The sequence below is a fragment of the Pseudorca crassidens genome, chromosome 19 (genome assembly GCF_039906515.1).
Source record: "Pseudorca crassidens isolate mPseCra1 chromosome 19, mPseCra1.hap1, whole genome shotgun sequence".
Classification (NCBI taxonomy): Eukaryota; Metazoa; Chordata; class Mammalia; order Artiodactyla; family Delphinidae; genus Pseudorca; species Pseudorca crassidens.
Genome location: NC_090314.1, coordinates 46,085,853 through 46,219,241, shown reverse-complemented (window position 1 = coordinate 46,219,241; position 133,389 = coordinate 46,085,853). Strand labels below are relative to the sequence as shown.

General features: G+C 49.2%; 4 protein-coding genes across 7 annotated transcripts; 3 read left to right on the top strand and 1 right to left on the bottom strand.

Annotated features, from left to right (window-relative positions):
- Positions 1-11,886: 11,886 nt before the first annotated feature.
- Positions 11,887-39,271, top strand: MPP3 (MAGUK p55 scaffold protein 3). 3 transcript variants are annotated; one of them, XM_067716172.1, is made up of 19 exons: positions 11,887-11,987; positions 13,182-13,238; positions 13,482-13,600; positions 13,738-13,815; positions 15,074-15,154; positions 15,391-15,528; positions 18,567-18,648; positions 20,376-20,461; positions 21,832-21,906; positions 25,143-25,339; positions 27,172-27,236; positions 28,651-28,671; positions 29,218-29,259; positions 30,390-30,554; positions 30,649-30,729; positions 34,080-34,173; positions 34,390-34,498; positions 35,859-35,981; positions 38,213-39,271. In XM_067716172.1, exons 2-19 carry the CDS (start codon positions 13,214-13,216, stop codon positions 38,387-38,389), a joined length of 1,758 nt encoding a protein of 585 aa, XP_067572273.1. In that variant the 5' UTR covers positions 11,887-11,987; positions 13,182-13,213; the 3' UTR covers positions 38,390-39,271. The 3 variants fall into 3 exon arrangements, with proteins under 3 accessions (XP_067572273.1, XP_067572275.1, XP_067572274.1); XM_067716174.1 differs by lacking the exons at positions 34,080-34,173; positions 34,390-34,498; positions 35,859-35,981; positions 38,213-39,271 and adding an exon at positions 33,297-33,368; XM_067716173.1 differs by lacking the exons at positions 11,887-11,987; positions 13,182-13,238; positions 13,482-13,600 and having other exon boundaries at positions 13,792-13,927.
- Positions 39,272-45,849: 6,578 nt separating this feature from the next.
- Positions 45,850-52,264, bottom strand: CFAP97D1 (CFAP97 domain containing 1). 2 transcript variants are annotated; one of them, XR_010937565.1, is made up of 5 exons: positions 50,741-52,264; positions 50,171-50,241; positions 49,781-49,899; positions 48,148-48,817; positions 45,850-47,641 (listed from the first exon to the last, which is right to left on the bottom strand). XR_010937565.1 is itself a non-coding variant. In XM_067716238.1 (4 exons), the coding sequence occupies exons 1-4, from the start codon at positions 50,862-50,864 to the stop codon at positions 48,640-48,642; spliced, it is 492 nt and encodes a 163-aa protein (XP_067572339.1). In that variant the 5' UTR covers positions 50,865-52,264; the 3' UTR covers positions 45,850-48,639. The 2 variants fall into 2 exon arrangements, 1 of the variants encoding a protein (XP_067572339.1); XM_067716238.1 differs by having other exon boundaries at positions 45,850-48,817.
- A 93-nt stretch (positions 52,265-52,357) lies between these two features.
- Positions 52,358-65,425, top strand: DUSP3 (dual specificity phosphatase 3). Its single transcript, XM_067716237.1, has 3 exons — positions 52,358-52,561; positions 55,468-55,694; positions 61,488-65,425. The coding sequence occupies exons 1-3, from the start codon at positions 52,437-52,439 to the stop codon at positions 61,691-61,693; spliced, it is 558 nt and encodes a 185-aa protein (XP_067572338.1). The 5' UTR covers positions 52,358-52,436; the 3' UTR covers positions 61,694-65,425.
- A 7,794-nt stretch (positions 65,426-73,219) lies between these two features.
- Positions 73,220-78,023, top strand: SOST (sclerostin). Its single transcript, XM_067716233.1, has 2 exons — positions 73,220-73,458; positions 76,147-78,023. The coding sequence occupies exons 1-2, from the start codon at positions 73,242-73,244 to the stop codon at positions 76,566-76,568; spliced, it is 639 nt and encodes a 212-aa protein (XP_067572334.1). The 5' UTR covers positions 73,220-73,241; the 3' UTR covers positions 76,569-78,023.
- The last annotated feature ends 55,366 nt before the right edge of the window (positions 78,024-133,389 follow it).

Sequence of the window (133,389 nt, the reverse complement as noted above, 5' to 3'; positions counted from 1 at the left end):
TGGCAGGCGGATTCTTAACCACTGCAGCACCAGGGAAGTCCCGGTAATCACAGTTTTAAAAACACAGATTAAAATAATGTTTATTCTAGTGTTTAATAGTATATCTCTGCTCTTTTATTTTTTGGTTCTTATACAGAATAATTTCTGATCTTCTTGCTTTCTTAAATCCTTATTTGTTATAAGCAGGGGCAAGCATCTGACACTTTATTGTGTTTTCTAGTGTCATGAGGCCTCAGCATCGACACTTTGAGTATATGTTATTTGGTTACAAATCGTTTTCCTTCGATTTTTTTCCCCCTCTATTACAGCTCAGGCATTATATTGTGATTTTTAAAAATTGAGTATGTGAGAAGGCATATTACTGATGATTGCCATTTCGGGAGAGTAAAGGAAGCGTTACTCCAATTTTTATTTTTATGAAGAGGGTGTGGGGTGTACTGTGCAACACCCCTGATGCCTTCATGTGTATTGTGAGGTCCTTTTCCTCCACCCCCGCCAGCCCCACACCTAGCCAGGAGTGAGGTTTGAAGACTCCGTAAGAAATAGATCCTCCAGGGACTTCCCTGGTGGTGCAGTGGTTGGGAGTCCGCCTGCCGATGCAGGGGACACGGGTTCGTGCCCCGGTCCGGGAAGATCCCACATGCCGCGGAGCGGCTGGGCCCGTGAGTCATGGCCGCTGAGCCTGCGCGTCCGGAGCCTGTGCTCCGCAACGGGAGACGCGACAACAGTGAGAGGCCCGCGTACCGCAAAAAAAAAAAAAAAAAAGTCTCTCTAGATGTTGTCAAGTATTTCCCTGGGAGGCAAAATTACTCTGGGTTGAGAACCACTGCCTTAGATGATGCATGAAACTTTGGGGAAAAAAACAGTGTAAGTTGTGTTTACGTAGGTACAGTAACCAGGTTTTGGATGTAGGAGAGTGAGCTTTCTACTCCTGAACCTCAGAGTTAGGCACACTATGCATTCACAGGCAGTGCAGAACACACAGTCTCTGCAGGTGAGCCAGCTCCCAGGAGGAAGGGAAGTAAAAAGGGCTGGGCGACACATGCCTTGTCCTCCTTCCAATTCACCTATCAAATAAGTAAAGGTGTGGGGAGAGAGCAGGAGTGTTACACCCAGCAAAGATGGGTGAGCCAAAAGCTGGAAAGAACCTGGATCCTTGAGTCACCACTTGGAAGAGAGCTGACTCTCTTCCATGCCAGCGGCAGACTTGCTTTTATGAGCAAGAGAGGCTTTTATGTGTTTAGCCACTGAGATTTTTTTAAAAGATTTATTTATTTGTTTATAATTTTGGCTGCTTCGGGTCTTAGTTGTGGCACACGGGCCCTTCATTGCGGAGCACGAACTTCTCTCTAGTTGTGGTGTGCAGGTTTTCTCTTCTCTAGTTGTGGCACGCAGGCTCCGGGGCATGCGAGCTCGGTAGTTGTGACGTGTGGGCTTAGTTGCCCCGCAGCATGTGGGATCTTAGTTCCCTGACCAGGGATCAAACCTGCGTCCCCTGCATTGTAAAGCGGATTCTTTACCACTGGACCAACTGGGAAGTCCCTAGCCACTGAGATCTTGCAGTTTGTTTGTTTCTGGGGCATAGCCTGAGCCAACACAAAGTTTTTTGTTTTCTCACATACATTTCATCCTCCATTCCACTTACAGCTCCCCCATCCCCAGCCAGTGGCAAACTCAATTGTTCAACTTCCTCCACTATACAAGTCTAAAAACTGCTTTTGAGATTTTTATGTTGACTGTTTAAAGGATTTTTTTTTTTAATTTCTAGGAATGCCAGTGAAACAATGGGGGAGGGCAGCAATGTAAGACGAAGTAAATAGGGCCATCCTCCCTCAGAAGCTGGATGAAATAGACATATATTTTAAAATATTCTCAAAAACATTTAAGGCTAACTGCAATGTGGTGTCTTGGATTGGATCCCAGAACAGAAAAAGGATATTAGAAAAACTAGCGAAATACTAAGAAAGTCTGGATTTTAGTTAATAGTAATATACCAATGTTAATTTCTTAGACGTGACCAATGTACATGGTTATGTAAGATGTTAACATTAGGGGGAACAGACAGAGTGAAGGGTATTCAGAGACTTTCTGTACAAATTTTGCAACTTTTCTGTAAATCTAAAATTATTCCCTAACATAAAGTTTATTTTTAAAAAAAGCAGTGAAGAGCTAACAAGAGTGGGAAGGATTACCCGGCTGAGGTCTGCAAGTAAAACCCCAGAAAGATGAACTGAGTAGGCAAGGTCCCTTTGTCCTTGGGAGCATTTACTGATTCAGAGGAAGCAACTAAGGGGATGAGCTAGGAGTGCGGGGCCCTCCAAGGGTGAGAAATCTGGTATGTACGTAATTTTTTTATCACCTTAGGCTAGGACCCCAAAGAGCTGCACTTTGGGAGAAGACTGAATTGCAAATAAACCAGGCCACATGGACTTCACTCAGCTTCCTGTCTTTTGGGTGTCCCAGGAAACCTCAAACTTTGAACTTGAATTTTAAATGGTCTTGGTCCGACAAGAGCTTAATCTCCAAAATATACAAACAGCTCATACAACTCAACAACAAAAAAATAAAGAACCTGATCAAAAAATGGTCAGAAGCCCTTAATAGACATTTCTCCAAAGAAGACCTACAGATGGCCAGTAGGCACGTGAAAAAATGCTCAGCATCACTAATTATTAGAGAAATGCAAATCAAAACTACAATGAGCCATGGCCACTGAGCCTGCGCGTCCGGAGCCTGTGCTCCGCAACGGGAGAGGCCACAACAGTGAGAGGCCCGCGTACCGCAAAAAAAATTAAAAAAGGATGCCTTGAAGAGCGAAGAGACACACCCACAGAGAGGGAGAAAAGGTCAGCAACGCACATGACAGGCAACATGGATAAATCATAAAAAAAGATAACGTTGAGTGAAAGAAGCCAGGCATATAAAAGACTGATTTCATTTAGATGAAATTTAAAAACAGACCCAACGAAATGGCATTGTATTGTGATATATATACTTAGAGGGTAAAACCAGAAAGCAGAAGTGATGCCTATAAAAGTCAGGGTAGCGGATGTCTTTGTGGGAAGATGTTGTGCTCTCAGGGGTCACATGGGGGCTTCTGGGGCTGGAAGGGTTTATTTCTTCATTGGGGTGGTGGCTACCCAGGTGTTCGTTTTTTATTAATTTGTGAAGTTGTCTTGTTTATGCCCTTTCCTGCGAGCATATTTTATATCACAAATCTAAACTTTCTTTTTGAGATGGAGTAACAGAAACAACAAATAGGAAAAGTTATCAGAAATCTCAAAAAACAAAACAAAAACAAAAACCCAAGGTTACAGTACTTTCCCTAGTTCTTACTGAGATGTAAACAGGCAGAGCCCGCCCTTTCTTCAGACCCTCTGACTCACTCTCTGTGTCTGGGAGTGAGCCCATTTCTCCTCTTGGAATTCTTCTTCTTTCTCTTTGGTGTCTGGGCTGAGTGCCAAACCCAACGATGCAGACCTGTCGCCTGAAGCAGAGATTCTGTCACCTCTAGGAGGATAAAGGACCATTGACATTCTATCTTTACCAGAGCATGCCTCCTCTACTTTCTCTCCCTGCAAGGATGGACCCCCAAGTCATTCATTCCTCTGGCCTCATCTTTCTATTCCATCTGTGGCTGCCCTGACTGGAGCACCTTGACCAAGGCTTGGGTGGGTGAGGTGACCCTGCCTGGGCTTCCAGCTATCTTGGCCAACGCCGCCCTGAGTTATCTGCTCTGTCCTGGGGTTCAGCCCTCTCCTCGGCTCTCCAGCTCTAAACTCTCATTCATCCAAACATCTAACACTATGTTAGTTTCAGGTGCACAACACAGGGATTTGGTATTTCCATACATTGCAAAATGATCACCACAATAAGTCTAGTTACCATCTGTCACCATAGAAAGTTACTACAATATCATTGACTATATTCCCCGTGCTGTACACTTCATCTCCCTGACTCATTTATTTTTGTACCTGGAAGTTTATACCTATTAATCTCCTTCACCTATTTCATTCACTTCCCCACCCTCTCCCCTCTGGCAATCACCTGTTTGTTCTCTGTATCTATGAGCCTTTTACTGTTTTAGGTTTGTTCTTATGTTTTGTTTGTTAGAGTCCACATTCGAGTGAAATAATATAGTATTTGTTTTTGTCTGACTTATTTAACTTAGCATAATACCCTCTAGGTCCATCCATATTGCTGTAAATAGCAAGATTTCATTCTCTTCTATGGCTGAGTAGTATTCCATTGTATATATATATACCACATCTTCTTGTATCCTTTCATCTATTGATGGACACTTAGATTGCTTCTATATCTTGACTGTTGTAAATAATGTTGCATTGAATATAGGGGTGCATATATCTTTTGGAATGAGTGTTTTTTTTCTTCTTCAGAAAAATACCCAGGAGTAGAGCTGCTGGATTGTATGGTAGTTCTATTTTTACTTTTTTGAGGAACCTCCATACCGTTCTCCATAGCAGCTGCACCAATTCTCATTCTCGCTAACAGTGCATGAAGTTTCCCGTTTCTCCCCATCCTTGCCAGCACTTGTTATTTGTTGTCTTTTTGATAGAAGCCATTCTCACAGATGTGAGGTGATATCTCATTGTAGTTTTCTGTTTGTTTGTTTGTTTTGTTTTGTTTTTTGCAGTACGCGGGCCTCTCACTGCCGTGGCCTCTCCCATTGCGGAGCACAGGCTCCGGACGCGCAGGCTCAGCGGCCATGGCTCACGGGCCCAGCCGCTCCGCGGCATGTGGGATCTTCCCGGACCGGGACACGAACCCGTGTCCTCTGCATCGGCAGGCGGAATCTCAACCACTGCGCCACCAGGGAAGCCCCCCTTATTGTAGTTTTGATTTTCATTTCCCTGATGATTGGTGATGCTGAACCTGTTTTCCTGCACCTGTTAGTTATCTATATGTCTTCTTTGAAAAAATGTATATATCAGTCCTCTGCCCATTTTTCAATTGGGTTGTTTGTTTTTTTGATGTTGAGTTGTATGAGTCTTTTGGTATATTTTGGATAGTAACCCCTTATCAGATGTATCATTTGCAAATATCATCTCCCATGCAGTAGGCGGCCTTTTGTTTTATTGATAGTTTCTTCTGCTGTGCAAAATCTTTTTAGTTTTTTTTTTTTAAGATTAAAAAAAAATTTTATTTATTTGGTTGCGGCGGGTCTTAGTTGCGGCAGGCAGCCTCCTTAGTTGTGGCAGGCGGGCTCCTTAGTTGTGGCAGGCAGCCTCCTCAGTTGTGGCAGGCGGGCTCCTCAGTTGTGGCATGCGAACTCTTAGTTGCGGCATGCGAACTCTTAGCTGCGGCATGCATGTGGGATCTACTTCCCTGACCAGGGATCGAACCCGGGACCCCTGCATTGGGAGTGCGGAGTCTTATCCACTGTGCCACCAGGGAAGTCCCAAAATCTTTTTAGTTTGATGTAGTCCCACTTGTTTATTTTTGCTTTTGTTTCCCTTGTCTGAGGAGACATACCTAAAAAATATTGCTAAGACCAAGATCAAAGAGTATGCTGCCTTTGTTTTCTCCTGGGAGTTTTATGGATTCAGGTCTAACATTTAAGTCTTCAATCCATTTTGAGTTAATTTTTGTATATGGTGTGAAAAAGTAGTCCAATTTGATTCTTTTGCATGTAACTACACTATTTTTTTTAGTAATTTCTCCCCCCCAACTGATTTATAATGTCATCTTTCTTAAAAGTTAAATTAGCATATACATGAGGAATATTTCTGTACTTTCTATTCTGTTCTATTTGTCTAGTTGTTGATGGTTTCTTCTGTACAAAACTTTAAAAAACTTGTTTTCATATCAGAAATATTTCGTATCTGATAGGTCTAATGCCTCCCCACCCCCCAATCTAGTCCCATAACTTTTCTTTTTCAGAATTTTCCTGCTATTCACCAATGCTTATTTTTCATGAAGAACTTCTGTACCATTTAATAAGTTCCCTCTGCAAATCCGCTTTATATTTTAATTGAGATTGCATTGGGTTTGGAGATTATTTTAGAATGAATTGACATATTTACAGTATTCAATTGTCCTTTTCCCTGAGTTATAGTTTGTTGTATATGTCCTTTACTAGTGTTTTAAAGGTCCCCCCTCCCATATCAATAGGTCCTTTACTTTTCCTACTCAGTTTATAACTTGGTATTTAATCTTTTGATTGATATTTTAGTTTGGAATTTTTTTCTTACATTATGCTTTTTTTTACTCTTTTTTTTTTGTTTTTTTTTGCGGTACGTGGGCCTCTCACTGTTGTGGCCTCTCCCGTTGCGGAGCACAGGCTCTGGACGCGCAGGTTCAGCGGCCATGGCTCACGGGCCCAGCCGCTCCGCGGCATGTGGGATCCTCCCAGACCAGGGCACGAACCCACATCCCCTGCATCGGCAGGCGGACTCCCAGCCACTGCGCCCCAGGGAAGCCCGATATGTTTTCTTCATTAACTGATTCCCTCATCATTATGAAATATTCACCTTTATGCCTGGCAATAGTCCTCGTCTTGAGGTCTACTTTGCCTTGTATTAATGTAGTCGCTTCAGCTTTCTCAATTAGTATTTCCATGGTAAGTCTTTTTTCACTCATTTTCTTTTAACATGTGTGTCTTTGTGTTTAAAGTGAGTTTCTTCCAGCTAGCACATAGTTAAGTCTTTCTTTTTAAATCTATCCTGACAATCTCTGTCTTTTATTTGCAGGATTTAGACCATTTACTTTTTACAAAAACAACTTTGAGATATAATTTACGTACCATAAATTTCATCCATTTAAAGTGTACAAGACAATAGTTTTTAGGATATTCACAGAGTTGTAAAACCATCCCTATAATCTAATTTTAGAACATTTTCATCATCTTAGTAAGAAACCTCACGCCCACTTGCAATCGCTCCCAACCTCCGTCTCTCCCAGCCTAGGCAACCACTGATGTACTTTCTGCCGCTATAGATTTGCCCATTCTGGATTTTTCACATTAATGAAATCATACAATATGTGGTCTTTTGTGACTGGCTTCTTTCACTTTGCATTATGTTTTGAGGTTTATCCACGTTGTGGCACAGATCTCATTTCTTTTTATTGCTAAATAATATTCCATTGTATGGTTATACCCTATCTTATTTATCCCTTTATCAATTGACGGACCTTTGGATTTTTTTACACATTTGGCTGTTATGAGTAATATTGCTTCAATATTCTTGTGTAAGTTTTTGTGTTTTCATTTTCATTTCTCTTGGGTATATATCTAGGAGAGGATATATATGAAAACTCTATGTTTTACCTTTTGTTCACCTTCACTTTTGAAAGACATTTTTGAAAAACCAGCATCTGTGGACATAATAATATGAAAATTTCACTTTTTATTCTATTAATAGATTATTTTATATGGAGTTATAGTAACAGATTTCCAGAGAGTAAACCATTTAATTTCCAAATATTAAACCATTTCTAGAATACACTCTACTTGATCATTTGTATTATTTTTCTGGTATTCTGGTGACACTGTCAGCTAATATAGCTTTTAGAATTTTTTAATAAGTGAGACTGGTTTGTAGGGTTGGAGTGAGTGTGTGTGTGTGTGTGTGTGTGTGTGTGTGTGTGTGTGCTGCTTTCTTTGACAGGTTTTGGTATCAATGTTATGTTCACTTCATAAAAAGAATTTTGAAGATTTCCTTTTATTTCTGTGTTCTAGAAGAGTTCAAGGTAACTGTTCCTTAAATGTTTGGTAGAATTCTTCTGCAGAACTATCTGGTGCTTCTTGAAGGAGAAATTCTTTGACATCTCTACTCTATTAAAATCAGCCTGTTAGTATTTCTCTTCTGGGGTAATTTGGTAATTTGTATAATAATAATAAACTGGGTTTCTGGACAAGCCAGGTCAAGGCCTCTGAGTGCAGTGACAGCATCAAGATCACAACCTTCCAAGAATCATACAGTGTGTATTTTTCGTGTCTTCCTTCTTTCATTCAGTATAACGTTTTGACATCTACCCATGTTGTTGCACGGTGGGGATAATCGTTGAATATTAGTTTTTTTTCACTTATGAGTCAATATACCACTGTATGGACGTACTACAATTTATTTATCCGTTCACTTGTCGATGGAATCTGGATTGTTTCCCTTTTTTGGAAATTATGAATAATACTCACATGGCAGTCTGACAGTTTCAGATGCTCCCCGTCCTTATGTGTTATTCAGTCTAACACTCTAGTGTATGCAGAGTGGTACCTGCTGGTGGATTTACTTTGCAATTCCCTAACAAATAATTTTGGATGAGCACTTTCTCATATGCCGCTTATTGGCTATTTATGTATCATCTTTTGTGAAGCGTGTGTTTACATGTTTTGCCTCATTTTTGGTTGGGTTGTTTTTCTTTTTATTATTTCTTTTATTATTGGGTGGCAGGAGTTCTTTATTGTGGATACAAATCCTTTGTCATATATATATGTTGTGAGTATTTCCTCTCAGTCTGCTGCTTCCCTATTTATTTTCTTGACAGTGTTTTTTGATGAACCGAAATTTTAAATTTTGATGAAGTCAGTTTTGTTTTGTTTTTTAGAGTCCATGCTTTTTATGTCCTTTCTCGAAATCGTTGGCTTCCAAAAGATTGAGAAGATAGTCTTCTATGTTTTTCTTCTAGAAGCTTTCTCAATTTAATTTATGTTTATGGTCCCTTTTATTTTTTAATTTTTAAAAAGTTTAGTAAAATATTTTAGTCGGCCCACTATGTCCAAAATACTATCATTTCAACATGTAATCATCATACAAATTGTTAATGAAGTATTTTACATTCTGTTTTCTGTATCAAGTCTTTAAAGCTGGTGTGTATTTTATAGTTACTCACACCTCAGTACAGAGTAGCTGCGTTTAAATGCTCAACATGCTAGTGGCTGTAGTATTGCACAGTGTGTATTATACTTACATGTCTCCCCACCTCATGGATACTCTTGTGTATGACCTACTAGATCATCAAACCAAATACAGTCTTTTCCCCATACACCTGCTCCTCAAACCTCTCCATCTGGACCTATGGTCCCATTTATTTATTTTTGAGAGATGGAAAAAAATTCTCATATATTTCTTTGTTCTTTTTTTAATTTTTGAATTTTATTTAATTTATTTTTTTATACAGCAGGTTCTTATTAGTTATCCATTTTATACATATTAGTGTGTATATGTCAATCCCAATCTCCCAATTCATCACCCTCCCGCATTTCTTTGTTCTTAATGACATGAGTGTACTTCATTCATCTTCCACACGGTCAGTATAGTGTTACAATATCAAATTAAGATGAGGACACAGAAGCTCTTGACCAGAAGTTAAAGGTGAAGGGGCAAGTCTGCATATTACCCAGGGTCCCTACAGGAGACACATAGGACCGTTGTCAGGATTAAGGGAATGAGGTGAGTCACCCAGGGGTCTGTGACAGTGGGAAACTCTTGCCTTTTACCTTGGCCAAAAAGGGCCGATGGGAGGGAACTGTGTGGGCGAGCCTGGACAGCTGGAGGTGTGGCAAAGGAGGGGAATAGTCCCTGACCTCTCTCTCCTCCCTCCTGCCAGTTTCCTGCTGTGGCTCCCACTGGCCAAATCCAACTGGAAGTCCAAAGTAAAGGGAGCCCAGGTAACACAATCCATCAGTGTCAGTCTCCAAGGACACAGAGCAAAACAGAGTAGGATAGAGAAAGAACTGGGGGCAGGGTGTGGAGCGAGGTACATGGAAAATACCTGGCATGATCTGCTGCCCATAATCCTAAGATGTGGCTGACGTCCTCAGCACAGTCTCTGCATTTCTGTGTGATTTTCTAAAACCAGAGAACAGCAGCCCAAGAGCTGTGCTTGGGTGGCCAATCGAACACCTGAAAAGAATCTGTTTTTCAATTTTCCAAAGAAATGAAGAAATTTCCATCATCTTCCCCAAGGCTGTGATGTCAGACTCTTTTAGTCTCAGCTCAGCTACTTCAAACACTGTCACATATTTCTATAAACTCGAACCATGGGAGTTCCGCTTTCACGGTTTTAATATATAATCTAGAGGCAAAGACTGTGTCGATATGTCACAGATGTCCTGGTTCCAGGATGCACCGCCACCCGGCCCGGACGAGGAGCCAGCTGACCTCATCTGGCAAAGCTGGCTTTGGGGGATTTTATTTTAAAACCTGAATATGTATACAGTTTGCATTCTTAGGGAGGTGAGAAATTCTGTGAAACTTCAAGAGCTCTCATTTGCTTTATCTTTTTGCTAAGAGAAGCCAGGCGGTCTGGCTGAGGGGACCTAGCCGACTTGGCTTAGCTGAAACATACCTGCTGTCATTAACCACAGAGCAGAATTATTTGAAGTTCAATTTCTACGTTAAACATAATAATTTTGCTCTGTTTGGATTCCTGAGGGCTCTTTGGATTCTGTAATTTATTTCATTGTTCTGATGCTGCGCCTCCCCCCACCCCCTTGTATTCCAGACTCTTCGGCCCCTATGGTCCCTTTTAAACTGAACTTTGTATGTGGTGTAGGGTAGGGATCGACCCCCCTCCCGCCCCCACCCCAGAATATCTACTTTCTCCAGCACGTTGGTTGGTTCCCTCGTCAAAATTCATCTGACCGTATACCAGATGACTCTTGATATCTCTCAAACTCTAAGCACCCCTGGTCAAAATGTATCTCATTTAGGCTTTCCCTACTCAAAGCGAGGTCCTAAGACAAGAGGCATCACATCACCTGGGAGCTGAAATGCAGAACCTAGCACCACTCCAGCCCTACACAACCCCCAGATGATTCATAATCACATTACATTTTCAGAAGCACTGGTGTAGATAATTTTTGAGGAAGGAGGGGAAATGTGATCACGACATATTCTGCCACCGACAGCCTCCCCATGCACCGCAGGCTGTGGGGGCCGATGGATCCATTTGTTCTCCTTGAATCACTGGACTTACTCCCATACTTCATCCCTGGGTCCACGCTCCCGCTGCGTGCTGCGTGCTGGGGGCGAGGGGAGGGGACTCACCGGCCCAGTCCTCACCCTCGAATACCCACAACCACCTGCTCACTCATCCGGCAGCTCCTGCCCTCTCCTCCGTACACATCCTTCCCTCTGAGCCTCAGTTTCCTCAGTCACAGAGCAGAGATAATAATGGTCTCCATCACAGGAGTTAATGCGATGCGAAGTGATCTGAAGAGTGCCTCGGGCATAGAGACCGCACAATAAAAGTCAGTGATCGTCACGGCTGTTTCCGAGCCGGTCCCCCAGGAGATGCCCCTGCCCACAAGCCGCTGTTTCCCTGGCAGATCCACCCCCGCCTACTACAGTGGGGCAGAATTGAGCCTTGCAGTCTGGCCGACTCGACTTCTCCTCTCTCCCTTCCCCGCTCCCCCAGGACCCGGTGCACCGATAAATCTTTCCCAGCACCGTTGCATTGTTACGAGTTGCCCTTGCATCTGACTGGTCCCCCGCCCCGGCCTGGGGACTCCTCAAATCCAGGATCTCTGCCTTGGTAGTCTCGGAACCCCCAGCCCCTGGCACAGTGCCTGGCACTTGGAGGGCGCGCAATAAATGTTTGCAAAACCTAATTCGGCGTTAAACAAGCGTCCACCTTTCAGCAGGTGGAGGTGGGGTGGGGGTGGTAAGTGCGGGCTATGGTGAGGGAGGGAGGGCTGGCTGTGTGCCCGGGTGGGGGACACAAGGCAGGGAGCTCCTCGTGGCTCGGGTGGGAGGACACTGAGGAGGGGGTACGACGCAGGAGAGCGGAGCCAGGGCCCGCAGAGGGCTGGCGGCGCCAGACGCCGCGGGGCCCCTCCGCTCCTCCCCCTCCTCCCGGCGCGCCCCCTTCCCCCTCCTCCTCCCGGTGCCTTGCCTCCTCCGGCTCCTCCGCCCCCGCCAGCGCGGCCGTGGCAGGGAGGGGCCGGGGAGGCGGAGCCAGCGGCGGCTGAGGCTCCCGGCACCCGCGCGGCTCCCGGTCTGGAGCTGAGATCCCGGCGCGCCGAGGTAGGAACCCCCGCGGAGGACGGACCAAGGGCTCGGAGCCGCAGGGGCCGGGCGGGACTGGAGGATGGGCTGAGACCCGCCTCTCATGCCCAGGCAGCCACGCGGCTCACGGGGCCCCCAGCTTGGTGATGGTGGGGCGGGGGGGCTCAGTCCCCGCCCCTCGGCCCCTGGTCTTCTCTCCGCACCCACCCCCTCCTCCGTGCGCCCCTCTCTTTTCCTGCCGCTCCACATCCTCCGAGACCGCCCCGAGCGCCCCCCAGGTCTCGCCTCGCCTTCACCTTCGCCCAGCCGCGCTCCTTGTTGGTCCCACAGGTTCCTTCCCAAAGCGAGCTGGAGTCTCTGCTTGGCTGCCTGGGGGAGTGGGGGGCACAGCTAGAAGGAGCCAGAGGATGAGTCTGGCGTAGGGGGGCGGGGCGTTGGCTGGAGGGCCGGGGACCATTCTTATGCATCTCGGTGTCAGCGGGGCTCGGGCGGGCGCTGTGGGGCTGGCTCCATGTTTGCGGAATGAATGAATCATTACTCTCCTTATCTCCTTCTGAAGGAGGACTTTTTGAGGGCCACGTGCTGCAGAACACGTCGGGGGGCCTGCCGAAATAGGGCTCCCCCCGCCGGCATAGTAGACACTGACTCTCATCTCTCCACCTCCTCTCTATACGCTCTGTTTTGGCGGCAGGCTCCCTTTAGGTTGGGGCTTGGGGATGGCGGGGGAGGAGGGGTTGTAGGCCCAGCCAGGTACTTGTTGACAGTCAAGGGACTTGAGTGAGGCCCCTTAGAAGGTAACAGGGGAGGGGTGCGCTGTGGAGGAGAGCACCCACTGTCAGGCAGGGGCCACTTCTCATCTCTGAGACCTGCCTGGAAGGGCCAGTCGAGTATGGATTCTGACCTACAATTTACTGAATCCTCCAAGCCTCTGTTTCTTCATCAGTAAAATAGGAATATTAGTGTCAATTCCTCGGGGCTTTGAACAGATTAAGAAAAATGTCATATGAAATCACCCAGGACAATGCTTGACACACTGGGAGCGCTCAGCAAGGCTTTGTTTTCTTTCCTTCGTCTCTGAAAAAACTGAGCAGAGAATTATTTATTCCAACCCTTCTGTCCCGAAATTGATCCCGGACAGGCACAGTACATGTGTAATCACTGTTTGTTGAATGAATATGCTTGATGGAGTTTCACCCCGCTTTTTTCTCCCAGAATCCACAGGCAGAGATCTGACCAGCACAGACATGCCGGTGCTGTCCGAGGACTCTGGTGAGTGTCTCCCGGGGCTGGACCTGCCACAGTCTTGAAGACAAGACCCTGCCTAGCAACCTGGGGCAGCAAAGAAAGCAGCTGCTATCCAGTGTCAGCTCCAAGCCCTGGGAATGAGAGCTGGGGGAGAAAATGTGCACATAGCAGGGCTGAAGTGTTGTCGGAAGTTCCGCTCGGGGGTCCCGCAGGGCAGGAAGTACCCACTGCATTGGTTATACAGTGTTTTTCTTACTCTCTCCTCAGGTTTGCATGAAACCCTGGCACTACTGACCTCTCAGCTCAGACCTGACTCCAACCAGAAGGAAGAGATGGGCTTCCTGAGGGATGTTTTCAGTGAAAAAAGCCTCAATTATTTAATGAAGGTAAATATGCTGCCCCGTGGATGACCCGGTCTGCAGCCCCAGGCATCCCCACAGCCGTGGGTGGGGTGTGTGATGTCCAGGGTAAACCTGGGCAGCTGGCTTGGGAGGCCTCAGCCTGAGATCAGCTGTCTTTGCAGATTCACGAGAAGCTTCGCTATTACGAGAGGCAAAGTCCAACCCCTGTTCTGCACAGCGCTGTGGCCCTTGCCGAGGATGTAAGCCCCAGGTTTCTCCTTACGGCCTCAGCCCCCCTCCCACCTGTAGCTCCTTCATCTGGCCTGCATGCCATTGCTTAGTGAGGGGACGTCGGGACTCGGGAGCCCCAAGGTGAAGAGCGTCTTCTCCCCTTCCCCTCCTCCCTGGGCTTCCTAATAGGCAGGGAGGAACTCGTGAGTCTTGGACAGGGCCAGGGGACATGGTGACGCCCACTTACTTTGTGTTCCTGAGAAAGTCTGTTTCCCCAGCTGTGAGATGAGGACAGTTCCCAAACAGTTGAGAACTGGCGACAAGAACAGGTCAAACACGCACATTGTGTATCTGCTTTGGGGAGGCCCAATGGGAAGTCCTGCGTCCAGGGACTTGCAGCTTCTTGGACTTTTGTTGTTGTTTGTTTGTTTGCTGTACCCATGTGGCTTGCGGGATCGACTAGGGATTGAACCCTGGCCCAGATAGAACCCGGGCCTCCAGCAGTGAAAGTGCTGAGTCCTAACCACTGGACCGCCAGGGAATTTCCAGGCTTTGTTTTTTAAAGGAATCCGTCCTCATTTCTTGTGGACCTGTCTGCTGTGTTGCATGGTTGGAAAAACTGTCCCGGTTGATTACTAAGGCTGGCTTCTGAATAAACTCACATAACCTCAGGAGATGGCCTAGTGAGGGGTGGGGGCAGATCCCCTGCCTTTCTTGGCTGTGGAATGCCATTAGGAGCAGGTTAGGTTGCCAGGCTCCCAGGCTTAGCTCTGCCTCTGCTACTAGCTCTGTGACCGTAAGCAAGTGACTCAACCTCTCTGAGCCCCAATTTCCTCATCTGGAAAATGTGGTGAAGGGCACAGACAATAGAGCCAAATAAGCCCAGGTTCAAGTCCTGCCTGTGCCACTTACCAGCTTTGCGACCTTGGGCAAGATATGTAACCTGTCTCATTTACTTCTTACTTCTGAAATGGCAATATAATAGTACCTGCTCCATCTAGTTCCTTGTGAGAGTTAATCCACATAAGGCAGACAGCACCCAGGAAGAGCTTAATAAGTTAGCTCCCATTAGGATTAGAGGCTGCTCAGGGCCTCTGATCTCTGGTGTGATTTCCCTGGGAGTGTCAGTCCTGGGGTGGCTGAGGGTCCAGTGCTCCCTGGTGCTGTAGTAGTGGCTGGGAGGGCCCTTGGGTCTGAGGCCCAGGGAGCAGGGTTTCCCCTGGGTGACTCCCAGCAGGCTCACAGCGCCCACAGCCATCTGTGGCCTTCTCTCTCCTTTCCCCCCAGGTGATGGAGGAGCTGCAGGCCGCCTCCATGCACAGTGACGAGAGGGAACTGCTCCAGCTGCTGTCCACCCCTCACCTCAGGGTAGTCATGCCGCAGTCCCTGGCCACCCACACATCTGTGTCTCCTGGGATGAGGGCAGGAGGGAGCGCTTGGCCATGAGACAGGACATTTCTGAGCAAGCGCTCCTCAGCGCCAGCGTCCAGGGTGGTCGTCTCTCTGGCATGAGATTTGAGACCCCCAAACCACTGCCCGGCCAGGTCCCCCAGACCCATGTAAGCTCTAGGGCCAGCCCTTCTTTTCTCTTGCTTTCCTGACAGGCCATGCTCATGGTACATGACACGGTTGCCCAGAAGAATTTTGACCCCGTTCTCCCCCCTCTGCCCGATAATATTGACGAGGATTTTGATGAAGAATCAGTGAAGATTGTCCGCCTGGTGAAAAACAAGGAACCCCTGGTATGTGGCCCTTACCTCTCTGCCCCACCCTCTCCTTGTTTCCCACCTCCACCCACCCAGAAACCCTGGAAAGGACCCTCCTGAAGTCTTCGGAGTGAGTGATGGCAGTTTTGTCAGGGCTGCCACTAGTCCCTGTGACATCTTTGTGTGCAGAGTATCCCTTTCTCTGGGTGATTACAGCTTCCCTCCACTGTGCAGTCGAGAACCTGCACAGCTGTGCAGGGCAGCCCTGATCGTCAGCTCTGAACCAGAGGTTGGCAGACTACGGTCCAAGGGCCAAACCCCGCCCACTGTCAGTGTTTGTAAATAAAGTTTTATTGGTGCCCGGCCATCCCGTTCATGTATATATTGTCTGGGGCCCCGCCTTCACATGGCAACGGCAGACTCAATGGAAACTGTGTTGCCCACAAAGTATAAAATATTTACATTTGGCCCTTTCCAGAAAAAGTTGGCCAACCTTGTTCTGAATTCCAAGGAAGCTCAGGGCAGCAGCCATTCTTCTCCCCAGCTGACAGATTGTTATCATTTTGGTCCTGGTTCAGCAATGATGTACTGAGCAAAGGGACAGAGTTGTTTATGAGATGGAGGGAAGTAATGGCAGTCCAGAGAATTGAGGGCTTGCCCTAGAGAATATCACATCTGGCCCTCTTTATTGTCCACTTTCACCAAGTGACCTCAGATGAGCCGCTTCTGCAAACAGACCACGGTTCTCCTCTGCCTCTGTTTCCTTACCTTCAAAATGGGCCAGTCATCCATCCACTCAGCAGACGTATCGTGACCCCCACCCCCCGTGTGCCAGGCGCTGTGTTGGGTGCGGACAGGGTTAAGACTTAGTCCTTGCCTCCGGGAGTTCACAGGAGGTAGTGACTGGGGGGTTTCCTGGAAGAGGTGATGCCCACGCTGAATTCTAAAAAAAAAAAAAAGGAACAGGAGTTTTCCAGAAGGAAGAGGAAGAAGAAAGGCATTCCACCATAGAACTGCATGAGCAAAGCCATGGGAAGGTAAACGGGCTGCTATATTCAGGGAACTTGCCGAGTGGAAGGTAAAGTGTGACAGAGGCGAGGCCAGATCAGCGGAGAGCGGAGAGATCCAGGTTACAACACGCAGTTGCTTGGCTGGATCCTGAAGGCAGTGGGGAGCCATTGAAGGGCTGTAAGTGAGGAACCAAAGGGCCAGATTTGCAGTTAGAAGTATCACCCTGGCTACGAAGTAGAAAGTGGCCTGGAGGGTGAGACCAGAAGCGGTGGACCAATTTGAGGGTAGCAGCCAATACGTGAGGTTCAGAAACAGGGCTTGACCTCGGTTTGTGGGAAGAGGAAAGAGAAATCCAATAAATATTTTGGAAATAAAATTAATGTCACTTTGTGCCTGCCCCAGTTTGGGCAGGAGTCTGGGGAGGCATCTTGGGTAAGGCCCAGGGGTCCAGCTAGGATGATGGGTGGGCACTGGGACCATTATAAGGAGGAACTTAGGGTCCGTGGAATTCAAGAGGCCCGTGTGCCCGCAAGTGGAAATATCCAGGAGGTGAAGGCTTACGTGTGCAGAGATACAGACTTGACAGCTGCCATCTTCCGGGAGGGGTTAGCACCCTGCCCGAGAGGTTGAGACCACCGGGGTAAAGCGTATATCCTGGCCCTTTAATCAACATTTAAAAGGCGTATAGAGGAGAACTCGGCAAAGGAGACGAATTGTCACTGAGAAGCACCGGGAGAGAAGTGTCACCAGGGCCCAGCGGGAGGGTGAATCAGACAGGAGAGGAGAGAGAGAAGACTGAGGGTGTCGAGCTGGCAGCTGGAGGGTCGTCGGTGCCTTTGCTGGTGCATTCGAGGCAGGCGGGGAGTGAGTCAGAGGGCAGGCAGCAGAGAGAGCAGATGCGAGCTGCCTCTTTGAGAAGCTTGCTCCAAAGGAATGGAGACCGGTGGCTGCTGGATGGGGTTGCCAGCTTTTTAATGATAGGAGAGACTTGATAATATTTTTAGGACCAGGGGAAGGAGCCAGTGAGGAGGGGGCATTGAGAAGGCAGGAGAGGGAGGGAGGGGGTAGAGGGCAGCCTAGCCAGGAGGAGCCCCTCCCCTGAGATGGGGAAAAACAGGAAAGGATGGATAGAGATGCTGGCAAGCTTGAAAGCCTAGGTGGCAAGAAGCCGTAGGGTTTTTAGCTGCTGGTCTCTCTTTCCAGCAGTATTTATCTTATGGACTTTGAATGAAGTTAATAATGAGTGTGCCAGTGCGTTTGCATGTATAGCCAGTAACAAGTGGTTAGCATTTATTGAGCACTTACCGGGTGCTAAGTGCCTTGCATGCGTTACCTGATGTCAACCTCGCAACAACCCTGTGAGTTAAACGCTTTCCCACACCCCAGACGAAACAGTCGCAGAGAAGATAAGGAGCTTCCTCGCTAAGGGCACATGCTCTCAGTAGACGGCAGGGCCATCCGGCTCCTGACCGCTGCCCTGCCCCGCCACCGTCCAGTCTGTGTGGCGCACGAAACTGAGGGCTTGCTAGTGCCTTTTTCATCCTAGATATCATCTCTGCCATGCTTCGTGGGCCCCATCCTGGTCCCGAAGCTCTGGCTGGGGCATAATTGGTTCCCCTTGGCAACAACAGAAGGCCTGGTAACCCCGTGCTTGGCTAGAGGCAGGTTGGGAATTGGCTGACACGTATTCTCCTCATTAGTAAATGTCTTTGAGAGAGGCAAGGGCTGCGGTACGATAGAGAAAGCAGTGGGTGTGGCATCACAGAGAGCTGGGTGACCTTGAAGTTGCTTTCCTTCTCTGTGCCCCAGTCCCTCCTCTCTCTGACGAGATTGTGACAGCATTCTCCTGCCTTCTTTAAACTGTAAAGTGCTGTGCTATACTAATTTGAGATGTGGGTTTTATTTCATCCTCAGCCTTGGAAAGGTGTCCACCGATCTGCCCCCTGGGGTGGCAGGGGGAGGAATGGGGCGGTGGCCGGGGGAGGCTTTGCTGGGTCCAGAGAGTCGCGGTCTGAGGTTCGGGGCTGCTTCTCAGGAGCCTGACTGCTCTGTCTCTGATGCAGGGGGCCACCATCCGGCGGGATGAGCACTCAGGGGCTGTCGTGGTGGCCAGGATCATGCGAGGGGGCGCAGCAGACCGGAGCGGTGAGTGCATCAGTGCCGGCCTAGCTGAAGTGCTGGCCGTGGTCCCCCAGCCTGCCCCCTTTGGCCACAGCTCTCCTTTTCCTCTCCTGTCCACTCACCTGTTAGGGATGTGCTTTGCTTTCTGGGAGTGGGGCTGGAATTCTCTTCTCCTTCCTAAGCTCTGTAGAAAATTTAGTTGTTTGGAAATATCTCAGGCATGGAGTACTTTGAGGGTGATCAGGAAGGTTTGAGCATTGGCCTAACCTGAGGACTGTGGCAGTTAAGCTTGGTGTAAATCCTAACTGGGGTGGCAGGGACACCCTTCTCTGACACCCCAGTTGCCTTAACAAGCCACAGTTACTGAAGGGAGGGTGTTCATGTCCCAGATGTGTTTAGGTGGAGCACAGGTTAAGAATCACTGGTGTGGGGCTTCCCTGGTGGCACAGTGGTTGAGAGTCCGCCTGCCGATGCAGGGGACGCGGGTTCGTGCCCCGGTCCGGGAAGATCCCACATGCCGCGGAGAGGCTGGGCCCGTGAGCCATGGCCGCTGAGCCTGCGCGTCCAGAGCCTGTGCTCCGCAACGGGAGAGGCCACAACAGTGAGAGGCCCGCGTACCGCAAAAAAAAAAAAAAAAGAATCACTGGTGTGAAAGAGACTCACAGACTTAGAGAATGAACTTATGGTTACCAGAGGGGAAGGGTGAGGGGAGGGATAGTTAGAGAGTTTGGGATTGAAATGTACACACTGCTATATTTAAAGTGGATAACCAACAAGGACCTACTGTATAGCACAGGGAACTCTACTCAATACTCTGTAATAACCCAAATGGGAAAAGAATTTGAAAAAGAATAGATACATGTATATGTATAACTGAATCACTTTGCTGTACACCTGAAACTAACACAACGTTGTTAATCAACTGTGCTCCAATATAAAATTAAAAGTTAAAAAAAAAAAAAAGAATCACTGGTATATGGAGGAAGTAAATTGGGGGGCAAATCTCCTGGCATAGGGGAGTGTTGCCCCAGAAGTCTGGGGCTCATTGTGGTGGGACCCCTAGACCCGTGCTTCCCAAACATTAACAAGCATGGAAATGGCCTGAGTTGTCTTTTTAAAACGCAGATTCGGATTCAGCAAGTCTCAGGTGGGCCCAAGACTCTGTACCTTTTACTGCCTTCTGCTGCTTCTGGGCCAGTGTCCACATTGAATGGCAAATAGGGCCGGATATGCAGAGATGCTAGTCATTAAAGCAGAGGCCAACAGACAGGTGTGTCTAACACTCTTGACACCATCTTCCCTGGCCCTTAAGTTTTCGTGTAAAATTTGAGAAAGACATTCTTGGAATCAGGTCTGTACATCCAGGAAGGTGAAGAGTTAATGATATTTTTAAAGAAGCAGAGGCTATAGCAGAAAGAACACAGAGTTTCTACAGCAAAGTTACTGCGTCTGCGCACTGGCTCCGTTTTTTCTTAGCAGTGTGGCCTTGGGCAAGCTGCATCTTTTTTCTGGATCTCAGCTGCCAGTTTGTAAACCGGGGGTTTCACCGCATGGTTGTGAGACTGGGATGCCAGGTGAGGCACCTGGCACCCTGTGACAACTCAGTTCATCCCAGTCCCGTCCACTGTCTTTAAACATTGCGTCTCCCCTGCAGTGGGCTCCACAGGCAGGTGCCAGCGGTTCCCAGAACTCCCTGCTTTGGGGACCTCAGCCCCCTTCCCGTGCTGACCGTCAGCCCCTGTGTCTCCTAGGCCTGGTCCACGTTGGAGACGAGCTCCGGGAAGTGAACGGGATCACGGTCCTGCACAAGCGGCCTGACGAGATTAGCCAGATTCTGGTCTGTGCTGCGCGCATGTTGGGGACGCGGTGGTTCTTCAGAAACCCAGAGCAGGGCGCTTCCTGGAGCAGGGCTGATCTGGCCCAGCGTCCCTGTTTGCACGGGGAGGCCGCAGGCCAAGTGGCCTCACAGAGTGCCCTGTATGGAGGGTGGGGGACAGGAGGAAAGGAGCGCCCAGACCACCCACTTCTCTCAGACCCCCTCTTCAGCACAGCCATCCTCCCTACCCCCAGCCTTCTTTCCTGAGGACCCGTCTGGAAGACCCTCTCAAAAGGGTCCCCTCTTCCAAAGGGCTGAGGAATATGGAGTAAAAGGCTGTAGCCCAGCAGAGCAAGGGCTTTGGGGTCAATTGGTCCTGGGTTCGAATCTTGCCTGCATCACTTTCCAGTTGTGTAACCTTGAACAAGTCATCAAATCAGTCTGAGTTTCCATTTCCCTTCCTGTCCAGCAGGGATAGGGATGGTTTCTCAACCAATGCATAGTTATCGTTAGGATGTGAGTATCCGGAAGAGGATATAGCACTTTACAACTGCAAGGGGATTCTAGGGGGTCACATGCTGGGATGGAAACAACCTTCTCAGTCCATTCTGCGGGTTCAAGTCAAAACTGAAATTACAGAAAGCCCCCATCGTAGTTCTGTCCTCTTTATCCTCAGGCATCCTCTCCCAACACAACGTCTTTGCTAACTTCTGATGGTTTGGGGGGCAGATACGGGATGAGATCTGAAGCTCCGAGGCCCGCTCTTTAAGGGCCCTGCTGTAGGGGGTCCTGGTTACAGGCAGACACTTCAGTCTTCCTGCCCCCACTCCCCTTTCCCTGGTTCTGGGCACCGACTTCCCTGTGTTCCAGAGTGATGCGGAGCCAGGGATGGCATTGGGTGAGATGTGCTCTCATGGGCTGACAGTGTGCTTCCCGTGGGCCCCCCACGTGGGGTGCAGGGCCTCTCTCCAGTAGAGGGGAGGGGAACCCCTGGGAAGGTAGCAGTGGCCTGAGATTGGGGAAGATGCAAGCAAAGAGGGGAGTACTGTTTGGGAACCAGCCCCAAATGAGGCAGGAAGGAGGAAAATGAAACTGGACTAGGTTATTAAAATAACCTGAGAGAAAAGAAATAACCTGAGAGAAAATAACCTGGAGAGCTGTACTTGGTGCATGCATTGTCCTCGGGTTCTCATTTTAAGTCTTCTGTCCCTTTGTCGCATGAAAATGCTTTAGTTAAGTCAGCCGGCTCCCACCATAGAAGGGTGGGTCATAGGGGAGGCAGCACATCCCCTTTGTTTCTGAACGTGAGTTTCCAGATCTGGGAAGTAAGACGTGACGTCCTGGAGGGTCAGATCTGGTAGATGATACGGCTGTGTGCTCTTTCCTCTCAGGCGCAGTCCCAGGGGTCCATCACCCTGAAAATCATCCCAGCCACCCAGGAGGAGGACCGCTTGAAGGACAGCAAGGTATGGGGGAGCTGGAGGCCGCGGCGCGGGGGGGGAAGTGGGGGCGGCGGACTCCAGCCCAGCCTTTGAAACAGTCATCCGGGAAGAGATCATCCGTCTGGTCCTCGGAACAAGCTCCCAGTAGAGACCTGTAATTCAGTCACGGAGTGATTTATTTGTTTGTACCCGGCCTCTTCTAAACAGGATTTGACGTAGCTTACTAATAAAAGACAAGATTCTTCTAATTGAAGTCGAAAAGCAGGGCCGTGAAGAGGAGGAGAAGGTACCCAATGTTCTGGCTTCGGGACCAATTAAGTAACTGCCTTTTGTTTAATTCCTTGTGGAGCCTACCTTTGGTAGGCACCTCCTCTGTGCCCAGGCGCTCAGCCAGATGCTGGAGACCGGGATGATTAGTAGCTTCAAGGATTCCTGGGTCAGAAGGGGAGGCTGGGGAGCCATTCTCTCCTTGCTATGTGATTAAGCGCTTCGGAAAGATTCTGTACAGAGTGAGAGGCACTTTGGAAGGTGTCATGCAGTAGGGGTGTTGGAAGTGAGGCTTGAGGAAGATGGAGATGAGAGGGACTTCTCTGGTTAAGAGGAGGTGGAGGGAAGGGCGGGCAGAGGGGTCTGCATATGCAGGGGCTCAGAGATATGGCAGAGAGGAGTAGGGGGGGCTCAGTGAGAAAGTGCACGGTGGTGGGGCTCCAGGGGGAGGATGAGGGGGTGTGCTGGGGAGGTGGGTCAAGGCTACCTTCTGAATGGCCTTGAATGCTTTGTTAAGCGTTTTGGCATAATCCCTGCTTAGTTTAGGATCTCAGAAGCCGACTCTGATACAGGGATTCACTACAAATAGTTTATTTGGAGGTGACCCCAGGAAACACCAGTACAGGAGTGGGGAAAGGAAGGCAGCCAGTGCAACAAAGGGTGTGTTCTCAGCAAGTTACCACAGGGGGCAACCAGAGCTTAATCCTGCTCCAGAGCTTGGTATCCCTTGTAGACCGTGCCTCCGTCATCCCTCCCAAGAGCTGGGAGATCTGGGGGATCTGTACACCAACTCCCACCAGGCTGCATCCGGGGGTTAAATCCCAGCAGTTCCTGCCGGCCAGGTTAGGGGAGAGCAGATCCCAGTGGCTGGAGAAAGCCGTTAGGCAGTCAGCCTGGGGTGCCCTGAAAAAGTAAGGCCCCGGGGGATATGGGGGTCCCCCACAGCCCAAGTTACAACCCCATAGGCGGTGAGAAGCTCTTAAAGGTTTTTTTTTTTTTTTTTTTTTTAAGAGGGAAGTGATACAACCACATTTGTGTTTTAGAAAGCTCCCTGGGGCAGTGAGTAGAGGAGGGTGGAGACCGGGGCTAGGACACCTGGTAGGAGTCTGTTGTGAAAGCCCAGGTGAGAGATTGTCAAGCCCCGAGCTGAAGTGGTGGGAGGGACGATGCAAGAGGGCATTACTTTTATTTCCCAGTGAATTTGGACCTGCACTTTCTGGCAGCCAAGGCAAAAAGGAGAACGTAATGAATTACAATAATGAACGGAATTCATCAGAGTATGGAAGGCAGCATGCCAATTTTTCAAGAAAGCTAATTCCCAGCCCGCATGAAAGATGGGACATTACAGCACTTGGCACACAGTAGATGTCAATAATTTTTTTTTTTTTTTTGCGGTACGCGGGCCTCTCACTGTTGTGGCCTCTCCCGTTGCGGAGCACAGGCTCCGGACGCACAGGCCCATCGGCCACGGCTCACGGGCCCAGCTGCTCCGCGGCATGTGGGATCTTCCCGGACCGGGGCACGAACCCGCGTCCCCTGCATCGGCAGGCGGACTCTCAACCACTGCGCCACCAGGGAAGCCCCGTCAATAAATATTTCGATTAATAGTGGACAATGTATTTGACAGTTTTTTATGGCAAATGAAGAAATCATCTTTATATGACTGTTTCTTATTTGCACCTGCAGTTGAATCCCAGGGCACACGTAATGCCTGATGGAAGTGGTTCTTCCTGGGACCAGCTAATATGGTCTCCATAGGCAGCTTTTGCAGGTTCTAACTTGATACAGGGAGAGGACTTGGTTTTCCTATAGGACAAAATGGGTAGCCCGTCTCTTAGTCCATCCTTTCTAAATATTTTTCTTTGAGCTGGATCACGGCTGGCCATTTGAGATTATGCTTTCTTCAGAGTGCCTGGGACCCTGGTAACGTCTGTGACTAAATGAGGGTATCTGTCCTCATAATATATGGCCAGAAATTTCTTAACTACTGTCGAACTGCATCTTTTCTGCTTGGCACATAAAGGAATATGATTTGGATTTGTCTAAGGAAACCCTCTGGCCTTTTTTTTTTTTCCTATTTACTGTTAAAGTTATTGGGCTGTAATGATCTGGAAATAGAAATAAATAAATCCATGCCACTGAATTATAGAAGAGAACGAAGAACTGTGACACAATGCTATGTCTTCCCATCCTCTTCTCTAGAGGGATGACTTCAGGGTAAAGGGGAGAGTTGGGGGTTGGCTAAGTGCGTGACAGATGAGGCAGGATTGAGCTGTCAAAGATGCAGCTGTCAGTTCCCCACTGAAAAGTGATGATGAGGAATCGGTAACAGTAGTTTCATTGATGTTTGTGTTCTTATCAAAACATCTAGATTACTTATTTACAGGTGGCTGCTGACATCCTTAGGGGCAGTTAGCGTATCAGAAATAACATTTGAGTTAGAAATTTGTGCTTGACTTTACTTTTTGCTCCCGGGACTAATGGTTGCTTTGTGTAGGCTGAGAGGCTGTCGTAAGGATAGCAGATCAGGCCAATAAGGCGATGTTTAGGTTGGAAAGGGAAATTCATGGGGCCCAGCTATTCATTTTTCTGATTCTTGAGGGATTCCCCAACTGGGACATTGAAAATGGTTGAAGAACACTAAGAAAATCGGTGCGGTGGGTTTCTGATTAACTTCCTATTCTTTTTTTTTAACATAAATAAGTAAATAAATAAATAAATAGTTATTTGCGCCACGTCTTAATTGCCACGTGCGGGATCTCTGTTGCGGCAGGCGGGATCTAGTTCCCCAGCCAGGGATTGAACCTGGGCCCCCTGCATTGGGAGCACGGAGTCTTAACCACTGGACCACCAGGGAGGTCCCAGCTTTCTATTCTTGAGGCTGCTTGTTCTTCCTAATTATGAATGGTGGTTGTCCTTTGGTTTTCCGTGTGGCATAGACACATCTGTGCTTACACGGCAAAGGGCTGTCTCACTGAGTGCCTCCCCTGCAGGTGTTCATGCGGGCCCTCTTCCACTACAACCCTCGGGAGGATCGGGCCATCCCCTGCCAGGAGGCAGGCCTGCCCTTCCAGCGCAGGCAGGTCCTGGAAGTGGTGAGCCAGGACGACCCCACGTGGTGGCAGGCCAAGCGAATGGGGGACACCAACCTTCGAGCTGGCCTCATCCCCTCCAAGCAGTTCCAGGAAAGGTAGGTCTGGGGTGTGTTGTAAGGGGGTGTGGTTCTGGAGTGGCCGAGGCATAAGTACATGACCAAGCCCCAGATCTCTGCCAGCACAGCCAGAGGGGCCCACTGGGTGTCCTCTGGGCTAAGTACCAATTGTGCTTGTGTTGGCTCTTTTTCTCCCATCATCAGTGGTGATGGCTGTTTGAGATTTCAATAAATATGGAAATCTATGTTATTAAATTAATGTATATTTTATAATGCATACTTAGGGCAAGTTGAGAAATAAAATATAAAAATACAGAAGAGGAGGACGAGGAAAATAAAATTACCCAAAGTCTTACTACTATCTAAACAACATGATTTATTTCCTTCCTGTGCCTGTTATGTGTGTGGTGCACATAGAATTCGAGGTCTTGCTTTTTTTTTTTTTTTTTTTGGTAGCTTAACATTTTGACATGAGCGTTTCCTATATTACTCTAGAATAATATTATTCTGTACTATTAATTAATGGTAATATAATATTTCATCAGGAGATGTACTGTTCATTCACAGGCAGCAGCTATGGTGTCTTCCCTGGAGGAGCTTACAGTTCAGCTGAAAAGTCACACGTGGTTCAGACGAACACTTTATATATAAATGTGATGGGTGTGTGGGAGGAGGACACCGGGCCCCGCCAGGCCCTAGCAGGAGGGTTGGCCCTCGTCCTGGCAAGCATGGAAGGCTTCACTGAGGAAGGGTCCTACCTAAGTGACTTTGCTTCCTCCGTGTGGCTGTACTTTGACGCTGTCTCTAATGTTTCACTGCTACAGTCTATGTGCAGATAATTATGTTGCACATAGACTGTTCCTTATGTTTCAAATCATTTCCTTAGGATAGCTTGCCCAAAGTGTAAATCCTGGGTCAGAGGGTGTGGCACTTACGCCTGTGAGCCTCTCCTGGGGTTTGTAGCCCTCTTCCATTTTTGGGGTGTGGAATGATGCTGTAGCAACAGACCTCAGGGTTCATCTGTTTCATGGGCCCTCCTGGTGTGGTCCTCAGACCAGGTGCATCAATCAGCATCCCCTGGGAACTTGTTAGAATGCCAGTCCCTGCCTGGGCCCTGCCCCAGACCTGCTGAATCAGAGACTCCAGGGGCAGACTCTGAGCTCTGTGTTCTGACAGATATTCCAGATGAATTGAGGAGCTGAAGTTTGAGAACTGCTGCTTTATTTCCTCAGGGGAGCCTCAGACCCATCTGCATCTTTGGCTTCACAGGTCTTGGGGGAAGGCTCTTTAGCTGCGTTTAAATGTGGAAATCTAGAGACCTCTAGGAGCCCTGGGTGTTTTCTCAGCTCAAAGAGGCCTTGGAGGTTGCTTCTCCACGCAGGGACGCATTGAATAATGTGCCAGGCTGAGCTCTCTGTTGGGCTAGGGTGGGTGGGGAAGGGCATTAAATTAGGGTCACTTTCACCCTCGGCTTCTCCTGGGAGTCGTTCTGCTGTTTTCCAACTTCCTCAGAGATGGGGAGGCCGGGTGAATTTGGAGAAGATGCCTCCTTTCCTTGAGAATCAGCCATGGGAAAGTAACGACCAACTGCTGACCATGGACACTGGGCTGTACCCCTGTGTGTGACCATCTTGGGCTGGAAAAGCTTCTCCCAGAGCAAGAAACTCAGTTTCTTCCTCATGAACCAGTGAGAACCTGTGAAAACGTCCCTCTTCACTGGAACTCAGTGTGAAGCAGGAGGCCCTTGGAGTGCCAGGCTATCCCCACCTGTGGGTTCCGGGCCTCGGTTTCCCTGAGTTTTCCAGAAGGTTCCCTATGACTGGTTCTCTGGTCCAGCTCACGGGCCTGCCCATCCCCTCGTGTCCCCACAGGCGACTAAGCTACCGGAGAGCCACGGGCACCCTGCCGAGCCCCCAGAGCCTCAAGAAGCCCCCGTGTGAGTAGACTGGCAGGATGGTACTTCAGGGAGGCAGTTCAGGGAGGGGCTGGGGTTAGGGCTCTGGGGCTTCGTGTGGGGAAGAAGCAAGCACTGGGCTGGAGGGGGCACCGAGGGTCCTGTCTGAGCTCTCAGGCCTCCTGAGGGAGGAGGGGCCGGGGAGAGGGATGAAGAAGGGAAATGGGGGTAGGTTGCGGAGAGCTATTCCCTGGAGAGGAGCTACTATATTTGGGGCCCATAGATGACACTGCGGGGGCATGGTAACACTCCCAAAATTTTGTGCAAACTGTGTGTGTGTGTGTGTTGCGTATCTGTGTGTCTGTGTCTGGGAGAGGCTCCACAGCTTTCATTAGATCCCCAAGGGGCTCTCTGACCCTGACAGTTTAAGAACCACTGATGTTGGAAGGGAATGGAGATGGCTGTGAGCGATCCCGTGCCTCTGAGTCAGCAGTCAACTCTGGCAAATAAAAATAAAGGCTGCCCAGTTAAATTCGAATTTCAGATAAACAATGAATGGGCTTTTAGTATAAGTATATCCCATGCAATATTTGAGACATACTTATACTAATGAATTATTTGTTGTTTATCTGATGTTCACATTTAACAGAGCGTCTTGTATTTTGTCTAGTAACCCTACTCTGTGCATCACTTACCTTTTAGAAAACACATTCACCTACCTTCTTGCCTTTTAATCATCACAACAGCCCTGGGTAGTAGTGGAGTCAGGGCATCCCTTTTGCCAAGATGGTTAAACAGAGGCTCATGAAGTCAAGGGAGTGGGGCTGGGGTCAGGTTTCCAGAGGGCCTGTGGTCAGAGCCCCCAGGTTAGAGCCCCGTATGGAGAGGAAGCTTCCCCAGGGTATGGCCTCCCTAGCTGGGGGTCAGGGGGTAGGGGGGAAGCGGGGGGCTTGGAACCAAGTGGGGCGCCAGAACAATGCCAGATGAACGGAGCACAGCTGGCCTGCAGCCCTGCGCTGTGCCGCTCTGTCGTCTGGCACCTGCATTTGCCCAGGAGAGTCTCAAACCCAAGAGGAGAGAGAGCAGGTCCTGGTCCCGCTGCAGGCATCCCAGGGCGAGCTGCTCCCTTGGCTGGGTGGCCCCTGCCAACAGTCGCCTTTCCAGACTTGCTCTCTGGTCGGAGGGGCTGCTGAGTAAATTGGCCCTGAGGCTGCTTATGCCAGTGAAGATCTGGCTTTCTTTGGGCCGCTAATGAGACACACACAGGAGGACTAATTAGAGCAAGTATCGGTTTAATAATGCACCGCAGCTCAGATCTCGGGTTTGTTGGAGGAAAGAAAGAGGGGACAGATGGAGGGGTCCTGAGGCACCCGAGGCTGCGGCTGCCTCTGGGCCACAGGGCCTCGCGGTTCCCCTCCGCTAACGCTGTTCCATCTGTCTTTTGTGCAAACCGCAGATGATCAGCCTTGTGACGAAGGTAGGCCCAGTGTCTGTCCCCTGTGCGCACGGATAGACCCCTCTTCTGTAGACTGTCTGGGGCTGCAGGGTCTTGTTCTCCCTTCTGCCACCCCGCTCTGGGGTTGCTGGGCCCCTCTGGCTCCCTGCTCTGCCAGCTGGACCAACCTGCTCCTTGAGGCCTGCAGAGCTGGTGGGGACGTGGGGCCTGGCCCTCCCTGGACTTTGGCTGGGATGACCACGTGACCCGGCTGGGTAGCGGTAGGGCAGGGCGAGTGAATCTCCCCTCCTTATTCTCACTGATCCTAACTCTGAGGGGCTGCAACGAGGTCTGCTGGCCCAGAACCCCAGCCAGGCCTGGAAAGGCTGTTTGTGGCCTAAGCATGGAGAACTGGGTGAAACAGAGGAACTTGTTTACCTGAGGTGGCCGGGACATGGCATTTGTCCTGGGACCCCCAAGACTCCATCCCAGAGGGCTCTGCCTGGCCATCCGGGGCCTGGGTACCTCCGGGCTGGGGCATGTGTCCAGCATGGCTCACTGGCCTACCTCTCTCTGTTTGGTCCCCAGAGACCTGTGACTGTGAGGGATATTTCAAAGGACACTATGTGGGTAAGTAATGGGGGCTCTCCCCCCGAGATCCCCCCCATGCCCATGCACAGACCACCGTGGGCTCCTGGGTCAGGGAGAGGTGATCCGAGCCCAGGAACCCCTCAAGAGCAGCTGAGTCTGTGGGACCCACATTTTCCTTCAGTCTGTGTCTGCCAGAGACTGGGGTCCCCCACCCCAACTTTCACCCAGCCACTGGGAGCAGTGCCCTGGCAGGACCCCTACATTAATACTGATTTTATTATTACCATAATCTCAATCGTAGTTTATTCAGTGTTTCTGCCACCCCCATACAACAATGGAACCTTTTATCAATCTCCAAAGTACCTTCACTTCTTTTATTTTGGTAAATCTTTTCAAAGGCCTTAGAGACAGGCCAAGAGTTTTTAAACTTTTCGTTCAGAAGCAATTTCAAACTTACTGAAAAGTTGTGAGAATTGCACAAAGAACTCCCACATACTCTACACGCAGATTCCCCGGATGTTAACACTTTGCCATGTTAGCTTTGTCATTCCCTTTTTCTACACGTACACATTTAACCCTCTTCCCCCTGAGTCGTGTAAGAGTTGTGGACGTCATGTCCCTTCACCCCTAAATAGCTCAGCATGTGTCCCCTAAGGACAAGGACATTTTCTTATATAACCCAGGGCTATTATCAAATTCTGGGAATTTATTTTTTATTTTATTTATTTTTTAAAAAAATTCCGGTAATTTAACAGGCATACAATTCTATTATTTAATATGGCGTTCATATCAGAATTTTGCCAGTAGTCCCAATAATGTCCTTTAGAGCATTTCCCCCGATCCAGGATCCAATCTAGGAGCACCCGTTGCCTTTGTAGATGTGGATTCCCTTTCATGGATAAGGGAACTGAGGCGCAGAGGGGTGATGACTTGTCAGAGGTCAGTCACATACCAAGTAAAGCAGTAGCCTTGAACCCTAAATTTTGGACGCCAGGTAATCGCACTTTCGTCATATTACTGTACGTCCTGATCAACCCCTTCCTGTAGCAGGAGGTGGTTGGGAGAGGCCCGTGGGTCTCAGTCCCACCTCCAGGTCTGACCAGGTAGAGAAAGTCTATAGGGAGCTACTGGGACAAATGCCGCAGTGTCCCCCTGCCCTTCTCCCCAAGCTGGCCTTCGGAGGAGCTTCCGGCTGGGCCGCAGGGAGAGACTGGGAAGCCCGCAGGAAGGAAAGACATCTGCAGTGGCCGAGTCTCCGAAGCTGCCGACCTACGAGGAGGTGACCAGGTACCAGCACCAGCCCGGCGAGCAGCCCCGCCTGGTGGTTCTGATCGGTAGGTGACGTCTCCAGAGAAGGGGCTGGTTCCTCCCTGGAGGGGTGGGGAGGGAGCTCAGCAGGGACCTTGCAGCCTTCCCTTTGTTTCCCAGGGTCTCTGGGAGCCCGACTGCACGAGCTGAAGCAGAAGGTGGTGGCAGAGAACCCGCAGCACTTTGGTGTTGCTGTTCCACGTAAGAGGGCTTGTGTGTGTGTGTGTGTGTGTGTGTGTGTGTGTGTGTGTGTGCAAGCATGTCTGCACATGAATATTTCTTGGGGACTTGACTCCATGTATCCATCTTCATCCTTACTTTGGGTCTGAAGGGCTGTCAGGCACTGCCTGCTATAGGCACATCAGGGGACCTAGGCATGATGGGAAGAGACCCACTCTCAGTGGTCCACTAGGACCCTCTGAGGCAGTAACTGGAGGACCACTTGCCTGGTTCTTGCCTGGAATGGGAGGTGAGTCTAGAGCTCATTGCAGGTAAAGTGGCAACTTCAACCCAACACCAAGGGGCCCCCAGCAGTGGGTGTATTTCAGCCTCCTCTTCCCAATGACTCTGACTCCTATGGCCCCTGCTCTCTGCTTGGGCAAGAGAGTAGGTTGGGGAAGCCAGAGAGCCCTTGAGCAGTGTTGCTCGGGCACTCCGCCTGCAGCTGGATCCAGTCCAGCAGGGTGGCTACGTACACTCCTGAGTCCAGAGGCAGCTGGATGGAGATGCTGAAATCCAGTAGGCAGAAGTCCTGGTTCTGAATGTGATGTGCAGTAGCTAGGAGCTCTACCAAGAGCTTTTATGTGCAGTAGCTTGGCCAGCCTTCCCAGTATCCCTGAGAAGAGGATCATCATCATCCCATACAGAGGAAGACACTGAGGCTCAGAGAGGTTAGGCAACTTGTCCAGTGTCACACAGTTGGTAAGTGGTGGAGCCAAGATTCAAACCCAGGCAACCTGCCCCAGTCTCGTTCTTTTTTCCTTTTTTAATTTAATTTATCTTTTGGTTGCGTTGGGTCTTCGTTGCTATGCGCCGGCTTTCTCTAGCTGCGGTGAGTGGGGGCTACTCTTCGTTGTGGTGCGCAGGCTTCCAATTGCGGTGGCTTCTCTTGTTGCGGAGCACGGGCTCTAGGCGCGTGGGCTTCAGTAGTTGTGGCGCACGGGCTTAGTTGCTCCTCAACATGTGGGATCTTCCGGAACCAGTGCTCGAACCCGTGTCCCCTGCATTGGCAGGCAGATTCTCAACCACTGCACCACCGGGGAAGTCACCACAGTCACATTCTTTTTTTTTTTTTAAATAAACCATTGTAGTTTATTTATTTATTTATTTATTTATTTTTGACTGTGTTGGGTCTTCATTTCTGTGCGAGGGCTTTCTCTATTTGCGGCAAGCGGGGGCCACTCTTCATCACGGTGCGCGGGCCTCTCACTATCGTGGCCTCTCTTGTTGCAGAGCACAGGCTCCAGACGCGCAGGCTCAGTAATTGTGGCTCACGGGCCCAGTTGCTCCGCAGCACGTGGGATCTTCCCAGACCAGGGCTCGGACCCACGTCCCCCGCACCGGCAGGCAGATTCTCAAGCACTGCGCCACCAGGGAAGCCCCCCACAGTCACATTCTTACTGAGGCCACACGTCAGCCTCTCACCTGCTGCTTGCCACTTCCTGTCCTTGGCTGTTCCTTTCTGAGACTCTCAGTCCTCTTCCTCAGAGGGATACAATGTGGGCACGTGATGGCCACTGAGAGGGGATGCTGTGGTGGCAGTAATGGGACCTTTCTGGAGGATTCTGAGGAAGCGCACCTACGTATTCTTTCTTTTGCCGTGTCACTCCCCTGGGCCTCAGGGCTCATAGCTCAGTCTATGGGTTATGAGAACTGTCTTCCAGAATCCTACCTGAAGTGGTAGGGATGTGGTGGCGGGGTCATGGGGGGTTGGGGAGGCCATTCTGGAAGCACCTGTGATGGACCTGGGAGAACTTTGGGGGGCCCACAGCCTTCCAGGCTGAAAGGATGGACTGAAACAGGGCGTGTGGAAGTTGTTCACACATGGATCCTTCAGAAACTTCCAGACCCATCCTCTGGGGGTGGGGTACCTGGATGGCTAGACCTACCTGCTTCCAGACATCCCACAGATAGGTGACTTTCTCCCTGCTATAAGGAACCAGGCGAGTCAGGGAAGGCTTCCCAGCAACAGTGACTTTTATCTGGGTTTTGAAGAGTAAGTAGGAGTTTTTCAGGCAGAGAAGGAAGAGTTCTCTATACCAAGGGAACAACATGTGCAAAGGGACAAAATATGACCCAGTACAGCAATGGGAGGGACTGGGGAAGTTAGTGTGGGTGATGTGGGGGGAGATGAGCTGAGTGGGAGGCTGGGTTGATTAAGAGGGTCTCATATACTCATCTAAGGTGTTTAGAATGTAATCAGTGGGTGAATAAAAGTTTTAAAGCAAGGACATGGTCAGGAAAGGTGACCCTAGCAGCTCTGCCAGAGGTTGGACACAGATGTCACACGGCGCACAGAGCATCCCCTGGGTGGCCCACAAGGGAGAAAACACTGTCCTCTGAGACCCCCTCTTTTCTTTTGGAATGCTCTGGAAAAAGCTGTGTGTTGCTTCGCGTGTGCTCTTGTTCTGTGGAGGATCTGATTTTCCCCAGAGGTGCGTGCCTTGATTCTATTATGGAAATCAGAGGGAAAACACTATGTGTTTAAAAGTTGTGTGAGGGGGTCTTCCCTGGTGGCGCAGTGGTAAAGAATCCGCCTGCCAATGCAGGGTACGCGGGTTTGAGCCCTGGTCCAGGAAGATCCCACATGCCGCGGAGCGACTAAGCCCATGAACCACAACTACTGAAGCCCGTGCGCCTAGAGCCTGTGCTATGCAACAAGAGAAGCCACCGCAGTGAGAAGCCCGCGCACCACAACCAAGAGTAGCCCCCGCTCACCGTAACTAGAGAAAGCCCACGCAGCAACCAAGACCCAACACAGCCATAAATAAATTAATTAATTTAAAAAAATTATGTGAGAGCCAGCCTTGCGGAAACATCTAGTCCACGAGGGGACTGTCTGTCTTCATGCCTTTTCTCCCCAGATGAGAAATAATTGAATAAAAAATTTAAAACATACAGCAGGGTCAACTGAGTTTTTGCCCCCTTGGCTCTCAAAAAGAAAAGCAATTAGGAAATAAAACCTAGAGGACTAGGAATTCCTTAGGCGATTCTTAAAGCCACAGCATCAGTGAGGCAGTTTGGCAGAGTGGTTAAGGGCATACGCTTGGCCTGAGACAGAGAGCGTTCCGACCCGGCTCTGCTCCCAGCCGTGGGACATCCACACGGTGCTTAACCTCTGCACCTCTGTTTCCTCACCTGCAAAACCGGAGGCCTCCTTTTGCCAACATCACAGAGCTGTGCAAGTCAGTGACGTGCCTGCACACAGGGACCCTTGATGGAGGGAAGTGGGTGGTTTGTACACAAATCCGTGACCAGCTCCGGACAGGAATGAGGGCACAGGCTCGCTGTGCTGTGACATCTCTGCCCAGCTACCCTCCTCTCTTTCACAGATACCACCAGGCCCAGGAAGAGCCATGAGGAGGATGGGGTGGAATATCACTTCGTCTCTAAGCAAGCGTTTGAGGCCGACTTGCATCACAACAAGTACGTTTCCTTGATGGACCAGTGGGGCCTCCGTGCAGCTGTGTGTCTTTGCATCTGTCCAGTCTTCCACTTGACCTCCTGGGAGGGCTTCTGGAAAAGTCAGGGGAAGCAGAGGATGGGAGGAGGAGCGGGGAGTCATGGTGGGCCATTCACCTTCTGTGCTAATTCAGGCAAACTCAGCAGCTGAAGGCCTTTGCCCCTGTGGTGCTGTTCTAGGTTCCTGGAGCATGGTGAATATAAGGAAAACCTCTATGGAACCAGCCTGGAAGCCATTCAGGTTGTGATGGCCAAAAACAAAGTGTGTTTGGTGGACGTGGAGCCAGATGTGAGTTCCTGGGCCAGTTTGGCATTTCCTGTTAATGGAATTTTTATAAACTAGGGGGTTGTACATTTCACAGAACATTCGACCTTAGTCCAGGGACTTTTTATTCCAGAGCACTGGAGGTTAATATTTCCTTGGGTCTCCCTTTGAGAATCTAATGAAAGCTTTTGTACCCCAAAACGTGCACCTATATACACAAAAATGACATGAATTGGAGGGACCCTGTTGGTGGCCCACAGGCCCAAGATAGTAACCTCTGCGTGGAGTAAATCATGCAGGAGACAGTGGCACCAACTGGTCCACTGTGACCTGACAGTCAGGGACTTAGATGTAAATGCACCAGTGGAGGCTGGGCCATCCCTTCCCCGACGAGGACGAGTGAAATCAGAGAACCACCTAGAGAACCACTGAGTAGGAGAGCAGTTTGAAAGGGAAAAAGGGCAGACTTGACCCTGTGTAGTGCTTCAGAGACATTTCCAGTCCTGCACACCCCACAGGGGCTTAACCGTCTTCTTAACCTTGTCTTTGAGAAAAATTTGTAAGCCTGGAACTCAATAGGGGCTGAGCTCTGATTTTATGACATACACTGTAGGCTTTATTTTACAGAAGTTGGCTTGAAACGGATTCCAAAAAGCACCTTATGTCCAGAAAGGAAAACCCTCACTAATTTGGACTTAGTGAGGAGTTGGTAGTGGAAATTAAAAGTCTGAATTTCAAAAATTTTTTTGAAAAGTGATTTTATTGGTTTAGAGGGGATGCAAGCTGTACACATAGCAGTTTAATACCAGTGTTTCCAAATACAGGCCCTTACATCATAAGTAAAACGCACTGATTAACAGGACGAGTTGCATATTGAAAACCTTCTAAAGTCTTTACAGTTTGCTTCAAGGAATCTCTTAGTCTCTTCATTTGCTTGACAAACCTTTTCTTCTTTGAATATCGTGCGGAGGCTTGTGTGATAGCACAAACTTTGCATTAGTCCAAATTGATGACGTTTGACTAAATAGATACACACATTAAATCCTGCTGGTTCTTCCATCAGGACTAGGCAGGCAGAGGAGGGCGTGCGAAGGCTAATTAGAGCTTGCTGGAGGGTAGTCAGAGCTAAGTAAGATGGCAACTCTCGGAGCTGAGGCTTTGGAACCTCTGTTCTCGGCAAGTGAGCCTTCAGGGTCCAGCTGAGGCCAGCGGGAAAATGAACAGGTGGTCTGCACGGATGAAGGCCATTGTCATGTGACCATATCATCAGGACCTTTGCCATCGGGGTTATGTGATGAAGCACACCATTACTGAGAATTCAAGAAGTGTGTTTCACAATAAAATATTTTCAAAGTATGTAATATTCCTGAACTTTCTTTCTCAGGCACTGCAACAACTGAGGACCTCAGAGTTTAAACCCTACGTTATATTTGTAAAGCCTGCAATTCAGGAAAAGAGGAAGACGCCACCCACGTCCCCAGCTTGTGAGGATGCAGCGGCCCCACTTGTAAGTTTAAAGTTGATCATTTCTCTTCCGAAGGCCTAAAAGGGCCGTTAGCTGCATGTGGGTGCCCATACCTTCTACACAAGACCATCTTTCCATTTTGCCTGTTGGCCAGACTCAGATGGTCATGTGATCTGAAGACTCAGGGTGGGGCAGCCAGAAGTGCCTCCCAGTTCACACCGGAGTGGCTTTGCCTGGGTTCCCCACCCTCCACTCCCTCACATAAGCACCCCGTTGGAAAGTTAAGGGACTGACATCTATCAGGCACCTGATCTGAGTGTGACATACCACAAGAATTTGTTGAACTCCTAAGCCAAACCCAAATAATTTTTAATTGAAACACCAACTTCAGATCCAGCAAGCTAGTCCAAGATGGAGGCAAGGGGCATCATGGGGGAATCTTTCCTATGTGCAGCTCAGGACTGTGACTCTCTTGCTGAAGCTGCAGGTGGTTGAGTTCCACCTTTACAGGGCAGGGAAAGGGTTCAGGGGACTGACAGCTTCAAAACAAATGTCACACATTTTACTCCATTAGAGATTACTTGAGTTCTTTCAAGAGGCAGATATTTATTAGGAAGATGGAGGGATTTAGGGGCAAAAGAATGTTCCTTCTCTAATTTCTTAAATAGATAAATGCTTCCAGGATGAACAATGAAGGTACCTGGAGGAGGGGAAACTCCAGTAGCGGCAGACAGTCTATAGGATATATGTGTGTAAGGGGGTGGGGGAAGTGGGATGGAAGATCCAGGGGCAGCAGTGGGACACTGCAGGGTGGTTTTGAGTAGGAGAGGAGCCCTGCAAGATGCCATATAGAGTTGGAAAGCTCTGCCCAATTTAATCTAGGTTTTTCCCTCCCGGGGGAAAGAAGTAAGAAGAAGTTATCTAAGGTCTCTTCTGTCTTCGCGGTAGCATGCAAAAACTGTTTCCTAGACCTTTAGAACATATTTTCTGAAAGTGTGGATGCTCTCACGAAAGTAGGAATCTGGTTTTGATTGGTGACAGAGAACATTTTGGAATATGGGTCATTTTAGGGGAAGACAGCTCACCCCCTCCATGGCAGCATAAAAACAGAGCCCCTAGAAGCAGAGGCGAGAAGGCAGCAGAGGACTGGAAGGAGACAGAAGGGGAGGTGGGTGAATGCCAGCCACAAATTTCACTTTGCAGTTTTACTCAGAGTGGATCCTGCCGCTTTCCTTTCTTCCAAAACCCAAGCTAATAGTCAGTGAACTACCTGCTTGAAATTCTACTTACTAGAGGTATATTTGAATGAAGCAGCAAACAAAACACTGGGTAAGTTGGGTAAAGGAGGGATCATTGGCTGCCTAGACCTTAGGGTTAGGTGTCAGGAAAGCAGTCTGATTAAAGAAGCCAGGTGTCCTAAGGAAATGAGGGATTGGGTCAGGGTTGTCCCAGCACTTTCTTAAATATCTCTGCTTTGTCAACTGTGCTAATGTTGGGCTCTGGTTTGAGGAAATGAAAAGAAGAACTGAGTTCTACATGATGAATTTAGGAGTCCTCAGAGGGCATTTGAGTTACTTCTTCTTCTTCTTTTTCCCCTAGTTGATTCCAGAAATGCTTGCTTTGCTTTTATATAGTGACTACTATTTTTAGTTCTTTCCTGTAATTATTTAACCAAATTGCCATGCAACACAATAGTACTGCTAGTTTGGAAATACCTTCGGACAGGAAGCGTGATATTGACATATATAGACACACAGATATAGAATCAGCATCTGCCCAAAGCATGGCTCGCAGTTAACAGGTCCTCAGTAGATATCTTGTGAATGACTGAACAATGATTATGGCTGCCGCCCATGAACTTTCTTGGAAGTTTGATAGGCTAGCATCACTGTGCTCTGTTCTTGTGTACCCAGTTGGTTATTCAAGGGCCATAGTCATCCGCTCATCACCTAAAAGTGAGAGGTTGGATACTGCCCAAGACAAAGGCTGTAGGTTTCTTTTTTTTTTTTTTTGCGGTACGCGGGCCTCTCACTGTTGTGGCGTCTCCCATTGCGGAGCACAGGCTCCGGACGCGCAGGCCCAGCGGCCATGGCTCACGGGCCCAGCCGCTCCGTGGCATGTGGGATCCTCCCAGACCAGGGCATGAACCCGTGTCCCCTGCATTGGCGGGTGGACTCTCAACCACTGCACCACCAGGGAAGCCCAGGGCTGTAGGTTTCTTATTTGGGGGGAGAACAACACAGTTGTTCCCTAACTGCCCCTTTTCCTTGCAGGATGAGGAGCAGCGAGAGATGGCCGCCTCTGCTGCCTTCATAGACCAGCATTACGGGCACCTGGTAGATGCTGTGCTGGTGAAGGAGGACCTCCAGAGTGCGTACAGCCAGCTCAGAATGCTCTTAGAGAGGCTGAGCAAGGAAACTCACTGGGTACCTATTAGTTGGGTCAGGTAACTGTATCCTAGAACATCCAGGTTGGAAGGGACCCGGAAGACCACCTGGTCCAGGCTCCCCCATGTTACCATCAAGGAATCTTGAGCGAGAAGGGCAGAATTTTCCATAAACTCCATTATCAAGAAGAGTCTATGTGGGGAGTCTTGTTTTTTGCTGGTTTTTGTCTGTGGCTTTTCACTGCACCCCTTTGGAGCCGAACATACAAGTCGAAAGGGAGCATATCACAAAATAACACATGTCATTCGTTAAAGTATCACAGGCAAGTTGACCCTGATTCTCTGTACCAAAGTTGAGTAGCCACTGTCTTTTGGGGGGTGGTGGTGGTGAATGTATACAGTACCAATTTGCAGAGGTGTTTAAGCTTTATAAACAGAGTGACACTTCATTGATCCGGCTTCGTTGGAAGTTGAGTTGTTTTACCCAAGAGGATTTTCCATGCAATTGAAGTTCCCCTGTCTTCAGGCACTAAAATGTTGATTTTAACCTTTTCGGTAGTGTGTGTTTGCCTGGTAATGGAAAACGTGGTTCTCTGCCTTCCTAAATAGTGAGCATTCATCACCTTTTCTGGCAGACTAAGGCACCCTTCCCTGTCACCATGATTTACTGTACTCTTCCACGACACAGTGGTGTTTTCAGGGACTTGCGGAATGTCAGGCTGCTTGTGCCTTTTCTAAATATTCTCAGACTCTGAAACTTGATGCTTGCTTGCTTTTATTTTATTCCATCACTTGTCTTTCTTGTTACTGACAGCTCTCTTGGTTCTCACCTGTCCCTACCTTCAGATTATAGGGGCTCCTATCCTGCTACATCATGGGAAACCAGATGATTCCCCCCTGTCATAACTATGCCTAATTCACAATAAATCAGTCCTGACCATCAAAATCAATGTACATAGACTCTGAGTGTGGGCCTGATGGGTTGTCTCTGAGCAAAAGTGCTTAATGTCACACAGGATTTGTGATATATCTTAGCTTCAGAGAATTGTATTTCTTATTAATAGCCAATGTATAAAAAGCTTTATTCTGTGCCAGGAGCAATGCTAAGGCCTTTACATACGTGATTTTGACAGATGCACCAAGCCTATGATGTAGGATTCTTTTTTTTTTTTTTTTGGCCGCACCACATGGCTTGTGAGATCTTAGTTTCCTCACCAGGATTGAACCCTCGCCACCGCAGTGAAAGCGCCGAGTCCTAACCGCTGGACCACCAAGGAATTCCCTGATGTAGGATTCTTATCATCCCTGTTACACAAACGAGAAGAACAAGGCTAAAAAGTTTAAATAATGCGTTCAAGCTCACACAGCTTTAATAAAATGGCAGAGCCATTGTATTTGAGCCCAGGTCTTCCTAATACCAGAGATGGTCATTAATCACTACACTGCCTGTTTCTTTTGTGGTCCCATAATTGAGGCTACCTGTTAAATTATGGACTTAGAAGTGAGGAATGTGTTCTCAGCTAGAATTTACAATAATATGCAGTGTGGTTGCAGCTTCTAAGACTGAAAATAGGCTGCTTACCTGTGTAAATTTTCAAGCTCTTTTCCTCATGAGAAAAAAAAGGAGGCCAGGTGAAGGGTGAAGCACCAGGGAGAAGATCTGTTGCCCATTTAGAAATTTCCATTTTTGCCTTCTTACACAAGGATACCTATGCCACCTTCTAGCTCATGAACCTGGTAGGTCCACCTAACAGGATCACATTCTTCAGACCTTTCTAGCAAAAGGATGAGGACCTCTTTGCACTTACAAAGTACTGGATTCTTATCAAGTGAAATTAGTCTTGAGCTGTTCCACATAGAACCAGCACAGGGAGGGCAGCTGCCCTTTGAAGTGGAATGGCATATGCCAAGTTGTGTGTATTATTCAGGAGAGCCAGGATCTAAACTCAGCTCTCAGGCAAAAAGCACATAAGTTAAAATTACTCCAGAAAAATCACCTAGGGAGGCCCCTTGGTGGAGATCCTCACCAACTCTGAAGTCCCATCTGGGTGGTTTTTCTCCCATTGTAGGAGCACAGTGGTTGAATAACAGATGATTTTTTTTTTTTATATTTCATACTACAACAGACATTTTCCGCTTCTTAATATTTTCGCACAATTGTCAGATGAAATAGTAATCATTCCCTTCATGTGTATTGTGAAGCAAGGTATTAAAATGTGATGCCTCCTTTATTTCCTGTCAAAATAGCCTTCTCACCCTCTAAGGCAAGCTGTGTTGACAGCTGTTTGGCTGCTACGAAATCTGTGAGTAGAATGGACAGGGCCCCAGAGACAGGTCATTTGTAAAGTGTTTTTGCTGTTCGTAAAAAGAAAAGTCTTATTTAAAAAAAAAAAAAAAGCACCTGTTTACAGATATATATTGGTGGAATGTGTGTAAATTCAATTCCCAGTTCCGTTCCAGCCAGTAGCACATATGTTCTGACCCCCTGGGCAAAATTTTTGCAAAAGTCCATCACTCTGGGCCTCACACCAAGAAATCTGCTTATTTCATACCTCTCAAAATGTACCTTTTTTTCCCCCCTTGGGCCCTCAAATGCCGGTAAGCTCTCTGCCTGTGTCTACAACCAGAGAGAATGTGAGCTCTGGAGGGCTCTTCTAGGTCAAGGATGTTAGACGGGTGGGGCATATGTGCTGCCACCAACCATTCTTATATCCGTGGCAGACAGCACTAACTGATCACAGTACTCTCTTGCTGAATGTAGGCACTGCTTTGGATCTTTCACGATACAGTATGCAGTCTCAACTGAGCAGAACTGGCAAGTGAGTTATCCTGTTTGCCATCCTTGATCCATAAAATTGTAATCTTCTCTACCATCCACTCCACTCCCTGAAGGAAATGGCTTTAAGAAAATTATAACCATCTGTCCTTCACAGGCAATGCTTAGCTATGTTAAACATTAGCCAATTGTGCTTTTACCATTGTATGTTTGAAAACATACGTGCTTTAAGACATGTGACCCATCAGAGTTTTATATATCCACTTACCCAGGGTTACATCATTTATGCCACCAATCACAGGATCATGTGTCCAAAAATATGAAAGCATTTGGTGACTTATTTAATAACTACAGACCAACATATGCACAAAACCCATTCTTGAATCATATAGTTTAGAACTAATAAGCAGCATTTCTCTAACTGGTGGAGTCGATATGGATTTTTTTTTTCCTGCCCTTTGAATACAGTCTCAAACTGCTACCTTTAAAAGTCAGGCTTGTGGTTTCAGAACAAGATGATGTAGAATCATTTTTCCCTCCTCCTCAACTCTAAATACAACTTAAAACCTTGGAAATTTATTAAAAAGACAATGATAAAAGGACTCTGAAAGCTGGAGAGAAGATGGTGGATTGATTAGGAAACCTCAGGACTTGAGGAACAACAATGTGGTGACTTTCCTGGGTTTTCTTTTCATCTCCTACACCCGACTGGGCTCTGGAGAGGCCTGCAACCCAGAACCACCAATAGAAAGAGACAGGGAAGAAAAAAGGGAGGAAGGAAAAAAGGGAGGGAGAGAGGAAGGGAGAAAAGCTTGCTTTCTCTGCCAAAGGACAGGGAAGGGGAAGCCTAGTAGAGACCTACTGGGGAGCTCCAGCCCTAGCTCCACACCTGGGTACCAGCAAGTGGCCCAGTTCATTCAGAGCAGGATTGAAGCCCTATGTCTCCCTGTCCTCCACCCAGTGATGTTAGGAGACCCAGGCCCAGCAGTGTCTGCCTGCCCCTCTGCAGAAGGTGGTCCAGCAACACTGTGCAGCCCAGGGAAGCACCTTCCTACACTGCAGAAGACACACAGGGATTGAGTGGGAGTCCTGGAAGCATCCAAAGAACAAGCAGACCAGAATAGTATTGTGAAGGCTCAGAAAACTATAATGTCATTGGAAATAAAACCCATTAAAGAAGCAGAAACTTATACACTACACCTAAACAGGACTCCTACCTGCTATAATAGAAGATGTAAATAGCATTAAGAGATTCCTAACATAATTACCCAAATATCTAGGATACAATAGAAAATCACTCATCATATCCCAAACCAGGAAAACCCCAATCTAAATAAGAAAAAAAAAAAAAATCAACCGATACCAATATGATATGATTCAGATGTTGGAATTTATCTAACACGGATTTTAAAGCAATTGTAGTAAAAATGCTTCAACAATCAATAACAAATTCTCTTGAAAAAAAATTGTTTAAACAGAAAATCTTAGCAAAGAAATAGAAGCTATGAAAAATAACCGAGTGGAAATTATAGAAATGAAAAGTTATTGTAAAATTAAAAACTCAGAAGAACTCAATAGTAGAGTAGAAATGACAGAAGATCAAATCAGGGTACTTGAGGACAGATCAATAAAAATTACTCAATCTGAAAAACAGACTGGGAAAAAAAAAAAAGAGAGCCTCAAGGACCCATGAGACAATAACAAAAGAGCTAACACTTGTATCATCAGAGTCCCAGAAGGAGAGGAGAAAGTGTGGGACCAAAAAGTACTCAAAGAAATAATAGCTGAAAATTCCCCAAATTTGATGAAAGATATAAATCTACATATTCAAGAAGGTGATAAACTCAAAATAAGATAAGCCCAAAGAAATCCATACCAAGATACATCATAATTATCTTCTGAAAACTAAAGACCAAGGAAAAAAAAATCTTAAGAACAGGGAGAAACAATGGGAAGGAACACTAACGCAAGTGTTACTATTTTACTGTTTTACTAATACTATTACTAATACTATTTTAGTATTACTATCAAGGAGACTGTGGAGGCCAGAAAAAGTGACACAACATTTATCAAGTGCTGACAGCAAAGATTGTCAACTTTGAATCCTATATGTGAGGAAACTATCCTTCAGGAACAAAGGGGAAATAAAGACATTCTTAGATGAAGGGAAACTAACAGAATTTGTTGAGACTGACCCTTAAAGAATGGCTAAAGAAAGCTTTCCAAACAAAATGGCAGAAGGCTGGGACTTTCAGAAAGGAAAAAAACAACTGAAAAGGTAAAAATAGAAGTAAACATAATAGATTGTTCTTCACCTCTTGAGTTTCTTTATCCATATTTTCTGATTGAAACAAAAGTTATAACCCCATCTGATGTGATGCTCCGTGTATGCAGAGGAAATACATAAGATAATTATATTCTAAAAGTGCGGAGGATAAAGGGACCAATTAAAAGACAGATATTGGTAGAGTGGATTAAAAAAACTTGACCCAACTATACGTCATATACAAGTGTACATAGGTAGACAGAAAGTAATGATGGAAACTTAAATATTATGCAAACAATTTTTTTAAAAAACATCATTTTAAAAGGCTATATTATTATCAGATAAAGTAGACTTCAGAGAAAGAAAATTACTAGGGACAAAGAGGGACATTATAACATGGTGAAAAGGATCACTCCCCCAAGTAGGTATAGCAAATCCTAAATGTGTATGCAACAAACACCAGAGCTTTAAAGTACATGAAGCAGGGACTTCCCTAGTGATGCAGTGATTAAGGATCCGCCTGCCATTTCAGGGGACACGGGTTCGATCCCTGGTCCGGGAAGATCCCATATGCCGCGGAGCAACTAAGCCCATGTGCCACAACTACTAAGCCTGCGCTCGAGAGCACGCGAGCCACAACTACTGAAGGCTGTGCGCCTAGAGCCCGTGCCCTGCAACAAGAGAAGCCACCACAATGAGAAGCCCGCACACCACAATGAAGAGTAGCGCCTGCTCGCCACAACTAGAGAAAGCCCACGCTCAGCAATGAAGACCCAACACAGTCAAAAATAAATAAATAAAAAATAAATTCATTAAGAAAAACAGCTTGAGCACCAGTTGCTTTAAAAATAAATAAATAAGATATGTGAAGCAAAAACTGATAGAGCTAAAAGTTGAAATAGACAAATCTACAGTTATAATTGGGGAATTCAACACCCTACTCTCAGCAATTGATAGAACTAGAACAGAAAGTTATCCAGCGTATAAAAGAACTGAACACCATCAACCAACAGGATCTAATTGACATTTTAAAACACTCCCCCCAACAGCAGAACAATATACATTCTTTTCAAATGTCCATGAAATATTCACCTAGATAGGCCATATTAATAAATTTTAAAAGAATTGGAAATATAGAGTATGTTCTCTGACCATAATGGACTCAAACTAGAAATCAATAAAAGAAGGACAACAGGAAAATCTGCAGACATTTAAAAGAATACCTAATATAACCTGAGCAGTTCATGGAAACTTCCTAGAGAATGGACTCGCTTGTATAAATTATGTATAGGTGTTTTCCAGGTAAAGACATAGAACTATGGATTTTCCAGCTAGAGGGGACAACAGATGAATGGGATGAGAAGAAAACATGTCTTCTGTTAGTTGAAAAAGACAAGGAATGATGAGATATAAGTTTGCAGACGTTTGTCATTTTTGTGAAATTCTAGTATCTGAGCCTCATTCTAACTGGGGGGAAATTTCCTGTTCTGGTGAGAATGAGAAGCAGAACTCATGTCCAGCCTTGGAAAAAGGCAGATACTCATTCTCCCAACCCTTGCAGATAAGGAATGGGCATATATGATCTAAGTTACACCAATCAGATAGACCTTCACTGACTTGGAATTGGGAGATAGTGACACAAAATGGCGGGGACGGTGAAGACTTTTCAGAGGCGGCACTAGCAGGTCAGCAAGATCCAGTTCTAGATAGAGCAAGGGCAGCTGTGCTAGCCACAGCGCCACAGACCAGTTCTACAGCAAGACTTGGAGCGCTGTCCCTTGATGTGCCGCTTGAAGCTGGGTTCCGCAGTTTTTTAGCAAATACTGTTAACGATTTCATATTCTTTCAATAAATTATTTCACTACTTAAAGTCAATTTCTGTTGCTTGAACTAAGAATTCCTGTTGATAGAGGCTTCCAAGACAGGAGGAACAGGATTGAGGGGGGCCATATTAAGAAGTGTGGCTCATTCTGGAAGGAATGGCAAATCATTGAAGGTGTATTAAGCTAGAAAGTGATATGGGCATATTTTTGCATTAATAATACCGGTTGTAAATCGCAAGCGCCTGAAATGGGCAGTAGCACATACAAAGACTGAGAAGCAGGACTGGTAGATTAAAAATATGCAGGAAGGGGCTTCCCTGGTGGCGCAGTTGTTGAGAGTCCCCCTGCCGATGCAGGGGACACGGGTTCGTGCCCCGGTCCGGGAAGATCCCACGTGCCGCGGAGCGGCTGGGCCCGTGAGCCATGGCTGCTGAGCCTGCGCGTCCGGAGCCTGTGCTCCGCAACTGGAGAGGCCACAACAGTGAGAGGCCTGCGTACTGCAAAAAAAAAAAAAAAAAAAAAAAGCAGGAAGGAGGAAGGGATGAAAGAGAGGGAGTAAAGGATGACTGCCAGACTTCTCACCTGGATGTCTAGAAGAATAGTTCCTCAAACCGAGATGAACTGGAACCAGTTTAAAAATGAATTTACATTTGGACATATTGATTTTTTCTTTAAACTTTTTATTTTGAGATAATTGTAGATTGACATGTGTGAAAGAAATAATACAGAGAGATCCTGTGTCCCCTTTACCCAGTTTCCCCAGGTGGTAGCACCTTACAAAACTATACACAGTATCACAGCCAGGATATTGATATGAGAGAGCCAGGATACAGAACAGTTTCACCATTGATAAATTGAATGTCATCAAAATTAAAATGCTTTACTCTGTGAAAGATGAAAAGATAAATTACAGAGAAAATATTTTGCAGATCACATATCCAGCAAAGGGCCTGGATCTAGAATATGTAAAAAACTCTGAAAATTCAATAAAAAAAAAATCCAATTAGAAAACGGGCAAATGCACCAATATTTTACCAAAGAGGATATACAGATAGCAAGTAAGCATATGACAGATGTTCAACTTCATTAATTAGAGAAATGCAAGTTTCTCTACTGCGCACATGTTATAATGCCTAAAATTAAAAATGGTGGTAACATCAAATTGCTGCTGAGGATGTGGAAAAACTGGCTCACTCATCCATTGCTGGTGGGAATGTAAATGGTACAGCCACTCTGGAAATAGCTTTACAGTTTCTTTTAAAATGGACTTATCATACAACCCCACCAATACACTCTTGGGCATTTATCCAAGAGAAATCAAACTTACTTTCATGCAGAAACTTGTGCACAAAAGTTCACAGCAGCTTTATTCAAAACGGTCAAAAAACTAGAAACTACCCAAATGTCCTGCAGTAGGTGAATGGTACATTCATAAACTGTGGTACATTCCTACCATGGAATACTACTCAGCAATAAAAAGGAATGAATTATTGGTATACACAACCTGGATGAACCTCAAGGAAATTATATGGAGTGAAAAAAGCCAATCTGAAAAGAATGGATACATACTGCATGACCCCATTTATGTAACACTCATGAAACAGCATAATTACAGAGATGGAAAACAGATTAGTGATTGCCAGGGGTTAGGGCTGGAGGAAGAGGGAGGCTGTGGCCAAAAGGGGGAGTACAGTAGAGTATTTCCATAATGGTACAGTTAACTGTCTCGAATGCGGTTGTACTTATACAAAACTAGACATGCTAGTTACATAAAACTAGCTATACACCTACATATAAATGAGTGCATGTATAATTGTGAATTTATATATGCTCTATAGATTGTAGCAATGTCAACTTCCTAGATTGATACTGTACTGTATTTACACAAGATGTTAACATTGGGGGAAGCTGGGTGAAGGGCGCAGGAGGCTCCACTGTACACTTATTTGCAACTTCCTATAAATCTAATTATTTTAAAATAAAACATTTATTTATTTGTGATAAGAACATGTAAGATCTACTCTCTTTCAAAATAATTAGACCAATTACAGAAGACATGCAGCACTGTCTTGTCATGTGTTCATATGCTTTTGTTTTCCATTTTGACAGAGCTGAACTTGTGGCTGGATCATCACACCCCACCTATTCTTTCCCCCGGGGTGGTGGTGACGGTGTATGGTTTAAAAAGTTGTCTCTTTCTCTCTCATTAAAACTTTTCATAGCCCCCATAAAAATGCTTGTTGCATCTTTCCTTCTGCCTGCCCCATTCTGTCTCCATTTGGAGATGGGACTTAAAGCCTTTGGGTACTTTAAATGTAACTTACTCATTTTATGTTCCAAGCTTTATTGTAGCATCTTAAGACTGAGCATTCAGCCACTTAGCAGTGTCTTGAAATCCTAAGCAGCTAAGAAATCCTAGGGCCTTCTCTTGTCTTTTCCATGGTGAGTAACCTTGTATTCAGGGAGAGGACAGGGAGAGAAATGGAGAGCCATCAATTATACAGAACTGTTCTTTGGAAAGCTTGAGCGTCCATTTATCCTTCTCCCCAGGGGCAGCGGCAGAGCGGGGAAACTTAGTCACTACTAACAATATGAAATAATACAAAATGCCAACACAGTATTACTTTTGAACAGTGACAGAGATCTGTAATATAAGTTTAGCATAATATTAAAGCCACAAGACCTCCTGTTTACGTCTTATTGAAACAAATCACTTCCCCTTAGACTCACGTAAAGCCTCAAAGCTGATGACAAAAGGCAGTCATTTCCTACTTGTATGCAGAGAGGAAACAAAGACAGAGCTCTAGTCCCTGACTGGATGGCCAATCAATATTACAGAAGAGCAAAATCCACCCCTTAGTTGGGCCCCTCGTTCTCCATCTACACGGTTTTCAGGACTTTGGCATCGACTGTGATCACCGTGTTCTCTAATAAAGAGCAGCCGTGTGAAGACATACCTATTCATCTCAGGAGAGAAGATATTTGGTTGTATTTCTGATATAGCGCCTTGAATTCTTGAAGGAAAAGAATCAGAAAGATTTATGTCAATGCCAGGGTGCTGATGCGAAAGCTGAAGTTCTAAATCCTACGGGTGGCTTAGAAAAGGCTTTCAGACCAAAGACAGGGAGTGGAAGTTTATAAAAGCACTGCGGATGGCTTTTTGTTTTCCTTCTTGAAGAGCCATTCCTAAAAGAAGCAAGTCAACCACATACTGAATTGTATACCCTCATCCCCTTTGCTTGTCCATTCAGCCTGAATGAATTAAGGGATGAGGGAAGAAGCTACCAGATATTCTCTGAAGCTGACACATGATGGCTTTGCTACCAAGCTGCTGGATGGTTTGCTCCTGTTGTTAGCTTTGTAGGCTCTGGGTAGTTTTTCTTTCAACGATTGTTGCATTTCTCATGATTTCACCCTCAGCCGCTTAGGGGTCTCTCCTGAGATTGGCTCTACTCTGAACGCAAACTCTGTGCGTGCGTACGAATATCAGAGTACCCACGTGCCTGCCAGTCTAACTCCAACGACCTGCGGTCATAGTGGGGTTTGCGATCACCAAGCCTCTTCAGAATGCCCTGGTTTTCCATGGTGATTCTCACTAGCTCCCGGTTCCTTGTTTCTCTGTTTAAGCTGAAAAATACAAAATCCCAAGATGCGTGAAGAATAAAGTTCTCCTCCTGGATGGGAGTGGGGGAGATGAAGTCGTGATGTCATAAATCCAGGCTGCCAAAGTGCAGGGAACCAGCTGTCCCGCAGAGCCCTGAGGCCCCGTATGCCTGTTGAACCAGACCACGCTCTGGGAAACGTGCAAAGCCTTTTCAGATTAAGATCAGTGGTTCTCAGCCCTGCTGCCTACTAGAAAATTCTACTTTATTGGTCTGGGATGGAGCTTGGGCATTGGCATTTTGCAAAAGCTTCCCAGGCATTACTATGTGAAACCAGGATTGAGAATCTCTGGCTTAGAGGATGAAGGTCTTGCCTATAGATACATCACAAATGGCTGATGACAAGTTTTGGTTCACCTCACTCCCCTCAGCTGTCAACTCGATTTCAGAATACAAGGATTAGGAAAGACTTCTTGACACTCCCCACCCCCCTACACACACACACACACACACACACACACACACACACACCACTCTTCTTTCCCTGCAGACACTCCTTTGGAGCCCTGATCACACTGCATAACTATTTACATAAATGTACCCCTTACCTGACATTGGGTTCTTTGGAGTTAGGAAATATACTCCTCATTTCACCTCTATAGTCCTGGTGCTTAGCACGTGGTAGTTCAGGAAATATTTGCGGAAACAATTTTAAGAGTGCTGTAGTCCCAGCTATGGTCACCATTTTACAAAAGTGCTTTCTTGTGTCAAACTCAAAATAGGACTCTGAAGAGTCTCTTAGAGGGAAAAAAAGCTCTTTAACGCTAGAGAAAGGTCCCTGTTCGGGGTGGTTTTCTTTCTCCTTAACTTGGTCTCTTTGGTTATCCCTCAAGATAACTTTCCTTGAGAATTCCTCTGGCACTAAAACCCAAAAACGGTGAAGTCAATTTTGACTTCTGGAAAACGAAATGAAGAGAAAGAACACTACCTCTTAGAGAAATATTCGTTCCAGCAATCCACCTTGGCGGGGCCGCGGTGGGCGTTGGCGATCTTCTGACACAGTTGCTTGTTTTCATATTCGATTTTGTCGAATTTCTTCTGTTCACCCTGGTGAGAAACCCCACCCCATCATGGTGACGTCATTGCTACATGGCACTCCATCCCACAATCGCTGAGCATCCCCCTCCTCTGGGATTGTGCGAAAGGGGCATATTGGGGGCCACAGTGGAGACTGGGAGAGAAGCTGAGGAATCCAGGGGTGGTGTGTATGGGGAGGAGAAGGGTGAACGAATCTTTGGTGAGGGGGGTATTTAGAAAGCTCTGGGAAACTGGCCCTCTTTAGGACATAGATAAAATCAATAATGGCAGGAACAAGTACCTGTAGTTTGCTCAGTTTTAAAATGTGATGTGTGTGTACCACTGGAAGCTTGGTATCAACAGTAGGCTTCACTAGAGAGGGGGGAAAGAGAGCAATGTTACATCACAGGTGTCCTCTTAGTAGCCTTAGAAAATCTGCTCACATTCTAGACAACGGCCCTGATTAAAACATTACAAGTTTGAATTCTGAACTAATCCAGGTCAGGAATTTTGGTTTAGTTGAGTTTCCCAAACTGACATCTTTTGGAGAGTTTTGAGCAGACACGAGAGAATGGTGAGGGCTGTGAAAAGTAAAATTTACAGACATAAATATCCTTAGAATCTAATGAAAGAAACCTCTCTCCCACCCTTTCCCAGTATGACTAGCCTGGCTACTGGATGCTGAAAGCCCTATCCTCTGTCTACCTTACTTTGGCTTTAAAGAGTTTAAATGAGCATATCCATCAAATGAACTCCCTGGTGGAAGATAAATTTGCAAAGCCATGTACTGGTCTGGTTTACCGTCAATATCTCTAAGGTGGGCCCTTCCAGAACCCTAATCGCAGTGTCCCGTTCAAATTGCCCCACGTACCTATTTGTAGTCTATTCTGATGAAATAGGTAGTGGCCAAAGTCCAGTTTCCTCCTGAATGATGTGCTCTGTCTATGATTAGAGACGATCACAGGGTAGGCTAGATAATCCGGGGAATTGTTCATCTTCTCTTCCTAGTCTCACTTCAGAAATGAGGCACCCAGGCTCCTCTGTGAGGTACTTAGCTGTCCCCATGACGGGTTGTCAGTTACCCAGTTATGACATCAGGGACAGGTCCCCCGGAAGAAGGAGGAGCCCCAGAGCATGCCTGGCCGTCCCTGGGCTTCTCTTTTGAGAGCTAACCCAGTCAAGATGAAGGCAGAGGCTCAGAAGCTTTCCCAGCTGTCTGGAATGCAGGTACCACCAACAGCAGCAGGAAAAGGTGTGGTGTCTGGGAGGGGTGGGAAGGCACGGGGTGGGATGGGGAGACATCCAGCCTTGGTTACACACCTTGGGCTCTAAGTTTAGTCTCCACTGCAATGGTTTCCCTGAAGGTGTGAGACTACAGCTGTTTGCAGAAGTAAAAGACCTTAACGATAATTTGATCCGATTTCTTCATTTTGCAGATGAGGAAACTGAAGTCCAGAGCAACAGCCAAACTTCTGTAGAACAAGTTAGCGGCAGAACTGGGCTCAGGATGTGGGTTTCCTGAATTCCCAGGACCACAGGTGCTTTTTGGAGAGGTGGTAGCTGCCATTTTCATGGCAGTGAAGGAGAACAGAGACGGTCTTTTGCTGGCAGCTGGACCTCAGTAAATGATGAGTTGCTGACATCGTGTGGCTCACAGTGGGCTGGCAGCTGCTCCAGGAAGGGCTGCAAAGGAGAGGGATTCGCGTCCACACTAGCAGAGGGTGTAGCACCTAGTGGGTGCGCTACGCGTTTGCTGATCAAGAGAGGGAGAACGCCTATCCAGTGATCACTATGTAGAGCTGGGCGCTTTCCTGGCATGTTGATCTTTCAAACCACCCTAGGAGTTAGGTGCTCTTATTACCCTCATTTTTGCAGTAAATGGGCTCAGAGAGGTTAAGTCATTGCCCAGGGCCAGAATGCCATGCTTGCTTGCATAGAGCCCAAGCTTTAAGCACGATGCCAACTCTCACTGAAGGCTGGAAGAAATGTGCCCCCGAGTTGGGCTTCTCAAACTTTAAACCTTCGTAGGGATCCCCAGCAGGGCGTATAAAAGGCACATTCTCACTCAGCAGGTCTGAGCTGGGGCGGAGATTCTGCATTTCTGACCAGCTCCCGGGTGATGCCAACGTTGCTGGTCCGCAGCAGGCGGAGCTCACAAACGGAACCCAGGTGTCCCTGTAATCCTGAGAAAATTCAGCGACACTAGGGTGTACCCCGGTCAAGAGAAACTTTTATTGCGCCCTGCATTTAGTCCAGTGAAGTTACTGCACTTCCATGCCTTAACGGGGGGTGGGAAGAGGACCCCCCAAAACTCCGGAGTAGCGGCATCTCAGCCCCCTAACTCAGGCCCAGCGGTCTGCCCCCGTGTACGCCTGGCGCCTGGCGGCGCGCATACTTCCCGGGAGCGTAGCGCGCCTGGCCGCCGGCGCTCCGCCGCTTCCCGTGCCCGGCGGGCCCGCCTCCGGGGCGGGACGGGGCGGGTCCCGGCTCCGGAGCGCCCGCCCAGCTGACCCGGCCGCTCTCCCTTAGCTTGCTGCTGCCCGGGCGTGCAGGGCCCGGCTGCCGCCATGTCGGGCCCGTTTGAGCTCTCGGTGCAGGATCTCAACGACCTGCTGTCGGACGGCAGCGGCTGCTACAGCCTCCCGAGCCAGCCCTGCAACGAGGTCACCCCCAGGATCTACGTGGGCAACGCGTGAGTCGCCGCTCCCGGGCCCCGAGACACCCCAAAGGCCCCTCCCCGGGGTGCCCCGCCCACCCGAGGGCTGGGGGTGGGGGCGCCGGCGGGAGCGGGTGGGGGGAGCCAGGGCGGGGTCGTTCCTCCGGAAGCCGAGGCGGGGGCTGGGCGGGGGCTGGAGTCACCGCCCACCCTCGCGCTTAGGGCGGAGGGGCTGAACCCCGCCCCGCCCCGCCCCAGCTGTGTTCTTCCCTTCGCTGGGTGGCGGAGACCGGGGCGCAGCGCGGGCAGCCCGGCGTCAGGCCCGAAGCCACAACCCTCTAGGGGCTCGGCCTTGGGCCGTGGCGGGGCTACCAGGTTCACTTAACAGGTGGCCCTCTGTCCCCCGGCCGGTCTCCGGCCCGCTCGTCATGTGACAGCTGCCTGGTTCTGCAGTGAGGTCACCGCGGAATGTCTGCCTTCGCTGCCATGGCAACGGGATGACGTCACAATTCGGGCGTGGAACTTTCCCGGCCGGGCAGGCCCACATGTGGGAATTGAAATACCGCAAACTAGGGGTCCAGAGACATGGGCCCGGGCTTCCTCGCTCCTCCCCCTGCCTTCCAGTTAGGGTTTGATTTATCTAGAATTCTAGAACGATCCAATGATAACGCCCCCCTAAGGACCTGAGCCATCACTTAGAAAAGGCTGCCGACCTTCTCACCACCAGGAAATGCATTTATTATTTATCACTGAGGAGTTCTTACCAAATTGATTTTCTCATAGTCAAACTACCAGTAAGAATTTCTCAGCAGCAGGAGAAAACCAGTGTTAACCATTCAGAGAGTTGCTGAAATACCAGCCAAAAGCAAAAAAAAAAAAAGATTCCCATGCCTGTACAGCCTTGGGAGGGTGTAGGTTGGATTTTCTGAGACCCAGTTACCAAGGCCCTAAGCTCCGTGGGCCCAGGGACCGCATGTCTAATCCGGTTCTCTCCTTTTACACAGGAAGAAATGACGGCCCAGAGCACTGTAGGGGTTGTGAAGACAGGGTCAATGTCTCGTTCATGTCTGTATCCCAGGTCCTGGCATAGGACCTGATGCTTAGTCTGCCAAGGACTGCCACAGAAATGGGGGCCATCACAGAGCCAGGGGGTCTGGCAGGCAGGCTGGGCCTCGTGGGGGCTTGTCTCATCCATCCATCGCTCATTCACCACTGGGAGCCTCACTATGTGACAGATGTTGAACAAGTATTCACAGTATTGATGACAATGATAATGGTGAAGTTGTTGAATGTTGACTTAGAGAAGGAAGATGCATGGTAGTGACTCTTCAAATTTCGTTATTTTAGTGCCTTTTTAACGAGCCACTGCTTTACAATTGTGTGCAGTGTCGTGATAGCTAAAGCAGGTCCCAGAAGCTCAGCCAAAGGCCTCGGTAATTGCCAAGTTCTGAGGATAAGCCCCTCTCCAGCCACCCAAGCAGCAAGCGGCCTTGGCCTTCTCGGAAACCTGCTCTCTTGGGCGGCTTGGCACATTGGGCTGTCACTGCTTCCCAAGTGAAAACTAAGGTTTTGAACAAATAACTCTGCCCTTGACAGAGCCAGGGGTGTGGGGGGCGCTCAGCAGGGAGGATGGACTGAGTACCGATCCCCCGCGCAGTTGGGAGCGCCTTAAGAAAATCAGGGCTCCTGATCAGGGCTCACAGGGCAGAGAGGAGCCTGGATGAGCCACATTTTCTGCCTCTTGAGATTTGCAGTTGATATGGGCATGAGAGGCAGGGTGAGGAGGAAGACGGCAGGGCTGGCGTGAGGAGAAAGGAGGCCTTCTCCCAGCCCTGCTGCGCAGCAGCCCATGTGAGCATATGCACATCCTTCCGCTGTCATGTCGGGCCAGAGCTTAAGCTCTGTCCTTCCTCCCCGGGCTGCTGTGACAGGCAAACAAGATCACGCAGGAGAAGGCGTTCTGTAAAGTATAAACTGCTGTTTGAATTGGGACGTTGTTGTGAGATGAAATAAAGGAGCCCTTTGACTATTCAGATCGAATGTTTTGTAACCCCCAGAGTTCTGTTGAGGCCACTTGCTCCCCAAGTGCTTACTCACCCAAGAGAGCTTCAGAGACGTGGCTAGTGGACTATGGCGGAAAGGATCCCTCTGGGGGATGGGAGGGGGCTGCTGCACTTTAGAATCCAAGGAAGAAGGCTGCCTGGGATGTGCTGATTTCATTCTTCACTGATTCACCACACATTCAGCACCTACTGTGTGCCAGGTTCCGTAGCACATGCTGGGCATACAGACATGAAGTAGGCATGGTTCCTCCCTCAAGGAGCTCACAGCCTGGACAGCTAAACAAATAAGCACCATCAAGCATTAGGATAGTGGCAGTGACCACGGCGTCAGGTTCTGTCTATAGAACAGCTCATTGGACACTCAAAACAACTCCAGGGGTAGGTACTGTTATCACCCCCATTTTACAGATGGGGAAACTGAGGCACAGAAAGGTTTAGTGGCTTGTTCAAGGTTGTCTGGCTGGTAAGTGGCAGGGCTGGAATCAGACCTGGGCAGTCTGGCTCCAGAGCCCATTTTAGCCCCGTGGTGATACCACCACCACAGTATAGGGAGCACAATGCTGAATGGAGGGGAGATCAGGAAATACTGCCAAGGGTGGTGAGAAATGAGAGGGTACGTTTCCATGAAGGTGGTGGAGAAGGGCATTCCAGGTAGAGGGAACAGCCTGGGCATGAAAGTGCCCAGGCTATTTGGGGCAGGTAATTAGATCTGGCTGGAGTGAGGGCAGAGGGTCATAAGCTGGGGCTGGAGAAGTAGTCAGGGGCCAGAGCATGGAGGGTCCTTGCTGGGCCAAGAGGCTTGGGATCTTGTCCATCTTTCTCCCCTGAGGGCTGCCAGGTGGTCAGTTGATCACCCCCCTGCTGCTGTCTCCTGTCCAGGTCTGTGGCTCAAGACATCCCCAAGCTGCAGAAACTGGGCATCACCCATGTCCTGAATGCGGCCGAGGGCAGGTCCTTCATGCACGTCAATACCAGTGCCAACTTCTACAAGGACTCTGGCATCACCTACCTGGGCATCAAGGCCAACGACACACAGGAGTTCAACCTCAGCGCCTACTTTGAAAAGGCGGCAGACTTCATCGACCAGGCCCTGGCTCAGAAGAACGGTAAGGGACCTGCCACCCAGGAAACTATGGGAGGCACCTTTGACAGGACTTTCTCTAGAAAACAGGCCCACGACAGGCCTCTTCTTGGAAAACCTGTTGTTTCCTGTGTCTTGTGCTGCATGACTGAGAGCTTCGGGTCTCTCTCTGCTCAGCTGGCTGCCCATCAAGTGGCTTCACATGACACGAGATGTACGAACCCATCACACAGTGGCAGCCGCGGGCTCCTTGTGTTGGATCTGACTTCGGCTGAGAGTCAGTTGCCAGCCCCTCCCCCCATTCAGATAGCTGCAATAATGAAGATCTGTTCTTTTCCGTGATAAGAAATCCTGAGGTGAAGGGGCTCTAGGGCTTGCTGATTCAGCAGCTCTGTGGTGGCTTCAGGACTCTTCTGCCACCCTTCGTGGTGGGGACTCCCCTGATGGTCCCAAGATGGCTGCGGCCGATCTGGTTACCACCTCCCGACAGGACCAAGTGCAGCAAAAATGAGGCAGCCCTCTCTTCCTCATGTTTCTCTCTTTTCTTAAGAGCAAGTGAAACATTCCCTAGAAACCCCCCCAGTGGAGCCCCCCCTCACATCTCACTGGCTACAGTTGGGTCACATGAATACCTGGCAAGGGGAGGGGGCCAGTCGTGATCGGCTCAGGCCCAAAGTCAGCAAACTTTGGCCCAGTTTTTAAATGCTTCCTGCAACTCCCAAATATAAGGTAAGACTGAAGCAGAACTGCTGAGGTGCTGGCAGTGGGGCGAGGCGTGCCAGAGAGAAATTCTAGAAGGCCAGAGGGTGGACAGCCGCTGAGCAGGCTGGGCCGCTTGCCCTTTCTGCTTTTAGCTTGTTTCTCTCAGCATCTGCCTTTACCTTCCTGCCGCTTCCTCCAGCCTCTTCCTTCCTCCCCACCCCAAACCTTCCCAGGCGGAGTGACCCCCACTGAGGCGTCATCAGCCCTGTTCTCCTGATTCTAGCCTGTCTCTGCTACCCTGATGCTTCTTGTCCCAGCAGCCTCCCCACTGGAATGATTTACAGGGAACAGAGTTTACTAGCCGCTGGTTAGCGCACATTTGGGGCCCAGAGGGAAGATTTATTGCCTGGGGAATCTGCAGACTTTATCATCCGGCCCTTCGTGGTCCTCCACTGCCTTGTACACCTTACCCACCTCCTCTGCAGCTGTTCTGAGCTCCTGTATAGACGAGAACGAGGGGCCCAGTTAAGGGGATGGATTTCGCTCTTCCTGTGTGTTGACAGGTCATCCATTCAGGGAACTTAGAGCCCTCTGATGGTTTCCTCTTTCCAGACAACTAGGAACATACCCTGACTTTGTGTGACCTCCTGCCTTAGCCCGCGTGGGTTGGGTCATGAGTCTGGAAGGCTCTCTCTGCCGCTCCCTGCCCTGTCTCTGGCAGACTCCACCTCGTGCTTGAGTACTGGGCATAGTGTCCTCTCTTCCATGAAGCCTGCCCTCAGGCTGGGTCTGCTGTGTCCCTTGTCTGGTCTCCCTAGCACCTGGCGTAGATCAGGCACATAGCAGGTACACTGGATTACTGAACCAGTGACAAAAAGGAATTCCAAGGGTTCTAATGCCCAGTGTGAATGCTTCCAGGATTGACTGGCCAAGTGAGTCAACAGAAATGCGCTGGCCTCCAACACTGTGCCGGGCTCGGGGGAGCTGGGGTCCCATCACTTTGGAGAGGGGAGAGGAGGGGAGTGGCCAGGGGCACTCAGAGAAGGAAGCAGTCACTTCCGTCTGGGAAGATCAAGGGAGGCTTCGTGGAGGAGGTGGCATCTGGGCGGGGCCTGGAAGGCTGGGCTTTGAACCCTCCCCTTCCACACTGGCTCTATGAGCCCTGGGCATGCTGAGTCTGTTCCTGGTTCCAGGTGGTGAGGCAGCTGCTCTGCAGAGGGTCCCGTTGCCAGGGCGGGGGCAGGGAAAGCCCCACTCTGAATACTTTGGGTCCACTGGCCAGAGAGTGAATGGGCAGGAAAGTGGAGGACTCCCCATTCCTGCTCATCAGCATTGGGAAAATAGGGTTGTGTTTTGGGGATAGGGTAATGGGAACGGAAGACACTCTGTTTGATTCTGGGCCAGAAGATTTCCTTCAGAATAATGCCCGTGTAGAGATGTTGGTGGGTATTCATTCACTCAGCTGGTCAGCAAATATTTATTGAGCACCTACTGTATGCTGGAGACTGTAAGGCATCTAAAATCAGTACCCCACAGTCCTTACCCTTAAGGAACTCACACTCTGGCAGAGGAGGGTCGGTCTTTGTGTGGCCGACGCTAACACAGAGCCAGGCTGCTGTAGAAGAGGATGTACCAGGTGCCAGCAGAGGACTCGTCGTGTTGGCTAATATTTATTTATTGAATGTTCCCATCTGCCAGGCACTAGGCTAAGTCTTTCTTTTTTAAATTAATTTATTTGGCTGCGTTGGGTCTTCATTGCTGCGCACGGGCTTTCTCTAGTTGTGGCGAGGGGGGGCTACTCTTCATTGCAGTGCACAAGCTTCTCATTGCGGTGGCTTCTCGTTGTGAAGCATGGGCTCTAGGTGCGCAGGCTTCAGTAGCTGTGGCACGCGGGCTCAGTAGTTGTGGCTCGTGGGCTCTAGAGCGCAGGCTCAGTAGTTGTGGTGCACGGGCTTAGTTGCTCCGCGGCATGTGGGATCTTCCCGGACCAGGGATCGAACCCGTGTCCCCTGCATTGACAGGAGGATTCTTAACCACTGCGCCACCAGGTAAGTCCCTAGGCTAAGGGTTTTATGTCACTTCCTTTAATCTTCCAACCACCTTGTGCCATGAGTACTATTAGAACAGACAAGGAAACTGAGGCACAGTGGGCTTAGGTGGGTCATAGAGTAATAACCAGTGTATTGGCCAGAGTGCTCCAGAAGAACAGAACCAGTAGAATATAGCTATTATTTATTTCAGAGAATTGGCTCACGTAATCATAGGGGCTGGCAAATCTGAAATCTGTCCGGCAGACCTGCAGCTGGAAACGCGGGCAGGACTTCTGGAGGTAGAATTCCTTCTCCAGGAAGCCTCAGTGTTTTGCTCTTAAGCTCTTTCACTGATTGGATGAGGCCCACCCACCTTATCAAGGGTGATCTCCTTTATTTAAAGTCAAGTGATGGGAGATATTCATTACATCGACAAAATCTCTTCGAGACTAGTGTTTCACCAAGCAACTGGGCATCATAGACAAGCCAAGTTGACAAGTTTAACCATCACAACGAGCAAGTTAAAATTTAAACCCAGATTCACATGACTTCAAAGATTTGGGTTCTAAGTCCCGATGCTGACAAAGAAATACTTGAGCTGGGGTCTTAAGGTATGAGCAGGAGTTTGCCAAGTAGCCAAGAGGGAGAGGATGTTCCAGGTAGATGGAAAAACATGTGCAAAGGCTGAGAAAAAGCCTGGAAAGGTGTCGGGGCCGTGGGCGGTTGGCCTGGTATGTCACACCTTGGGGACTAGACTACCCGGCTAATGGTGGCAGGTCACGTTTTTATATTTTAGAAAGCTCCCTCCAGCTGGAGTGGGGGTTGGTGGTGGTGAAGATAGAGTGAGAACTCAGTTTGGAGGTGAGGGGGCAGAGGTGGGAGGTGACAGGGACCTGAACTGAGCACTCTGTGTGAGGAGGGGGTGGGGATAAGAGAAGCCGAGGCTTGTAGCTCAGGCTACAAGAACCTTGTTGACAAGGTTCTGACCTCTCCTGACCACCCCTTCCTTCTTTCACCCAACGCTGGGGATGCAGCAGGGAGCAAAACAGACGGACATCCCTGCCCTCGTGGAGCTTATGTTTTGGGGGAAGATGACAGCAAACAAGTGAAAAAGATATGTGGCCCGTCAGGGGGTGGGGGGACCAAAGCAGGGAGAAGGGGATGAAGGAGTATGGGTAGCGGGCTGGTGTTGCCAGACGGCTGGAGGGAGGGAGGAGAGGGAGGAGGGGATGACGTCAGTGGCGGGGGGAGGGGCAGATTTAGTAGAGCCTCGTGGGACATTTGGGGGACCACGAGAGGGTGTTTTTGTTTGTGTGGTTTTTTTTGTTTGTTTGTTTTTGCGGTACGCGGGCCTCTCCCGTTGCGGAGCACAGGCTCCGGACACGCAGGCTCAGCGGCCATGGCTCACGGGCCCAGACGCTCTGCAGCATGTGGGATCTTCCCGGACCAGGGCACGAACCCACGTCCCCTGCATCGGCAGGTGGACTCTCAACCACTGCACCACCAGGGAAGCCCTGTTTGTGTGTTTGTTTTGATTTCTTGTGTTTTTATTTGACACGCACGTACCTTTTATTTTTTAAATGGCTTTATTGCGGCATAACTGACGTTCAGTAAACTACACACAGTTGAGTTTGGTAAGTTTTGACACATGTATGCATCTGTGAAGCCGTGACCACAACCAAGATCGTGAGCTTCTCCGTCACCCCGCAGATTTCCCTCATGTCCCTTTGTGACCTCTCCCTTCCACCCCTCTCTTCCCTCTGTTCCTCAGCAACCACCCATCTGCTTTCTATCACTAGACGTTAGTGCACATCTTGTAGACTTTCATATCAATGAAGTTGCACGGTATGTCCACATTTTTGGTCTGGCCTCTTTCACTCAGCATCATTACTTTCAGTTTCTTCCGCGCTGTTGCACGTATCAGGAATGCCCTTTTAACGCTGAGTAGCCTTCTGTTGGATGGACGTACCACAGTTTGTTTATCCATTTACCTGTTGATGGACATTTGGGTGGTTGTCATCTTTTGCTTTTGCTTGAAATAGAAGATTCACATAGAGAAGTACCCATATCACAGTGTATCAGTGCGCTGCACACACCCATGTACCAGCCCCCAGATCAAGAAAGAAAGCATGACCAGCACCCCAGAAACCCCCCGACGTATTCCCTCCCAGTGTCACATCTCCCGCCTCGCATACCAGTATCCAGACTTCTAACAGCATAGTTCAGTGTTGCTGGCTCTTTTTTGTTGTTGTTAAAGTTTTGTTTTTGTTCTTGGCCACACTTTGCGGCACGCGGGATCTTAGTTCCCCTGCAGTGGCAGCGTGGAGTCCTAACCACTGGACCACCAGGGGAGTCCCCTGGCTCTTCTACCCTATGGGATCGTACACGTCCTGTTTGTGTGTTTCTTCCATGCTGTATCTGGGAAGCTGGAGATTGCTCATCCTTAGTATTTATCTACTCTGCCGTTGACGGGCCTTTGGGAGTGTCCAGCTTGGGGCTACCGTGAACAGTGCTGCCTGCAGTCTTTTAGCAGACGTGTGCGTGCACTCCTGCCGGCCATGGGTCTGGGATGGAACTGCCAGGCCCTGGGGAATGCATGTGTTCAGCTTGAGTAGATCCTGCCACACGGCTTTCCGAAGCTGTGCACCAGTTTACACCCCGTCCCCGAGCCACAGATCAAAGTCCTAGCTGCTCCACATTCTCACTAATGCTGTGTGTTTTGTATTTATCTTTTTCATCTTAGCTATTCTGGTGGGCACACAATGGCCTCGCGTTATAATTTTCATTTATATTTCCTGGAAGGGTTTTTTTTTTTTTTTTTTGCGGTACGCGGGCCTTTCACTGCTGTGGCCTCTCCCGTTGCGGAGCACAGGCTCCGGACGCGCAGGCTCAGCGGCCATGGCTCACGGGCCCAGCCGCTCCACGGCACGTGGGATCTTCCCGGACCGGGGCACGAACCCGTGTCCCCTGCATCGGCAGGCGGACTCTCAACCACTGCGCCACCAGGGAAGCCCCCTGGAAGGGTTTTGACTGGAGTCGAGGTGTGACGGGACGGCCCCAGCTCACTGTGTCCCTATCTTTCACAGGCCGAGTGCTCGTCCACTGCCGTGAGGGTTACAGCCGCTCCCCGACTCTCGTCATCGCGTATCTCATGATGCGTCAGAAGATGGATGTCAAGTCTGCCCTGAGCATCGTCAGGCAGAACCGTGAGATCGGCCCCAACGATGGTTTCCTGGCCCAGCTCTGCCAGCTCAATGATAGACTAGTCAAGGAGGGGAAATTGAAACTCTAGGGCGCCCTCACTGCCTCTTCTCTAGAGGTCGGATGGAGGGAGGCGCCCTGGTTGTGGTGTCCCAAGCTGCCATGTTTAGGAAACACAGTGTACCCTGCTCCCAGCATCACCAGGCACTTGCCCACAAGTCTGTCCCAACACAGCCCTGGGCCACTTTCCCCCTGGGGAGCATATGAAGAAGCTTGCTGAGGAGGGCATTCCTGCTCCCTGGTGCCTACAATTTATGATGTCCTCACCCTGAGGAGGGGGCGCAGAGGGGGCGCAGGCCTGTGACGGGCGTGCTTCTCCTGGATGGCCCAGGGCAAGGGGTGTGTGGAGGTGTAAGGCCTGAGATGCTCACAGGGACCCCTCCCCGCCTCCCCACCCTTCACCCCTGGGCCCTCTCCTGAGTGGGGACCCCAGCCCTGTAAAGGAACTATGCAAACGCGGGCCCCTCTCCCCCCACCGTGTCTGTCTCCCCTGTCCCCTCACAGCTGTCCACACCCTGCTCGTAGGCAGAGGCACGTCGTGAGGTCTGAAGTTGGCTCAGGGTCAGTTGTCCGTGGGTGGAAATTCCCATGAAGAGACTGCATTTTAATGATTTCCTTAGGATTAAAGATACCGAAACAAAGAAGCCTTTGAGTGGGCACATACATGTCCCTGGAGGGCTCTCCTAAATTAATTGTTTAAAAAATGTGACTTCTTGGAAGGCTTGAGTTCAGAATCCACCTCTTCGGGGTACCCGGCTCTCAGAGGTCACTTGGTCGGTTAGAAGAGCGATGCCTTGGGCAGGGTTTTATTTTTCTTTTTTAGAAAACAGGGTGTTGAAGTCCAGCCTATTTAAAAACCCCACCATTTGGAGAATTACAAGGGTTTTGTCCTGAATTATAGTGTTGGCGAGCCCAAGCCACTCGTGCTCACTGCTTTTTGTCTCGGTTACTATTCCAAGAACAGGAGAAGGAAGTTGGCCAATTATAGCACGTGCGTGCACGTGCGCGCGTGTGCGTATCTGTGTGTGTGTGTGTGTGTGTGTGTGTGAGAGAGAGAGAGAGAGAGAGAGAGCAACACAGCCAGTGGCTGGACAAGCAAGGGGTTGAACGGGCCCAGGCTCACATCCTGCCCACTCACAGGTAGTTCTTCCAGCTCTCTGCTGCCAGAAAAGGTCCAGGAGCCTTGGCAGCAAAAAATGACTCAACCAGGCAGAAAGGAAACATGGCGGAACGTCCAAATGCAGCCTTTACTGGTGGTAGAGGAAACAAAGAGAAACAGCCTCTGTAAGGACTTTTTTAGGATGACGTCGGAACGCACAAGCACTCACACACGTGTGCGTGTGCGCACATTTGTCAGAATATAGGAGTTTTGTTTTGAACACAGTCTTCTTAGCACTTGACATGATTGCCATCAGGGCAACCGATGCAGTGCTGTCATCTTCAGGTTCCCTAACGGCAGAGAGGTGGTCCTCAGCTCTGCCCCCAGCGCTTAGCACATAGATGTCTGATAAAAGTTTGTGGAATTAAACTTTTTTTTTTTGTGGTACGCGGGCCTCTCACTGCCGTGGCCTCTCCCGTTGCGGAGCACAGTCTCCGACATGAAGGCTCAGCGGCCATGGCTCACGGGCCCAGCCGCTCCGCGGCACGTGGGATCCTCCCGGACCGGGGCATGAACCCGTGTCCCCTGCATCAGCAGGCGGACTCCCCACCACTGCGCTACCAGGGAAGCCCTAAACTTTTTTTTTTTTTTTGAGCACCAAATATTTGCAGGGTGTTGTTCTGGGGGGTGTATCAAGCTCCCAGAAGCCTGACTTGGTGGTAGGATCACTTGCAAGGATCTGCAAAGGAGTCTTACCTGAAAGGAAATATCAGGGACTTTTGTTGAATATTTAAAATTCAGTTTTAAGTTTCAATTCAGGCAGCGTCGTTACTGTATGGAGGTGGGGAATGTGCCTTTTCCAGAGTTGACCAGAAGCTTCCAGCTAGGTTGAGGAGAAGCAGGTGTGCCTTGGGCCTCACACCCAGGTGTCATGGTCTCTGTCTTGGCAGAAGCAGCACCTCCGCAGCCTGGATGTCCCCTTTGCTTTGTGACCTCAGCAGCCCCGAACAAACTAGAATCTGTCTTCTTTTTCAGCTACGAGGCTGCCCCAATAGACCTAAGTGACACGGCCACCCTCTCCACCACGTCCCTCGCAGTGCCCAGATAACTCTCGCACTTAATCTATCTTGGTCCTCACAATAACCTATTAACTTGGTAGGACTTATTCATGTATTGTTAGCTTTCAGGAAAGGAACTGGGGTTCAGAGTGAGTAGGGGTGTAGTGCTCAGGGCTGCCCAGCTCTAAGGCAGAGCTGAGGCGAGATTTCAGGTTGGCTGCTCTCTGAAGCTGAATTCTTTCTCCCCTACTACACTCCTCCTCAAGAAATGAGCCCCTGGGCATGTCCGTGACCCAGCTCGTGTGCACAAGAGCCAGTTAGCTTTGTGGCCAGAGGACAGCTGTTCAAGCTGTGGTGTTGGGGGCGGCGGGACTCTGCTCCAGGACAAGGAAGTAAAAAGCGTGGGTCCCCAGCCGGGTTAGAATGTGTGGCTCTTCTTCTAGGAAACATGTAGCATCCCTAAGTCAGAGCTTTCTGCTCCACTTCCGGAAGAGGCCCAGGAGCTGGGGCGGGGGTCCCCGTCCCACACCCAGGCAGTGGTCCCTGCACAGGACAGCCACAGCTACTTAGGCCGGCTGACCAGGATCTCTTGAAGGGCTCTTTGTTAGGGGTATGTTGGAGAAAAGGCCATGGGGAGAATTAATGCCTTCACTTTGGGGCTACTTTTTTGCTGATAACTTGGGTTTTCTTGATAGTTTTTAGTCCCGGAAACGCTGTATTTACTTCACGAGCTGTAGCTCCTCAAAATCAAATTCTATTGTTTGAGCCAACACATGCCCAGCTGTGAGTGGAAAGCTGTTTCTGGATAGCTTTCTACCCCTGGGAAGTGATGGGATAGGAACTCAGGACGCCTCTACCCCCTCCTCTGACCTGATCTCTTTCTTTGACTAGCAAACCCCCATCTAGGCCAGATGAGAGCACCAAACAGTTTTCTTCTAGATTCTAAAGCAGTACACCTTCCGCAGGCTGGTCTGTTTCCCTGCCACTCTGAGCGAGCTGGAGAGCAGAAATCACCATCTGTCAAGCAAGGGGACTCAACTTGAAGACCTCTAAGGTCCCTTTTGGCTCTGACACCGTGGGGTTCTTTAAGAATCCGCATTGATATTGACCGCCATCTGGAAATTATAGGGTGTGTAACAATATGATGACCAGCAGGTGGCGTTGTGTTCCACCTGTGGTGATGGATGCTTGGAAAAGGAATGTTGGTGCCTTTTGTGTCACAAGTTAATGATAAGATGCTAATGTTTTAATCGAAATAAGCACTGATCTTAAAATGTGAACATATTAGCTTTTCTCGCAGGAAATTTTCTGTCATAAAACCTGCACAGAAACCACTGAAAAGCCAACAACGATGGTCCTTCCAAGTCAAGATTTTATCCTGATTGGAAAGAGAGGCCATCTCCGGTTGGGAGAGCAGATTGTTTGGAAGCTTTACTTACCTCCTGTCAGCTTTTAGGGTAATTTGATAGTGAAAGTGTGAATTTTCTGGACAGAAAAGGGGAAGGTATTAAATTGGTTTTAAAAAAAGTAAGTTTAATGTCTATCACAAATCAGTGTTAAAACACTAAAACTGTAACCAAAATAAATGTCTTACATTACAAAGAAATGGTCTTTTTGTCCTTCTTATCATAGTTGATTTTCTTTTATACTTTTATGCTTAGCTTTTGTTTGCTTTTTCTAATGTTTTAAAGTAATCATCTAAAAATTAGCCCTCCTGATTAGTTACAGGTTCCATGATGATTACATTCATTCAGTAAATATTTATTGAACACCTCTCCAGTACCAGAAATTTCCTGTGTTAGGAATAATCCTTAAAAATAATTTAATTTAAAAAAATTTCAGCTTTATTGTGGTATAATTTACTGGAATATTCTTTTTTTTTTAATTAATTAGTTTATTTATTTTTGGCTGTGTTGGGTCTTCGTTGCTGCGCGCTGGCTTTCTCTAGTTGCGATGAGCGGGGGCTACTCTTCATTGCAATGCGAGGGCTTCTCACTGCAGTGGTTTCTCTTGTTGTGGAGCACAGGCTCTAAGCAAGCGGGCTTCAGTAGTTATGGCATATGGACTCAGTAGTTGTGGCACATGGACTCAGTAGTTGTGGTGCACGGGCTTAGTTGCACCACGGCATATGGGATCTTCCCGGACCAGGGCTCGAACCCATGTCCCCTGCATTGGCAGGCAGATTCTTAACCATTGCGCTACCAGGGAAGTCCTGACTGGAATATTCTTGATTAGAGTAGTCCACTGCAAATGAGGGAGGTAAGATTTATGTTCTGAAAGCAGGGGACAGGGGTGACAGTCTCAAGGTGGCCTCACATGAAGATGACTGGGTGGCATTTTAGGATTTGAGTCATTCTGCAAGCAGGCAGTCCCCAACATCCCCTCCCTCCAGATGTCTTATAAATTCCTCCCGTAGCAGTAAGCTCCTTTATGATAAGCATTGCCTTTTTTCCCCCTGAATAAAACACTTCGAGAAAATTGGGTGCCTTTTCTCCAGACAGAAAGAGCCTGGGCAGAAAAAGAGCCTCTCTGGTCTCCAGCTCCCCATCTGCAGCAGGAGGCAATTAGACTAGCTCAGCATTTGTCAAGCTTCTTTGGCAACATAATCTTTACATTTTCACACAAAATCTTAAGGCAGGGCACTGATATATAAAACTGGTAACATGTTTTTTTAAGTGTAAGTTACACTTAAAAAACATTTTAATTAAAAAGGCAATACTGTATATATACACAGTAATAAATTCAAACAATACAAAAGGCTTAGAACAAAAAGTGAGTCTCCTACCCCAAACCTTCAATGCCTCTACCCCGGAGGAAGCCACTACTAAGTATGTCCCTCTAGAAAAGTGCTGTTCATGTGTAAGTGCACACATATGGATACTCGTGTGTATGTAGAGATATAGCCTTTTCCCCGTAAGTGGAGAATGTTTGGCACTTCGCTAGGTTGTACCCTCTTGTTTCTTATAGTCCCATTCATTTTGCCAGCTGCCTAGCATCCATTGTGTATGGACATACTGTGATTTCTGTATACTTTTATTTTAAAGGTGCAGTCTGCTTTAATGAGCATCAAATATACAATGAGACTCATGAATGATAATCACAGTATTTGATCTGCTTTGCATGCAGTTAATTTCTGTCATCTGCTGGGGTGGTACAGTGTCAAGCACATCCTGATACTCAGAGCTAACTAAGGAGGGATGTCCTGTGCTCCCTTGTGTAATTTCATGGGCGTGGATATGCCCAAGCCTAATTTTTAAAACGACAGTCTCTGAGCTATGGCCTTCTGTATTGATGACCATGTATAATAAGTTCAAATGCACGGAAATACCATTTCTGAAGTCTACACCAAAATGAGTTAATTTGGAGGCAACAACATGAGTGGGTCATCTCCAGTTCATTCAAAGCAGATGCATAGGGCTTCCCTGGTGGCGCAGTGGTTGAGAGTCCGCCTGCCGAGGCAGGGGACACGGGTTCGTGTCCCGGTCCGGGAAGATCCCACATGCCGCAGAGAGGCTGGGCCCGTGAGCCATGGCCACTGTGCCTGTGCGTTCGGAGCCTGTGCTCCGCAATGGGAGAGGCCACAACAGTGAGAGGCCCACGTACTGCAAAAAAAAAAAAAAAAAAAAAAAAAGCAGAGGCATACCACATTTAGGTAATGTAGTATGCATCTGCCTCTGAACATAGAGGATGACAGTCTTCTTTGTCAACTTAAGCCCCTCTGAGCTCTTCTTCAACTGGGCCTCGACTTTTGGACTTCCATGTTCATCTCTGTGTTGTCTAATTTTAGCAAGAATCCTGCCAAGTCAGTTTAGGCAGAATCCCCCTCCCTCCATATCTGATCACCCTCAATACCTAATCGGGTTCCTCACCCGCCACCATCCCCCAGGTGATGTCTGACCACCCTGGCCTGCCTTTAGCAAGAATCCTGTTAGGTCCATTTCACCAGAATCCTCCTCACCCCTGATGTTTCCTCAGTAATTTTCCATCTGCTGAGCCCAATCTCTCTCCCCGCAACTACACGACCCCATTGCAGTGGTCCCTATCCCTGCCATGATGGTACCCCCTTGAATAAAGTCTTCTTTACCATTCTAAACAAGGATTTGCAGACAGGGGCCCTCCTGCAGGCAGAGGGTGGTAGTTTGGACAGCAGTTGGCGAGATTCTGGGGATGGGTCAGGGCCCCCCAACTTAAAAGGCCTGGTCTGCCAGGCAGAAGGAAGCAGAGGTTTTATCATGTTGGGGCTGGGGGAGCCATTAGCCCATTGTAAGCGGGAGGTTGAGTGACACAAGCTCTTTGGGGCTGTTCCTCAGAAGCTGCTGAACCAACAAGTAGATTTCCACCTGTGCTGAGACCCTGCCCTCTACAGAGAGCAAGTTCTCAACTGTGAATAAAGACAGGCTGATTTGGACTTCCCTCAGGGTAGGCAACTGCCTACAAACAGAGATTGCCCTCCAAATCCAGATCCTCCATTTTTACCACTCACCTGTGGCAGCAAAATCTGTTTAAAAATGCAGCTAATAAGAGTCCTCAGTTTCCATGAATTAGAGACCGGGGGCTTGGGAACCAAGTAGAGAGTGAAACTGACCTACCTTTGAGGTCCCTTTCAGATCAAACATTCTACAATCCCGAGGAGTCAGACAAGCATAACTTACTTTCCAAATTTGGCCTGTCCTTCAGAGTCTGGTCCAAATGCCACATCTTCCCAGAACCACCCCAGGGGGAAGAGACTGTTCTCTTCTCTAAAGGCCCATAACACTTTATCCTGTTTAAAGAATGTATCTGAAGATTTCCTAGTGGCACCAATCACTTTCTACCTGGCATTAGAGTTATTTGGGTGAAGAATTTATTCCTTCCCTGGTACCAGAGCTCCTTGGTGGAGAGCGTGTATGAGTTCATCGTGCCTGATAGGAGGCCTTGCTTCATTAAATGTTTGACAGGTGGACTTATAAACAGGCAGCTTGGTAGAAACAAAACCCAGTAAATCATCACATAGAAAAACAGCCTTGCTAGAAATTTAGGTGCAACTACTAAAGTATTAAATTCAATATGGCGGGGGGACTTCCATGGTGGCACAGCGGTTAAGAATCCACCTGCCAATGCAGGGGACACAGGTTCGGGCCCTGGTCCAGGAAGATCCCACATGCCCCTGAGCAACTAAGCCTGTGCACCACAACTACTGAGCCTGCGCTCTAGAGCCCGTGAGCCACAACCACTGAGCCCATGTGCCACAACTACTGAAGCCCACGTGCCTAGAGCCCATGCTCCACAATAAGAGAAGCCACTGCAATGAGGAGCCTGCACACCACAATGAAGAGTAGCCCCTGCTCACCACAACTAGAGAAAGACCACGTGCAGCAACCAACACCCAATGCAGCCATAAGTAAATAAATAAATAAATTTATTTAAAAAAAAATTCAATAGGGGGACTTCCCTGGTGCCACAGTGGATAGGACTCCACGCTCCCAGTGCAGGGGACCCGGGTTCGATCCCTGGTCAGGGAACTGGATCCCACATGCAGGCTTCAACTAAGAGTTCACATGCCATAACTAAGGAGCTGGTGAGCTGCAACTAAGGAGCCCTGGAGCCACAACTAAGGAGCCTGCCTGCCGCAACTAAGACCTGGTGCAACCAAATAAATAAATATTTTTTTAAATAAATAAATAAATTCAGTTTAAGGGACTTCCCTGGCGGTCCAGTGGTTAAGACTCCACATTTCCACTGCAGAGGGCCTGGGTTTGATCCCTGGTCGGGGAACTAAGATCCTGCATGCCACGTGGTATGGCCAAATATGTAAATAAATTCAATAAAAACAATTTAACAGCCCAAACCCAGGGTTGGCAGCCTTGTGGAGAAACATGCTGTTATGGATTGAACTGTGTTCCTCCAAAATTCATATGTTGAATCCAAGGACTTCAGAATGTGAGCTTATTTGGAAGTAGGGTCGTTGCAGATGTAATTAGTTGAGGTCATGAGTGTGGGCGCTAATCCAATATGACTGATGTCCTCATAAGAAGGCAGAATTAGGACACAGATGTGCACACAGGGAGGACAGCATGTGAAGATGAAGGTAGAGATCGGGGCGAAGCTTCTGCAAACCAAGGAATGCCAAAGCTTGCCAGCAAGCCCCTAGAAGCTAGGGGAGCGGCACGGAACAGACTCTTCCTCGCAGCCCTCGGAAGGAACCAACCCAGCCAACACTTTGATCTCAGACTTCAGCCTCCAGAAACTATGAGACAATAAATTTCTGTTGTTTAAGCTACCCAATCTGTGGTACTTTGTTTCAGCAGCCCTAGCAAACTAAGGCACATGCCTTGTATGTTGCTCACGGGCCTGGGGACTGTTTATCCTCTCAGACCCAGAATTCACTTCTGAAATAACCCTACAGTTAAAATAAAAGACTTTGTGGAATACTACTCAGCAATAAAAAGGAAAAAATTGCTGATACAGGCAAGAACTCAGATGAATCTTCAGGGAAAGACGCTGAGTGAAAAAAGCCAGTCCTAAAAGGTTATATCATGACTGATTCCATTTATATAACATATTTATTTGAAGTGACAGAACTGTAGAAATAGAGAACAGATTAGTGGTACCCTAGGTCAGGAGTGAAGGGGAAGGGCATGCTTATAAAAGGGCAATGAGAGGATCTTTGTAGTCAGAGTTGTGCTTTGTCTTGACTGTGATGGTGGTTACTTGAACCAACACGTGATAAAGTTGCATAGAAACACACACACACGTGTACAAATAACACTGGGGAAATCTGCATAAGACTGGTGGATTGTATCAATGTTACTATCCTGGTTTTTGCAAGATGTTACCATTGAGAGAAACTGGGCGAAGGGAACAGGGAGTTTTCTCTGTATTAATTCTTACAAGTGCATGTGAATTTACAAGGACCCCAAAATAAAAAGTTTAATTCAAAAAAATGACTTTGTCCAAGGATGTTCACAGCATCCCTATCCGAGGATAGAGGAGCATTGGAAATGACCTAAACTACCCACAACAGAAGTCAGCTAAAGCCCTGAGGGTTTAACTCTGGGGAGTGTTGTCTAGCTCTGAACAATGACAAGTTTGTGGACTGAATAAATATAAAAGCGAATTAGTGTTAAGTGAACAAGCAGATGGCATCACAGCAGGTTCTCTCTGAGCCATTTTGTGAAAAGCACGGCTATACCTTGGCAGAGAATTAATTCAAAAGGATGGAGATAATTCAGAAGTTCAAGTCCACTGGATCCTTCTTTTCTTTCTCCTCCTCCTTCTCCTTCTTCTTCTCTCTACCTCTCGCTCTCTCTTTAAACATTACTTCAGTTTCAAATAAAATGACAACAATAAAATGAAACGAAACCCTGAGCTTTGCCATCCTCCGATCGTTGGCTTCTCCTTCCGTCTCCAGCAGGTGGCAGAAGTATTCCAAGGATGGTCCCCACGGTCTCCGTTTCCTGTGGATGAGCTGCAGACCCCAACAGCAGGTGGGGCTCCAGCATCAGTCCCGCCAGCTCAAGGAATCCAGGCATCAGAACTGCCCTCTCCGAAATCGAGGGCAAGAAGGCAGTTGTCCGGCCACAACAGGGTTAACGGTCCACATTCCAGGGCAAGGGAAAAGGAGGCTGGAGGGTCACAGACAAAGGGAGAGGGTTCCGAGGGCCCCCTTCTCACAACATCACCGGCTCTGTTGGGAGAGATAGATCACCCGCAACAATGGCCACAGCTGTTTTCGTCTGCCCTGAAGGAAACTGACTTAGGAAGCAGGTATCAGAGAGGGCCCTTCCTGCAGGGGCTTCTGTCTGGCTTGTAAAACTGTCAGAGCAGCTGCATTCATGTGTCAAGTGACGGATGATGGAAAGGAGGGACAGAAGGCCGCAGATGGACACGGCGACTTACAAGTTGAGGCAGGTGGCAGAGGCTTTGCAGAGGCTCTGCAGGTGGGGTGCACTGATTCATTGCCCACTGAAAATACCAAGGGACCTGGGCCACAGCCCGCTTCCCAGCCTCCTTCAGGGCCAGGAGTGGGTGCGCCTCCTCAAACAATCTGTCTGCAGTGAAAGCTTCCGCTGGCCGTCTTTCCTTGTCCTGCATCTCAGGTGTGAACATTCCTCCCCCCCGGGCCCCTCCTTCTTCTCTGGGGCCAAGGTAGCAATTCCTTTTGGGTTCTCTGTGACTAGCTGGACCTGGGATGGCTTCACAGAAGGCACTTGTGCTATGCACCAATAAGGTTTTCCATATAGGACTCAAAGCTGGTTTTGAAAAATGTAATGGGCTGGGAGACAAGAAAAAAATATATATATCAGCACTAAAAATGCTGGCTTTCACTTTTGCTAAGACAAGGGGTTTTGTGCTCTCCACTCCTACCCACAGCCTGGTCCAGGAAATAACTATGGCCCATCAGCCTGCCAACAAGTGCCTGTCACCAAGCACAGGATCCCCGAGGAGCATGAGCTGAGGTTTCCTCCTTGTCTCCATCACCAGAGCCTGTTGACGTCTCATCCTGGCCTTGAAACCGGAATCCCTGCCCCTTCAGCCAAGTGGAAGCCCCAGCTGTGATCCTCCAGTTTTCCCTCTTGCCTTCCAGAGGGATGACAAGAGAGGCTTTCTTGGTCAGGATAATTGATGCTGAGCTGCATGGGGTTGGGACCAATGAGATTTCTTAAAAAGTAGCCTTCTGGGCTTCCCTGGTGGCGCAGTGGTTGAGAGTCCGCCTGCCGATGCAGGGGACGCGGGTTCATGCCCCGGTCCGGGAAGATCCCACATGCCGCGGAGCGGCTGGGCCCGTGAGTCACGGCCGCTGAGCCTGCGCGTCCGGAGCCTGTGCTCTGCAACAGGAGAGGCCACAACAGTGAGAGGCCGGCGTACCGCAAAAAAAAAAAAAAAAAAAAAAAAAAAGTAGCCTTCTGCCTCTGCCTGGGTCTGTGAGGGCCAAAGAGACACCCCTAGGGCTGTTTTATTTTGGTGGGGTGACAAATGAACTTGGCCTGAGAAATGGGATCGGCTGGGCTAAGACCTGTGGAGGACTCAGAGCTGCTGTTTTCTTTGTTAAGTTGGTCCAAAGTTTGCTTGGAGGAAGCCCGAGGGACCCAGGGAGGTAGAGACTAGGAGCTCATTTTGATATCTGAAAACCGCAGCCGCCTGCACGTGGGAGGCTCTGAGAGCAGGCTTGCCTCACACGCCCCCTCACTGTGGGTCACCTGGGAGCACCAGCAGCAATTTGGGAGATTTCTGAGCTCAAGGAGGAGTCTTTGGGGAGGGCTTGCTCGGAGCACACCCCGTTCCCTCCCCCTGGGCTGAGGGAAGCATGGGACCAGCCCTGCCCCAGCCTGTCCTCATTGGCTGGCATGAGGCAGAGGGGGCTTTAAAAAGGCAAACGTGTCTGAGCTGGGGACCTGAGCCTGTGCTGCTGGAAGGCCGGGTGCCCCCCTCCAGCTGGCACCATGCAGCTCTCTCTTGCCCTGTGTCTCGTCTGCCTGCTGGTACACGCAGCCTTCCGTGTGGTGGAGGGCCAGGGGTGGCAGGCCTTCAAGAATGATGCCACGGAAATCATCCCCGAGCTGGGCGAGTACCCCGAGCCTCCGCCAGAGCTGAACAACAAGACCATGAACCGGGCAGAAAACGGAGGGAGGCCTCCCCACCACCCCTTTGAGACCAAAGGTATGGGATGGAGGAGAGCCTTTTTAGCATAAGGGTCCTGGGAGGGTTCTCTTTGGGGAGGTTTTGAAGACTGGGGTAGACTGTCAGCCGCTGCCAGCACCGGTGAAGGCACCATCTTGCCTGTAGGCAGGGTGAGGATGGCATGCCAGCGTAGCCCTGGAATTCAAGTGCAAGGGTGTGGGGCTGGTAGGGGGCTGGCAGCGAGAGCCCAGAGCAGGAAGGAGGCTGAGGTGGAGAGGGACAGCCTCAGGGGCTCAGAAAGGAGATTTCAAAGAATCCCCTCCTGAGAAGAGAGGAGCAGGGTCCAGCTGCTGACACCACTGGGGAGGAACTAAGGCAAGGGGGCCTCACGTCGACGAGCGCCTGCTGGGTGCAGATACTACATGGGCTGTGCGTGAACCACACCCTGGGGAGCTCCCAAGTGGAAGGTGAAGAAACGGAGGCTTCAGAGAACAAGTAGCTTGTTAGTGAGTAGAGAGCTGAGATTTGAAGCCAGTTGGATCCAATTTCAAGACAGCCCCGGTGGGGGACTGTGTGGGGGGCATCGGAGGCCGAAAGCCAGAGCAGATCCCTGCAAAGCAGTGGGAAAGGGACACCAAAGAGGCACCCCTTCAGCTCCCACCACCCATGGTCTACCCAGTGAGCTGGCACTCGAGGGAATAGGAGCTGCAGGCAGTTTTAGCTTCTGACCTGGGTGGTAACTGGGTCCAGGCCCTGGAGGGGAGGCAGCATCCTCTGTGCAGGGTGTGGACACAGGTGGCACCATCTGTCCTGAATCCCCACCCCAGACCCTGACTTGCCTCCTTCCTGGGAGGGACACTGACCCTAGCGGAAAGGCAGTGGTCCCAGTGGAGGGCACACCTGGGTTCCTGGTCAGGCCTGCACATAGAAGCCTGGGGGGCAGTGTGCACAGCTGGCTCTGCAGCTGGCAGGAATGGCTGGGGGCGGGGGCTGGAATGACGCTTCAGAGTGAGGCCCTCTGGCTATGGTCCGGGTGGGAGAGGAGTCCACTGCCCAGGCCCCTGCATCCCATCCTGCCCTGCCTCACAACCAGCTGGGAATGGGGGTCTGCAAAGGGCACCCCCCCGAAGTGGCCTCTCCCCTGCTCCTGCCCAGGGAAGGTCAACTAAGCTCAAGCAATGGACTGTAGGGGACCCAAGCACAAGACGTCCTCCCTGGGCTCCCATGAGAGCTACAGGCTGGGAGGAAGCCACGTGCTCAAAACAAAGTCGCCCTTTGCAGAGGAAGCGCCTAACCTAGGGGTACTATTCTTGGAAAGCCCCAAAGCCTCCTTTTCTGGGCAAACAGGCCACGCCCACACACCAGCCCTGGGGCCTGGGAGCGGAGGTGAGGATGCCAAACCAACCCAGAAGCCAGGAGGCCACAGCCATGGGCGAGGGAACCCTGACCTCTCCGCTGCTGTGCTTGTTCTCACGGGGGTGGCGGGGGGGTGGGGTTGGCCTTCTTTGCCTCCTCTCTGGTTTTGGACTTAGGACTATTTTTCATCCCTTTGTGTCACATTGGAACTGTCCCTATGAGACCCTTGGGGATGGGCAAGTGCTCACACAAGGACAAGCTGTTTAAAAAAGCTCCCACCCATCTAAGCCCACACTAGGAGATATGATCAAGGCGTCTTCGGGGACAAAGCCAGGCCTTAGAGCCCAAACTTTCTCTGCCCAGGGAGCAAGCCTGTGCCACCACTGGCTGTCCATCAAATGTCACAGAAGAGACTCGCCCGGCACGGTGCCTGGTACACAGCACGTGCTTAATAAATGTTTGTGGCCGCCAAAGCTGTAGGTTTTCAGTCAGAGCTTGGTCTCCCTCTGGTAGGGAAGTAACCATAGTAAAAATAGTAAAAAGCAGGACTTTGTCCCCCACCCAGCATCCCTCGGTGCTCGGGCACACAGCTTCCACCCTTGTGGGAGCTGAGAAGCTCTGGGACCCCAGAGGAGCAGAGTCAGGAGCTCCTGGAAAGAGCTTTTCCCTCTCTGGACCTCAGTGTCCACAGTGATAATGAGGGGGTTGGACATGCTGCCATTGGCTCCTTTCAAGTCTGACGACTTCAGTCTCCTCTCCACCTCCCCGTCCATCCTTCTTCTCAGTAGCTGCCCTGCTTCATTATCTTCAATTAACCCCTACTCCTTTTTCCATCCCCCGACTCCCAGTCTCCCCTCCCAACAGGCTGGAAAAGGAATTTGGGAGAAGCCAGAGCCATTCAGAGAATGTGGCTAATACCTACCCTACTGAGGCCCTGTGGCACAGATGTGACTTAAGTCTGGCAAAGAGGGCCCCCTTGGAGAGGAATAATAATAACATAATAACAGTCAACACTTCCAGCTCTTAGTATGTTCCAGGCAGTGTCCTCTGCATTATAGATGTAATGGATTAGCTCACTGAATCTTCAAGACAACCCATTTTACAGATAGGAAGCACAGAGAGGTTAAGTAACTAGTCCAAGGTCACACAGTCATGGAGCTGATATTTGAACTGAAGCAATCACTTGGCTCCAAAGTTTTAGGGGGAGAGGGTGGATCGGAGATCTTTCCCCCAACTCCAGAGTACCTGGGCCCCTCCCGTAATGGATCCCCAGAGGCAAAAGCGTCAAGGGAGAGGCAGGTTTGGAAGAGGCGGACTGGTTTGGAGGGAGGCGGGACGGATGGTCGCCCTCACGCGCGCTTCTCTCCGCAGACGCTTCCGAGTACAGCTGCCGCGAGCTGCACTTCACCCGCTACGTGACGGACGGGCAGTGCCGCAGCGCCAAGCCGGTCACCGAGCTAGTGTGCTCGGGCCAGTGTGGCCCGGCGCGCCTGCTCCCCAACGCCATCGGCCGCGGCAAGTGGTGGCGCCCGAGCGGGCCCGACTTCCGCTGCATCCCCGACCGCTACCGCGCGCAGCGGGTGCAGCTGCTGTGTCCCGGCGGCGCGGCACCGCGCGCGCGCAAGGTGCGCCTGGTGGCCTCGTGCAAATGCAAGCGCCTCACCCGCTTCCACAACCAGTCTGAGCTCAAGGACTTCGGGCCCGAGGCCGCCCGGCCACAGAAGGGCCGGAAGCCGCGGCCCCGCGCCCGGGACGCCAAAGCCAACCGGGCGGAGCTGGAGAACGCCTATTAGAGCCCGCCCGCCGTGCCGCGCCCCCAGAGGGCGCTCCCGACCCAGGCGCCCCAGGTTTCCGCCCCTTGCGCGCGCGGTTTGATCGTTTGTGTTTCACTTTAAATACCTGCAACCCAGGGCCGGGAGCTGAAACCTTCCCGGCTGCAGGCCCTGGGGATCCGGGTGTCAGCAAAGCGCTCCCCCCCACCCCCGCCTGCAGAGGGGGTCCCCAGGGGCATGGGAGGGAGCTGAGAGTCACAGACACTGAGCCACGCAACCCCGCCCTCCGGGCCGCCTACCTTTGCTGGTCCCACTTCAGAGGAGGCAGAAAAGGAAGCATTTCACTGCCCTGGAGTTTTAAGGGAGCAGTGGAGAAAAGTCCAGGGACTGGTTAAGAAAGTTCGATAAGATTCCCCTTCCCCCCGCCTCTCTGCCTGGCAAGTTGTGCCCAGAACACGTGACTGGGGTCCGTAGATAGGGTTTCTAGTCCTGGCTCTGCCACTAACGTGCCGGGTGACCTCGGATTATTACACTCTTCTCTTTCTGGACCTTGATTTCCTCTTTGTAAAATGGAAGTGGGGGTGGGATTAACATCTGGAGGAATTAACATCTGGAGGAATCTACTGTCATATAATTCCAAGGACTCGGGTGCCCTTTGAATGGGCAGAGGAGAGAGCGTTTGGATTGAGTCACTGACGTGGTCGCTTCCAGAATTCGGAGTTGTAATCCTCTGATCTGACAGCCAAAGATGAAAAACAAGCAGGGAAAGAGAAAAGAGTCTATTTATGGCTGACAAACTCGTGCAAGAAGCTGTGGTGTGTCCCAGCCTGGCCTCCCAGATGTTTGGCTACCTCCACCCCTCCATCTCAAAGGATGCAGAAACAGCACCGTCACCTGGGGTAGAGAAGAAGGTCCCAAGGGTGGTGGGAGGCACAGAAATCACCCCCTATTACCAAAGAGCAACAACCCCCCCCCCCCCCGCCACCATGGCCACATCACCCTCTGCAGAGAAGCTCAAGGTCCCAGCACCCTGGGCTTCCGGGCCCAAGAGAGTAGCCACCACCCATTCAAAGGCCAATGGGTCCCTTCCAAGGCACTTCCGCCTGCCTACCACTCACGGACACATTTCTGTCTGGAAAAGAGCTTCTCACTGCTGTTATGTGTGATGGCATAGCTTACATTAAAATAATATTATTGGGGAAGAAATTACAAGTGCTGTATATATGCTGAGAAGCTGCAAAGCTTAATGCTGCCATCCAAAAATCTTTTGGAAAATCATTTCCAGACACCACTTACTTTCTGTGCAGTTTTTAATTGCTAAAAAAAAAAATTTTTTTTTTTAAACAGAAGCACATGCCATGTGAAAGCCTGCCCAGCTGGTCGTTTCTGCAATCTTTTCATGTGGAATTTGTCCACAAGAATGAAAGTAGCAGTTTTAAAAAAAAGTTAAGTTACATATTTATTTTCTCACTTAAGTTATTTATGCAAAAGTTTTTCTTGTAGAGAATGACAACGTTAATATTGCTTTATGAAATATCAGTCTGTTCTTTCAGAATCCAGAAACATTGTTAATAAAGACAATGAATTGTTACGGAAAGGATGTGGTCTTGTTTTGTCAACCACACGTGGTCATTTCTGTCAACGTTAACATCTTTCTCTTGGTCACTAGAGCCTAAACCTGGGAGGCACCTTTGATTGTGTTATGGTGGCCCTTGTGGCAATTATGTCCTTCCTTTGAAAGGTCATGTTCATCCCTTCCTTTCCAAACCAAGACCTCATCCCTTCACCTCGGCCATTGTATTAACCTCAGCCTGGTGTCCCTTTAGCAGCCTGCCCTTCACACTGTCTTCCAAAAACACTGTTCTCATCACATCCTACCCCTGCTCAAAAATCCCTCAATAGCTTCTCCTTGCCCAGGATCAAGTTCAGGCTTCTCACTCTGACACGGAAGTCGGCTTGATTCCCATCCCCCATTCTCCCAAACTCCCTTAATTACTCCCAAGTGGCCGCAGACTGTCCTGATCCTTGCCCGCCCGGCTTACCGCCCTTGCTTACCACCCCCAACAACTCCTGCTCTTTCTCTGGGGTGCATGTTCTTTGTCACCTCTACCGTGAACCTTCCAGAGATAATCCAATCCCCGATGATCCCTCTCTCCTCAGATGTCCAGCCCCTTCGTCCGTGCCACTCCTTTGGTTTCTGATTCTGTGTCTTCCATTGGACATTCACTCATGGACCGCCTGTTTCACCTGGCGGAGCTGTGAGTAGTACTGGGATAGACACAAAGCCAAGTACATGTTAGGACCAGCTCACAGGAGCTCAGTCAAGCTTTTTCCCGAATGTGAATTTTATGCCTCCCCGGTGAACTCGTAAACCCCTTCACAAGCAGGGACAATGTCTTGTGCTTCTCTCAAAACTCTTACCTCGCCTAATAGTTCTGGACGCTAGCTGAGAATCAAGAAATATTCTTCCATTGCCATAAGGAGGGATGATCAACTGCAAAACTTTGAATGAAGTCCAGCCCATCTTGGGGTAACCCCACCCCCAAAGTAAGCTGAGGTCCTCCCCCTAACTTTTCCCTTTAACTCCCGATGAGCGCTCCGAAATTCATTATCATCATCAAGTCTTTGATAGGTGTCAGTGGGTGTTGCCGCTTCCAGGGCCCAAGGAGACCTTAGTGAGACCCTACAGGGAATCCACGCATCGTCAGGAGTGTCCCAGGGTCCAGAACACGAGAGCAGGTAGGAAATGGATACATCGTCCAGCCCCCAGCTGCAGTGTGGCACAGGTGGGTGGCACACGGTCTCTGGAGCCAGGTTTGTGTTTGAATCTGAGCCATGGGCTGAGTTCCTCTCCCTGACACTCGAGCTGCTCAGAGCCTGGTTGGGTGGGCACGTGGGCAAATCATCAGGTCACGTTGTCCTGTACAAAGTGTTACGAGGACCAAGGACGGCAGTGATTTACTCTGTGGTGGGTGGGGATGAGGGATAAAGCTCAGGGAGGGTTTCACGGAGGTGTGTGCTCCTTAGCGGTTCGCCAGGTGGAGAAGGGAGCAGGGACGTTCTAGGTAGAGGGCACGGCCCAAGCCGAGGCACTGAGGCTGAAGGTTCGTGGGCAGAGGAGACTCAGTTCCTTAACGTGTACTGAGTCCTCGTCGTGCGTAAGGTAGCGTGGGGGAACCAGGGATTCAAACCAATGCCCCAACCCTGAGATACACCTAGGGTCGGCTTCTGGGACCCGGAGATCCAGGAGGGATGAGCCCAGGCTACACTCCCATTACCACGAGGGGAAAACAACCCAAATCTAAATTGTAGGTCGGGCTGGGAATTATTTATGGAAAGTTATATTCTACCTACATGGGGTCTCTGAGCCTGGCGCCGATCAGAAACGGAACAGACAACAGGCTCAGCTGGGAGGGGCAGCGTTCTGCTGCAGGAGCATATGCTCTGGGGGTGCAGCCAGACGTGCGGCTTGTATTAATAGTCAGAGTCAGACAGACAGAGGGACAGAAGGAAATAGGTCTCTCTGTCTCTCTGTCTCTGTCTGTCTCTGTCTCTCTCTCTCTCTCTCACACACACACACACACACTCCAAGGGGCTCCACCTAGACTGCAAGTACAAACCAGACCACCTTTGCCCAAGGAGGTAGAGTGAAAGAAACTCAAAGAAGCCAAACGGCAACCAAACGTCCCCATTCTCCTCGAAGCAGGCAGGACTTGGGCAGTTTGGGAGGGTGGAGAGCCTGCAAAAGCCACCTGCCTGTGAGCCGAGCTCAGAAACACAGCAGCTGGAGGCTGGTACCATATCCCACACCCCTCGTACCTGATCCCAGACGCAGGCCTGCCCTAATTCCTGATCATTGATTCTAGCTCTGGGTCCTGCAGTCGTTCCTGCCCTCCCCTCCCCCACCCGTTCCTGGAGTGCATCCTCTGTCTCCTCCCTTGTCCAAGGGCAGGCAGAGGCGCAGATCTGGCAGCTTTGACCAATAGCTGAAGTTCCTTTTGTGGCCAGAGGGGCAGGAGGCAGGGGGACTGTCGCTCTTAATGAAATCACGCACCTGGTTTGTCCAGGACACCTATTGGCGCAGCGTAATTATTAACAACTCCCACTTTTACTCTCAAAAATGTCCTGGTTTGGGCAATAAACTATACGGTTCCCTCGCTGTTAAAAGATGCAACTTTCTTTGGACTGGCTGGAGCCCAGTTACCCATTTCCAAATGCTGGTCCTCTGCCTGGGATGCTCCTTAGTGCAGGGACTCTTGTCTGTTGCTGCTCCCCAGGGCACCCCAAGTACCCAGCATGCAGTAGGCGACTTATATGCATTGCGGTCGCATAGTTGTTGTTCAGTTTATTTAGGATTTCTTCCCTCGTGAGATCAGGTGGGTGGAATAGACCGGGATGTACGGATGATGGTGAGAGGGGGGAGGCGAAGATCTGATTTCTGTGCAAAGAAGCTGTTTGCCCGGATCGTTTTACGTTAGGTTTCTGAGGATAAGACACAGCTTCTACCCTCAAGCAGTTTATAATCTTGCTGAGGGTCAAGTGGAAAATGAGGGCACTAGGTACAACTGTGGAGTATGTGACCATTTGTCACCAGAGTGATAGTCAGGGGAGGGTGGGAGCTTGAGGGAACAAGGCAGGAGTGGGGTCCTGAGCTTTGAAGGCTGCCAGGACTCAGAGGAGCGAGAGGAGAGGCAACAGAAAGAAAGGGAGCAAGGGGGGCCCATATCGGGTGGGGTGGGGTGGGGTGACGTCTGCACGGGACCTGGCATGCAACAGGCTCTCTCTCTCTCTGATTATGACAGAAGGAAGCAGAAGCCAGGAAGGAGAGAAGGGTGGGGTGGGGGGAGATACTGTCAATCACGGCAGGAGAGAGGGGGCAACAACCGGCAAGGAGGGAAGGGCTGAGCCCCATAAGGGTGGCATTGACTCCCATGAGCAAGACAAGGAGCTGGGTCGCAGGTGCCGAGGGGCGCCCCAAACGACACTCCCTTCTCCACCAACCTGGCAGGGCTGCCTTGGAGACTAAGTCCTGTCTTTCTTACAACCTCCCTCGGCCCTAGTTCCCAATTTCCCTCCAATCACCTGGGCTGTCTGAGCTTGGGTCCTGCCCACCGAGAAGGCCAGAGCTGGCAGTGGACAGCTGCAGGTAGGAGATGGGTACCCATGAAGGAGAGTGGGAAAGGGAGATGGACAACGAAGATCCCAGACCACAGACCTCCCTTGCTCGACAACTTCCTGAGGTCTCCTCCTGCCAGCAGTTTGAAGGCGGAGGCAGGAGAAGAAGTAGGAGCAAGGAGAAGACGGACATGGAAAGAAGAGGAATAATCATTCATTCATTCCACTGAAACTGACCGAGAGCCAGCTGCATGCCCTAGGCTCCAGGCACGTGGTCACCACCACGGAGCCTCTCAGAGCTCACGGTCTAGTGCTGGCAGGGGGATGGCTGTTAGATAACAAGGAAATGCATAGTATAATGCCCAGGAGTGAAAAGTTCTGTAAGGAAAAACAAAGCAGGTGAGCAGACAGAGAGCCATGGAGGTGGCCAGGCCAGGCCTCTCTGAGGAGGTGGTATTTGAGATGAAACCTAAATGCAGGGAGGGCGTGAGCCACACAAGGACAGGGGATGTGTGTGCCTGGAGGGGGAACGACAAGTGCAAAGGCCCTGAAGGTAAGGAGGGGGTGGAGAAGCGACACCACTAATTGCCTTGGGTGGCTTTCAGGCGTCTCTGTGCCAAGGCTGCTAACCCCTGATCTGGAAGCCAGCGTGGTAATTATAATTATAGTGGGGAGGGTGCGCACGCGCGCGGTGTGTGTGTGTGTGTGTGTGTGTGTGTGTAAAAGAGAGAGTCTCTCTTTGTATGTTCTTCTGTCTCTGTATGTTAAAGACCAAGTGGTCCCCGGAAAAGAATAATTTGCATATTATTAATTATGTAGTTACACATGCCTTTATTCTCTTCTTTTGAATTTTATTTTATTATACAGCAGGTTCTTATTAATTATCTATTTTATACATATTAGTGTATATATGTCAATTCCAATCTCCCAATTCAACCCACAATCACCACCATCCCCCCGCCCTTTCCCCCCTTGGACTCCATACATTTGTTCTCTGCACTTGTGTCTCTATTTCTGCCTTGCAAACCGGTTCATCTGTACCATTTTTCTAGATTCCGCATATAACGCATGCCTTTATTCTTAAAGCACATAATAGGTTTGCTTAAATAAGGTCATGGGCATTGGGCAGGTGTCCTCTTTCTAGGACACACATATGTTATGAAATTCATATAAGAGCAGAAAAGTCTGCAGTTTTCCTCTAGTGGATGCCCACAAAATCCAGCCGGGGATGGAAGCCAGGATTAGCTCGGCTTGGGAAAATGCAAACATGGATGTGTTGACTGTTTTTTCCTGCCGTGGCTCTAGCCTGGACATATACATATATGTAGAAGTATACATGTTTATTATGAGACCCTGAATCGAGGGATGGAGATCTGAAGGGTAAACAGGAGTCTAGAAATGAATTTCTCCTGGAAAGATTCATTCTTACTTCTCGGAACTGGATAAGAACGTTCCCATCAAGGAGCACACTCATGTGACAGCATCCACTGCAAACCCCCTCCTAGAAGACTGGCTTTCAGTCTGCTCTTTGGTTTTTGCACATGTGGTCACACGTGGGTGCATGCGTGCACGTGTGCACACACACCATCTTTACTCTGAACATATAATGTCAAACGTTCCCAGGTATTCTACAAGCCTCCTGTTTCTGCCCCTTCGTTAGCAGGTGTCCAAGAACAGTACTGGCATCTGGGGGCTGAGAATGATGCTGAGACCCAGAAGTCACATCAGATCACAATCGTGGCCAGTTATGGACAAGACAGAGCCCCTTGTCTTCCAGGGACACCAGACAAGAGGCCAGGATTGCACCACAGCTCTGCCCAGCGGACAAAAGCCACCCAAGAAGGTGGGGTGTTTTCTGTATGTGTTGCCCTCGGGGGCCCCCCAAGATCTGCCTCCTCCATCCAGGAGAAGCTGTGTGGAGACAAATAGGCCAGCTTGTGGTCCCTTCTCTCAATCTCCCTCCTTCCATCTTCTACACCACTTCCAGATGGGTCTTTCTCTGCTTTTTAAAAAACAAAGTTCAAATTAAAAAAAAAACAACTTTGCTCCATTACTTCTTTTATATATAAAAACAAATAGAACATTATAGACAAAGTTCTCTGTATTTCTCCCCTTCCCCATGCTTTTCTCTCGCTCTCCATAAGCAACAACCCGTGTTTCTGTGCTTTTCTACATATATTATTTGTAACCATATACAAATGAGTGGTTTTAAATTTTACATGCATTTTATCATACTATACATGTTCTGAAACTCACCTTTTTTTTTTAACTCAAAATTATGTTTTTAAGATCTAGCCGTGTTGGATCATTTTTAACTACTGAACTCTATAACATTTTCTCACTATGTCACTATTTGCTTATCTACATTTTCCTACGGATAAGAAAATAGTGGACATTTATTTTGTTTCCAGAGTTTTCACAAGCAATGCTATAAGGAAGTTGCCTGCATTGTTTTCCTATATAACAGAGTTTGTTCAAGACAGAAAGAAGTGAGTGTTCTGATATAAAAATTTAATCATGTTGCTTCCTTGCTCAAAATTCCTCCATGGCACCCTATTACCTAAAGGATAAACTCTAAACTCCTCAGCCTCTGGTTTCTGCCTACCTCTCCAGCCACTCATTAGACCACTGGCCTCCTTAACACTCTATTCCCTGCAATATTATATTTCTTTTAATTTCCAAAAAGTCCAGATAGTTTTAAACCTCTGTGCTTGCACACATGCTGTTCAGTTTGCCTAGGACACCCTCCTTCCACTTCTCTGACCTGGAAAGTTTTCTTCATCTTCAAGTCTCAAATGCTGCCTTCTCTGTGGGAGCAGACCACTGTGCTATCATGTACCTACTGCCTCACAGGGCATCACACGGGCTGAACTTGGCTACCTCCCCTACCAATTGTGAGCCTAGGGAGGGCAGAGTCCCAGCCTTTGCACATTTGTAACCCCAGTGCCTTTGCACAGGCTTGGTCAGAGTCAGTGCTTAATAACTGTTTATTGAATTAATGGATGTTTGGACAGTAGGGCGTGATTTGAGCAGCAATGAAAACTCCGGCTTCCTTCTAGCTCAGCAGCAGGCAAGAGCTCTGGGACTACCTTTCCAAATGCATTTCTTTCATTCAAGCCCTTCCATAGCTTTGCAGTGTTGCTGGGGGCAGTGGGGCCCCTCCCAAGAAAACCAAGTCTGTGGTTGTTTACCCAGGACATTATCACGCGTGCAAATTACAGATACCTCTATCACTTGGCCAACAATTTGGTGTTGTGGTGTGAGGTTATTTCTATGTCTGAAGAAAACAGCTCAGCTCTGACTAAAGAAATAAATGATATCATTTTTCGTTCAGGCAACCAGATTCCTTGGTACAAAAGGCTCCCTGGGGAGAAGCGCCGGGACAGCGTGGCTCCTCTGAGGCTATTTACATCTGTCAGCTTCTCTAATCTCTGGCCTGCCTTCCTTTGCCCGTTTCCTTCCCTTCACACAGAGGTCGGTGTCGAGCCCTGTCCTTGCAAGGAGGGTACTGGAGCCACCGTTCTCACGTATGCTCTGGGGGTGGGTGCGGGTGAGGTTTTAGCCTAGTGGCATTTGGGTTCCCCCCCCCTTCTCTTTTTTCTTAGAAACCAGCCTCAATTTAAGATAATGACTCTCTTTGCTGGCTGGTGATCGCTATTTGTAGGGACTTATTTTTCCCTGGTCAATTTGGCTAAGAGAAGTTGGATCTAAAAGGGAGCATTTTCTAAAAATGTTGCTGGACAGTTCGTAGGGCACCAAGGGCGTCTTCCGGATCACCTTTACCATGAGAGCCTGGGTGCCCTTGTCTTAAAAGGAGAGTTGAAGATGGAAACAGACTCCCGAGCCTTTTATGACCAACCGGGTCAGGATGGCTCTTTAAAATGTCACTGAAACCTGGGGTAACAAAGGTCCTGAGAAGTCATTTGGTCTGGACTTAGCGGAAGTATTCCAATTACTGCACAGCCAGTCCCCACCTCCTCTCCAGCCCTGTCTGCTGTCGGTGTCCCTCACCCCTAACCGATCCTGGCTCCCCCCTCCACCCACGCTGCTCTCTGAGTTCCTCGAAAGCACCGGTTTGTAGCTTATGGCAATGCTGTTCCCTCCGCCTGGAATGCTCTTCCTGAATTCTCTGCCCTCCAATCTCAGCTCAAATATCACCTCCTCCAAGGCCTTCCCTGACCTCCCCATCTGAAACAGGGCTCTACCATTCTCTTTCCCAACGCTTGTCACAATTTGTCATTTTGCATTAGTGTCACGTCGTGTCTGCTTCTGCTGCCCAATCGTAAGTTCTATTAGGCAGGGGCTGAGCTGGCCTCCTCTCCACCCTGTGCCCTGTGCTGAGACCCAGGAGCCTGGCACACAGCAGGGCTCAGGAAATGTCTGTAAATGAATGAACTGGGAAGGAGCAAAGGGGCCACCAGCCCACGCCCTCTACTATTGATCTTAATAGGACCATTGCAGGTGTCATTTAAATACTGGATCACAAACACAGCAGAGCTGTGGTCAGCTCACACAGCCCTCCTCCTGGAGAGGGGATAAGAGACTCCAGACCTGGAAAAATGTTTTGAGCTTTTCTATTTCTCATCCTTTGTTTCTTTAGCACAAGAAGCCCTCCTTTCCTTAATCACTGTTTTGCCCTGTCACGCCCCACCCTGCCCCTCCCCAGTACTCACACCTTCATCAGAGGCTTCATTTTGCTAACAATACCGTTTGTAGAATCCATTTCATGTTCTCCTGGTCCTGTCGCGCTGTCTGGGGAGACCCAGGCGCACCTCTGAAGTCACAGTGGGGCTCATCCACTCCGCAGCTTCTGCTTGGCTGACCAGCTGCGTGCCCCCAGCCCCTCGGGGGCTGCAGCCAGACACCTGGGATTCCGGATGTCTCCCGCGTCCCCTCATTCCCTACATTCAACCCACTGATCACCATGTATGTGATTTCTACCTTCTTCTATCTGCCTAATGTCCCTTGAATCCATTCATTTCTCTCCAGTGCCACCCGCTGGTTCAGCCACCCTCTCCCCTGTCCCTGCCTCCAAGGTTCTCCAGGCCTCTGGACTTACCTCCTCCAAGCCAGTCTTCCCAAAGGAGTGGAACCGGATCCTGCCCCTCCTCTGCTTAGCACTGTGGCCTCAGGATGGTGAACCCTCACCTCGACCGGGCCCTGGGCCAGACCTGATCAGACCTCCCAGTTCCAGCTCCTTCTCTTCCCAGTGCCTGGCAAACTCCCAGGTGCCTCGCTGGGCATCTCTCACTTCCCCCAAGACCCACGCTCTCTCACACCTCCAGCCTTTAGGCAGCTGATCCCTCACTTAAAAGCCTTTCCTACATCACCTGCTACTCTTGTCTCAGCTCACATCACTTCTCCCACTGAGCTTCCCGGCCTGGGCTAGGACCCTCCCCTGTATTCTCATGGCAGGTCATACCTTCCCTTCTTTTGCTCTTGGCATGGTGCCATTTCATCACCAATTTACAGTCTATTTTCTCTGTTAGACTGGAAGCTTCATGAGGACAGGGGCTGGCTGCCCTGCTCAGGGCTGCAGAGAAGACCCTGGTTTGAAAATTCTGTAACGTGGATGTGCAAGAGCAGCCAAACTTGAAGGAGATAAATTGACCCAACTTTGCCTCAGCAAAGGAGCCCAGCCAGGAGGATTTGATCTCCCAGGATAGGAGTTTGGAGACCCGTGGGAAAGGAGGAGCCCCAGGCATGCTGTGGTCTGATCTTGTCTTCAAGCAGGCATAACTGCGTTCCAGCAGTTATAAGACTTCTAGACGGAAGTCTGGACACACCTCCCCCTCCTCCTGGCAGGTGGCCTGAAAGAGGGCACAGCTCTCCTAACATTTGAGTGTAAGAGTGCCTGTTCCTCTCCAACCCTGGCGCTTAAGAGGTCTACCAGATGCACCGTGTGTGTGGCGGGGGTGGAGGTGGGGTGGGGGGAGGCTTATGGAGTTTTTTTCCTCTTAAAAAGGGACTCATGATAAAAAACTGTATTGATCAGGATCCAGGCAGGGAAGCAGCGTATATGGGAATAAGGGATTTATTATAGACCTTAGACTTTACCCCACAGTGGGAGGAGCTGGGGAAGTGACGTCCTGAAAGGGGATTTGGACCATCAGAGAAAGTATCACTCACCAGTCTTGCCACGGGTGACAAGTTCCAGCTTGCAAGGAAATTTGAGAAACCAAGCACGTCCAGCTGCCCAAGGGGGGCCGTGAAGGGAGCTTGTGGAAACATCTGTAAGAGCCGTTGCCCCGCGAGCCCAGCAGGCAGGACAGGGAGCAGAGGATGCGAGGACAAGCTGGGGCAGGCAGGACACCGCTGCCCCTGTCCCTCATGGTACCTGACAGTCACGGTGCTGAGAGTCAGCGCGGCTTCACTTTACTTCTCCGAATCTCGCGGAAGTTCCTCTTTTGACCAACTCTACCCCAGACCCATGTGAAGAAAGGGATTCTGGGAAGTGTCATTCCCAGACTAACCAAGTTGGCGTAATACAAAACCAGCACGAGGACCTGCCCCTCACCTCCCCAACCTCCCTCTCCTCCACCTTCTCCTTCCCCATTATGCCCCGCCCACGCTCTGCCCTTTATCTGCAATGCCCTTGCTCCCTTCTTTAGCCGGTCAACTCTACTTCGACTTCAGGATCTGAAGTTCCCTGAGAAGTCTTTCCTCTCTGAGAGCCCTGCTCCCCTTGGGGCTCCCAGAGGACTTGGTACAAACCTACTTTGCAGCTGCCGTCGCCTGCCATGTCTTCCTCACCCCCAGGTCACGGAATATCTAAGGAACAAGGAGCCTGCAGTGGCAGCCAGTGCCCAGCACGGGGTGGGGGGCTCCCCAGCACGGAAGCCACTCAACCACTGGTTTGGTTTGCTGTGCTTCAGAGTGACCTGGGGAGCTTGTTCAAAATTCAGGTTCCCCGTATTCACCTCCTTGAGTTCTGGCTGGGTAGCTCTGGAGCTGGGCCCAGGACCCTGAATTTTGTAGCAAACACGTTGAGTGATTCTGATGCAGGCAGACCCACCATGGGAGGTTGACTCTGACTGGGCTGAGCTTTTTTTTTTTTTTTTAACAGTTTATGTCTGATTCTTTTATAGAGGAAAGTTCTGCCTCTTTTAACAGAAAAACAAATGACTTTTACATAGTTTATTAACAATACTTACTGTCAAAATATTTCTAAGTCCCTATAGGTCATATTCTGCTTTCATTGAAATCCCTGAAGCCCAGGCTATGGGATTTAAAAGTTCCCACAGGGCTTCCCTGGTGGCGCAGTGGTTAAGAATCCACCTGTCAATGCAGGGGACACAGGTTCGAGCCCTGGTCTGGGAAGATCCCACATGCCGCAGAGCAACTAAGCCCGCGCGCCACAACTACTGAGTCTGCACTATAGAGCCCGACAGCCGCAACTACTGAAGCCCACATGCCACAACTACTGAAGCCCACGCGCCTAGAGCCCATGCTCCGCAACAAGAGAAGCCACTACAATGAGAAGCCCACGCACTGCAACGAAGAGTAGCCCCCTCTCGTCACAACTAGAGAAAGCCCACGCACAGCAATGAAGACCCAACGCAGCCAAAAATAAATAAATTAAATTAATTAATTAAATAAATAAAAATAAAACTTCCCACATTTCCTAAAGGGTTGTGGGGGGCGCCAAGGAGAAGGCAATGGGGAAAAGTGTAGAGTATAGGTGTGGAGCCCTGCCAGGAGCCCGCCCTGGGCACAGAGGCCCAGCAATGCCTTGGCCCCAAGAAAATCTCCTTGCTTTCTTGGGAACCCATGCTGAGACACCCGGAGAAGGCAGCCTTTAAGGATTGGCCGTTGTCCTCTGACTCACCCATTATCCACTATGTCCTATCTTGTTCAAGCCCCAAATCCTGGCCCTCTCAATCCAGTCCCTTACTCCCTGACCTCTTCCTGAATTCGTCTCCCAGTTGGTATGTCACACTCACCCCTCAGAACTGACAACTCAGAGAATGCCATCTCAAAGACTGGAAAAACCTGATTTCCCATCAATTTTTGAGGCTGCTAGTATATTATAAAGTACAGCTATGCCAAAAGGAGGTTATAAAGATTGCCAGCTATTTTAATGTTTACACTGAACAGATAAATACTCTTATCAGACAATAATATGGTGAAACATTGTCATGAAACTCACCAGAAAAGTATAAATTCATAAGGCATCACAGGTGGTACTGACTGTCCAGGGGTGGGAGACAAGATCAAGGCCAAGTGACAAATGTCCTCTTTTGGTCTTGTCACAGTTGCTCTCTGGGACTAAGCATGCAACTTCATTTGAAAATAACAGTCGAAGTCTAAGTTTGAGATCCACTGAGAATATTAGACCCGCAACAATGGCTCTCCAGTCGGCCTCCAAGCTCACACCCAGTTAAAAAAAAAAACCCAAGGTAATTCAAAATGCTTCTCTAGAACTGGCCTTCATCCTACCTCCTCAGGCTGAGTATAGCACCCATCCTCAGATCTGATGCCTTTCTGCTTGGAGTACCTCCTCCACCAGGCCCAGCCCCCGGGTCATGCCTTTGGCTGTGCAAGCAGGCATTTGAAACAACTAATGATTTATAATCTTTTTATTATTGTAGATATGATGGATGGGGTTCTCTGGCCTTGTCAGCCTCTTTCCCCTCTCTGTCCTCATCCCTACTGGAGAGGGAGTCCTTTAAAATGATAAATCATTAGAGTGATACCTTGAGAATCCACCGTAACCAGAGAGGCGGATTATGTTGAGGGTCCTCCACTCAGAGGACAGAGGGGATGCAAGGCAGGTGGTTGTGTCCACCTTGGACATCGAACATCTTTGCCCAGATGGATTTTTCTCTATTTAGGATTATTTATTTTTCCAGAAAAGGGACATTCCTGTGGCTCCTGACATATATTGCCTGATTGCTTTCCAGTCAATAGGTACCAGTTTACAATCTCATGACCCAAACAGGCGGAGAAAAGGTCCCCTTTCTGGCGCATATTACTATGCAATAAATAAATGTTTAATAGCAAGTGGAACGGAAAATCCCGCAGGTGGTGGGGCAGTGGTGCTGTTGCTGGAGAGAGAACATCCAGACCTGTAACCCCTGGGGCCGCTTCAAATACATTTGCACAGGATTTAAGGGTCATTAGTAGATGTTGCTAAACTAAATCGATAAATGGATATAGCTCACTCTCTGCGGGTCTTGGAGCAGGGGCAGATGGGGTGTAATTCTCAGAAATCCCACAAGGCCTTGACACTGCAGTGAGATCCTCGTGGCAGGGATTCATTCAGGGCCCTGGCATCAGAAGTCTTCTGTGAGAGTCCACTGATGACTCCCTCCAGATTCAAATTCCTGGGGGACAAGTCTGATTGCTCTAGCTGGGGCAGCAGTGCCCCTGAAGTCACATCAGGATTGCATGGAACGGGAGCGAGGTAACTGCTCAAATTAAAAGAGGATGAAAGCAAATGCAATAGCTTGCCACTAGCCAAGCTACTAAAACATTGGAGGCTGCCATGTGCTAGGATGGGTTCGCAAAGTATGGTCACAGGCCAGATCTGAGCCTTTGCCTGTTTTTGTTTTTTTTTTTTTTAACAGCCTGCGAGCTAAGAATGGTTTTTCCAGATGAACATTTGGAATCGATTTGATGAATTCCAATTCAGTGAGACGTTATCCAAAAAAATCCATTCTTCTCATCAGTAAACCTGTATTACAAAAAATTTCCCTGAATATTATGATTATATTTAAAATTTTGTCAGTAAAAACTGGTGGAAATCTGTTTACTCTCTTGTTACAAAAGTGCATACCTAGCATTCTTGATTTTGCTTCTTGGCCCACAAAGCCCAAAGTATTTACTCTGACTCAATCAATGATCACTCTGACTCTTTACAGGAAAAATTTACTGCTCCTTGCTCTAGGGCAGTTCTTCTCAAATTCTGGTGATCATAGAATCACCTGGAGGGTTGGTGAAATAGGTTCCTGGACGCCAGCCCCAGAGATTCTGATTCAGTGGGTCAGGATTGGGGCCAAGGTTTTCTAACAAACTCCCAGGTAAGGCTGACACTGCCAGTCCAGAAATGACACTTTAAGCAATGAGGCTCCAACAGGCACACCTTGGGAAGGAGGAAAGAATGCAATCCTGAAAGTGAAGTTCTAGAAAGGACCACCACAGTTCTAGACCTTCACTTCAGATGTGTTCTTGTGACTCATTTTGAACTAAGGATAGCATTTTCTTTTGTGCATCTGAAAGATATACTTAAAAGTATTTTTTGAAAGCATTATAAACCCATGCAAGTATGGCCACTTGATTTTTTAAATGTTTTAATTGTAGTAAAATACCTATAACATAAACTTTACCATCTTAACCATTTTTAAATGTCCAGTTCTATGGCATTAAGGACATTCACATTGTTGTGCAACCGTCACCACCACCCATCTCCAGAACACTTTTCATCTTGCAAAACTGAAACTCTACCCACTAAACAATAACTTCCCATTTCCCGCCTCCCCTGACCCCCTAGTATCCATCTTTTTACTTTCTGTCTCTATGAATTTGACTACTCTAGGTACCTCATATAAGTGGAATCGTACAGTATTTGTTCTTCTGTGACTAGTTTACCTCACTTAACGTAATATCCTTAAGGTTCATTCATGTTGTAGCATGTGTGAGAATTTCCTTCCTTCTTAAGGCTGAATAATATTCCATTGTATTCTGCATTTTGTCTATCCATTCACCTGTTGTTCATTTTGTTCATCCATTTTTTTTTTTTTGCCCATTCTGTCTTGTCTTTTTACTCTGATTGTGTCCTTTGATTCACGTAAGTTTTAAATTTTGATGTAGTCCAGTTTATCTATTTTTCTTTGTTGTCTGTACTTTTGGCGTCATATCCAAAAAAAAAAAAATATCATTGCCAAATCCAATGTAATGAAGCTTTTCCCCTGTGTTTTCTTCTAAGAGTTTTATAGTTGTAATTCTTACGTTTAAGTCTTTGATCTGAGTTAATTTTTGTATATTGTGTAATGTAAGGGTCCAACTTCATTCTTTTGCATATGGATATCCAACTTTCCCAATACCATTTGTTGAAAAGATTGTTCTTCGCCACTGAATGGTCCTGGCTCCCTTGTTAAAACTCATTTGACCATATATACATAAGAATTTATTTCTGGGCTCTCTATTCTATTCCATCGGTCTAGATGTCTAGGCTATATGTCTTTATGCCACTGTTGGATTACTGTAGCAACTTTTGAAATCCGGAAGTGTGAGACCTCCAACTTTGTTCTTCTTTTTCAAAATTATTTTGGCTAATCAGGGTCCACTGAGATTCCATATGAATTTTAGGATGGATATTTCCATTTCTGAAAAAAAGAGCCGTAGGGATTTTGATAGAGATTGCATTCCATCTGTAGATTGCTTTCAGTAGTATTGACATCTTAATAATTCTAAGCTTTTCCATCTATGAACATGAGATTTTTTTTTAATTTATTGATGTCTTCCTTAATTTCTTTCAGCAACGTTTTGTAGTTTTCAGTGTACAAGTCTCTCACCTCCTTGGTTAAGTTTATTCCTAAGTATCTTATTCTTTTCAATGCTATTGCATTAACTGATTGAGAAGAGTGTCAAGACCATTTCATGGGGGAAAATAGTCTTTTCAACAAACCATGCTGGGACAACTAGATAGCCACATGCAAAAGAATAAATTTGGACCTGCACCCCATACCATATACAACAATTAACCTAAAAAATGGATCAAAGACCTAAATGTGAGAGCTCAAAGTATAAAATTCTTAGAAGAAAACATGGGTGTATATCTCTGTGACCTTGGATTAAATAATAGTTTCTTAGATATGACACCAAAAGCACAAGCAACAAAATTTAAAAATAGATAAATTGTACTTCACCAAAATTAAAAGCTTCTGTGCATCAAAGAATACAATCAAGAAAGTGAAGAGGGCTTCCCTGGTGGTGCAGTGGTTGAGAGTCCGCCTGCCGGTGCAGGGGACACGGGTTCGTGCCCCGGTCCGGGAAGATCCCACATGCCGCGGAGCGGCTGGGCCCCTGAGCCATGGCCGCTGAGCCTGCGCGTCCGGAGCCTGTGCTCCGCAACGGGAGAGGCCACAACAGTGAGAGCCCCGCGTACCGCATAAAACAAAACAAAACAAAACAAACCACTGAATTGTACATTTAAAAATTTTATGGTATATGAATTACATCTCAGTAAAATAAATAAATGAAATACATAACACATGACATCTGACATAATCTAGAACTAGTTCTCAGAAAATGCTATTGACGATGTGGAATCTACATTATACATTGGATATGATAATGGATCGTCCAATATGATAACCCAACCAATTGGATATGACAGCGGTGTAGTTAGTGACTAGACAAGCAGTAAGGTGAGCCTTGTGTTTCTGTGGAACTGTTTGTAAAGCTTCCTAAGCTTCTGTACTTTACCTTTTAGTTAATTTCTGCCCTTGTATCAATATTCTATTAAACTTCAATTATGTAAAAGAAAAAAAAGAATGTCTACAAATTTTGACAAGCTCCAGGTGTTGCCTCTGCTACTTGCTGGTGAAACCATATAATAGATAATCCCAGTTAAGTTCAAGCCTGTGTGGGTGCAGAGTAAAAAGATTGGGAGAAAACACACCAAAATGTTATGACATTAAGGGTACTTTGTGTTCTTTTCTCTAATGCCCATTATTTAATAAAAATATTAAATAAAAAAAGAAGAAAGACTGCTGCTTCTCTGAGTGGAGTGCAATTAAACTTTTTCCTTAGTATCTCTCTCCACTTTTTTTCTCATCAAAGTCAATGAGAAAACAGAGTTTATGAAAAAGAACAAACTGTTGCTAACAATTAAGACCTAAACGCATCAGGACACCGTCAAGGACACCACGTTGGAGCTCTCGGGATCCGTGACAGACCTGGACTGGCTGTTTTGACTGGCTGACTTATCAAGAAGTGAATAATGCCAGAAACAATCAAATACCGCATGGAAAAGAATTTATAGCACTTTTTGTGTTTGTGGTTGGAATGACCGCGGATGTGGTGAAGTCAGAATGTGTATCGGCAGCCACAAAATAGATTTAGGTCTTTGTCTTGCAAAATCCATCTGAACTTCGTGGCTCCAGTCACTCGGCCCAGGGATTAAGTCATCATCCCGGGTAGGGTTTTGGTGAAGGCTAAATCAGATCCAGAGAGAGAGAGAGCAAGCAGCACAGTGCCGAGCCTGCAGGGGATGTTCAAGAAATGTCAAAATACACTTTCTCAGTGTTTAACTATTGCTGGAAAGAAGCAAGCTGGAGAGAACAGGAAGTTTTTTTTTTTTAAACTTTACTTATTTATTTAGGCTGCGTTGGGTCTTCGTTGTTGTGTGCGGGCTCTCTCTAGTTGCGATGAGCGGGGGCTACTCTTCCTTGCGGTGCGCGGGCTTCTCATTGCAGTAGCTTCTCCTGTTGCAGAGCACGGGCTCTAGGCATGCGGGCTTCAGTAGTTGTGGCACGTGGGCTCAGTAGTTGTGGCTCGTGGGTTCTAGAGCGCAGGCTCAGTAGTTGTGGTGTACAGGCTCAGTTGCTCCGTGACATGTGGGATCTTCCCGGACCAGGGCTCGAACCCGTGTCCCCTGCATTGGCAGGCGGATTCTTAACCACTGTGCCACCAGGGAAGTCCGAGCACAGGAGTTTAAGAAATCGGGCTCCAGGTCCCCCAGTGTCTGCAGAGGGTGAGCCAGGAAGAACTTCTTTTCCTGGGAGTGAATATTTTCTGCAGCTCCTTAGCTGCTTCCTTTCGGATGGCTCCAATCCTACGAACATATAAGGGATGCTTTACGGCTACTCTTTATCATCTTTGGTGCCTAGCACTACAGGTCAAGGTTGAAACCGCATGACCCCAGGGCCCTTGGACTCAGGGAGAACTCTGGCCAGCCTCCATCTCTACTGTATTATTCTTCCAGAATCCCAGTTAGTAATCCTGTCATTCATCTTCTCATAAACCTATGACATCCAGCCACCAACCAAATAAAGTCTAAGTCTTGAATCAGGCATTCATGAATCTAACGCTCTAATGTTGCAATGAATTCGACACTACCTGGAGTTAGTGCAGACTCCACAAGTTAAGGGCACCATCCCCCGCAAGACTGCCCTCACTTCAAAACTGAAATGAGGGAATTCCCTGGTGGTCCAGTGGTTTGGACTCTGCCCGTTCACTGCCAAGGGCCCGGGTTTGATCCCTGTGTGGGGAACTAGGATCCCATGAGTCTTGAGGTGTGGCCAAAAAAAAAAAATGAAATGAAACAAAACATGTGATGTGCCTAGTAGAGCGTCTGGCAAAGAGCAAGTACTCATTGCATGTTAGCAATTGATTGCTATTAACTGTCATGATGAAGTTTTCTTAGAAATTTTGTGTGCATTTTAGAGAGTGTGCCAGGTAAATCATGTCGATTTTTAAATGAGATTTGAACTCCAGGCTTCCAACAGGTATTTGGAAGACTAGGAGAAGCAAGTATTCATAAAAAATACAAATGACTTATCATAAATCTTCCCCAACAAATATTCTATATGAAGACACAGCACAGAGATTGATTTATTTCTACTCTCCCTTGAAAGGCATTATAACATGAACTCCTGAGAGCTGTTTGGAAGCCCCACTCTTTTTCAGTCCTGGAGGAGACCGTCTCTCCCTCTTTCTACTCTGGGGCATCTTCTCCCTGTTTTCTCATCTATTTTCACCCACTGTTCAAAGCAAAGTGCAATATCTCTCTTAACAGCTCCTTTTCTTTCTGTTATTAGTTTCCCACAGCTGCTATAACAAAGTTAGTGGCGTAAAGCAACACACACCTTAGAGTTCTGGAGGTCAGAGGTCCAAAATGGGTCTCCCTGGGCTAATATTAAGACGCCAGCAGGGCTGTGTTCTTATCTGCAGAGAATACATTTTCTTGCCTCTTGCAGCTCCTACAGGCAACCTGCATTCCTTGACTTGTAGCCCCTTCCCTCCTCAAAGCCGGGAACGACTGTCTGAGATTCCTTTGACTCTTACCCTTTCTGCTTCCCTCTTCCACATTTAAGGGCCCTTGTGATCACATTGGACCCACCTGGATAACCCAGGATACCCTCCCTGTTTCAAGATCCTTCCTCACATCTGCAAAGTCCCTTTGGCTATGTAAGGTGACATAGTCACAGGTTCCAGGGATCAGGCTGTGGACCTTTGAGGGAGGGGCATTATTCTGCCGATCACATCTCTTGATCTTGAGATGCTCCTAATTTCTCTCCAGCCTCACAGTCCTCCTCTTCATCTACCCGGACTCCGTAAGCCCTCACCCTCTCACCCTCCTGCAGGGTCCGAATGTCCTTTCCTGAAGTAGAGGCACTGACTCCTGAGTCTGTTTTGGAGCGTAGGAAAGAACAGGGATTCTGGGGCCAGATTGCTGGTGTCTCTCCCACAGGGTAACTGTGGGCCTTTGTATATACCACTCAACCTCTCTGTGCCTGTTTCCTCATATGTAAAACGAGGACATGAAGAGCACCTCCCTCGTGGGGCTGTGGTTCATTAGCACGTAGAACAGTGCCCAGTGCTCAGTGCTGCTCTGAGTTAGCTGCTACTGCTCTTAATATGCTCAGAGGCCTGTCCTCCTTGGGAACGGGTCCTCTACCTCACAGTCTGCCTTCTTAAAGGATGCTTACTTGTTTTTTACTTTGAATAGTTCAAAGACACCCAGCAACCTGGAACAGCTTTCTAGCAACTTTATCAACCAGTGTTTCTCCAAATGTCTTCTTGCATCAGAATCCCCTGGGGTGCTTTGAAAAACACACTTCCGCTGGTGGTCCAGTGGTTAGGACTCAGCGCTTTCACTACCGTGGCCTGGGTTCAATCCCCTTAGTCAGGAAACTAAGATCCCACCAGCCATGTGGCACAGCCAAGAAAGAAAGAAAGATAGAGAGAGAGAGAAAGAAAGAAAGAAAGAAAGAAAGAAAGAAAGAAAGAAAGAAAGAAAGGAAGGAAGGAAGGAAGGAAGGAAGGAAGGAAGGAAGGAAGGAAGGAAGGAAGGAAGAAAGGAAGGAAGGAAGGAAGGAAGGGAGAAAGAAAGAAGGAAAGAAAAACACACTTGATTCTTCGGCATTCTTGATTCTTCTGAAGTTGGAGAACCCTAGTGTGGAACTCCAGAACAGGAGTTTACAACTTGTAATCAGAACAAGCAGGGAGAACCCCAGCATGCTGTCCCATTCCACCCTCCACTGCTAAGGACAGCACTGGCTACAGGGCCAGGAGCAAAAGTCCTCTGGGGAGGATGTTTAGCAAGTCTGGGACCTTCTCAGGGACCCGCCATTGAGTGTGAGGGATGGCCTTGTCCCAAGAACAGCACTTGAGGGCAGGAAATAGGTAGAGGGAGGTAGACACTGACCATCTGGTTGATGACATTTATCCTTCTGGAGGCTGGGCCCCTCTGAGAACCTGATAAGGGTCACAGGTCTTTTCTCACACGTGGGGGCCCAGCTGGGTCCTATGACCATCTCCAGAAAGGGAGGAAGCTAGAGTTTCCAGCCAAAGCAGAGGATGGTAAAGCTAGAAAGAAGCCCAGGTCATGTCAAAGGTTCAGGTCATGAGAAGTAGGGCTTGGTGTGAGCTCAGCCCCACGGCTGGGATCCCTCATCTGATGTCAGGGAAGCTTCCAGAACCTTCTAGAACCTGCAGAGACCCCCCCCCCAGACCATGCTATTTAATGAATGGGAAGATTCTCTTTCTCACCTTTGAGACATTCCAGGCCTTTCTAGAGCCCACCCAGAACTTAAATAAGCATCCTACCAGGATGGCAAGACTCCAGAACTAAAATAAACTTAAATAATATCCCAGAAAATTGTGTATTTAGGAATTGGAATGTATGAGGCAGGGTTTTCTCTCCCTCTATTACAGCTTTCATGGAAGGGAAACAAATAATAACGCTCCCCCAGGCTAAAGTTAGAGTCGACATATAGTTTACACCAGAAAATATACAGTTAGTTGTCGGTTTGGAATGCATGTACTTCCAGTGCGAAGTCCTCTCCGTGACCACAGGCTCCTTAAAGCCAAAGCCAAAAGCAGGGGAGGCTTCTGTGTGGTCCGAATGGTCAGGAAGGGAGGGGAGTTGAATTTATTGAATGTTTACCATCTACCCGGCTCAGCTCCTGGCTCCCTCTGTCTTGCAATGCCCTTACAACAACACTGTGAAATCGGTTTTATTCACCTCATTGTACAGGTGGGGAACTGAGGTTTGGAATAGACACGTAACTTGCCCAATATCATGGATGGAGGGAGACCATTAGCCTGAAAACCAATTTGTCTAATGGTTTATCCGCCTAATCACCTGTTTGCACCTTTTAGTGTCCTAGTTTTCCCTGTTCTTTTGAGTATTCTAAGCTGGCAGACCAAGACGGCACACTGTTCAGGTTATCTACAGCTACATAAAAAAACACCCACACTTGGTGGCATAAAACAATAGGCATTTTATTAGGCTCACAGATTCCGGATCGTTGCTTTTGTGAAGAATTGGCATCAGCACATCTCTGGCTGATCAGTCAACAAGTATTTATTGAACACCTACTACATGCCAGGCTCTGTTTAGGTGCTAGGGATACATCACTGAACAAACAATAGAAATATAAATAAACGGGCCTTGGAGGTCTCTTTTTATCTCTCTGCCCATCTCGGTCCTGGGGAAGCAGGTATTGGTGCTTCGAGCTGAACGATCAAATGATACACTTAATTATAAGGCATTCCCCGCCCCCCCCCCATATTTACGCCCTGAACTCCCATCCCCTTTTGATCCCCAGTCAAGGCCAACTTCAAAAATCTCTTGGCGATCAGCTGGGAGCTTGCAGGCCTCAAACAGTCCTTCAGTGGCCTGTGGGAATATCCCAAGAGAAACATTTTTTTTGGTCAAAAGAATGCCAGGAGTTTAATTACTGTGTGGCCTGTGTCACTGATTTCCATTTGACAGAGGGGAGCCCAGAGAGTTCCTAGAAAGGCCCGTTGTGAGAGGCTGCATCTGCTGGGCCCGCTCTAGCCAGGACAGGAACGAGCCTGCGCCCTGAGCCAGGGCAGCAGAAATACTTTGAATGCCTCCTCTGCATGCAGCCTTGGGTTTTACCACTGGCTACTGGGGGCAGTTTAATTAATAACGTCCACTGCTTGTCATTTATCATTAGCCAAACAGGAGGGGTTGAGGGTGGGGGCAGCCACGAGGGCAGGGGAGGCTCTCTCAAAAGAAGGTGCATCAATAAATTAAAGTTATAACCATCAGTCTCAGGGGGTGGCTGCTGCCGGGCAGCCCCACGTTGTTCTCCTCTTGTTCTGAGGCCAATCTCATCTTTGCAGCATCTCGTAGGGGGTTTGCATCAATGATTGTGTTTTGCCCTGTCAAATCTCAGTGAAGGACTGTGTTGTGTGATACCCATGGGAAGGAGAGAGAGTAGATGTGTCCTGGGGATTGGTTCCCATTGGGGCTGCAAACTGGAACTCTAGAGTGGATCTAGTCTGATGTTGGATATTGTTTGGCCTCAGTAGGGTTTGACAAATTGGAAAATTTCACATGAAAATCTGGGTTTCTGACTTGTCTTGAAAAAGCAAGATGGGGCAAAACCAAACTCTTTCCCAGCAGGGCAAGATGCGGCTGATGGCCAGTTTAGGGCAGCCATGTGAGGTTGTGAGGGTTGTGAACTGCACAAAGGCACCTAGCCGATGGGGCAAATGGAGGCTGAATGCAGCCTAGGCTGTCCGCCCAGCAGAGGCCGTGTAGGCAGGATGTGGGCCTTCCAGCTCACCACCTCCAACAACCCCTGCTGCCTTACTCCCACCTGCCCTGCTCCTGAGCTTGGTGAGCACTAGATGTTTTGATTCTCAGCATATTCAGGACGCTGTTCTGCCTTCTTTCTGGGAGGAAATCCTCTTCATCCTTCAAGGCCCAATTCAACTCTAACTTCTTCCAGGTGCCTTCCTGGACTTCCCATGAGAACTGGTGGTTCCCTCCTCTGTATTTTCTCAACAGCCTGTGGACGTGGCTGTTACAGCACTCAGCACAGCACTGTGCTCTAATTTGTTCACAGGTCTTTGTTCCCCATAGATTTTGAGCCCCTTGAAGACAGACCCTACTCATTTCTGCTTTCTCGCTGCCTGGGGCATAACACCTAACTGGTGAGGGCTTTGTGGATGACTAGTGGCCAAATTTATATCAGGCAAGGGAGGCCCCCAAGAGGCTGCCCAAATTCCCAAGCCGTGAAGGTCAGGAAGAGGTAAATGATTTTAGCTTTGGGGTTTTGAAATGACCTTGGACTCCTAATTCCGTCCCTTGGATTCTCTATAGGACATTTGAAATCTTAAAAAAATACATATACGTATATGTATTCAATCTTTTTTTCTCAGCATTTTTGAGATATAATTGACATATAACAACATGATGATTTGATACACAGACATATTACAAAAAGGTCACCACACAAAATTAGTTAACACCTATATCACCCCACATAATTACCATTGTGTGTGTGTGTGTGTGTGTATAATATATATATTATATATATATATATATATATATATATATATAAAATACAGCATTGTTAACTGTAGTCACCATGCTTTACTTTAGACCTCCAGAACTTATTCATCTTATAATTGGAAGTTTGTACCCTTTGACCATCATCTCCCCATTTCCCCCAACCCCCAGCCCTTAACAACCACCATTCTCTTCTCTGTTTCTATGAGCTCGACATTTTTAGATTCCGCCTGCAGGAGATCATACAGTATTTTTTTTCTGACTTATTTCACTTAGCATAGTGCTTTCAAAGTCCATCCGTGTTGTTGCAAATGGCAGGATTTCTTTCTTTTTATTGCTAAATAGTATTCCATTGTGTACATATGTACCACATTTTCTTTACCCATTCACCCGGCAATGGACACTTAGGTTGTTTCCATGTCTTGTGAATAACTCTGCAATGAACATGGTGGTACAGATATCTCTTCAAGATAGTGACTTCATTTCCTTCAGATATATACCCAGAAGTAGGATTCCTGGATTATATGGTAGCTCTATGTTTAATTTTTTTTTTTTTTTTTTTGCGGTACGTGGGCCTCTCACTGTTGTGGCCTCTCCCGTTGAGGAGCACGGGCTCCGGATGCGCAGGCTCAGCGGCCATGGCTCCGGGGCCCAGCCGCTCCGCGGCATGTGGGATCTTCCCAGACCGGGGCACGAACCCGTGTCCCCTGCATTGGCAGGCGGACTCTCAACCACTGCGCCACCAGGGAAGCCCTATGTTTAATTTTTTGAGGAACTTCCATACTGTTTTCTGTCACAGCTGTGCCAATTTACATTCCCACCAACAGTTCACGAAGAAACCCTTCTCTCCACATCCTCACCAACACTTGTTATCTCTTGTCTTTTGGAAGAGCACTTTAAATCTTGAGCCATGCTGATTTGGGGCAGGGGGTGTTCCTCTGACTAAAATGCTGAGTGTCTGGGATTTTTTCACATTTTGCTTATTCTGTTGAAAGGAGCTGGTAAGCGCCCAGCCAGCCTCTGCTAAGACCACCTGTCAAGGAGCAGCAGAGATGGTGTGGCCAACAGAGCCTGCAGGGGAGAGCGACGGCTGCCTCTGCCTGCAAAGCAACTTCAGGGCCCTGAAATCACTGAAAATACATCCCCTCTTCAGACTAGCTGCAGCCTGAAATGTCTTTAAGAACAAAAGGTGAAACTTCCTCCTAATAATCAGAGAGAGGAATCAGAGAGAGGGCTGAAGGTGTTAACTGCTCTGAGAGAGGAGACAGAGTGATCTAAGTTTTTTCCCACTAGGGTGTAAATGACTGATAGAAGAGTCTTTCCTAAATGCTGGTTTGGTGAGAAGGTAAAAAGAGCTAGAAGAGAGAACCAAATGCTGGAAGGGAGCTCCATGAGGAGGAAAGAGGCACAGAAAGGGAAGTCTTGAGTTATCAAAAAAAACCAAAGTTGGCTCAGGATTTCACCTGTAGTCTGGTGGCTTGGGGGTGGGGGGCTGTCTAAGTCGTATTGAGATAAAGGAACATCAGGCCCCGTCCACCTGGAGCTGACACTGGCACCTCTGAGTTGCAATTTTAAATAGGAAGAGCAGGCAATACCCACTAGGGGCATCAGAAACAGCTAAATTGGGTGGATAGATGTGTGGTCCGTGGCCTGGGTGAGAAAGCGGGTGATAAAGAGGAGTGTTTGATCCCACACACATTTGCTGTGGACTCACTGTGTGCAGGGAGCTGCACCAGGCCCAGTACAAAGACTTGTCACAAAGCTTCATCAGAGCCCCGCACCAGATTTCTGGAAGTCTGTCAACAATGTTTTAATGTGCAGCATCTTGGGCTCAAAGCTGCTTGCTTTGGGGTAATTAAGGAAGGACACCATATTTTTCTAGAAACTTCCAGGATCTGAGGAAGAATCTCTCCATGTCTTTTCCCTAAAGGTGGTCTCAGAAAGACTTTAAGCTGGGGGTGCAGTCCCCTGTGTGCAGGAGAACACCATGGCAGAGTGTAGCTTACACGTCCTTCTCAGGGTGGCCTCCCTGGACCCCTTATTTTATTTTATTTTATTTATTTATTTAATTTTTGGCCACGTTGGGTCTTTGTTGCTGCACACGGGCTTTCTCTAGTTGCGGCGAGTGGGAGCTACTCTTCGTTGTGGTACACGTGCCTCTCATTGTGGTGGCTTCTCTTGTTGCAGAGCATGGGCTCTAGGCGCATGGGCTTCAGTAGTTGTGGCACCTGGGCTCAGTAGTTATGGCTCGTGGGCTCTATAGTGCAGGCTCAGTAGTTGTGGTGCACGGGCTTAGTTGCTCCGCGGCATGTGGGATCGTCCCGGACCAGGGATCGAACCCGTGTCCCCTGCACTGGCAGGCGGATTCTTAACCACTGTGCCACCGGGGAAGTCCCGGACCCCTTATTTTAAATTGCAACCCCCAGTATTCCTGATCCCCCTGCCCTGCCTTATTTTTCTCAGCACCACTTACCTCCTTCTGACATATGTTTTATCTGTGTGTTTATTGTCTACTTCCCCTAGTAGAGTGTTTCTCCATAAGAGCAAGGATTTTTAAAAAATCAACTTAATTGAGGTATCATTTACATGTAATAAATGGCGTCCATTTCAAGTGTACAATTCTGAGTCTTGTTGGACGTCTATACTTGTGAAACCACCATCACTACCGAGACACTAAATATTTTTTATCACCCTCAAAAGTTGCAATCATCCTCCCATTTCCCACCCCGCTGCTGCTCCAGGAAACCACTGATCTGCCTTTTGTCACTAGAGGTTAGTTTAATAGCAGAGATTTTTAATCTGTTTTGTTTATTTCTGTGTCCCTAGCACGTAAGATGGTGGCTGGCACATAGTAGGCCCTCAATAAACCCCTGTCGAATGACTGAATGAATGAGTTCTCAGAGATGATTATGATCTCCCCTGTTGTCAAGCAGACATAGCCCCGTGGAAGAGACAGGTGGAAACACTAGTTACAACCTGCGCATTGTTTTCCAAACTCCAGAGTCCTCCTCAGGAAGATTTGGAGGAATGGCAGAAAGTTCAAGGTCTCTGGCTTCAGAGGGATTTGAACTCAAGAACCAGCTCTACCTCTCTCGACTTTAAGTTTTCCAGCAGGTTGTAGACTAGACTCCTAGACTCCACTGTGCCCCTTTTCTCTTCTGCAAATTCTATATACTGATAAGAATATCATACAGTGCCATACACCATACAGTGCTGTTGAAAGGATGAAATGGGGTGACACCTGGCAAGGGAAACAGCACAGTGGCGAGCACACGATCAGTGCTCAGTAAACCTTACCTATTAATATTATTAGCCATTCAAAGAACATGAGTTGAGGGTCTGCCCTGTAATATGAGTAAGATGAGATTCTTGATTTTGTGCTGGTAAAGCCGGGGAAGAGAGGCAGAGGTTGGAGAGGTCAAGATCAGCTGGTTTATGCTGCAGTCACACATGATTCCAAGGTCCCAGAGGCCTCAAGCATCACAGTCAAGTTCAGTTCTCTCTCACACTTCATGCGTGTCATGAGTCAGTTCCCAGCTCCCTGGACACTTTACTCCAGTGCCAGGCTGGCAGCATGGTTTCTGGCCGGGGCATTGCCAATCCTTTGCAGCAGAGGGAAAAGAGAGCACGGTGAACCATACTTGGCTTTGGAAGCTTCTGGTCCTCACTGACTCATGAGTCCCACTTAACAGGCCAGTACAAGTCACGTGGCCAAGCCTGAGTGAGGCCAGTGAGTCAGGGAAGTAGTTTCCTTCTCCAGGGAGGAGGACGGAATATCTGAGAACAACGGACAGTGGAACCCAGGCCAGCAAGCAAATAATTACAGGCTGGGAGAAGTAGCATATACTTCTGTAGAGTGCTAGCGAGGGAAAGGGGCTGACTGCCTGGAGGGCAAGGAAAGCTTCCTGGAGGAGGTGACATATGAGTTGCATCTTGAAGAATGTGCAAGAGTTCACCAGACAGAGAAAACAGGAAACAGGCAGAGTGAAAAGGCAAATGACAAGGCATGGAATTGTGAAAAAGACTGGTGTGGTTGGGGGGCGGGGAGTTTATTGCACAGGTGAACCGGGCCAGGACAGGGGTGCCCTTTGACCGTCAGGCTAGGGATTTGGGACTTTTCTCTAAGGTTGATAGAGAGGTACTGAGCAAGGAGATACGATTTTGAACCCTGGGGTGGCTGGATGGAGGGATGCTTTCATCCTAAGTGCAGAGAAACAACCAAATAAAAGGCGGCCCTAAATCATGGAGAACCCACCCCCACCCCCCATCCCCGAAGAGGCAAGGTTTTCTGCACTGGGGCCCAGACAAGAACCATCTCCCGGGGTGTCCTTTCCTGCTGCCAGAGATTGGGAACAGCCTCGCCGGCAAACGCTACAGGGGCGCAGCAGGGACAGAGGTCCCGGCCGGGCTGAGCCCCGCGGACCCGCCTGACCCCGCGCCGCCCCCAATCCCAGCCCCCGCGCTGGGAGAGAAGCCCCTCCCTCTGGAGGCCTGGCGTGGCGGATATTTGTCTGTGATACGATTGTAATTTGGGCCCCTTTTGGCCGCAGTAAATTGTCCTGTTTGCACAGCGCCAGGCTGAAATAGCCCGGCGCGCGCGCCCCAGGAAATGAGCTCAGGGCCGGGCCGCCGCGGAGAGCGCGCTGCAGCCGCCCCGGCGCTCCCGCGCCCCCGCCGGCCCCCGTGCAGGCGGAGCGGCTATTTTTTCATTTGACCGACTTAAACAGGTAATTTGAATTACGATCATGAACAAGTGGCCCGAGACTCTGTCTGCCATGGAAGGCTCACAGTAAAGTGGGAGACTCAACGATGGGGACTTTCCTTTGGGGGCAGGGGTAGGGATGGGGGTGAAGAAAGAAGAGCGGGGAACCAAGACTTGGTCTGAGATGGGCTTCGGCCACCTCCCACGAGGCAATGAAGAAAGCCCGGTGACAAATTACGATTTTACAAAAATGATTTCTCAGTAGGACTGTACATCCACGGAAGAGGACAACTGAAGTACCGTTACATCTACCTTCCCCATCCACTGTATGCAACACAACAACTATTTTAATTTCTCTAGCTTGGGGTAAATCTTCACCCCTACACGTACACTTGTCGGCGTTGTAATAATCATGGGATGTATATAAGTTTGTGTTCCTTTTTCCACACGCTTTTAGTTTCTAGATGTTACACAATCTTCCAATTTACCGTCCTTACTAGTAGCAGAGTAGTTCATTGGATGGATACGCCATCGTGTACAGGACCATCCCCCTATGTTGGCTCCAATTTTCCCTGTCATAAGTAACACTGCAGTAAATGTCTCTATAGATACAGAATTGTTCTCTCTTCCGGATGAATTATTTCCTTAGGCTTAATTCCCAGGAGGAAGATTATTGGGCCAAAGGCTATGAACACTTTTATGTCACTTGGTATTATTGCCAAATTGATTTCCAAAAGGGTTGTGTCTGATGACTTACGGTCTCAAAAGTAGGAGCTCACCAAATGCATACCCGGTGCTTTCCTATCCGCGCACAAAGGCCGTGACGTTGGGGTCAGTGAGCAGGTCCCAGGGGGCAGCTCCAGGTGGGGGTGGGGTACAGGTACAGGTGAAAAGGGACCCGGATGGGTGGGTGCTGGGAGAGTCCTCACCCCAGTGTTGGTAATTTCTGGAAGGCCAGGCTTCCTGGATTTTGGACCTCCTCTCCTGCCTTTCTGTTCCCTCTGTCAGATGTTCAGACCTGTCACTCCCAAGCCCCCGCCTCAGTGTCCACGCTCAGGGTTCCTCCTGCCAGGGCCACCTGGGAACTGGCCCAGCCTAGGCCCTGAAGTAGCACGATTGGCTGAGCCAGTGTTATTATGATACAGGAGCTATTCACACCTTTGGCTTCTTGTCATCTTTCGTTTTCTGCTGCAGAGCTAAGCCCTCAATGACAGGCAAGGGAGGGGTGCTGGAGTTGGCCGGTAGGAGAAGTCATCTACCTCACAACCCATCCAGGTCCTTGCCAGGTTCGGTGATGGGAATCTTATTTATAAAGACCAAGACTGGGGGATGAAGACAAAGCATCTGCTGTCTGCACCCCAACTTTCTGATTTGCTGAAGTCATTTCTCCCACAGTCGTTTTTGGTATCACCCCAGCTGACATCCTGGTCTGTTTTGTTACTTTCCCGGCAACACTGTAAGAAGAAAGCACTTGTAGGGGACAATCGGGCAAAGGGAAATCAGACTTGATTTCTTCTCCTCTGTAGTAACCCATGTGTTCTTGGGATAAGCCACTCAGAGAATGTGGGTCCCAACTTTGCTGACAAGACCAAGTTCTGGATGGGTCGGCCGCGTCATTGCTGTCCCTAAGACCCAAAAGCCCTCGGCAAAGTATTGTTCATGCCCCCACGTCTTCCTCCCATGGCTGTTCACCATGGAGAAGTGGACCGAAGGTGGCCCTGGCAGGAGGGACTCTGAGGGGTACACAGTGAGGCGGAGGCTTGGGAGTGACACAGATCTGAACATCTGACAGGGGAGGGAGAGGGCAGGACAGAGAGTCAGAAAACTCCTGAGATACACTGTTACCCGCCAAGGAGAGCCCAGACCCAGGTAACACTGTGCTTTGCTCTGACCCCTCAGGTCCACAGCTCCTGTCTTCAGAGCCTGCTTCCGGAGGGACCTCTGGAAAGCCACCATGCTGTCCTGGAGGGTGTCACACTCAGAATCACTCCTCCACCCCAGCTCTCACCTAGGGTCACAGGATCCAGCTGTGCCTCTGACTCTCCACCTCCTCAGGTGAAGTTTATGGTCATTGGCTGCCCTGCCTGAGAGGACAGAGGGAAGCCATTGTTACTCCAGCTGTCTGGAGATCACGGTGTCGGCACCTCGTGAGATCCCACCACAGCTCCTTCTCTGACAGTCCTCAGCAAAGCAGAAGCCCACAGACAGGGGAACTCCACAGACTGGTAATGGGCGTACCCTTAACCCCTGCTGGGCAAAAATGGGTGTAAACTGCAGGATCTGAGTGCTCACTCTTAGGTTGGTCCTTTCCTGCTCTGAGCTGTGTTTTCCTACAAGCACTGCCTGCTAGCAAGCATCCCTTTCCCTCCACCCGACTCAGCTGTTTTCAGCCCCTTCAGCTCAAGCCTCTCGTGTGGAATATTGTCCCAGTGCCTCCAGTTCTCACACTCTAGTTCGTTTTGTACTTTGGGATGGCATCACCCAATGAGGACTCAACGTCATTGCCTCCAAGTGTCGGCAAGGCCCAATGAAACCCAACTTCACTTCATTGTCTTGTTCATGGTCTCACACATTGTCTTGTTCAATGTCTCCCCAGGACGTCAGGACCCTTGGGGGCACTGCCCATGTCTTACGCATCACTTGAACATGGTGGTCCCCAGCCCAGGGCCTGCCACTCAGAGCATGCACAGAAACGCACGTCAGTCAATTTCAGTTGCGCATCCAACTCCTTCTGCATCTGACCAGCCTCCTGGCTGCAAGTGATAGAAACTGACGCTAGGCTAAGAAGCAGTAAAGGAATTGATCGCAAGGATATTAGTGAGCACGGGAGTCTGCAGGAAGGCTGAGCACCACGATGGACGGGGCAAGGGAGGCCAGGTGTCAGGAAACGAGCCAGCATCACACCTCTGGAACTTGGGTTAGGAAGATACCGCCCAGGTGCCACCCCTACTGGCCACTCCTGTCACCACTATGGAAATCACGGCCAAGTGTGAATTCTGGGCAAGATGGCGGGGGGGTGGGGGTGGGGTATTGGATTGGCCAAGCCTGGGTCACATGTCCAACCCCAGGCAGAAGTGGGAGGATGTGGCCTCCCCAGCTTCTGTGGAGGGATCCCTGACTTCCCCCACCAGGCCTACTCCATGGGAGATTCCACACCCCACTGTGGGATGCTGAGCAGCCCCCCAAATGACAAATGTCTAACAGTTACTGAGAATCTGCCAGGTGTTACCCTGGTGCTAGAATATGGACGTGAGGAAGGCAGGCGCCAGCCAGGCAGGGAGGCTGGTGGGACAGCGATCCCAGCCCTGTTTGTCATTTATGGGCACCCAGTCCATGCCTGGCACTGTCCACAGGCTTTCTCAGACATCATCCCACTTAATCCTCACCGTGTTCAGAGCTGAACTGAAGGCGCTAGGGGTCAAGGGAGCAGCAGGCCGGCCAAGTTGTTAGGACAGCATCCCAGAGAAGCTACCGTCTAGCTGGGTCTGCAAGACAGTAGATGGACTCAAGGGGGTAGAAAAAAGGGAAAGGCATTCCAGGTGGAAGGAACAGCATGTGTAAAAGCATGGAGGCACAACGAAGTCAGAGGGTGCTCAGTCTGTCATGGCCGCCTGGTATGGTGGGAATATAGGGCACACAGGTGGGCCGGAAGCTATTGCAGAGGTCTGTGTCAGAGATGAGGAAGCCTTGACTCACACAACAGTAAAAACAGCTAACATTTCTCAAACACTTAGTAAATGTCAACCCTTACAGGGCACCCTGCACATTTATTATCTCTTCGAATCTTCACAATTGCCGTATAAGGCAAGCACTCTTTTTATTTTGAGGATGAAGAAACTGAGGATCAGAGAAGTTAAGTGACTTGCTCAAGGTCACACAGCTAGTAAATTGGTAGAGCCAGGACTTGAACCAAAGCTCATGTGTCAACCACCGATGGTGCCAGAGGGAGCATGCCATGCTCTGCCTGTGATCCTTATCTTCCCCAAGGATTGCTTCTTCTTGCAGGATTTCCTATCTCCTCCATCTTCCCGCCATGGAGAATGACCTCCATAGTTCATGGGGTGTGGCTTGTCTTACCCTTTGCTCTATCAGGTCACATCAAGGAGGCCTCAGCAGAACTCGCTCCTTTGCACCATGGTATTAAAAAGCCAGTTTCCTATTACCATTTCTCGGTTCTATATTCAGGGGAGAGGAACTGCCCACAGAATCTTTTGTGGGGAGGGGGGATTCTTGAAATGAGAAAACACAGCCTTCTGCTGTGGTTGGGTCCTTTCAAGGCATTTCCAGACAGACGGACAGATGCAGAGGGCATCTATCATGGTGGTTTCGTGCTTCGGTTTGAATCCCAGCCACCTCATTTAATAGTAGTGTGACCGTGGGCAAGTGGACTTAACCTCTGTGTCCCAGTTTCCTCGTTTATAAAACAGAGAATAACCCCTCACAGGAGCTGGGAGGATTAGAGAAGATGGTTTATAAAGTATCTGGCATTTTTAGTAGTAAATACTAAAATAAAATGCAGTTCATTTAGGGGAGAAAAGCAGTTTTGTACCATTTAACACACATCCAGTGATTGTCACCTGGATCCAACTTTGTGCAGAGCATGGCCAGAGCCATGAGAGCAAACCCTGTAAGGGCCAGAGGAAGGACAGCTCTGCCCTGGTTGAGGAATCAGGAAAGCTTCTTTGATAAAGTGGAATTTGGGTCCAGATTTCAAGAACGTGTAAGATTGTAAAACCGTGTTGCGGAGACATCATTGCCGGTGGAGGAAACAGCAGAGCCCTTTTACTCATCAAAACTACCCCTGAACACCTGACAACCTTGAAATCTCTTCCTTCTCGATGCTTCCTGACAGCCATGTGTTTCGAGCACGGAAAGATCAGAGAGAAGTTCCCCACGTTGGCAGGCTGGTCCTGTGAGTTGGACGAGCGTAGCTGCCCCTCTATCCTGAGGCTTTTTCACCCTGGCTGGGCACCCCAGAGCCAGTCATCTGCATGAGACCTCAGAGTGCAGTACAAGGATGCTGATGTCTGGTCCTGACCTGGAAAAGTCCATACTGGGGGCTGAAGGAAGGAAGCTATTTTCTAGGAGAGCCGTGGATCTAAGTCCCAACTCTGTTACTCACCGTTTGTGGGAACTTAGGCAAGTGGCTTCACAGCTCTGACCCTTGGTTGCCTGATCTATAAAGCGGGGATGGTAAGAATTCCCCAGCACCCTAATGTGCCCTCACTACTCTTTGTATTTTCTTGAGGAATAGGAAACCCAGGTGTCTGCCCTTTGGGAACTTCTTCTTGCTGCCTCCCCTTGTAGGGCCAAGGGGCCTCTACAGCTCAGCCCGGGTCTTGAGTGGGAGCCTGGGATGCAAGAGGCGACTGGAACTTTCTGGTTCCACTGGGGCACCCAGGAGAACGTGATGAGCTGTTCCAGCTCCTGAGGCCTGCAGCACTCACTGGGTCCTGTCTGCTCGGAGCCTTTTTTTCCAGCTTTCCTCTCCATTCTCTGAGCTCCCCCTTGCCCTTCCAATAAGTTCCCAGTTTGCTTAAGTCCGCTGGAATTGAGGTGTATTGCTTGCAATCAAAGATCCTTCCAGTACAGCACTTCTATCCAACTCATAGGTTTGTCATAGAGATGGAAGATGAATGCACGTGGCTGGCGCATCACAAGAGGAGCAGGGAGGGTTGTTGTCACCATGATATTCTCAGTTAATCCCCACAATAACCCATGCATGAAGCAGGTGGTATATCCATTTGACAGATGAAGAAACAGAGCCTCAAAGAGACGAAGTGGTCCTCCCGAGTTTCCTCCCTAAATGGCAGAGCAGAGCAGGGACTCAATCCCGGAGCGTCTGATTGCAATGTCCATAAGGCATTGAATCCTCAAAATAAAAAGAGTGCTTGCCTTATACGGCAATTGTGAAGATTCAAGGAGATAATAAACGTGCAGGGTGTTCTATAAGGGTTGGCCAAGTGTTTGAGAAATATTAGCTGTTTTTACTGTTGTATGATTCAAGGGCTTAGGCCATACGCTGTCCCCCACTGCCCCGGGGTTCCTTCTGTCCTGGTACACCTCACCAAAGTGTCACCCATCAGCTGAAACCACATTGCCTTTCAGAATGCCTACTGCAGCTCAGGTATTGGCCCCTCAAAGCAGGGTAGGATCCTAGAACGTCGCTCTGCCTTGGGGGGGGCGTGGGGGGTGGCCAAGCCCTTCACGTGAGCGGCCTGCAGCCCCGGGCTTGTCCCTGCTATCTCAGGTAAAACTCTGGAAACCTCAATGCCTAATTACCGCCTGGCACAGGGCACCCAGTGGTTTCCGGGAGGCTTGTATTGACTTGCGCAGTCTTCAGAGGACATGGGTCTGGGCTAAATTTAAGCACTGTCACAGACAATTTAACAGTTTTCTGTGGAGGGGTAATTTAATGGTAAACCATAATTACTGATACAGCTGATACCTTAATTCCCAAAACAATCTGTGGAGGTGTGTGGAATTCAAATCAGTCCAATTAGAATTCCATCTTCTCATAATAAAATACAGCATAATTGCTAATTGCGCCCCTGGCTCACAATATTTTAAGGCAGAAATTTGGGGGTTGTTTTTAATATGGCTTTTATTTTAAAGTATTTGTTTTCAATTTTGGACCATTGCCCACGAGAGGGAAAGGATCCAGGTCTCTGTACTCAGGGCTTCTGTGGGGCCTCAGTGCTTCTCTCTTTGGCAAGAGCAAGAGGCCCAGGAGAGGGCCAGCTGCACACAGGGCTCCACTGATATCAAAGGTCCAGGTCTAAGCAAGGCTGAGAGAAGCTCTGTTGATATAAGCCACTGAGTTTTAGGGCACTTTTGAGTTGACAAAGCATTCTGATGAGCAATAGAGTCACATATGCAGAGGTTTAAAGCCAGACCACAGGATGTGGGGCAAGGTATTCACCCTCTGTATGACTCAGTCTATGTATGACTCAGTCTCTTGAGCTGTAAAATGGGTATAATACTTAACCTTCCTCGTGGGGTTGTTGTGAAGATTGACATGGTGCCTGGCACATAGTAAACATTCCAAACATGGTAGCTGTACTGTTATTATCAATTCATTCATTTGTCCACTCGACAAATACATACTGAGCCCTGTAGGTGTCAGGCATGGTTTAGGTGCTGGGGATATAACAGTGAAAGTACCAGGTCAAGCACCCACCTTTGTGTAACTTCTATTCTAGTGGGGAGACAGCTGGTGGTGAGCAAATGAAGATGTAAAATGATCTGATTCCTGCAAGAATGATGGGCTTTGGCTCACGCAGTGTGGTCAGGGAAGACCTCGCTAAGGAGGTGGCATCTGAGTTTATCAACCCTCCCTAGGAAGCTGAGTTTACAGATCAGGAAACTGAGGCTCAAAGGTGAAACCTTGGGTGGCTTGCACATCCCCCCCAAATTTGGGAAAGATGAGATGGGAGGAGCACCCTCAGTGGAAAGGAGCTAGGTAGTCAGGCAGCGAAGGCCACAGGGAAGGCGGAGAAGCCGCGAGAACCCGAGGTGCTGAGATCTCAGCTGGAAGCCATCCTCAGGATCACCTGGAAGTCACCACAGAGGAGAAAGTGCTCAGGCAGTGGAGTTCGAGAGGCCTGGCTTCATATCCTGGCCCTGGACCCACTGGCTGTGCAGCCCGAGACAACTGCTTCACCTCTCCCAGGCGATATCCCCTCCCCTGTAAACTGAGGGCAAGACTGTGTCACAGGGTCACTGGCAAGGGTTTCTTTGGGCTCAGGCATGTCAAGAACATGGTACATACTGGGCACTCAAGAAGTTCCAAGTCTGTCCCCCTACTTTTAAACACTCAGGCCCAGGGCTTCCCTGGTGGTGCAGTGGTCGAGAGTCCGCCTGCCGATGCAGGGGACACGGGTTCGTGCCCCAGTCCGGGAAGATCCCACATGCCGCGGAGCGGCTGGGCCCGTGAGCCACGGCCGCTGAGCCTGCGCATCCGGAGCCTGTGCTCCGCAACGGGAGAGGCCACAACAGTGAGAGGCCCGCGTACCGCAAAAAAAAAAAACAACTCAGGCCCAGAGAGGGGAAGTGACTTGCCAAAGGTCACACAGCAAGTTGTGGCAGAGAGTAGGCGGGTTTTGGCCTGGTGTTCTTCTCACCCTTCCAGACAGCCAGGAGGCAGCTATCAGTGGCCAGGGAGAGGGTCTTCACAGGGCAGCTGCTGACGGGCAGCAGGCCAGAGAGACAGTTTCAAGAAAGGGAGGACGAGGATCTGGCCAAGAGGCACCGCAATCTGACACACCTGAGTTAGAAAACACGCCATCCCGGTTTCGAAGTCAGGCATTTGTTGGCTTTCAGCTGCTGGGCGTGTTGGAGACACTGTGGAGGAGCAGAGCCGTCTTCTGGGGTTGGGGGAGGTTGGAGGGATGTGGGGGGACTGGTCTGGATTGGAGACATATCGCTCCAGGATGACCCCCTTCTGCTGAGAAGCCCTCTGGCATTCCCAGACAGGGCCTCCCCTCTGCATTTGACAAATCCACTTCCCAGCTGAGATCCAAGGGGCCTCCAAGATTAAAAATCTGGTCACCCACTGGTTATGGGGCAAATGGCTCCTCTTACGAGAGGGTTCCAGGGTCCTGGGAACCCAGCAAGGGGTGGACAGGCGCCTGCTGACACCATCTTATCCATGGCCAGGGCCATTCACTGCCCACATGGAGGTGGGGGCCTGGGGGACCCACCTTAGCTCCCCGTGCCTCAGCAGTAATTACCACTCTTGGGCTGGCCACTGCCCAGACCACCCCACGGATGGGAATCTGGGTCCAGGCTGAACCGGGGGTTGGCTTGTTGCTTAGGGGCTCCCCTTCCCACGATTGGGGCCTGGGGGAGGGGGGTTGGGGGACCGATTTGGGTTTCTAGCAGCCCATGGGAGAAGCAGCGAGATTCAAGGACGGGGTTCTTAGAAACAGGGGCCGACAGGCTGAGAAGGCTCTGGGGGTTTAATTCATACTTTTAGCCGAGGGACACCCCCCCTCCTCCCACTCCCATGCGCTCAGAGGCTTCTGGATATCATTTTATTTTATTTTTATTTTTAAAATTTTCTTCAGATTTTTTTGACGTTGACCATTTTTAAAGTCTTTATTGAATCTGTCACAATACTGCTTCTGTTTTATGTTTTGGTTTTTTTGGCCACAAGTCACGTGGGATCTTAGCTCCCCGACCAGGGATCAAACCCGCACCCCCTGCATTGGAAGGCAAAGTCTTAACCACTGGACCGCCAGGGAAGTACCCTGGATATAATTTTAGACTCCCAGGTTTTCTCATAACTTCTCTGATGGCAGGTGTAAATGGTACACTGAACAAGCACAACTTTATTTTTGTCCCCCACCTTCTTTTAAATTTTCTTCTGTGAGAGAATCTCCCCGTTTCTGAATGAAAACCCCCGCAGGCCCATGACTTTTCTGTCCCTTCTTACGTAAAAGAGAGTTCTGAGGTCACTTTAAGTCACTAACATGGTCTCAGTTCAGACACTGGAGTTTCTGGGTACTGTGCAATATTACTGTAGCAAGAATGGTCCCCGGGAGTAACAATAACTAAAATAAGACAATGTCTACATTTGTCTTCTGACACAATTCTCATTTATTCACTCATTCTGCAAACTCTGATCCAAGGTCCATATGTGGTTGATGCTGGCTGGGAATGCTCCAGAAACACAGAAGACAGCCTTGTCTGGGTGTTCAAAGACCTGCTCTCAGTCATGCATCTCACAATGACCAGAAGTTCAATGACACGCCGAGTGAGGGAGAACCCATTTCTATCCTGCTGAGGCAACAATCAGGAACCATGGTGCCCTACAGTCTAGAGAATACTTTGAAAGACCACATCTCCTTTAACCTTCAGCAGTACCCATTTTACTGATGGGGAAACTGAGCCTCAGAGAGATTAACTAATGTGCATGGTAATGCTCAGTTAGTAAATGGCAAAGTTTAGACTCTAACCAAAGTCTTCTAGTCCCAACTTTGGACCTCTCTGTGCTTCACCACCACCTCTGGAGCATTTAGGGCCATGATCTGACTCTCTCATTTGTTACCTGTGTGGGAGAAGAGCGAGGCAGGGCATCTGCTGTCTGAGAACTAACCAGGGAGGAACGGCAGGCAGGCTAAATCCTTCCCCACCATCAGCAGAAAGCAAGCAGGGTTCAGATCGTCACTGCGGCCAGGGAAGCTAGAAGGTCAAAGTCAGCTTTTTTTTTTTTTTTTTTTTGCGGTACGCGGGCCTCTCACTGTTGTGGTCTCTCCCGTTGCGGAGCACAGGCTCCAGACGCGCAGGCCCAGCGGCCGTGGCTCACGGGCCCAGCCGCTCCGCGGCACGTGGGATCCTCCCGGACCGGGGCACGAACCCGCGTCCCCTGCATCGGCACACGGACTCCCAACCACTGCGCCACCAGGGAAGCCCCAAAGTCAGCTTTTAACTCCATAAATTTGAGAAACCACGTAAGCCCTTGAGTGCTGTAATATTACTGGTGAAAGGAAGAAAGCAGGGAAAAATTAAGATTTGGAATTGTTCAAAGGAGTGGAAACTCTCCAGAAGTTGAGGGGAACAGTGGCTGTGGGAAGCTCCTGGCTCACATTCATTCTCCCAGGCACCCCATCGTTAGGAGAGGTTTTCTTTTCCGAAGAGTTCAGAGACAGGTCCCAGAATAGATCCTCATTGGCTCTGGTGAGTTATGTGTCCCTCCCTACACTGACCGCTATGGCTGGAGGATTTGGTGACCTGATTGGCCAGGCCTGGTCACATGATTTGTCTGAGCCGTGGCCAGGTGGGGTCAGCTCCCGCTGAACTACCGGTAAGGCAAGTAGGGAAAGGGCTATTACCAGAAGAGGGAAAGAGGAAATGGGAAATTAGACAGGAAAGAGGGCTTTGTGTGACAGATTAAGGATTTCTACTTTATAAATTGGCAGTAAGAGCTAATGGATGGTATTACACAGGGAAAAGGCCGTATCAACTTGGGGTTCAGGGAGGTGAGTCAGACAGCAGTGAAACTGTTGCTACTCATGACTTTTAACCATTAGGTGTCAATTTTAAAAACATAGTATCTATTAATGTAAATTACTTAGCAACATGGCATCCTGGGGAAGGGATTAAAACCTGGTTTTGTCACTTACCAATGACCTGGAGGAAGTTAAGTTCTCTATGCCTCAGTTTCCTCATTGGCAAAAGGGGTATAATAACAACAGCTCTCTAGGTTTGTTGTGCCGATTAAATGGATTTATACATGAAGCAGAGGAGTGTTTGCTGAAGTACCCAGGAGCCGGGACACCTCAGGTTCTGGGGGGGGGACCTCTGGCTCTGGCGGCACAGACCCGCCCAGGCTGGCCCGGCAGCACTTGCTCCCTGCCCTCCGCAGCCTCTCTTGGCTGACAAACAGGAAGGTGGCGGGGCTGCCTGGGTGCCCCACCGCCCCTCACAGCCCTGTGTCTGGCCCCAACCCTCCGCCTCTACCCGACGCTGCGGTGAACTTGGATGGTGCTACTCTCGCCACAAGCCACAGCCCATCGCAAATTGCCCTGTGGTGAGTTGCAAGCACATTTATAATTGATGAAGTCGGGGTGGTGGTGGGGCTCCTTGCTGAGGTGTTTAGTAAACAAAACTCTGGGCCCTTGGGTGGGGATGGGGATGCTTGAGAGAAAATGAGGGGGCAGAAAAGGGGGGGCAGCTCCCTCCAAGAGCACTGGAAGGGCTCCACCTTTTGTTTTTATTATTAAACGTATTCTGAAATTGTTCAGTCCTACAGAAAAGGTGCAAGGATAGTATAAACTTCCGAACGCCTGTCACCTAAATTCACCCAGTCTTAGCATTTTGCCATATTTGCTTTAGTTCTTTCTCGCGGTACATATGTATATCTAATATAACAAAATACACACTATTCTTCTTAGCCTTTTATCTTGCTAAACCATTTAAGAGTAAGTCGCAGAGATCACGACCTTCCCCGCTAAATATTTCAAGGACATTTTCCTACCTACCTGCAGGAAAATGATCAATCTCAGGAAATTGAATAGCAACACAACACTATGATCTGATTTCCAATCCATTTTCTAATTCCACTGACTGTCTAATATCCCTCCTTATAGCAACTTCCTGTTTCAGTCCAGCCCGACAAAGTCTTCGACAGTCAAGGTCCCAGGAAACAGACCCCCTTTGCCCCTCGCCCCATGGCTGGCCAGGACTCTGCAGTCAGATAGGAGGAATGAAGCTGTGATCAGGTCAGAACACGAGGCCAAGCCTGGGATGGCAAGTGGAGCCAGACATAAGATCTGGCTAAGCTTGGGGAGTCCTGGAAGCTTCCTCCAGAGGGTCCCACGGGATGGAGTCCAGGTGAGCAGGGGAAGGGGCACACTGGTTCTCAAAGGTACTTGGAGCCCAAGTGAGACAGGAGGCTCCCATGCCTCCTGTTAACAGCAGCCAATTCCTAGGCCCAGGTAGGTGGGGGCAGGAGAGCTGTGTCAGGGAGATGGGGAGACCACCAACCTTTCAGGCACAGGAGCTGGGAGGAGAGGGACAGCTTTGTCATCTGAATGCTAAGTGGCTAGTTTGTATATTCATTCAACAAACGTTTATTACACCCTTGCACTGTACTGAGAACTATTCTAGGTGCTGGGGATAAGGCTGGATAGGGCCCCAGCCCCAGCCCTGTAGTGTTTATGTTCGACTGGGGGATGTGATAGTTTGGATTGTGGTATGTCACTCGCCCACCCCCACATCCACATTCACACACCTGTTGTAAAAGGTGTATATTTCCGCACTCTGCTTCTATTAGACTTGGCCGTGATACTTCTTGTTTTTTTTTTTTAAATGGGTCTTTATTCGAATATAATTGCTTCACAATACTGTGTTAGTTTCTGTTGTACACCAAAGTGAATCAGCCATATGCATACATATGTCTCCATATCCCCTCCCTCTTGAGCCTCCCTCCCATCCTCCCTATCCCACCCCTGGAAAACAGTATGGAGGTTCCTCAAAAAAACTAAAAGTAGAACTACCATATGACCCAGCAGTCCCACTACTGGGCACATACCCTGCGAAAACCATCATTCAAAAAGAGACACGTGGCGCTTCTGTAGCCGGTAGAACGTTAGCGGTGTGTCATGAGCATCCTTAAATGTGCTGCGAGGTTCGGCTTGGCTTTTAAGTTCCTGCCATTCTCCATGGAAAGAATAAGTCCCACTAGTCCAAGAAAAATGAAGAAATACTTGGAACAGACCTACACTGAAGCCACTGCCTGGAGCTGCACTGCCTTGGCTCACCCACAAACTCATACATAAGAAAAAGAAATGCTGTTAAGCCCCTGAGTCCTGGGGTGGTTTGTTACACAGCGTTATTTCAGTAATAGCTGACTAAGAAGGGCAGAGACAGAACATAAACAAGCCAACTAGCAAATGCATGACATCAGGTGGTGAGAGAAACAGAAAGGCAAAGGAAGTTGGAGAAGAGGAAGAGAGCGGTGGGTGCCGCTGAGATAGGGCAGCCAGGGAAGGCTGTCTGATAAGGGAGCTGAGAGCTGAAGGAAATGGGGAATGAGTCATGTGGTTATCTAGGGGAGGGAATTTCAGGCAGCGGAAACAGCAAGTGCAAAGGTCCTGAGGCAGGAATGAGGTGTCTGGAGGAGCAGGACCCAGCGGAGGGGCAGTGTGGGCATGACGCGAGACGGCTCAGGGAGGGGGCTGGGGCCAAACCCTGTGAGAAGGATGTGGAATTTTATTCACATCATGTAGTATAACTTGTTTCCAGCTGTCTGATGAAAGAGCCTGAGAATGTGTGAAAAGGCAGAGGGGGGGTGGGGAGGCCACTGGCTGAGCCCCCTGCTTTGGGATCTGTAAGGAGAGGGCCAGTGGAAGCCACAGTCGGGCCAGTGTCCCGGCGCCTTTTTCCAGCTTCATCCTCCTGCTGGCGAGGCTTTCCCCACCCCTTGCCTCGGTGACCCCTCCCTACACTCACTCCCCTCCCACCTCTCCAACAGCCCCAGTGCCTTCTCTGCTCCCCGAGCCCCTCACTGGGCCTGCCCCACGCTCAGCCCTCAACTTCCTGGTCCTCTCAGTCAGCCCCATCTTGGCTCTCAAGGTGGGGGCGACTCCCAGCTCTCCAGCCCCACCCTGTCTCTGGGACCCTGGGCACTCTGTCAAGAGCTCCCTGCTTAGCTGTGGGCCCCGGGGTGGCCTCTCACACTGGACTTGTCTTACAGTGAGCCCATCACCGGGGAGGGGCTCTCCGTGGACGGTCTGAAACCCAGGAGCTCCGGAAAACCCCCTCCCCACCCCCAGAGTCCATTCAAGTTCACAGCTCAGCACCCCTGGGCCACTGGCTCCATTTCCTTCAAACACTGACCCCAAAGTGTCGCTCCTCAGCCGCTGTGTTGGGTGGCTGCCCTCCCCCTGCGATGGGGGAGCCCTTCAGGGCCGGCACTGAAAGGCTTCTCCGGTTGGGTCTCAGCTGGCCTTTGCTCCCAGAGTTGACCCTCCCCTCCAGCCCAGCAGGAACCCCCCGCACTCCGCCCCCTGCCCCGGCCTCCAGCACACTTTGTACCCCGTCCACGCCTTGTCTCAGGTATTTACTGAGGGCCTACTGTGCGCAAGGCACTGTCCAGAGTCCTGAGGGGCAGAGGGGCACCCGCGGAGCCTACAGCTCCTAGAGCCCCCCAGCGTGCCCCCGCCGCCCTCCCTGGCCTCCTTCCCGCCCCTCCCTCCATGCGGGGCCACTCAGGGCCTCAGTGACCAATGCCCCTCCTGCCACTTGGCCTCTTGGCACTTAAGCATATCTTGCCTTGGGTCTGATTGTTGTTTTAGATGAAGATTTCCTTAAAAAAAAAATTGTATAGCCAGGACATGGAAGCAACCTAAGTGTCCATCGACAGATGAATGGATAAAGAAGATGTGGCACATATATACAGTGGAATATTACTCAGCCGTAAAAAGAAACGAAATTGAGCTATTTGTAGTGAGGTGGATGGACCTAGAGTCTGTCATACAGAGTGAAGTAAGTCAGAAAGAGAAAAACAAATACCGTATGCTAACACATATATATGGAATCTAAAAAAAAAAAATGGTCATGAAGAACCTAGGGGCAAGACGGGAATAAAGATGCAGACGTAGAGAATGGACTTGAGGACATGGGAAGGGGGAAGGGTAAGCTGGGACGAAGTGAGAGAGTGGCGTGGACATATATACACTACCAAATGTAAAATAGATAGCTAGTGGGAAGCAGCCACACAGCACAGGGAGATCAGCTCTGTGCTTTGTGACCCCCTAGAGGGGTGGGATAGGGAGGGTGGGAGGGAAACGCAAGAGGGAGGAGATATGGGGATATATGTATAGTTGATTCACTTTGTTATAAAGCAGAAACTAACATGCCATTGTAAAGCAATTATACTCCAATAAAAACATTAAAAAATTGTAGAAGTAATGTATGCTTATTGTGGAATATGGAAGATACAGAAAAGATAGAAGAAAAAAATCGCATAATCTAAGAACAGTTAAGTCTTCCCTTAAAAAAAGGTGTCTTCAGCTGCTGGTCTTCCACACCCCTTCCTAGCAGAGAAGGGCAGCGTGGATTTCCCCAGCAGGAGATGGGACCGACACTGGAGACCCCACAGTAATTTGGGCGTGAGCTACGGTACGGTGCAAGCGACCAAATCAAATCCTTTTCTGGGAACGGGAAGAGTTTTCCAGGGGTGGAAAGAGATAAGAAAGAACGTTAAGAAAGTTGAGTTCTTAATGGAAAGTTGGGGGGCCCCACAGAGGGGAGACCCAGAGTCCGGGAAGTCCAAGAGAGCATGGTAGGGGCTTCCCTGGTGGCACAGTGGTTGAGAGTCCGCCTGCCGATGCAGGGGACGCGGGTTCGTGCCCCGGTCCGGGAAGATCCCACATGCCGCAGAGCGGCTGGGCCCGTGAGCCATGGCCGCTGAGCCTGCGCGTCTGGAGCCTGTGCTCCGCAACGGGAGAGACCACAGCAGTGAGAGGCCCGCGTACCGCAAAAGAAAAAAAAAAAAAACGAGAGAGCATGTTAAAATGGAGAACAGAGCCCCGAAAAACACCAGGAGGACCTGGCTCCTTCCCCACTTAACTGACCCTCAGCCTCTCTGAGATGCAGTGTTTCCCTTGAGAATGGGCATCACCACACTTCATAGGGAACGGCGCGTGCCACAAAATCCCTTTGTAAACTGTAATGTCCAGCACAAATGGAAGGGTGTGCTGCTGTCCTGTGCATGTCCAGCTGGTCTGTGTCCCATATTTCAAGGACAAAACCCACATTTATTCATATTTCTCCTCTGTGTGCCTTCGTGCCCAGCACCGGGGAGGATGGGAACACGAACGTTTATTATGCACCTGCCGTGTACTAGACACCCTGCAGGGGTCTCACATGGATGGGTAGAAGGAACCTTGGGGCTCAGATCCACCCTCTGCACAGAAGGGTAAATCAAGGCTTACAGAGGTGACTCAGCACTCCCAGGTAGTGACAGAGCTGGCGCTCAGGCCCTGAGGAATGAGGGAGGGAGGGAGGGAATGGAGCATGAACAAGAGCGGATCCATGGTGAGTCTTAACCTTGCCTTTGCTCAGTGACCATAGCGCTACCGCTGTCTCTCCCGGGTGTGGACTTGCGTCAGTGGGCCTTGCCATGGGCTGCCCAGCTTTGTCACCCTGCTCCAGGAGCTCCAGCCTCTCCCTAGGGCGCAGGACACCACCCCCGGCCACCCTGGCCCAATTTCTTACAGGCTGCTCTGGGATGGCAGCGTCCCAGCACTGCTATAAATAGCATCTCTCCTGGGCCCCAGACGGCCAGTTGACAAACACTGTAATTTGCTGAAAAGTTTGGAATGTGTCTAAAAATGAAGAAGGCAAATGAGACCAGCCTTGAGGGGGTGCAGCCAGCGTATCCATTTCAGAGAAGCGCTGAGCTCCTCTCCTGCCCCTCGCCGATGTCTTTGTGAGGACACTGAAGGCAAGGCTTCAGGGACGGGGGACGAATGTGAGTCTAGGAAGCAAGTATTATCGTTTCCACCGACAGCGGCCACCTCCTGTATTGGCCTCACCCCTGACCTTCCTGTCTGAAGAGGGAGAGGGGCTGCCACCACTGGAAGGCGGTTGCCACGGCTTAACCCTTTCTTGGACTGTGCGTGCTAAATCAAAGGGGATGTGGTGAGCACGTAAGGATTATGGGAGCCAGAAGGAACCCCCCCACATAATTTTATCCAGCTCCCCCAGTTCGCAAATGAAGAAGTGATTGGACAAAAGCCGAACAGCAAATTGGAGCAGAACCAGATTTAGGCCGAGGTCTCTGGGATTCTGGTTTGGTGTCAAGTCTTGGACCCATGGCCTCCTGTGAGGGGCCACCTCTCTTAGGGAAGGGGGAGGGGTGCAGGGGAAGGGTCCGTGGCTCTCTGATCACGCTGAACATTGACGAGTCTTTCTGATGTTCCGGTCGGACTCTCACTGCCCTCCTGGAAGGCACAGCCCCTGTTCTTCTCATGGCCCCGGGGATGGAATTCATCCTCATCCACAAGCCAGAGAAAGGTCAAAGGGGAACTCACCCATCTGTCCTCAAGCCAGGATCAGGGTTTTTCCCAACTCTGCATAGAACTCACTGACTCAAAAGCCATCTTTTATTGTTCTTTGTGCTGTCTTCTGGGGTTTTGATTTTCCCCTGAAGGAAGAATCAGAGCATTGAAAATAGTGGTAGAACAAGAAGCAGGAACTCTGAGCTGGAGCCCCAGATCCAGCACTGTCTCACTGTATCACCCTGCGCAAGTCACTTCGCTTCACAGAGCCTCAGTGAAACCATATGTAAAATTATAATGACAACGAAAGCTTCCGTTGATGGAGGCCATAACCATGCGCTTCACATGCATTCATTCTCTTTCTCCTTATAACAACCATACACACAAGATATATTCTTATCCCATTTTACAGATGGAGAAATTGAGGCCGAGAGAGTATATAACTTGTCCAAGACCACACCATTGATTTAAAAGTTTGAAACCCACTGCACTAGATGTTCTGAGGCCCCTTTCGACCCTCATAATTCTGCTTTTGGTGGCTCTAAACAAAATGGGAACTAGTAATAGCTCAGTTGGTAGCTCCCAGCTCTTGTCTGTGAGAGGCTTTGGGGCAGGGGCAGGCCAGGAGTTGGGACAGTTCACATCTGTGGAGAGGCTATACATAGCGAAGGAACCGGGATTACCGAGGCCTTGGACCTTCAGCAAAGGCCATGTCTCTGCAGGGTCACAGAGTGGGGAATTGTGGCTGAAAAGCTACATCTCGTGGCCAGTTTTAGAACTGCACCCCAGCAGAACTCCCTTCTTAATTTCCAGGGCGGGTCTAGAGGACAATGAAGAAGGGGGGGAAATAGTATATTATCAATATTATAGCCTAGGATGGTCATCTAAATTCTTCGTAGAGTTTTTAAAACACAGGCTTCAGGGCCTCACCCCAGACCTAGAGAACCAGAACCTCAAGATAAGGGAGGGGGGAGTCTGGTTTTTCGGCTCAGGTGATTCTGCTGCAGCCTAGCTGAAAACCCCAAGTACAGAGCAGTTAAGGGGGTACCAGAGTGCTGGTCAGAAGACCTTCTCAGTTGCAGTGGTCCAACCGGTATTTCACTCCTTTCTGAGCCACTGGAATTTTCTAGGCTGCTGACAAAACTAAATCCACTAGGTATTATTTACAAAAGGAAGTCTAGCTGCACCTGAAATGTGACTTGTGCTTTACTAGGAGATAAAATGGCAGCTAATAAAGAAAATGTTCATATGGAAATGGAATCGGTCATTTTAGATCAATTTCAATGAATTTAGTCCATAGGCAGCAGATACAGAAGTCTTTCTTTCTTTTTTAATGTAGTGGTTCTCAACTGGCAAGGGGTGGCTCGATGAGTCCTTCAAACACTGGCAACAACAGAACTCACATTGTGGTTTATACTTTTTTTTTTGCGGTACACGGGCCTCTCACTGTTGTGGCCTCTCCCGTTGCAGAGCACAGGCTCCGGACGCGCAGGCTCAGCGGCCATGGCTCACGGGCCCAGCCGCTCCGTGGCACGTGGGATCTTCCCGGACCGGGGCACGAACCCGTGTCCCCTGCATCGGCAGGCGGACTCTCGACCACTGCGCCACCAGGGAAGCCCTGTGGTTTATACTTTTCAAAGCACTTTTCATGTACTTTACCTAATTGATTCTTCCCAATCGTCATGACTTCCCGTTAAACGAATAAGCCTGAGTCTGAGGCTTGGGCAGTTATGACCACCTCAAGCCACAGAGTAAGTTAACAGGAGCATGTTTTCTCATGTGACCTGCTGCCTCTCAGTTCCTCCCTCAGCCCCTAGTTGGATTGTCATCCCGCCCTTCCCCTGCTCAAGAAGCTGCTCTGGCTCCCCAGCGATCAAGTCCTAGTGCATAGGCCTGCTTTCGAGGCCCACAGAGCCTGGAACGACCTTCTCTCCACCTGTATTTCCTGACTTTTCCCAGCTGGGCTCCTCCCCCTCCCCCTCCCCTCCCCCCTCCCCCCCACTGCTGGTATTCAAGCTGTTTCCTTGCAGAGCACCCCTTGGAGGGAAAAGATGACACGGAGAGGAGTAGAGGGAGTGCTCTGCGGGGTGGGGGTGGGGGATGCTGGCAGTGGGTCCCCTTCACAACACTCTCCAAATCCCCATGCATCACTTCTTCAGCCCCTACCAGTCCCTCCTCCTCCAGGAAGCCTTCCTGGCCTTGATTGAATAACCACTGCCCAGCACGGCATCACAGCTGCTCATGGCCTCCTTTCTGCTCTCCCCCACACGTATGTCACACATACACCTGCCATTTGCCCTTTCTGCCCAGCACCTTAATTTTTTTGAGTTACTTCTCTTCGTCCCCTCTGTCACCTGAGGGGGTGGGTGGATACGAGAGTGCCACCGTCCATGCTGGAACCCACTGTGGGTGGGTTCATGAACACCATGGGGGTGACTGACAGGGCCCCTCCCTCCTGCCACCCCGTATGGTGGGCATCGGCAGAAATCACTGCTGGCTACTGTGACCTCTAGGGCACTGGTCAGCACTACAGAATGATCCAGGGGTCTGCTCTCTGGCCCTGGTTGTGAAATAATCAGAGCCAGTCTGGGGTCAGGAGGGCCAACTGGGAGTGGGGGGCTGGCATGGGGGAGGGGGCCGAGGGGCGTGGAGTACTTGCCACGTGCCACTCTCATGCCATCCTTGGGGGCACAGAGGCAAATATTTTTACCCAGTACAGGTGAGAAAACAGAGGCCGGTGAGGCAGCACTGAAATTCACAGGCAGCCCTTTCTGCCTTTAACGCCTGAGCTTGGCCCTGAGGCCAGAGCTTCTCAGCCCTTGCGGTGCGATAGAATCACCGGACGCCCTTTAAACACCCCAAGTCCCAGGCTGCACCCAGACCCTCTGTGGGTGGGACCCAGGTGACAATATTTTTCAGGTCCCCAGGGGATTCCGTGTGCGGCCAAGGGGAGAACGGACATTAAGGGCTGAGATAGCACTTTGCAAACTGTCCCTTCGGGTCACTATGTGGCCCCTCGTCCATCTGAGCCTCTTCCCCGGCCTGTGAAATGGGGATAATTGCAGTCCCCTGAGTTGACGCGTTGAAGTGCTTCCTTAGTTAACATCACGACCTGCACGCTTGGCTCCCTTTACCCCGCTCCTCTTGCCAAAGCCCTTATCACATGCAATCATACTGTACTTTATATTTTCCAGAGTCATCGTGTTCACACGTTCAAGATGGACACGCCCCTACCTCTGCTAGGACACGGTCCGCGTCAGGGCCGGGATCTTCGTCTTTGCTTCATTTTATCTTCTGCTGGATCCCAATCACCAAGCAGCTCACACAGCACTCGGCACATGGTAAGGGCTCAATAAATATTTGTTGAATGAATGAATCACTGTGCCTGGCACCACAGCCAGCCTCTTAATAAATGTCACTGGCATCACTGCTGCTGCCATGGTCATGGCCACACCCTTCCAGCCTGAACTGCTCACCTCCCGAGCTGTGCGCAACCCTAACGCCGCCCAAAGTCAAGCTGACTGTCCCCTCCCCTAGAAACTAGCCTCTGTGCCCTGCTCCTCAGGCCCCTCCTTTCTGGGCACCACCTGGGAGGAGCGACAAAGTTTCAAGATTTCATTTGTAATTCTTCGTAGATGAAATGTCAGAAATATTGGAAAGGCAGAGCTGTAAATCTATCCTAATATAGCATAGAGCTTATTAATGAAGAATAAATCACCGAGGGAAACCTCCCCAGAGTGCGTTGCCAGGGCCTGCAGGGAGGACGGCACGTTTATGTGCAAGTGCATCAGGTCTTTTACTTTCTCAGATATATAGCCAAGGCAGATTTGTCAGGGCAGTAGCCTGAACATCCACCAATTCTATTTTTTTCTAGTAAAAATTAATCTATTCTATAGAAATCTCCTAAGCATTTATTGGATGAAGACCACATCCAAATGTAGAAAATTAAATATACACACACGGCACGACACACTGCACTGTAGGATTTTGGCAGGCCTGGAAATAGAACGACTATACGCCTGGCCCCAAGAGGTTCCCCCAGCAAAAAAAATCAGGTTGAAGGAGCTGGAAGGGCCCATCCTCACTGCAGAGGTGGGGAAACCAAAGCCCAGACAGGGGACACGCCTTACTCATGGTCATGGTCACCAACTTGGCTAAGGCTGACGTGAGATGAGAAACCCTGTTCCTTATTCCCACCCCCAAAAGATGTCCACATCCTAGGGAATTCCCTGGCGTTCCAGTGGTTAGGACTCTGAGCTTTCACTGCCAAGGACGTGGGCTCCATCCCTGGTCGGGGAACTGAGATCCCACAAGCCATGTGGCATGGCCAAAAAAAAAAAAAAGTTCAAAAGATGTCCACATCTGAATCCTCTCCATTGCTCTAGTGTGAATATGTTACTACAAGGGAAGATAGACTTTCCAGGTGTGGTTAAACCAAGGATGGGGAGATTATCCTCGATGGGTCTAATATAATCAAAAGGGTCCTTGTAAAGGAAAGAGGGAAGCAGGAGAGTCAGAGAAGAAGTGAGAACAGAATAGAGGCCAGAATAATGTGGTGGCTTCTAGAAGCCGGAAAGGGCAAGGAAGTAGAATCTTTCTTAGAGCCACCAGAAGGAATGCAGCCCAGCTGACACCTTGGTTTTAGGACTGCTGACCCCCAGAACTGTAAGATATTAAACCTGTATTGTTTTAAGCCACTAAACTTGTGATCATCTGTTACAGCCGCAAGAAGAAATTAACATGGTGTTAAAGAGAAACTCTGTCCCAGGAAACTGCACTGGGCAGTGTCTGCAGACAGTGCTAGACAGGGAACCCCATCCCTGAGGGTCACCCCACGTGATCCCCAGCAGCAGGTGGCTCCTCCTGTCCAGAGGCCACGGGCCACTGCCTCCCACCTGCTCTCTGTGACACTCTCACCCTTCCGTGCTGGGTTGCAATGGGCTCTTTTCCCATTTGCTTGGTCCCTTGTCTGCAACTTTTCTGCAGCCTGACCCACCCCAATCTTGGGAGAGGAAGTCACTCCCCTCCAAGGGTTATCACTACGCTCCCCTCCTTTTCTTACCTCTGAGAAGCTAAGGAAACAGCAAGATTGTCCAGGGCATCCTTCCCCCCAACCCCTGCAGCCCCTCCTGTTCTCAGCTACCAGCCCTGCCACCCCTCACGGCCTCGGGAGCCACAGAGCCAGGAGGCCCCTTCTCGATGCCTCTTTGGGGACCTGCTCCAGTCTGGCGATTGCTCTCTCCAACCCTGGGTCCTCAGGGACAGAGTTGCGGCTCAGGGCTCCCAGGGGGAGCACCTGGGGAACAGACCCAAATGGAGGGGAAGAGGGAAAGTGGAAATTTGTGAAAAAGAGGTTGACAGTGGCTGTGGTAGTCGTTCTTGAAGTCTGGCCGGTGGCCTGCCTAGCCTGGCTGGTGGCTTATTGGAGTGCATATTCCTGGACACCACTCTTTTTTATTAATTATGGAAAGGGTGTGAGGTCAGCCACTCCGGGCTGAGCCCTCCCAGTGTGGGAAAGCTGGGCAAGCTCTCCAAGTCCCAGTGTCTCTTCCATAACGTGGGGGTTCTGATTTGCACATGACAAGAATTATGAGGATTAACATAAATACGTAAAGCACAGAGGCAGAGGCTGTGGTTACCCTGCCTATATCCCCCAGGGCTCCATCATCTTTGAGCCCAAAGGACCTAACTTCTGACTGTCTGCGGGCCTGGAAGTACCACAGAATGAATGCCCCCGGCCCACTCAGCCCCCAGCCCCGGCCCACTCACACAGGACAGAATGGACTTGGCGTATAAATACCCCAGCTCCCTCTTCCCTCGGGCAGATCACTCTGAGGTATGGCTCCCACACTGGCCCCCTAAGTCCCCCAGCGAGATTAAGCCCCAATCACTCACAGGGGTAACCTGCCTGGTAACACACCCCTTGTAAGCTGCCTTCCCTCCCCTGCCTCACTTCCCCATGCTCCTGCTGGAGCTGGCTGTGAGCACCTCTCGGATAAACAACTTGCCCTTGATTCCTTGTCTCAGGTTGGTGTCTGGGGAACTCCAGGCTGAGATGAGCCCTAGCACAGTGTCTGGCAGCCAGGAAGTGAATTCTGTTTGGCTCTCAGTGTGGAGATCAGGTTAGTCCAGATCAGGGGAGTCACTGCAGGGCCTTAGGTAGTGCTGTGGCCTGGAGAGGGGTGTGCAATCACTGCTGTCCAGGAATCCGCAAGGATGGGCCAAATGGAAGAAAGCCATTGTGGCCCCAGGGAAGCCACTTACCCTTTCCGTTCTTAGATCCCCAGCTTCTGCTAGCCGGAGAGCTGAGCTCTATTCCCAACTCCAATAAGCCCATCTCCCCTGATCCCAAACCCCTCCAACGGGATTCACCCCTAACCACCACCGTCTCTTGCCCCATCTCTTTTCCCAGTTCCTCCAACAAAGCAAACACTCTTCAGAGACACCTTGCCTCTAAATCTTGAAAGCACCGTGTGAAGCCCCAGCTGCCTGGACCCCCAGCCACATGAATTCTAGTCCCTAGGGGCATTGAAGTCACCTCCCCGAGAAATCCCTATGATTTCATCTTCTATTTAATCTTTATTTCGCCTCATACTTTTTAGAACTTCAAATAATTTCTCATTTGTAGTAACTAGGAAGCCATAAATCGCCCCTTTATGTCTGAAGAAAATCAATTGTTATTTGACATTTTACCTTAATATTCCTGACTTCCTTCAACTGCAATAAAGCTTCCATCTGCCTTTTCTTTTACAGGCAATTAGTAAGTCACCTTTTAAAAATTTCTCCACATTTTCTATCAAATGAATGCCAGGATCGAAAGGCGAGAGCTGTTTTATGGGCTTGAACTCACCGAGTAGAAGGGGTTTATCTGTAGCTTTCGAGGTACCAACACTCATTAATGGGTTTTATTGATTCGGGGGCTTTTTAACCCTTAGCAATAATACAGGTGTCACCTGCCTGTGGCACTTGAGAGGGGGCAGGGATGCTGGGAGGGGCAGGGAGAAGCCCACAGTGTCCAGAGAAACCCTTTGAAATGTGATCACTCCCGGCCCAACTATACTCTCAGAGGTAAATCACAGGCCAGACACCCTCTTTTTCCAAGAGAGAAAGTTTGGGGATTTTTTTTCTCAAATTACCCAGGGGAATGTGACACTGCTGCCCTCCCCCTGTGGGATCAAAGAAGGAGGCCTGTTCTTGGGGTCTGAGGAGCTGGGCGTGTTTCCCGGGGCTGCCTCTTTGAGCCTTGGGCAGGTCATTGAAGGAAAGGAAGGCTCAGTTTCCCCAGCTTCGAAGTGGGGAGAAGTCTCTCCTCCCTGCCCCCTCCCAGGGCTTCTGGGGTCTGCCTGCCAGACCACATTGTGAGAAACGCTTGGAAGAGCATGGAAGATGGAAGAAACTATACACGGAACTAACCAGAACTATGGCCAAGGGTAAAAATCTCAGTCCACAAACTCCAGAATGACACCTTCCTTGCTTTCCTAGAACTCACCCTAATTGGTTCTTCACCTCCTTTCCACAGGGCCTTTCCCCAGCATGTTCTCCAGAACCCCCAGCTTCCTTCCCCCTCATCCACAACGCCCTTTCCTGCAGGCCACTGTGTGACCCCAGAACACAGGAGGCCTTTCTTGGTCCAGACAGCAGGGCTGGAGGCTTTAGAGAGGTTAGCAAGAGATGACGAAGCAAATATAGGAAATGTTCTTGGTGGCAGGTATTCTAAAATTCTTTCAACATTGCTAGATGCTTGACACTTTTGCATTAAAATGTTGCAGAGGAAAAAGGGCCCAGTCTGGGGCAAATCTCCCCCAGGGGGAGGGCCTGCCTGTGATGGGAGAAGGGAACTGGTTTGAGCAGAGGAAGAGGAGGGCAAGGGCCTTCTGCGTCCAGAGGAATCTGCTTGCAGGAACTGCTGCATTATTTGCAGGCCCAATGCAAAACGAAAATGCAGGGTCCCTTCTTCATACACGACTAAGAATATCGAGACGGCAATAGCAGAGCATGAAGCTATAAGTGTGAGGCCCTTTTAAGGCCGGGCACACCAATGAAGCCCTGTCTGCTTGGATGAAAGTCTGTTTTGACCAACTCCTTCCCACGCATCTCTCTATGTCTGATCTTAAAAGATCAGTACTCTGAACCTAGCATCTGATGAAAGTGGGTAGGTTGGGGCCTCTTCTAATAATAATAAGAGCTAATACTTATGCAGGCCTTGCTGTGTGCCAGGCACTGTTTCAGCACTTGACATTGTATTAACTCATTTAATCCTCCCAACAACAGATGAGATTGGACTATTATGACTCCCATTTCACAGATGAGGAAACTGAGGCACAGAGAGGATAAGTCTTGCCACAGGTCTCAGAGCTGATAAGTGGTAGAGACAGGCTGACAGTCTGGTTCCAGAGTCTTGCTTTTAATCACTCCCCTCTGCTGCCTCTCTGAAAAGATAGCCAGGAAAAGCCAGAAGGTGACAGCCCCCTGGCTGGAGTTTTTGCTTGTCTTCAGAGGGCCACCTTCTCAGCATTTCTAGCTCAGTGCTTCTCAACTACAATGTTACCACACACCATCTTGAAGTATGTCAGAGGTGTCATATTCCTTGTTTTAAAGTACCAAAGTCTGAGAAGAACTGAACTTGCCCTTCATGGTCCTTGAGGTAGATTCTCAGGGGAGTAGGGCACCAGCCAATATCATCACAAGGTGTGGCAGGGCAGGAGAAGCAAGAACTGCAGCTCTAACCTCATTAATGCAGGATTGGAGGAGTGCTGAGAGGGCCTCTCTCAACACAGCTGCCCTAGGGACACCACTGACACCTGGTGGCCACCAGTGGAATTGCAGGCCTAGTGTCTGGGAGAGACAGGGCAGGTTTGTCCTCCGTCTGCTAGCCAGGGAGAGGATCTATATTCCCAACTCAATAACCCCATCTCCCTTAATCCCAAATCCCTCAGTCTGAAATTGTCCCCAACCACTACCTTCTCTAACCCCATCCCCCTTTCCTAGTTCCTCAAATAGAAAGAAAATCCAGCTGTTTCCACTCTTCAGAGTCACCTTGCCTCTAAATCTTAAAGCCACCATGCCAAAGGGTAGTCAGTGCAGTCACAGAAGGGAACAGTGTATCAGCTGCGCTTGGGTGAGTCAGGAAGACCTCCTGGGGATGAGGCCCTTAAGGATGGGTAAGAATTAGCCAGGAAGACAACAGGGGAAGGACACTCCTGGAAGAGAGGACAGAACTGAGCCAGGCTTTGTAACAAAAGGATATAAGGCATGTTTTGTACCAAGGTGCATGCTATGGTTATTATTTCATTTCACCCTCACAAACAACCTTGCTCACCCTTTAATAGAGGAAATTAAGATTCAGAGAGATAAACTTACCTGCACAAAGTAATCAGATATCTAAGTGGCAGGGCCAGATTGTCTGATGTGAGTTGTGGAGGTTTTGAGCTGGTACAGATCAGGAAGAACTCTAGATCACCCAGGAAAAATAATTAACATTCAGGGTGGCTTTCAAGCGCCTTCATAGTCCTTGGTTCTGAAGCCTGCCGGTCCTCAGAGGCAATGCCAGGACGATGAGGATCCCACCAAGGCAGCTGGCACTGGCTGGGCTCGGCTTCCATGCAGGACAGAGAAGGCTGCAGACATTGAGATTTATGATGGTCATGGCCTTCATGACTTAATGGTCAGGAGTTGAGCTATTTCATCTCATCACACAGTTTTGCCTAGAAATAGCTGCAAACCTGCATTCCGGGATGGCTTTCAGTCATGAGAGGGTGACCTGTGTCTCTCCTAAATCATATTAATGCTCAAGGCAGCAGGCTTGTGCTTCCTTCCCTCTGCAGTATCTTTCGCCTTCCACCAGCCATATTCTTCTCTGAAGGAAAGTCTCTCTGGACCAGCAATGCTGAGGAACACAGAGGAGGGGCAGGAAGGCCACTCTGGTGTGACCCATCCTTGGGCCATCTGCCCCCAACACACACACAAACCCAGGCAAACCTTCGAGGAGCAGCAAATTGGCTTGGCCTCCCCCAATCT

What these genes read in the sequence shown, in the direction of transcription:
- MPP3 (XM_067716172.1), top strand. Translation starts at nt 13,214, where the DNA reads ATGCCGGTGCTGTCCGAGGACTCTG. An exon ending in ACGAGATTAGCCAGATTCTG is followed by an intron (nt 20,462 to 21,831) that starts GTCTGTGCTGCG and finishes CTTTCCTCTCAG; the next exon opens with GCGCAGTCCCAGGGGTCCAT. An exon ending in TTTCAAAGGACACTATGTGG is followed by an intron (nt 29,260 to 30,389) that starts GTAAGTAATGGG and finishes CTTCTCCCCAAG; the next exon opens with CTGGCCTTCGGAGGAGCTTC.
- CFAP97D1 (XM_067716238.1), bottom strand. Translation starts at nt 50,864, where the DNA reads ATGAACAATTCCCCGGATTATCTAGCCTACCCTGTGATCGTCTCTAAT. An exon ending in TCAGAATAGACTACAAATAG is followed by an intron (nt 50,242 to 50,740) that starts GTACGTGGGGCA and finishes CCCCCTCTCTAG; the next exon opens with TGAAGCCTACTGTTGATACC. An exon ending in AACGAATATTTCTCTAAGAG is followed by an intron (nt 48,818 to 49,780) that starts GTAGTGTTCTTT and finishes TGTATTTTTCAG; the next exon opens with CTTAAACAGAGAAACAAGGA.
- DUSP3 (XM_067716237.1), top strand. Translation starts at nt 52,437, where the DNA reads ATGTCGGGCCCGTTTGAGCTCTCGGTGCAGGATCTCAACGACCTGCTG. An exon ending in AGGATCTACGTGGGCAACGC is followed by an intron (nt 52,562 to 55,467) that starts GTGAGTCGCCGC and finishes TCTCCTGTCCAG; the next exon opens with GTCTGTGGCTCAAGACATCC. An exon ending in GGCCCTGGCTCAGAAGAACG is followed by an intron (nt 55,695 to 61,487) that starts GTAAGGGACCTG and finishes TATCTTTCACAG; the next exon opens with GCCGAGTGCTCGTCCACTGC.
- SOST (XM_067716233.1), top strand. Translation starts at nt 73,242, where the DNA reads ATGCAGCTCTCTCTTGCCCTGTGTCTCGTCTGCCTGCTGGTACACGCA. An exon ending in CCACCCCTTTGAGACCAAAG is followed by an intron (nt 73,459 to 76,146) that starts GTATGGGATGGA and finishes TTCTCTCCGCAG; the next exon opens with ACGCTTCCGAGTACAGCTGC.